Raw genomic sequence first — 144179 nt, forward strand, 5'->3', positions numbered from 1 at the left:
ATGTCAATAGGCAATTCTAGCCCAAAGCAAACATACAGAGAAGAACTGAACTAGCAACAGACTTTTATCTTCCTAACTCAAAAATTCACAGGGATGGTGACTACGGCCATGAAATAGAGACATATGATAATTTGAAGAAAGGCTATGACAAATATAGACAAAATATTACAATGTAGAGACATCACACTAACAGTAAATGTATGCATTATCAGTGGGGTTTTTTTTTACTTGTAAGCGGCAGCTACAGGTAGAGTATCATTTGATATGAAGTAGAACCAGACTACTCACTTAAAGACACCAATAATGAAGCTAAAGTTCATATATTTTTGATCATATAGTACAAAGGCAGGAGTCATTGGAGATCTTGATGCTTGGAAAAAATGAATTGAAAAAAAGGTAGATAGAAGACAATGTGGCTACAATACTATCACTGATGACTCAATGTAGGTCTATAAGAATGCAAATACAGATAGTCCTGTAAATGAATGTCCACAGGATCATGGAAAGACAGAACTGACTGAATAACTGATCAAAAAGTTTTATGGAGCTCAATAAAGTTTATTCTCAACAAAATACATAGGATAGACTGGACCCTAAGGATCAGTGTAGATGTGGTAGCCCCACAAGGATATTGGCCAAACAAACTAATCTACCATGTGGTAGATTTGATGTTTAAAAGGCCCTTAATATACTGTATACTGTGTTTTTACATGGAATGCTTATCTGAAAAAGGACATTCAATATTATAAACTGAAGGTGACATATATAAGAAATTAATGATATCTGGTGGCCTCCATTCAGCAACTACTTAATTTCAGTCAACCACAGAATATTCACCATTTTTTTTAACTGAAGGATGATTAGTTTCCTAACTAATTACAAAAATTACAAAAGTTTCAACCACTTATTTATATAAATATCCAAGTTAAAAGGTTTGAAATACTGTATTTAAATCAATGATATTATCATAGGAATAATTATTCTAATATATTTAAATGAATTTGTACAATAAACAAAATCTACATTTTCAAAAATTTCCCTAGATCCAATTGGAAACATATCAGATTTACTCCAAGAACTGAATAACCTAACTTGGATCTTAAGATGATTTAAGGAAGTTCACAGGAAGAAAGTTTTCCCTTCCTTTCTTGCAGCCACCTTCAGTTTCTCAAAGCCACTCTTAAAGCCACTCTTTAGGTCTTCCTAAAGAACATAACATAGGGCACAGGGTGACTAGAGGAGTAAGGAGAATATTTTCTAGAGTCAACTTATTTAGCTTAGGAGTCAAGCCGTTACAAGTTACAATGAAAAAGAAAAGTTGGGTTCATATATTGCACTAATCCATGGTTTGTTTAATTATAATTGATTGAATTAATCAGAACTGGCTGAGTTTTCCACAGTATGCCAAATTGTAATCCGTGCTTTACAAATCACAACAGTTGGGCTGTGCAACAGGCTAAGTTAAAATCAACCAAGCTACATTTATAGTTTAGTGTGTTGTATGAACTAGGCCAATAGCTGAATTTTTAGATTATGCTAGGGTACATTTAAAAACATGGAAATCATATCTATGTGCATGTACAAAAACCAAATCAAGTTGTTGATGCAAAACATGGGTTGTGCAAATAATGCCCTGAAACACGACAATGCATATCATTTTTTTTGTTTGTATAATTCTACCAGACATATTACCAAACCTGGGAAAAATTAATAATTTATTAATTGAAAGTATGGCTTTAATAACATGAAGCTAATTTGAACAAATGCTATTATAAATAAGTAATTTATCTGTGGCAGACAAACTCCTCACACTTTGCAATCTCAATAGGAAGGAAGCTTTCCATTACTATTTTATGTGTACTGCTGAAGTCTGTTTGATTGGGAAGGATATAAATGATTATGCTAAATTACGTATCTTTTAGTAACATGCCTTTTATGATTTAACATTAAGATTAATTTGCAGCATTGTTGTATAGAGTTTTTCTACAGATTTTTACATAGGGAATGGACAGCATTGGTTGTTCTTGTGAATGAACTTGGATGGAGGTAGTATACCCTTCATCCTTTTGGACCTTTCAGTAGCCTTTGATTCTATCAGCCATGGTATCCTTCTGAACTGGCTATGAGGGTTAAGGATTGAAGGCAGTGTTTTGCAGGTGGTTCCAAGCAGTGAGAATAGAGGTGGAGAGATCAATCAGGCAGTCACTCCCTTGAGCTGTGCCACAGAGTTTGGTGCACTCCTGCTTTTTAACATATACCTGAAGCTGCCGGGAGAGGTTAAGAACGGTTGGTTGCTGATGATTCTCAGTTGTACATTGCCAGCTTGAATCAGATGGGAGATGCCATCAATATCTTATACCAGTGTCTGGAGGCTGTCAGGATCTGGATATGAAACAGGCTGAGGTTGGATCCCTGCAAGGCAGAGTTGCTGTTTGTTCACTGGGGTTGCTCTAACTGCTTTCGACTCCTCTTTGACGGGATAGCATCATGGACCTCCTGGACTCACAGCTGTTTCTAGGATGGACAGATGGAGGTCATGGTGATTGTGATTGTGGCAAGATTTATATATATATATATATATATATATATATATATATATATATAAAATCTCATAAATATAAGAGCATTTATTTCCATCTCTCTCATGTCCTGTTGTCATTAACAGGGAAAAAACATATATTTCATGTCATTGGAACTCAGTAGCTGTTTCTGAGTAGGTATGCATAGTTGCCCTAAGCTAGTGTGTATGTGTGTATGTGTGTGTAGATGGATGGATGGATAGATTGATCGATCAGTGCAGACAGCACTGCAGTTCTGATTAGTAATAAGTATGGGAAATCTTGCAATGAGTGGGATGAAATAATTTTCCCTCCTTTAATATTCTCCTCCTTTCTTTCTATATAACTGTTCTAGATCCCACTAGTATTGCACTATGTCCTATTTATGAATTATGTAATTGTATTCTGGCTATGCTTAGGAAATAACTTCCACTGAACGAAGTGGAACTTCAAGTCTGAATAGACCTGCACCAAACACAATTTCCTTCTTTCCTTGATTCATAAGCTAGTTCATTTTTCTCTTCTTAATTTTTAAACTTATTATACAATTCTGCCAATACAGTACTTCTGATAAGCCTTCCTGGACTCTAGGTGGAAGGAAACAGTGGGAATGACTCAATGAGTTTTAGCAAAAACGCCTTTTGCTTCTGCCAGCACATAGGGGCAATACAGAGCCTCTCTAGGAAGCAACATACTTTCCTGTCCTTTGGCTTTAGAACTGCTGCAGTCTCTCCCTCCCTCCCTCCTTCTCTCTCTGCCTCTCTCTGCAGCATTGTGAGATTTAACACTCCTACAAAAGGAAAAAAGCACCGTACAGGAAATCTGGGAAAGCTGGTAAGGAATTTCTATCAGTTTCTAAAATAAGGATGGAAAAAAAGCAGGGTTACTTAGATTGGAATCAAATTTGCTGCATGCTTTTATGTAATGGTTGCAGACTTGGATAATTATCTGATAGTCTGACGGCAAGAGACACCTCCCCTTTCCCTGTCCTCAAGAGTGCTTTTGTACAGTTAATTAATGCAAACTTTCATGCAAGAAGGAAGTAATTATAACTGTGCATTCACTTTTTAATGACAGAGAAATATGCAACCTCTTCCTTTCCAGGAAGATTCAATTATGGCAAATATCAGACGACATACTGCCATAATGAAGTTAGCAAAATCCCCACATTCTAAAACAGTAACTCTACTTCTGAATTTTAAAACTTAGGAAGATGATAAAATAATTTGAGAGAGTTGAGGTAAGAAACTGCAATCGTGGAGTTTTTTTTTTTTTAAAGCATCACCTTGGCCATCGGAAAAAACTTAGAAGTATAAAAATAGTTACATGTTGGAGAAGGAAGATATGTGTATGTATATATACACTGTACTCCAACGTGATGTGGGTGTGCATGATTAGGTGAGTGGCAGCTTGAAAGAAATGGAAAGCATCTTAAGGGTGTACATACTGAAAAACCTGGGAAATAGAGGCTTTGTGTGTCTCTAAAAAAAATAGAGAAAAAAGCTCTTGTGATTTTTGTTAATGAGAAATCTGGAATTTAAACACACTAATTTACAATTATCATAGCACAAAACTATACATATTTATTTGGGATTCCCATTCTGGTCAGCATAATTTACTATCAGATATATATGCTGGTCACCAAAATTGCATTGAAGTAAGTGGAATTTACTGCTGAATAGATACGGTTATGACTGGGTTCTACGGTGTAGGTGTATTTTTTTTAAGGCGACAAGTCCTTTGCACTGTATACATGGGAGTAACCTCTTATCACAGTAGGAATTACTTTTGAGTAAACACATGCATGACTTGGCTTGAACAGATGAAGCAGGTGATTGCAGACATGGGGATGGGCTAATTTGAAGGAAGCTTGAGTTTGAAAGCAGGGATTGCTATATTCGAGGAGTGAAGAGTTAATATGAACTCAAACTGGTTGATATTTCAAGTCACATACTGAAGTTGTCCTTTTGAAACCTATTCACTGAAATTAGTTATCAGATATTGAGAATGCAAAACAGTAAGGCTAAAATTATGCATCGTACTTGTAGTTACCTAAGAGTTTGATAGAAAAATGGGTTTTAATTCATATTTGGATACCAGTTTACTATCAAAGGAATCCAAAAGGCATAGGTAGTTGTTGAAGTAAACAGCACTGAGAAATGACTGCGGGAAAAAAAGGGGGGAATTGAACAGATGCGGAGAGCTGCGCCGAGAATATGAAGAGATCTTAAAATACCAGGATCAAAGAGAAAAACCCATTTTATGGACTTCTTTGCTTTGGAATGGGATTATTTACAGGCACGGTGCTCGCCTGCTGGATTGAGGCAAGATGCAGATCACCCTGGCGAATTTCAGACTGCATGCTAGGCAGTGCAATGCAAAAAAAAGACCCGAACTGCATGTGTGAACCCGCCATTACTCTAGCCATTTTGTATAGTCGAAATCAAGGCGGCAAAACGAGGACATGGACCGAGAGTGCCACGTGTGGTTGAGGGAATCGAAGGTAGAAGGCGGCTTTTAGTGCGCGTTCTACCTCTGGAGGGTTAACGTTCGGCGCAGAGATGCCACAGCTGCGACAGCCGCCCCTCTTTAAAGATGTGTGAACATGTTTCCCCGCCCATGGTGTAGATGAAGACCAGAGAGTCTCTGGAGAAAGAGGGCGGGGAACTGGGCTCCACATTCTGGCGAAATGAACGAATGAGGGACGCGGCGGGGAAAGGCGAGAGACGTTCTGCGGGCCCGGCGCGCCCGAAGAGGACCACCCTCCGGTTCGCTGGCCGCGGAGTCTCCGCCTCTCAGGCGTCGTCCGTGGCCGCTGGGAGATAACAAACCTCCGCTCTGGGCCGCTTCCCTCCTCCGCTGCGGAGCGGGAGAATGTCTTGAAGCCCCAAACCTTCCGTCTCCGTTCGCTGCCGGCCGCTCCCCAGTCCACCCCGCCCCTTGGGGAGCAGGGCAGTCAACCGTCGTCGGCGATTCTCCCTGCAGACGAGGAACCTCAGGCCGGGAACTGGTGGAGACGGAAGGGGCGCTGCCGCCCGGCCCCCGAGCCCCTTCCTGCCCGACACTGAGCGGTCCGCTCCGCCCCCTCGTGGCTTTGGCCAGGCCCGGCCCTCCCCGTAGGAGGTGGTGCTCCCCGGCGAACCAGCCAGAGCGGCAAAGGCAGCAAGAGGGAAACACGAAGAAGCGGTCGCCGCTGAGACGAGGCAGCCTCAGCACCCCTTTCAGCCGAGGGAGCGATAGGTGAGGCCTTCGGAGAACGGCAGGCGGTGGAGCGGGGTCGGTTTGGGTTCTTTTGCTGTGGTTCTCTCCGGTAACCCGAGTGCGAGTTTCAGCGTGACGGTGCTGTTATGCTGCTGCGGTTGTTTATTTTTGCACTGCGTTTTGTTTGTTTTTGGAGGGAAAGGTATCTTAAGGGTGAGACAGATTCTCGGAAGCCATCCGAAGGGCTATGGTAAAAAATAGAGATGGGGAGGAAAGCAAATAAAGCAAGGCATAGATAGCCAGAGGGAATGAGATGTACTAAAGCGAAGGCAGGAGTTTCCATGGCAAATAGTAGGAGCTGCTGGGAGGCCTATTGCAAATAACAGGAGTTGAACATACGCGGGACTCGATTTAACGTAACCGAGTCTGGTTAATTCGAGTTATAAATATCCCAAAGTGATGAGATATACTAACTAATTGAGTATTGCTTTCTGAGATAATTTCGTGTTTTTAAAGGATGGGAGAGGAAGGGGCAGCTCATAAATCATCGGTAGAGGAAGGGCCATTTGCTTAACTAACTTTGAAGTCACCTTTGCTTAGATTTTAGCACGGTCTGTCACAGCATTTAGGATGGTATATCTAGTAGAGCCTCTTCTGATTCATGATTATTCTTAATACTATTTTGCCAAGTTTGGGAGAGTTCAGTTTGAGGTGGTCCAGTAATTATGTGAGAGAGCATGCAGACTTTTAAGCCTAGAGATGCTACTTAGATTTGGGGTTATTGCTACTGCTGCCTTGATTACTGTAATTTAGACTTTATGTGCTAATTACACATGGAGTCACCTTTATAAAATCTTTATTCTATAACCGGGCTACAGTGTTCTATTTAGTGCCAATGCAGCCAGTATAGATTAGTAAGTGTTGTGTCTCCTAAATAAATGGCACTGGATTATTCCATGTGATCTGTGTGCACTGAAACGTCTGTTGGGTTTACAGTATTCATCAGTGTCTTCTATGTTTACCTTGTGAGGTGGATTTTTTTGCTATCTTTCATGTTGATATTATTTATTTTGTCCTGCTGCAGGAAAGTGGGATACAGTGGCAATTGATATTTTGCTCCTTATTTGTACAGAGTGCACTATTTGTGCTTTTGGTTTTGTAGGCTCTGCCCTGGACTTCTGTTTCTGGAATGCACTGTTAAATAGTGAAGGATAGGATGCTAGATAAAACTGACACTTAATTTCTATGGAAAATATAATTGGCCAATGTTCCACTGCACATATGTGGCTGAGGTGCTGAAGCCCTTTTTAGCAAAGCAGAGATAAATCCACTAATTGCTAAGTGGAGGCTAGCACATTTGTGTAACCTTGTCCCACCCTCTTTCCTTGAAAGTAGGCCCTGTTAGATCTAATAGAGCATTCATGTAAACATACCTTTCTGTACAACAGATGTATCAGTGCCATTTGATAGCTTGTACTATATTTCTGATTACAAATTGTGACATGCACATCTTCTGTATGTTTGTTGTAGGTAACAGAAGTAAAATATTCTGTATTGGGACACAGTATAGTGTGAAAATGCTTTATAAATTGTCAGTTTACTTTTTGTAGTTCTCAGTAGTTGAATAATATACAGTTTCTCTTTTAATATGTTATACAGTACTATACATTTGCCGTGATGTTACATTGGGTGAAATTTCATAAGAGGCTGTGCTCTGTGACTTTTCAAAAATATTCAGCTTTCTATATATGCCAGAACTTGTAAGAAGGATTATATTGAATGATGGGTTTGTTTTGTGCAAGAGAGAGTGTCTGATTTTCATTTGTTTCCCCCTTGTCCCCCTAAAAAGTTATTTCTCAATATTGGGGGGGTTTCTGGAATACAGTGTAATATTGCATACAAAGTTGAAAATAAATATAGGGACTTAATTTAGGTGGTAAAAGAGCATCTTGTTCTGCAAAACTAACACCAGATGAAACTCATTTCTGTGATGTTTTGATGAATGCTGAGATGATAGTTAAAAGTCACTGTTTCAAAGAACCAAAACTCCTTAGTCTCTCATATGTTATTTAATAAAGAACTATCCAAATTAAAGTAGACTTACACAGTACCTTTTATATACTGTAACTTGTAAATTATTTGAAATCTTTTTTGCAATCCTAGGCAAAAACAAAATGTTTGATCATTATTAAACAAATTATAATAGTGATAAATAAAATGACCATGTCATATTTCAATATATTGTCAAATCATATAGCTTAGCTTAACAATTAACATGAAAAAAATAAAAGAATGTTTATCCTGCACTCGGCTAATGGTTGTTTTAGGCCTCTATGGTCATAAGTTATTAAGGCCTGCTGTATAGTGATTGTGCTGCACTTACAAGATAAATCTTAACTGTTATTTATTCTGATAAAGAATTTGATGTTTGCAAATGTCTTTTGGACCATGATATGCATTATTAGTATTGTCTGTTAACAAGCAGAATATATTTAAAAAGTAATTCAGAAATTATCATCATTGTCCTACATTAAATATTATGTCTGCAGGTTAAAAAAAGGGTTGTGTGTGTTTATATATGTGTGTGTAATATAATATTGTGAAGCTATGGGAGATAAAGTTTTGTACAGAAAAAATGTTTTGTTGGACTACTTTTTTTCATTTTCCTATTGTAGGGAAATGAATTACATTTGAGACACATAACTGAATTTTGCTAAAAATTTCCAACTTTTTCAGATTCTGAAGTCTATAAACCACATTCCTTTATTTGTATGCCTTTATGTTCTACATTCGTATAACTAATGCTGCTATTTGTTAAGAAAATATGAGATTGTAATAAACACTGCCTAGCTGTGGACATTGGTCCAAATAGGAATTGAGGATGTTGGATTTAAATATGAGATGTTAAACTTACATTTAACTATATTGCATCCCCTACTTGGTCTATAAAAGAGAAATAGTGAAGACAGTTTTTGTTTGCTTGTTGGTTTTCTATTTTTAAAGTCAGGCTGGATAATTATTAACAATACATGTTTAAAAAATAGAAAAATCAGTACATTTTCAGAAAACTAATAGATAAGAGCCTTAATCTGCCATCTAAAATCATGGCTTTATATTGCTATTATTTGGTAAAATTTGGCGCACTTCCTTAAGAAAAGACAGTAATACATCTCTAGAAGTAGAAGACTAGAAATGGGGATTATAGAGAATTGTTGAGAAACTCTTTTTGGATTCCTTCATAACATACAGCCTTGTCTTCCCTATGCCTTCATGGTTGGAAATACTATATATCCCCATCACATAAGGATAGTTTTGTGTACCCTTGGAATGAAAGTGACAATATCCAAGAAAGTTATACTATATGCGTACTGGGTTACAATTCATATAATAGTATGAAGAACCCCTGTCTAAAGAAAGCATTCATATCGATTGTGCATTTGGGCCTTCCATCATGACATGGAATCTTGCCAGCAATAGCACATCTTCAAATAAGTCTCTTTAACAGCAGAGAAAAAAACTGCTTTTAAAAAGAATCAGTGATTGCCATAGTTTCAAGCTGCCAGTTTTTGTACTGTGATGAATCCAGATTCTTTTATTTACGTTGCAGTTGCAATTGTGCAGATGTTCAGACCCCATGACGCTGGCTGCTGGCCAAAATATGGCATTCATCTTTTCTCTGCAGGTGTCCACTATTGTTTGATGGAAACTGGGAGGGAATGGCAAAGGATGAATCGTTCTGTGATTGTTCTGTTCCTGATAGGTTTCTTACTAGTATTTGTTACTTCACTAGCGTAAGAAAAAACAACAGTTAAGCAGCTGAGCAGGCATAAGTGGTAGGCTGTATAATGCATATATTTGAACTTATGAAGATGGCTAAATATATGTTTCATGGATGATTTATTTTTTATGATCCAGAGAATTTTATCTATAGTGTATATTTCAGCCTTATGGGTTGGACAGTTTTTAGAAAGCTCTGTATTTTCATATATGTTATAAAATATAAAACATGAAACATCTTCAAATCTTAAAGTGTGTAGTGTGTGTTAGCATGGTGCAGAACTCAGATGTCAAGGTCTTTCTTAATTTTTTGGAAATCTTCAGAAACAATACCGTGTCAGTTTTACCTGTCACTATTGTTTGCAAGTGGATAGTTCCCTTAGTATCTGCTAAGCTTCTTGCCCCACATGATTTTTCTTCCATTTTGGAAAAAAAAAAAGTTTAATGAAGAAATAATGTGTTGGCATATGGCTCTCCACTGTATTTTCCCCTGCCAGTTATTACTTGAATATTTGCTCCCGGGCCAAACCATATTCCATATTCTCCCATCTTCTCCTAAACACACCCCATAACACCAAGCAACAATTAATAAAACCAGCAAAAAATAGCAGTGTTCATTCATGAAGACAAATAGGACAGTCAGCATGCAGGTTGATACAATCTCTGAGCAGAATGGCTCCAACTATTTTTTTTCAGTGACTTAAATTGGGTTGGTAAACTACGGCCCGTGGGCCAGATCTGGCCTGCCACATGTTTTTATATGGTCCACAAGCTAAGAATGGATGGGTGGCTTATCACCAGGCCTAAGTGTCAGCTGAGTCCTGGGGCAAGGGGCAGGGCTGAGGCATCCTGGGCAGCGGCCTATCAGCAGCCCCTTTGCTGGCAGGCTGGTGCTGTCCACTGGCTGCCACGCTCCTTGGTGTGCAGAACTCCTAGCCATGCCTGTGGAGACAGAGAAGGGTGGGGTCTGGCCCTTTTCAGACAATATTTGTTTTAATGATAGTTGTAGCTTGTTGTGATGTACAAGCAGAGCTACATGGTTTGTCTGGTTTTCTCACTTCTACCTGGGTTTTTTTGTACCCTGTGAAAGCTTCCAAACAATCTGTAAAAGTTCAAGGCAGTTAAAAAGTAAGGACATAAATGAGGAATTAGCTGAACTAGCAGTGATTATTCTGCTTGCTTACAAGACTTACTCTGGTGTTACAAACTATGGTTAAAATGAGGCATTTCTTAGTATGATAGGTGAATACAGTCTAAAAAAGGACTTCATAATCTTGAATTGGGCTTGAAAATGGATAAGTCAAGATAACTTTGCAGATGAGTGTAATATTGCTGTACTTAGGCAAATTAGGAACAATTTTAGTTTCAGAATTTTGCACTAGTTTTAAGCTTCTGTACCATTTTTATAGGCAGCCCCTCAGATAGTACATTACATTACAGTGACGTAACCTGAAGTTTATCAGGGTATAGATTACTACAGTCAGGCCATATTTATCCAAGAAAGGTGGAAGATGATGAGCAAGACTTCAAGCTCAGCAGATCTTGAGAAGAATGCACACTTTTTGGAATCTGAAACGAGAAAAGTGCCTTGGGGGAGTGAGTTGCTAATCAGTGGCTCTTAGAGAAACTGCATTTTTCCTGTGGTCTCACAGTAGCTACATAGTCCCTGGAAAATATGTTCATCAGTTAAAGAAGTGTTGACAGCACTGCTAAGCTGTACACTTGGTTTGAGGCAGAACAGGTTATGTACCAACTTCTCAGACTTGGAAACTGAGCAGCCACAATGCCTTAATCTCACCAGTTGGTATGCAGTTGGTTTTGGTGTGGACAGCCAGTCTTTTTTCAAGAGCCTTAAATTATGTATAGTATAGTGATGAATGACTTCAAGGCAAGATCTCAAGATAAGGAGAAAGAGAAAACCCATTTCTGCTAACTTCTTCCACTAATAATTCAGCATTTGCTGTTTCGTCTTGGAGATAAAATTACAGTCTCTTTGTGTATTTCATAACTAGACTTGCTTGTGAACGAAAATAACTTTTTTTACAATAAAAACCCAAAAATATATTATTCATAATGGATTAGTTTAATAAAATATGCTTCACTCATGCAAATTTCTTCTCACCTCATTACCTTAAATAGACTCTTTCATTACAGAAGAGGAGGAAGATACATGAAAGCTACTGTTTTCTATGTAACACAGATGTTTAAGATTCGTCACACTTTGGCTGGTGTGGGTCTTCCGGGCTGTGTGGCCGTGTTCTTGAAGTTTTGTTTCCTAACGTTTCGCCAGCACCTGTGACCGGCATCTTCAGAGTGCAGGAGCACAGACAGGAGCAGTTCTGACTGCTCCTGTCTGTGCTCCTGCACTCTGAAGCAGTTCTGACTGCTCCTGTCTGTGCTCCTGCACTCTGAAGCAGTTCTGACTGCTCCTGTCTGTGCTCCTGCACTCTGAAGCAGTTCTGACTGCTCCTGTCTGTGCTCCTGCACTCTGAAGATGCCGGTCACAGGTGCTGGCGAAACGTTAGGAAACAAAACTTCAAGAACACGGCCACACAGCCCGGAAGACCCACACCAGCCATCGTATGCCGGCTGTGAAAGCCTTCGACAATACATTCGTCACACTTTCCTTACATTGTGAATTTCTTTTAAAGTTAATTATACCACATAAGACATAAAATAGATTGAAAGGATGACATTTTTTTCAGAACTCTCCAGGTATGTTTGTCTGATTAGAGATAGAAAGTGTAATTCTATGGGAACCATGCCTATTTGTGAAGAAATCTCACTAAAATTCTGGTTTTTTCTTCCTACTTATAAAAGTGTATACATGTAGGCTGAACAAATGAATGGGAGATCTATTATCCATATCTTGTCCTCTGTGGGCCAGAAGAAGAAGGTAGGGCTGAGTTTAGACACTGTACTTCACATAGTTTAAGGTTGTTGAATAAGATATAATGGTTTATTCCACACAATGCTAAGCTATAAACCTTGGTTAATTAACCACATTGTCTGGGTTTATACTTCACACTAAACTGAAAAGAAATAAATCATACTACATTATATCTTAATGTGAATTATTAATCCACTCTAGATATTTACAGAAAGTTATGGTCATAAAAGTTTGTAGCATTTTATATATTATTAATTTTTTCAGCAATATAATATGATAAAAAGCTGCCAAGTATACTTGCAGATTAAGATTGTGATGTTCAGATTATAAATTTGTTATAAGTGCACAGTAATATCTTAAGTGACATTCAAAATTGTTTTTGATCTTTGAGATTTTAAATATCATTTGTATATGTGTGAAGAAAAAATATTGTGGAAGGCTTTTTATTGTTGTAAGCTGCCTTGAATAAATGTTATCAATGTTTTAAATTGTTTGCCTCAGTATTGGAACAAAGAATTATTGACTTCTATAAAGTTAAAATGGTAAACGCTTCTTTAAGCCCACATAGCTCAGCACTTGGGGACTTGAAGCTTTTTTTGGCAGCAATACAGAATTAGTTTGCATTGCCTTTTTTTAGTTAAAGACAAAATAGGAACTTGAAGCTTTGCTTCTGAGATTACTATCACCCAAAATTCCAGCATAAAACACACTAGAGTAGATAATCTCATTTTCCACCTTTGTAATATAAATTATATGCTGCTTCCATTGTCTATGGTTAAATAAAATTGTATTGAATTCATGCTACTTGAGCTAAGATTTTTCTAGAGAAAATAAAGCTCTCTTTTATGCAAGGCGACTTTTGGATATATTTTGGCTTCAGGTTTCACAAGAACCTGGTGTACAAAATATCGGTTAACAACATCACCTGCCTGTAATAAGCTAGTAGTTAATTGTCAGACTTTATTTGAAGTACAAAATGAAATATGCTTTCCTTATATGTTAAAGTTTTATATGGAAATAATTCATCCTTTTCACATTTTATACTTGTGCAATCCTTATTCTATTCATTCATGGTGTAGAAGGCGTCAGATATACACCTTTTACTAATACACTGGTCAAATTTCCATATAAATTGTTAAATTCCAGGGAAAGCCTGGATCCTTGATAGCTAATTTCATGATTAGCCCTTATCTTGAGGGAATATTCAGAAATCATGAGATTTGTTAATACAGACAAACTTCTAAGACATACATATTCTTATATAAATATACGTCTATGCAGATATATATGTGAATGAATGATTAAATGTTGGATTATGCTGCTGATAAAACAAGATTTCTGGTATCAAAATATTTTTCAGACTGAGTTCTAGTGTTTTCATGTATCAGTTTATGGAGAGGAATGTAGGCTTAAAAAATAGATAATCTTGTTTTGCTGGGATATTTGTAACTCCTATCATATCGTAAACTAAAATCAGAAATGAGAAAGGGATTGTATTTAACTGATGTATATCAAACTGACTTGTTCTCTTCAGCCACCTCATGAAACTCATTACCCTGCCCAAGAGAGGAGGAAAAAAAGAACATTTTGTATCTTAACTTGTCTAGCACATTAATAACAGACAAGAAGTAATAAGCCTATGATAACAGTATTTTAATTTAGTAATCAGGCTAACATAAATATTGAAGAGAGGATTTATAGACTATAGTGACATAGTAATATTTGTGCTCATGTATGTTTAATTTTTTCAAAATTAATAGTTTAATTTTTAATAGTTTTTTTTTAATTAACTATATATATATAAAACATTTCCACCAGGAACTGTTGAAAAAAGTCCTTTCTCCCTCTCTCTCTTTTAAAGATATTTAACTTTGTATCTTTCATAGAATATGAACTTTTCAGTCCTGGCAGCATGGATTGCTTTTTGGTGGATTTAAATCTGTATTTAAAGTTTTAATTGATCTACCAAAGCTTGCAACTTTCAGGATTCAGTTATACCAAATGTTTTAATGGAGTAGTTATATGTAATTTGTGTGAATATTGATTAGTTTGACAACCCCATTTATCTCACTAGTTGGAAGTTATTCTACAAAAATTGCCATTAACAAATAAAAATGTACTTATACAGTATTTGTCATATTTGTGCATTTCTTGAACAAATAAAATATCCCTTTTTTTTGTATTTTTAAAATTTGTATTTTCAGTGCCATGTTACAATCACACAATTAGAAAGAGCCATTTAAGCATTTGACTGCAATTACTTAGATGAATTCATTATTCCAGTCATAATTAGATTTTGGAGTAATCCTTTGTGTTGTGGCTAATTGGAATTTCAACTGCAAAAAAGTAAAAGTTTCAGGAAGAAAAAACTGCTTTTTCTTATGTGAGTTTTGTGCATGTAGTCACAATCTATGAGAACTTTTGCATTTTTTTTTCTCTTCGGAGGCAACAACAAAAAAGATGTATTGATGCCAGAACTTTAGGCAGTACCTTCCATTATTGTCTTGACTGACTGGAACTCTTGAGCATCGCAGAAAATTCATAGAACCTTCAGCTTATGTGGGATGGGGCCAAGCCTGTTGAGTTTGGATGGCCAATACTATTCTGCACCAATGGCAAGAGGGAAGGAAGAGATAATGGGGATATGGGCCAGTGGGATATGCCATGCTGGGATATTAATAGCAACAGCTAAGAGAAGAGAAAGAAGAAAAGGCATAGGAAGACAAGTGGTTCAGTTGAGTATGTTATGCTGAGGCACTGGCAGGTGAAGGAAGGGAAGGTGCTTGAAAGACTGAGGGCAGATAGGCAAGTAAGATACACTGTGCTGGGAGACACAACAGGGAAAGAGAGGTAGTGTATATCAGCCTTGCCCTTTTCTCCCTCTCCTAAGATGCTGCTGATGCCAGTGTTCTTGGCTCTTTTTTTATTCTTTCCCCATCCCACAAACCACTGGAACAACCCCATGTGGCTCATGTATGAACTAAAACAGTTATAACATGTTTTGGTTCAAGCACAGACACTTGAAAACAGCTGTTCCATGCATGGACTATTTTGCACATTCTAGTTTATAAATACCTTAAAAATAGAAATATTTATTTTTATAGATTAGACTATAAAATTCAAGTTGTAGCATCATAGTTGAGCCCATAAGGTGAAAAGCCTGATGTCTCAGATGTGCGGTCTTGGAAGCCCTCTTGAGTCTACACAGCCTGTCCCTGTCTGCTTTTTTGGTATGGAAGCATGATAATTGTCACTGCCATCAGGAGCCCTTTATCTGACCCTTGAATGTAAGAGAGAGAGCCTGTGCATTTTATTAGCTAGTAAAAGTAGAAAAGATGAAAAAAATGAATTATATAGTGTACCTTCTGGCCCTACAGCGTGTGACTAAGGAAATCAGCTCTTTCTTTTTTGTGGAATGATATACCAGTCTCTTGAAATAAACAGAATCAAACTTTATTATTTTTTTTTAAAGGAAAAGAAACAATGTAGAAAATTCTTTTTTAACTTTAATCACTAGCCAACATTCACTGGTAAAGGACATTTTTAAAAAGTTGTTCAAATATCTGTTAGTGATTTAAAAGGATCTCCCATTGAAAAATATACAGGAAAAGGAAAATATACAGGAAAATATTCCAAGGAAACCATAAGATGATACTGTATTTTTCTTATTTAGAGAGAACTCTGTTCTAAGGAGTTTCCAAGCTGCATAAAGACACATGGTGCTGAGCTTAGATAGAGGAAATGAATAACAGACAATAAAACTCAAATAGGAATGACATTCAAAATAAAAAGTAATCCTATACAATATTGCTAACAATAGTTACTTATTTCTTAGAGACGAACAGATCACTGCAACAAACATTTCCTTCCTGCTTCCCTGGATTCTTAGAAATTACAATCTTAATTCAAAAGCTTGGGAGAGCAGTGTTGCCTCTCTGCTTTACCTCACCTTAATACCCAACTTCTGTCTTTCGTCTAAAACAGAACAAAAATGTTTCTACTAGGAAAAAGGGAAAGATTTGCATGATCTTCCTACCTTTTTCTGACTGATCCTTAGCCATGCCTCAGTTGGACTGAACGTTGATTGATCATCTGAGCTTGCCTGGCTTGAGGAGTTGGGACAGGAATATCCTTGCAACAGGTCCATGCGTGGATATTCAAAATATGTGCTTTTGTTGAGTAAAATAGCTGTTCTGTATATAAGCTTTTCACCATATCCCTAGTTTATAAAGGTATTTTAATCAAAAAGATAAAGATTGACAGTTATGTACAGTAATAGATTATCAAATTCAAGTTGTAAAACTCAAAACTTTTCATGATTTTCTTCCAAATTTTACTATCATTAGTTATCTTACATATTGGCATACTGCACAGATCATTTGTGGGCACAAGATTCTCAAAAACACATTCCTTAAATTTGTGAATGTTTTATTCTATTCTTCAGCTTGAATTGGCTTGCTAATAGCATATAAGTGTCATAAACTGTTAATAATTGACTTACATTTTGAACCTTCAGGGAAGGAGATTGCTAACCACAGCACTTTTACATGTTATGATTCAAAGGTGTCTGTGCCTGTTTATTTTTATCATTAACTTCCGTGTGCTTAAAATACTACTGTGTATTTTTTTACATAGCCTCAACAGGTGGCAGCACTTTGTTGATTGGTGATCTTGGAAGCTAAGCAGGGTCAGACTTGGTCAGTAATTGTATAGGAGACCACTTAGCAGTTCCAAAAGAGTGGGTTAGACTGGGAATTAGAAGTAAACATCCTGGAAGAAAGCAGCAACAAACCACTTATACAGCACAGCCAAGAAAACTGAACAGTTGTGGTCACTAGGAGTTGACTAGGAACTGATACCTTCTTTAAATTGGTAAACTTTTTATTACAGTAGCAACTGAACCTATCCCTGCTGCCTCTGAAGAGAACTTGCATCTCATTGTTTTATATACTTCATTCAAGTGTAGTGCAAATCAGATTCAAAAAACAGGTGAGGCTGTGTGAAGCTCTTCAAGTTTCATTGTGGGATCTTGCAGATTCCAAAATACATACATATTCATATTCATAGCAGCCAGCACATTTCTAGATCCTTAGTTCTATGCAAAATAAGAGTTTAAACCACTCCTCCTCTGATTTCTCTGCATGTGCTCAACCAGGGGACTGCAGTTAGCCTCTTGAATACATTATATAGTATAAAGGCATTTTATTGTTTATCATGAAATTGAAATGCATTATCACAGCCAAATAACATGCTTAACAATATTGAGCTATAATATTAAAAATAATAACATACTAGAGGATATAACTCCATAATCCAACTGTACAGGTAGTCCTTGGTTAACGATCACTTATTCAGCAACATTTTGAAGTTATGACATCACTGAACGAGTGGTGGTTACGGCTGTTCCCCAAAGTTCTGGCTGTACCAGCAGCCCCACAGTCACATGATCGCAATCAGCTTGGCAGTCTGCTTGCACCTACCAAAGTTGCAGTGTCTTGTAGTCACATGAGCTTCCCACAAGCAAAATCAGCAAGGAAGATTGCAAGTTGCTCGAGTAAGTGTCTCTCACCTGCACACCCTCTCCGAGCCTTGCTGGCTTACACCCCATCTCCCTGGCAACAGCCACCCCAAGCTCTGCCACTCTTGCACTACGCCTCCACCTCCATTGCACACCCTCTACCTATCTCTTAATGAATACAACACCACTACATTGAAATATTTAACACTAAAATACTGGTTTGATAAAGTACTGGTGCAGATGTGGTAGCATAATTTAGCCTTTTTTCTCCTTTTTAGTTTTTATTGCTACTGAGAACAATGTGCATCAGACCAGAAACACTTAATTCATCACTATATTAATAGAGAGGAAGTTGGTAAAATGTAAACGCCACCAGGTGGAAATTGTATTATTCTTGTATGCTAGCAAATAAGCTTTTAAAACATAATTGATGATAAAATAATCTGTGTTTCAAAATACATTGGAACTAAAAAAAATGGAATTTGTTAGAAGCATTACTCTCCTGATTCATGAACTGACATTTGTTTATCCACTTCCCCTCAGTCTTACATATTTGTAAACAAGCTATGGCTACTTGAAGAATTTTTGGATTAATGAAATTTGCTTTTGTATTTGATAGTTTTACAAATGAAATACAGGATTAGATAATTAAAATCTATGATAGGTATACAGAGTTAGGATATTAATAGTTAAAATGCCTAATGTGAAATTCTGGTTGGGTTGAGAATTGTATCCACAATACAGTTCTCATGTAAAATGAAAAGAGCAGGTGCAACATTGCATTCTTATTCTATAGAGCCTGCTGATAATAAAAGAAAGGTTTAGTTTTTTCTATGCCATTGAACTGGCCATCTCATTGAATAAAGTATGTTTTCTACGTTTAAATATAGCTTAAAGGGTGGCTACAGGATAGCTGCTGTAGCAATTGAATGCTTAATGCCTCTCTGGAAGTTTGAAAGCAATTGCTCATGAGTTCTTGGCACAATGATCAAGTACTATAACAAACAACACATGTGCCCCTTTTTGGATATATTTACTTGCAACTTAGAATCCATTTTAAATATCAGATTTCCTTCCTTTCACCCTCTAATTTGTTTGGAACAAAATTAGAATTAATCCAGTCTAGATCACATGATACATATTGCGATATTAGTCAAGTGGTTTTCTGATAACTAGCAGTATTTTAATAGTGATGAGAGAATTGGTTGGTATTCTGATAACCAATAGTATTTTTATTGACAGCGAAAAGAGAATAGGTTGGTAATTGTTACGTTTCAATCAAAGGCCAATAGCATAGCAGAAAAACGTTCATTGTATTTGAAATCAGTGGGTTTCAGTAGGTTTTATACTTCGTTATATGGTTGTTGTATGAGTTGTTTCATACATAGGGATTGTACTGCTGTGACTCATTCTAAATGTTTCAAATTTGATTTAGTTGAAATTTTATATTAATATCAATAGTAATGGTATAATTTCAAATTCAGCCTGACAAAATGTGAAATGCATAAATAAAAACATGGAAATTGCATAGTAATTGTGGGAAAATAAGGCAAGGTGGGAAAAATATAAAACTGGTGTTGCTTTATGCTGTCAATTTTACTTAAAATTTAGCATCTGGTTTTGCCTAATGCAAAAGAGTTGAAAGGACTCCCTCCTGCTGTAAAGCCATATAAACAAGCTTCATCAAAACACAGTAAGTGAGAGTTAAAAAAAAAAAAAAAAAAGATTAGAGGGAGAGGGCAAAATCATGGCATGATTACAATGTTGCTTGACTTTGGTTATTTTGATCTGTATACTTTTTGTCCATGCATCCCCACTCCTTTCTCAAGGCTAAATAGCAGACTTTTAAAAACTTCCATATATAAAAAATAAAAAGAACAAGAAGAATGCTTCTCTGTGCAAATAAAAGCAGCAACTTCATTTCAGTTACTAAGAGTTCTTTCACCTTTTCAAGGACATTTTAAATTTCAGTGAATTGGAGCTATTGTTCTATAACATCTGATCTTCTACATCAGTAGTTTATCACTTAGAGATTGAAGGACTTTCTACTAAAGGGTTGTTTATTAAGATACCTTGTACTATTCAAATTCTGGAGACGTATCCTCCTATCTGAGACAAAAACCTATAGAAAATCTTTGATCACCACTTAGGGTCTGTCTTACAGTGGGGCAAAAAAGTATTTAGTCAGCCACCAGTTGTGCAAGTTCTCCCACTTAAAAAGATGAGAGAGGCCTGTAATTTTCATCATAGGTATACCTCAACTATGAGAGACAAAATGGGGGAAATATCCAGAAAATCACACTGTCTGATTTTTAAAGAATTTATTTGCAAATCATGGTGGAAAATAAGTATTTGGTCAATATCAAAAGTTCATCTCAATACTTCGTTATATATCCTTTGTTGGCAATGACAGAGGTCAAACGTTTTCTGTAAGTCTTCACAAGGTTTTCACACACTGTTGCTGGTATTTTGGCCCATTCCTCCATGCAGATCTCTTCTAGAGCAGTGATGTTTTGGGGCTGTCGCTGGGCAACACGGACTTTCAACTCCCTCCAAAGGTTTTCCGTGGGGTTGAGATCTGGAGACTGGCTAGGCCACTCCAGGACCTTGAAATGCTTCTTACAAAGCCACTCCTTCGTTGCCCAGGCGGTGTGTTTGGGATCATTGTCATGCTGAAAGACCCAGCCACGTTTCATCTTCAATGCCCTTGCTGATGGAAGGAGGTGTTCACTCAAAATCTCACGATACATGGCCCCATTCATTATTTCCTTTACACGGATCAATCGTCCTGGTCCCTTTGCAGAAAAACAGCCCCAAAGCATGATGTTTCCACCCCCATGCTTCACAGTAGGTATGGTGTTCTTTGGATGCAACTCAGCATTCTCTCTCCTCCAAACACGACGAGTTGAGTTTAGACCAAAACATTCTACTTTGGTTTCATCTGACCATATGACATTCTCCCAATCCTCTTCTGGATCATCCAAATGCTCTCTAGCAAACTTCAGACAGGCCCAGACATGTACTGGCTTAAACAGGGGGACACATCTGGCACTGCAGGATTTGAGTCCCTGGTGGCATAGTGTGTTACTGATGGTGGCCTTTGTTACTTGGGTCCCAACTCTCTGCAGGTCATTCACTAGGTCTCCCCGTGTGGTTCTGGGGATTTTTGGTCACTGTTCTTGTGATCATTTTGACCCCACAGGGTGAGATCTTGCATGGAGTCCCAGATCAAGGGAGATTATCAGTGGTCTTGTATGTCTTCCATTTTCTAATTATTGCTCCCACAGTTGATTTCTTCACACCAAGCTGCTTGCCTATTGCAGATTCAGTCTTCCCAGCCTGGTGCAGGTCTACAATTTTGTTTCTAGTGTCCTTCAACAGCTCTTTGGTCTTGGCCATAGTAGAGTTTGGAGTGTGACTGTTTGAGGTTGTGGACAGGTGTCTTTTATACTGATAACAAGGTCAAACAGGTGCCATTACTACAGGTAATGAGTGGAGGACAGAGGAGCCTCTTAAAGAAGTAGTTACAGGTCTGTGGGAGCCAGACATCTTGCTTGTTTGTAGGTAACCAAATACTTATTTTCCACCATGATTTGCAAATAAATTCTTTAACAATCAGACAATGTGATTTTCTGGATTTTTTTCCCCATTTTGTCTCTCATAGTTGAGGTATACCTATGATGAAAATTACAGGCCTCTCTTATCTTTTTAAGTGGGAGAATTTGCACAATTGGTGGCTGACTAAATACTTTTTTGCCCCACTGTATATATAAAATCAAATACATGGAGCCTAGTTTTCTGGTATGCAGGAGATCCATGACTGGATATTCTGGTATCAGAATAATCCCTCTCTCTTGAGTGTCCTTTGCCTTTCGGCAAACTAACAAACAGCATTTAGGGGAGATAATTTTTATGAGAAGGAAGGGAGAGGAAGGAAGGAAGGAAGGAAGGAAGGAAGGAAGGAAGGAAGGAAGGAAGGAAGGAAGGAAGGAAGGAAGGAAGGAAGGAAGGAAGGAAAAGTGACTTGCATCCAATACATATTTGAGGCCACACTTTGTTGAGATTATTGATCATTGCTGGAATCAATTCAATAACTTTGCAAGGATTAGGCCAACCATTTGTTCTTGTAACTCTTGACCATGGCTAATTAGATCTACTGGGGAGGATTTGGTTGATTGCATCTGAAGAGTTAATACATTCTTGTGGTGAAGAATTATGCCCAGCATTTTAAGAGTGAAGCTTTCTCTATACCCCAAAATACTAGACCAGTGCTGCCCAGTCACAAATATCCCTTTTTTAGCAGAGAGATTGATGTTTAGTCACTTGAAGATGTGTTTGGAAGATACAGATTTTCTAAACTCATCTCATTTTGTATTCAGGTCTGGGTACCTTGGTTTGTTTATCTTTTATTTATTACTTGGGGTTGCATGTGGCTAACAAATCCTCAACACATTATATTTAAACAAACGCTAAGCCATAATACAATACATTCCCTGTCCTGGCGCTGTCTAACCAAACCTCACATTCAGATTCCACTCATTTTTCACATCCCATCCTCAAAGGCTCTGTGAAAGAGCCAAGTCTTGTTTTCGTATATGACTTTAACCTGGATGAAGATAGGAAGTACCTCTTTGATTATTTTCTTGGTTATAGCTCCTTGCCAATGCAGAAGTTGAAAACTAGTAGCACTGTTTGACAGTGCTTCATTTCCTTCTTTTAGAGTCAATTTTGTAAAGTAACTTTGGAGGTTTTGTGATCAAAAACTACATATATTATATGGCGTTCAATAGGATTCCATCGCATCTTGTTTATGTTTTAAACCACTGAGAGGGGATTTGGATCATGTGTGCTAATGACACTAAGCTCTTGCATGTTTCTCTTTCTCCCATTTGAATCAGTAAAAGCTGTCAACATAATATAGCTTGATTTAACAAAGTACCCCATGGTTAGTGTGTGCTGGATGGCATTACATTTCAGTGGATATATAACTGGCTTGAGAATCATACTGAAAGAATCCTCATCAGTGGTTCCTCATCAAACTGAAGTGAGGTGTCAAGTAGGGTACTACTCTACAGTATTTGTGTTAATGGTTTATATGAAGAGGTCAGTCAGTCAATCTTTATTGATTAGCCTTCTGGCCATTTCAATTTCATAAAAACAATCTAATACCATATTAAATATAAAATCCAATATACAGTTAAAATTATAATTATAAAATCCAATATACAGTTAAAATTATAATTATAAAACCAGGAACTGTCTTAACTCAGTTCATCATCTTTACAATTTATGACATTGGTTGCTCTAAATTCCTCTCTAATTTTTATCGCCTTATTAATGAACTTAGTGATACTCCTAACCACATGTTGATTGTAGCCTGACAATAATCGGTCCAATATAAAATCACAGGATATATAACTGTAATATACTGCTTTATATACTTCTGTCTTATTTGTTCATACAGATGACATTCAAAGATTATATGGACTAAATTTTCCACTCTACTTTTACCATAAAAACAAAGTCTCTCCTGATATGGTATGCCTGCGTACCGGCCCGTTACTTCCTGAGTTTCCAGCTGGTTAAATCTTAATCGTGTAAAGATTTTGCGATACATTAAGGGAGTTGGGACTGTCAAATACTTTTCTATACCAAAAATAGTCTTAATTCTGGCTAAGCCAACCGACTTCGTAGCAGATAAGATTTCAATATCTTGTTGAGCACTAATATCTTGTGCTCTTTGTCTAATGATTTTAACTGCCTGGTCTCCAAGGGGTTGAAGTAAAAGGGGGGAGAGGCCCATAGTTGTTGTAGCTTTATACAAAAGTCCAACCCAATTGGTGATCTCGGGAGCTGACAATTGTTCTAAAAAGCATTGTTTTGGCAGTCTAAACTCCTCCATCTCAATCAATCGTCTCCAATATTTTACTACTTTTAATAGGGCAGATACACTTAATGGGAAAATACCTGTTTCTGCCCTAATGGCACTGGCTGGAAATATGAAGAGGTATAAGGGATGCTTATCAAAATATGGTTGACACAAAATTATGTGAGATAGCAATAGGGTTTCAAAAAGTTGCTTAACTTCTTAAAGTACCTGTACTTATTTGTGGGATTGGATTGGGCTGGGAAAAGGCAGGTTTTTTTAAGTGTTGCCAACAGGCGCTATGTTGATGAAATGAAGCACCTTTTTGAGATTAAATGTGAAGTACTACCCAGCCCTAATTGCTAATATTCTAGAAGTAAAATAAAATTCAAAACAATTCTCGTAAGTTAAATTTCATTCTCTTATTTTTAGCCCATTTTTTTTTTTTAACAGAGATAAGTTCTTCACTTCAGAAATCAAATGCACAGGTATAGATGGCCAATACCTGGATTAGTAACAAATTTGTGAAAAGATCTTGGAATAGTACTTGATTATAAAATGAGTTCTTAGCTTGATATTACAAAAAAAGTAAATGCAGTTTTAGGCTGCATTAACAGAAGTATAGTTTGTAAATCACCCGTTTTCCATTCTGGCCATTATTCTTTAAGAAGAAGCTGGACAAACTGTAACAGATTAATGAGAAGCAACAAGGATGATTGGAGAACTAGAAACTAGACTTTAGCAAGAGAGATTGAAGGATCAGAGCATGGTTAACCTTGAGTGGAGGATGTCACACTGAAGAAGGTTACAATATTTTCTGTAATGTTCCAGAGTGTATGACACAAAATGATAGAATCAAGTTACAGGAGTACAAATTCCAGCTAAATATTAGAAAAGGCTTTCTAACAATTAGAGCAATTCAAGAGTGAAACTATTTACTCAGGCCTCCCTTTCTCTGGATGTATCCTAGTAGTGACCAAACAGCCACAGGGGATGTTTTAATTTGGATTCCTGCACTGAGCAGAATGTTGGACTCAGTGTTGGAAATGTTGGAACTTTATGATTCTATGACTGGTTCAGCTTTTGCTTGCCAATCTTTGCTTTTAGTGGTGACTTGGGACAGAGCATTTTTTGTATAGTGATGTGTAATTAAAAGAAAATAATAAGTCAGCTGAATATATATTTTTGAATAAGTATCAATTGATTAATTTCAGATTGCTTTGATTCATTGGTCACCAACAAGTATATACTTTTACCATTTTGTATGGTAAATTAGCTTTAATAAAAAGGTTGGATTTAAACCATATGGTTATCTACCTATGGTACCATAAACACTCCACTGATTTTTAGGAAGGAGCTGCTTCTGAAATTTACTACTAATGGATTTCAAATGTAGATTGATCAGGTGACTATGGATTGAACATCTGATGCTGGCTTCCCGATTCTATGCCCTAGAAATATGTGTAAATCTCCTGCAGCGTCCAGCAAACCATTAGTTTCTAATCTGATACTGATGGGAATTATAATCATGACTAGAGAATCTGGAAGTTGGGAAATATGACATGCTTCTTCCTTCTAGCAATTAAAGAAGTTAAATAAACATATATTCTGTATATATTTTCCCCTTCATTGCAAATTTTGCAAAGCTTTCCTTGATTTATATATGGTTGGGAAATGCAGGGTTTTTTGTTTTTTCTTTTGCTTTGTTTTAAAGAGTCTTAGCTTTTAGTTCCATTGTTTTTACTTAAAACTGAAATGGACACTTTTTTTGGAAGTCTGGATACTATACTAAGATATCAAGCCTTTGCTATGGTTACTTGATTGAAACCAGCCATGGGAATGTTGAGTAAGCCAGGTTCTAGGGCGGATGTTGTATTTGCACTGGAGAATCACAAAAAAACTTTATTAATGGGAGTGTGAAGCTGGCATACCTTTATATGACACCAAACTATCTTGACAGAATGTTTCTGAGCAGCCAAGAAATAATTGATAATGGGCAGAAAGTGTTTTAAGTTTTAACCTGTTAATGTTGGAATACAGGCAGTTGATAAGATCATGCAAAATAATAGACATTTATTCTTCACATTTCTGCTTTGTAATCTATCCATGCAAATTAATGCTGACAAAATTACTGTAGGCATTTAGCTGTGAGAATTGTAGAGCTCTGCATTAACATTCTTAGTTATGAAGTACTGTGTCTGTTTTCTTGTAAATTATTTGTAATTGCTTAAAGTAACTGGGATATTATCTGTGCTTCTGCATATTGTGTCGTAAGTAGTATACAATTTAACATTTATTTATTTTTTTCATTCTCAATCTCAGTTAAAATGGCTTCAGAAATTAGCAGGAGGGTTTTTAATTTTGAATTTTTTAAACAATTGCTTTGATTTATTTTCTAACTGAAGACTGAGTCCTTGTTTTATACACAACTCCCTCTCCCTCTTTATTAGGCTGGGAACTGAGAGAAGGGCAAAGAATGACCCTTGCAATTGTTCTGCGCTTACGTGATAACAGTTCAGTTACTGGGGAAAACTTTTGCTTGTACAGTGAGAGGCTTAGATGGAGGCCTAAGATTTTCTATATCACACTGTGGTTCATAGAATTTCAGAAGTGCAGCATTATGTGGACAAGTGTCAGTCTTTCTCATTGTGGAAGAAGAAAACATTCTGGACTGGGCATTATGGTTTAGTGTTATGAATACCTCTGAAGCTCAGGTCCTCCACTGTTTTGGGCAGAACTGCATGTATGTGGTCCCACTCCATATTTTTGTTTCCTTGTTTGTAGATTAATAGAGCTTGTAAACTGTTTCTATTATCTTTTCTTTGCAGATTGAATGCTTATTAACCTTCCTTCAGCTGAACCGTCTTTCATAAATCCATTGTACCTACTGTATTTAAGGGACTTGTTTTGAATGTTTGGCTCTTTAGAAACAGTGGTATAATTAGAGAGGCATTTACTAACTGGATTGTGGATAACTGAAGTAAGCAGTGGCACATTTGGCTCTGAAGGATTGTTTCAGCAATTTATTTGTAGGGCCCTTGTGATGAAATGCCATTTGAAAGTATTAGAGCTTTGAATTTTCTTCCAGCTCTGCCTTGGAGTGTTGATAAGTAGGTCCTGGGAAGAAAATGATGTGGGGGAAGAGAAGAGTGGCATGGAGGAGCTGCACTTGACAGTTAACAGTGACAGTTGGGCAGGGAATCTGGCTGGGAACAGTCACACAAAGAAGGTTTGTATAACCTATGATAATTTTTTAAACAATCAAAACAGACTGGTGTTTAGACTAGGAGATAGAAGGAAAATACCTGTTTTGAATTTTCCTAAGTAGAAATACCCATTGGAAAGTAAGTTGAAGTAAAGCATCTGAGTGAGATGGGCACTGACTAAATTTGAAAAAGACAGACAGACAGACAGGCAGACAGACAGACTTCACACTCATTTTTTAAAAAAATAACTGGTATAAAATTATTAAAACAATTGTATTCTGTACAGTAATACTGTAACATAAGCAAGATCATGACCCCTACAGCTAGTAAACGTGGGGTGGGTAGATAATATACTTGTTTACAAATAAATATTCTTGTTTTATTTGTTAACTCTTTGCCTGAATGACTGCAGTGAAAGTCACCTCAAGTTTGGTGAAGCTATGCTAATCTGTGAGAAATGATTACAGGATCTCTATTACCTGCAGCAATTATGGTGGTGTTACTTGGAATTATATTGGCTTTCACATTTTTCCAAATACCTAAACAAATATTTCACAAACATAATTGCCAAGACTCCACTATCACAACAGCATTCACTTCATTATTGTTACCGTTTCAAAGTAATTTTCATAGTGAATTGAACTAATCTGAGAACAGAATGTTTTGTTGCTGAATAGCTAAATTTTGCAAATGTTGCTAAAGTGTCATAAACTCCTGAATGTGTAGGAATTTAAACATGATGTCTAATTCATATGGAAGCATTGTATCTGTTCTTAGATGCCTGGTTCTTGTAGCATTAAAAAAACTATCCATATTTTTTCCAATGGAAATTTTAAAATTTTTATTTATATGAATTATTTTTTAAAAAATCCTAAATTTCCAATTTCAGAATTTTGAAAAAATGTTACTTTGTGATAGAAAATAAGGAAAAGCTACTTGCTGTGGTACTTTTTAAAATAACTGTTCCCTCAAGAGTAATTTGAGCCTGTATTGAGTTGGTCTGATTGTAATAACTCTACATAAAATAATACTGGAAAAGTCTGAAGAATGGGCAAGCCACTATTAATACAGTGTTCTAGCTTGGTCAGATGGAATGCCCAATTCAAAGTAAAAAATAGGATGCAGAGCATATGTTCACCACTATATTTATTTGCAGGCATATCTTTGAACCCCACAAAGCTGCACTGGAATGGTAGAAAGTGTTCTAAAGCCCTAGTTCATCTTCTGGAAAATAACTATTTTGTGACTGTTCAGTTCACCCTGGTAATCATTTTGTGAGTATGCCCACCCATGCTGTGAAAAATTCCTTATCCTCGTGTTAGACAATCCTTTTTAGCCCACCCACCTGTAAATAAGAATTTACATGATTTATAGCATGGAGTCAAAAATGAATGTTCCTTAGCTATGCTATCCCGGTGGGCTAAATTGGTTTGAAATATATGCCACATTGTCTCTTCATGGGCTTTCTATATGTGATTGTGTATAAAAGTTAATTAAAATTGACTGTCATGAATAACTATATAGATAGTTAACCTACTCTGGTAAACTGAAAAAATGCCCAAAGAGTCTGTAACTAGATGATTGATCCCTAGGCTGTATTTCCTTCCATAATTTTGTGGATCCAGATGCCAGAGTGCAATATTTTATTATTTATTTTATTTATTCATTCCGTGTTGGTGTCAGCTGACTCCAGATAGACTGTACAAGAAATTTGAGATTTGCAGCTAAATTCTTAAGCATAGGAGTGCTGTATTATTTTTTAAAATCTGTTTTAGTATTTGGGCTATAATGCAGTACATCCCTTTTTTAATCCTGCTATTGCTTTCATCTTCATTTTGTTTATGTCTTTATGTAGTATTAATCTTACAGTTATCTCCTTGCACTTGGCACTAGTATATTATTAGTTTTGTCATTTAAAGAGTAGTACAGTTTACTTCAGTAATGAATTATTGGACTGGCTATTAGAAAACTACAAAGATTTTCTGGGTGACTCCAGCCTTTCCAAACTTAGGTTTCAGAAATATCAGTACCAGATTTTCTTTGCATTGGGAGAGAATGTGGCTTTCTGTACCATGCCATGTATACTTATGCATATTAAGTCATAAGGCAGTGCCACTGTGTGTCAGGTTCGGTCAGCACGGGGCTTCAGGGAAGCACGGGGCTTCAGGGAAGCTCGCAGCCAGACCACGCGGAATCCACCGACGGTAGCTAGCGGGGAAAAGAGGAACTGAAAGCGCCGCTAATTAACGGGCCACCTGCGCCCAGCCAAACCGGAAAACCGCAGCGGAAGCTTTTAACTATAAACTGATAACGGCGCGAGCCAGCAATGAACGGGGCCGCAGGCAGCGAAACAAGATCGCAATGCAGCACAGAACCCGCGGGCTTGCACGTAACGGGGAGGAACCAACCCAGCCGGAGGGGGACTGGCAATCAAGGACAATAGACCCTGACCGATCCTGCCATCATGAACAATCAAGGGGGATTATTGGGGGCCCATAATCCGCAGCTGCAACGTGATCGCGGGGCGGGAAAAAAGCGCGGGAAGGGGGGAATATAACAAGTGATGCAATTGTACCAAGCCAGTCCTGGCTTTGCTTGTGACTACTACGTTACGCATGAGTAAACCTTCTTTGTGAACCACACGTGTCACGAGAGTTTCTCTGTCGAACAGGGCAAACCTTACACTGTGTACAGTGGGATTTTTCCTATATAACAAGCATGAAATATTGTTTGCCCTTCTGCATAATAGATAAGAATTAACGTAATTATAAACCATATTGTACTGCAAATATTTTAAGTGCTATGGTTAAGAATATTATAAAAGTTCCTATAATTTTTCATTGTTAGTTTGACAGTGTTCCAGAAAGTGCTTTTCCAGTTTTAAAAATGGCTTTCTTTTATTGCTACAAAAATAATTACATTTAAATAAATGAATCTCATTTTTTAATTGAAATACTAAAATTTTGTGTACATGCCTCAATTATATTCTTAAAGGTTGAAAAATAGTAATTCTTTTTATTTTATACACTAGGTCAAAGAATGTCATTATGACAATATAATGACATAATTACAATTATATTAATACATTTAATAGGAATAATAACTTTGCAGTGAAAGCCCAAGTGTGGTTATACTATTCTAAGCAAGACATGACCTCTAATCTAGAGACCGGCTAGGAAGTACATACAATGTACTACCATACATTCAGGATACCAGAATGACACTGGTTTATTTCTAGGGGCTTTTAGGACAGTAATTGAAGTTTCATTATATCGATATAAATTTTAGGCGCTGCAAAGGATATGAAAGAAGTGGTTGCCATACACATGGCCTTGAATGAAGTACCTCTTCATAACGTTAAAGAAGGCTTACAAGACTCAGAGTTATTCAAAACCTGTCCCCAATTGTAATTTGTACTTTGGTTCTGTTGTGTCTGATTTCAAACTGATATTCCCACAGATACAGCAAGCTAAAAAGTGTTAAAACTGGCACATTCTGGGGTTTTTACTCTTTGTACTGGAAAATTATATCCTGAATTTCCATAAAATAATGGTGACTGAAACCCGTACCTATATTCTAGTGCATGGTGTAAAACAGATTAACCTGAGATGAGAGATCTTTATTTCCCTGATGCTGGAAACAGATTTATTGTACTCTGTTGCCTCTTCTATTTTGTTTGCTTAGTGACAAACAAAAGTAAGTATACAATAAGTACTTATAGTGTGAAGGATTGGTTTTGCTTCTTCACATTAATAAATCTTGTCAGCAAATATTTCTAATTTACCATTTTATTCTGATTTATAGAGTTTTAAAAGTGTTTTATGAATATATGATTGTTTAAAAACTCCTTCAGCTGTAGTGCTTATATTTATAATGGTTTATTAGTTCTAGAATTAAAAATAATAGTAATCAATTTATTCAAGAGCCAAAAATTCTTTACTTCTGCTATTTACAAGAAAGTGCATTTCAAATACATTGGGGAGAGGGGTTACCATGTTATAAAATTCATTACAAAAATCAAGGACTAAAACTATCTCATGCTGCTTCAAGCTTAACTCATATAAATATGAGTTTCTATGCATCCAAAGTTTTACTTGTTTTTTGGAAACCTAGATGGAAAGGATGGAAGGCTTAGGGCCATCAAAGATTCTTCCTTCCCCCCTCCCAAAACTAGTATTGACTATTTTACTAGAGGAATATTACACTGATACAGACTTCAGTTTTAAACTAGCAGTTTATGTAATCAGTATATATCAAGGCATGTTATCTTCTGCTGATGGCTTCTGCTTTGGGCAAAGTTGAATATTTATATTGTGGCTTTTGATTTGATAGTTTTAGGGGTTACAGGGAAACTCCTGGAGGCAACAGTAATTACTGTTCTCTTCCTTTGAAGACCAAGCCAGATATTCATAGTTCATGGGTAAAGTTATCTTCATTTCCTCTTCAGTCCAGAAACTCATCCAATTCCACTTCTTACTTCAGAAACACTTTTCAAGGGAGTATAATTCAGTAATAGATAGGCCAGAGACAAAATTCTTTCCTGTCTGTTTCTTTCTCCAATTATTTCCCACATGGACTTTTTCTTAAAATACTAAAATGTTTATTTAAACATTTCTAGGAACACATCCCTGGGTTTCAAAAAACAGAAAAACAAAAATAGTTTCATCTTGTGTCATGTTTAATTCTCAATTGCAACTCTCCAAATGTTCCTTTGGTAAAAATGAGGAGAAAGGAACTGTGAGCTCTAATATCTATTTGCACGAATTTGCACTTGTCTTTTCAATATGAACTGTTAGAATTCTAGGTCAACAACAAATAGGATACTCTGCATCAAGCTACAATTTGAGAGAGAATTGGTAAAACATGTTCTATAGATGGTACATAATTCTGTTAATGATTGCCAAAATGGACAAACAATATAACAGATGTTGCAAATGCCACAACAAAGAAGGAACATTTTATCATATGTGGTGGTTATGTAAAAAGTCTCAAAAGTACTGAAAAGAAATAACCGAAACATCCAAAAAAAATTGAAAATAAAATTAAAATATTTTTATTAGGTATGATCCCAGAGAATATAAATGAGAAGCATCACAGTTTAATAAATGCTGAAAGTGGCAAGGGTCAGTCTGGCACAACATTGGAAAAAATAAACATTGCCAAAAATGCAAGTTTGGAGAAATTAGAGAATACACAGCAATGGAAAATTTGAATATTTAAAATTTTTTATTGCATTTTAAAAAAAACAATTAATAAAAAACAATATAAACTAAACTCAGGAAAAAGAAAAGAAATAAAGAATAGAAAGTACAAGAGAAAAGAAAAAAAGAGGAAAAAAATATTTAAAGAAATGACTTCTGATCTTCATCGCAACAGTACAAACAAACTTAGTAATCCTTCATCCCCTATAAGGTTACATGCAAGTATCTCTTCTTCCCCACCCATCCCTTATTCATATGCATATCTATAAATCATTAACATTTCAGTCCTGGTGTCAGCAAAATTCCATTAGGGTTCCCAAAATTTTATAGAAATATGTCTTAGTTTAATCTTAGTCAAACAAACCAACTTCGTACTCCTTCCTTTTCCTTTTAGCAATCTTGATGTTTAATTCATTCAGATTCACTCTAGCTTGTAATATTATTAAAATATAATTTAATTCAAAAAATGAATTTTTAAAATCTAAACATTTTGCCTTTTTGTTATTTAATGCTGACATTTGAGTAAATTAATTATTTAACACAAAGATGAATAACCAATATCCATGAACAGTACATTGTTATTATGCCAATAGTTTACTCTTTTCCATCTGATGTATGAAATAGACAGTATAATTCATCATAGTGATTCACAAGCTATTTGGCCAATTAAGTGCTTTTGTGTGGGAGTCATAACTCTTTTAAAGATATTTGCAACTTGATCCAGCTGGAAAGTCTGTACTACAGAACAGGTATGGCTAGTCCTGGGAGAATTTTTTATAGCTAGTATTACTAATGACTTAATGCATAACATATGAGTTTATAGTTTAAACATTAATTTAAATATTTCCTGCATACTGAGACTCTTTTGCAACGAACTGGGATGTTTTGTATTGTTACTGCTACCTTTGAGTGTTTTTGGAATATCTCTTGGCATCGTGTTCAGTTTTCGAAGCTGTGTAAGTACATGAAGGTTTCCAAGATCAAGGAAAAATTCTTAGATCAGTGTATGCACAAATGATGGCCAACATTTTTCATCCCTTGGGTAAAGTCAGGTTTATGTAGGTCAACCCTTGCATTATGCAAGAGCTATCTATATTAACTTTTCAGCAGATTGAAAAAAAACACTTTGGATCAGACTGTGTAAGTCAAGTATTAACATATTGCATGGCTTTGAACAATTATAAATATGAAATGAATGTTTTCATTCTGATATTTATTATCAGCAGTGATTTGTTTTGCCACATACAACTGTTCTGAGGATCACTCTGTTGTAGTGTTATGATAGTATAATTTGCTTCTGAATAATAGTTCAGTTCCTTTGCTGAATCAGGGCCAGCTGAAAAAATGACAGAAATATCTGTCTTATTGGCCATGCTCTTCAACACAAGGCCCAAAAACCTATTTATTGTTGTTCCAATTGTGCAAATTATTGAGAAACATAGCTAGTAGGTTTTTTAGAAAGTATACCATCTCATTGCTTTGTCTTTATCACAGTTTGTGTAACAATATATTATTGTCTTTTCTAGAAATGTATAAGCAGTTTTTGTTTTTGTTTTAATTTTGCCAGTTACAGGAAGTGTTTCTTAGATGTATGCAACATCTCTAGTTTATGTTGATTGTGCTCTTCAAGGGGGATCAGTGAAAAGCAGAGCTGACCAAATATGCCAGCTCACAACTATTATTCAGCAAAGTGAATTCTAATGCAAATATTTTATCCCTCTGAGATCTTTGCCATTGGACTAGATTTGGAATTAATATTATATTTGTAAATATAGAAGCATAAAAGAAATACGTTGGAATGGTAATCAGTGGGCTAGTGTACTTTTGGATATAAATGTTATAGGGAATGCCTTATATAGCTGATCTATCAATTATGTCAGAGGCCATCAGAAAGTGCAGACTTTTCAGATAACCATTGTAGATAACAATGCCAGACCCCAACAGCATTTAGTACTGAAGACATGCTTAACTTCCTGGTCAAAATGCTCAGGATGATTTTGAGATAGAAAATGAAATGAGGCTAATTACTAGAGGAATTAGCAAAGAGTACCAAGGAAACTATGGGAGTTGAGTGGAGGGAAAGGGTCCAGGTAATGGAAGTCTTCACAAACTTCTATAGGTTATTATAACTGAATGTATTAAAATAATAGAAACCAATAGACATATGCAGTATTGTCCTGACTAGATTTTGAGCATCTGCAGATTCTTTCAAAAGCAGTCTGAGACTGGACTTAGAGACTATTTGCGTTGCCTTGAATTGAGGAAGAGTTATCTCTGTTATCCTGACCAACACCCATTGAGCCTTTCTTATCCTGGAACAGACACTCCTACTTATCAGAGTAAAGCAGATGAAACCTGGCATAGCGGCACTGAAAACACCAGCTACTGATCCGCCACTTAGCAGGATAGTCTGTGTGTGTGGTGCTAGCAACTGCTTTTCTTTAACAGTGGGGAAAGGGAGACAAGTCATAAACTAGGTATGAAAACTTGATGTTTCCCATTGTATTATCTGCCATTGAAAAGGGGATCAAGTCCCTTTCACTCTTTTTGGAATGACGTCAGCTGTCATAAAAAATATAAAAATATAAATAAAAATATCCTTTTTTCTTGCTTACAGTACTGAATCTGTTCTAGGGATACACCAAACAGTTATACACTTATAAGATTCCTAAAGCTTTGAGATTACTGAAAACTATTGCCTCTTGAAGAAATTAAGGATATTCAGTAATGGCTGTTACGTTTGTTCCTTAATAGAAACTAAATGTATATAGTGCTTATGGAGGTTAATTATGGTCAGGAAGACCAGATTCAAGTTCATCCTCAGAACATAAGCTCATTTAGGGATTATAGGTTAATCACTTTTAATCAACTGATTTCAGAATACTGTGTCACAGAATTGTTCATACATGCTGGGTATTAGTGCATGCTGGAGTTTGGGGCATAGTTTTGCTCCACACCCACTCCAGTCCTGTTTGATCCAGAAAAGGCAGCTGAACAAAGTCTTAGAAAATATAAGGAATTAAAATTACATAGAAATAATATTGCTGAGAAGTCTGAACCTATTTTTTTATGTTTCTTTCATTTATTAGAAAGATATGTAGTGTTTTCATTTGTTAGATTAAGGGAGTTGCTATTGCCATGCAACAATTAATAATGCGTAAAATCTGCTGGCAACTACTTGAACAGCAAATCTAAGAGGATAACTTTAAAACAATTGTATACTAAAGCTTCCCATCTTCAGGATGGATTAAATGGGCAGTACACTATTTGAATATTGCTCAGGATATTTTTGTTTCTTCGTTTGTTTGTATAAACTAGTACCTTTTCATCCACAACAGAACTGTTTATGGTTGCCAGTTAGCTTTATTTCAGTCAAGAACCCAGAAACCTAGTAGCCACGGAATCCTGTGTTCTGAAAGTACTGTCCTTGAGCTTGTTTTCTTTATCTCTTGGAGCCTAGCATGGTCATGTTCTCTTTCTCAACTCTAAGATTGGCCATTCTTTTAGCCTTTAAGATGTTCTTTCTTTGCATTTTTTTTTCTTGTCATCTAATCCACATTTCTAAGACCAGTGTGTGCTGGTTTTGTTTGTTTTGTTTTAAAGCACCTTGTTACCTTGTCTATACAAAGAGATACATTTTCCTTAAAACACTCACAAGGAAACATTTTCTTAACAAAATGTATCTGTCAGTCTAAAGTCTGATTCAGAATTCAGAATAAATATCTATCATTATTGTTGGTGTTTTACAAGAGAATGTACTCTACACATTAATCATTTTTAGGCTTATTGCAATTTTTCTGAGTATTTATGAAAACTGTTTCCAAAGTTATCAAGCTAAATGCAATAACTGAAACACTTATTTTTTGGTACCAAATTATTTTGACTCATTGGTTTATAAAACTTTGTTCATTCTCTTCATTATTGCCAAAAATTTCTGTTGTATCAGAACAGCCTTTGCCTTTGTTCCAAAAGGCATAATACTCAAAATTGCATAAATAAATTAAGATTTTGGTCCCTTTTTGAATTAATAAGAATAAGCTGGGCAACTAGTTCAGCGTTTCCAAACCTTGTACCATTCATTATGTTAGACTGTTAACTCTCATTATTCTCAACCAATGGCCATTATTTCTGAATAAGATACTATCTAGTCTAACTCATCTGGAAGGCACTAAGTTAAAGAAGGCTATGCTAGAGAATAGTTTGTGCCTATAATCTTATTTAACGTTGGAACTGTTGACCAACTTGGAAATGGGACATCTGTAATCTTTTATCCCTCTGGTGACTCACAGTTCTCCAGTTTTTCTGATGTACAACACCCATTGCTTTATTTCCATATTGTTATCTTCTACTCCTTTTTTTTAAATCTTTCTTGCTGTAGTTGTGAGTTAGAATACTGAAACAAAGACATTGATTCAAAAACTGACTGATGCATTGTCCAAGCTGTATTTCTATTTTGTAGCATTTGTCACAGAATAATAGAATTGTAGAGTTGGAAGGGACCACATGGATCATCTACTCCAACCCTATCCAGTGTGCAGGAAAAGCATTTAAACCATCCATGAGAGGTAAATCTCCAGCCTCTTCTTAGAAACTTCTAGAGATGGAGAACCTACAAGCTTCATAGATAGACTGTTCCACTACTATACAGTTTTTTTCCTTATAATATTTAAATGAAATCTGGATAGCTGAAGCTTATAACTATTCTTTCTAGTCTTTCTAGTTTCTAGGGCCATGGAAAACAGTTCGTGACCACCTTTCCTGTAGCTTCCCTTATATACCTGAACATGGCTATAAAGTCTCCCATAAATCATCTTCAGACTGGACATACTAAGGTTCCTTCAGCCTGTCTACATAGGCATGTCCTCAAGTTCCTGTATTATCTTTCTTTCCCTCCTCTGAACCTTCTCCAACCAGTCAATACTCTTCTGGAAATGGGGTGTCCAGAATTATACACCATACTCCAGCTTTGACCTCACCTGTGCTAAGTAAACAGGAATAATAACTTCCTGCATCTTCGATAGTATATCTTCTGATGTAGATCTGAACTGCATTAGCCACTCTAGTAATTGTGTAACAGCACTGACTCGTGTTTTGCTTGCATACCCAAACCCTTCTCTAATGCTTCAAAGCCCTAAATTCCCTATTTTATATGTGTGCCCTGTATTTTTCATCCCTAAAGGAAATATCTTTGGGACAACCTCCCATCTGAGATCTGAGGGATGCCTATCCTTTTAGCCTTCTGGAGGGCTGTGAAGACCTGGCTCTTCCCCCCAAACATTGGATTAGCATGGGGTTGAGCTGCAAGGATACTTGGTCTGGCACCTGGTGGGAAGGGTATTTTTGTTTTTAACTCTGCTTTTTATGGATTGTTGTGAGCCACCTAGAGTCTCATATGAGATAGGCAGCCATATAAGTCCAATAAATAAATAAATAAACAAACAAACAAACTTATATTTTTCCTTGTTGAATGACATCTTGTTCTTCTAAGCCCAGTCTTCCAGTTGTCCAAAGTAAGCTGCAGTCAGGTTGTGTTGTGCAGGCTTTGGCTAGCCCCCAATGTTTGTGTCACCTGCAGATTTGAAAATCAGCTCATCAATTCATCATCCAAGTCATTATTAAAACTGTTGAAAAACAGTGGCCTCAAGACTGATTCCTGCACAACCTGATTGTTCTCTAACTTCATTAATAATGATCCCCAAGTATGGTTAGTCACCCAGTTGCAGCCCACCTTACTGTAGTGCTATCCAAGCCACACTTTAGTAGCTTGTTAATGAGAATGTCATGTGGAACCTTATCAAAAACTTTGCTGGAAATAAGATAGATTGTACAGTATACACTTCTATTAAAACTGAAATATGGATTTAGCCAGACTTGTTATTTTGTGAGCAGAATGTCTCCAGAAGGAGTATTGTTTTCCTTATGGATTGAGGGAAAGGGGCTTTATTGATTCTTCTTCTCTGCCTCGTCAAAAATTCTCAGAGTTGAAGAGGGAGTATCCTTCTTTCTGAGTGTAACTCTTATTTGGAGATGCTCCTGGCAGCCAGATAAAAACTCTGGATTCAGTCCACAGTCTAAATCTGTGCTTGATTTTTTGCTTTAGGTAATTATTTCCTACTTTCTGTTCCCCTTCCCATAAGCCTACAAAAACAAAAACTATGTCCATCAACTCTTCAGTTTTAGAGTAATCAAGACTAAATAAGGATGGTACATTGCTTAGACCTTACTTTTTACTTGTTTACTTTAATGTTCACTAATGGAAGATGTCTCTAGGGAGACTAATCTATAAAATAGTTTTTATGTTTTAAAAGATTGTTCAATCTACCACTTAACATCAAAGGGTCTAGTTTGTAAGAGGTTGTCTATTTTTAGCAATAACATCTGAAAGGGAAAGTGTAATTCAGACAGTAAGATGTGAGTGCTAATGAATCAATCATGACTTTACCACTGGTTTGATCTGTCCTTTAATGGGATAGTTAATGGATACATTCAACTTCTATCTTTATTCATTTTTAAATAATGCTTTTATAGTTTCTGAAAGCTTTATTTCTATGAAAATGCTGTATAGATGATACTGAGGGAGCTTGTAACAATAATCCATCTGATAGACACAGTAGGGAAGTTAGAATTCCATATTATCCCATATTGCCCCATTGAAATGCAACATACTGATAATAAGAACTCCCTTTTTCTATTTTCTGATTCTATCTTTTTTAGCTTCTAAAATACAAGTTAGTATGAAAGGAATAGGGTATAGACTTCTGCATATATTGACAGTATCTTGAACGTCACTTAAAACTCACCCAGCACCCTTTATGAATTGTGCCAACCTCTGCCAGCCTCTGGAATGATACAGGGGACATTGAGGGCATGTTTTCAATTTTCTTTTAGATATTTTAACAGAGAGATGGAAGGATTACTGTATAGTTACAGAGATCTCTGAAACATGTTCATGTACACAGTGCCAAAGGTCCATAATCCCTCATCTCCAATCCTGGATAGCTGTATTTATTGTCTTAACTGTTCCTGCTTCACCCTAAAATTATGCAGTAGAGACAGAATTTAAGAAATTGATATATTATTAAGAAATTAATATAAAGTTGAGCTATGAACTGGGAAGACCCAGTTTAAGATAAATCCACTAAATACCCTTCAGCAAGCCATTTTCTTAGCTCTAATTCTCCCTTAATGTTGTTGTTGTATTGTAGAATAATTATACTGACCATTCTTAATAAACTTGTAAGGATTACAGTAAAATACCCAACTGCCCAAATCTCAACAACTCTGGGCAGCTCACGGCAATCAAACAAAAAATAGTCCAGGCATATTTCTCTTTAATATTTATATTTAAAACATTCAGATTGAGAGTTTTGCCTCACTGTATAGTATATATTGAGAGTTTCCCCCATATGCAAAATTTATTTTCAAAAATTTACTAAACACTTTCAAGATCTAAACATATTTGGCATCAGGTCATAGGATACGGCAATAATTATCTTAATTTATAAATTGAATTACACCCTGAAATAAATCCTGGCATATAGTTGCAACTATTAATCCTTTCCCTCAGCCACACTTCTGTAAATAGAATGTTACCACCATCAGATTTCTTTAAAGTATATAAACAAATAGTATTTACTCCACACAATGGTACCATTGAGATCACCCTGGATATAGTACAATTTGTTGTATACAAATTTAAAATTGGGTTTAAAATGCAATTAATATGAAAAATAATTAGTACATTATTTTCTTTAAAAATGCCTTCTTATTTACTTATATTGTAATACTTTTCAGATACCAAAAAAGCAATGTTGTCCTATAAAGTCAGTCTTCATGAAAGTTGATAAGACTGATCTGTCCAGTTTTCTTTCAACCAGTTAATATCTTAAATTGTATTAGTGAACTACATGCTAATATAGTTTACTGGGCATCTACATGGGAAGTTTGTTGATTAGCTAATTCATGGCATGGTACTAGCAGATTAACTTCTGATCAGTGTATTATGCAGAAAAGTGTTCTAGTGAACTACATGGAACTTTTTATGCTACCTTCATTGATTTGAAGGTGCCCTTCAGCTCAATATAGATCAGTCTTCAATAAATTGCTGCTCCATGAAAGCATCTATATGTACATTAGATGTAACATGTTTGGAGGTCTTTCTGCTTCTGTAAAAATGGTTAAACAAAGGGTGTGTATTTCCTTTAACATCTATTTTAATTCTGTGGTTCAGACCTTATATAAAAGTGAGATTTATGTTCCAGTGTTGGCAAATAAATTGATTTAAGTTGATGCAGAGAAGTCACCTCATCTAGACAAGGTAAGGCTTGCAAACCCTAGTAGTATTCTATAGTGAGGAAAAATGGATCATCAGTTATCCCAAACCTAAAGTTATTTTATTCACTAAATATGAACTGCTTTCACAATTGGAAAATACATGGAATCTACATTGATCATTGATATCCTTTTAAACATTAGCAGCTTGGAAGAAACAGACAAGAAATATCATAATCAGGACTGAGAAGACTACCAGGGCCATAATGCATTTTCATAGCTGCAGTGTGCCAGCTACAATAAAATTACTCAGGGCTAAAGGGCTAAGCCTTGTGTTCTCTGGAACATAATGTTGTATTTACAGCAATATAAGAGCCTTAAAAACAACCCAGTCTAAATTCTTAAGAGCAATGTAACACATCCTTCAGTATGTATCAGATGTTCATCTCCATTTGGAATATGATCTTGCCTTTCTAAAGGCTCAAATGAGATTCTGCAGATTATAGTATTAACTGAAATTAAGCTGAAGCACCCTACAGTACTCCCCTCCAGATTTTTCAAAAATTCCCCATGCGCCCTCTGGGACACTATCAGTTTTGTAAGACACTTGAAATGGGCTATCTTGATTTCTCTTTCCATGCTGCATATGCTTGTGGTGCCAATTAACTTCATGATGACCAGGAAGTGATCTGGCCATGACAATGGGCTAATAGAATTGCTCTGGACCATGGAGCTCACTGAAGTCGAGGTTGACCATATGGTCCTTAATTGGTGCTATAATGATTTGGAATAAATGGTGGTTATGGTAGCCAAAAAGTCCTAAGACTGATTCTACCCCCAAGGCATTGAAGTTAAAATTACCCAACACCAAAAGAGAGTGGGAATAAACAACAATCTGACAGTGAAGTCAAGGAGTTCTGGCCAGGCTGTTGTTTGTCAGCAGGGACACCAACAGCATCCCTACCTTATCATAGGGGTCCAACTTAACATACAGGGTCTCATACTTTACCAGTTAGGAGCATGATATCTAGTCACTATCAAATTCTATTGGAAGGTAACTGCCACCCTCACACCCTGGCCTGGGGTCAGTGTTGATGCAGTATCCAAAACTCAACTAGCCAAATGTCAGAAGCATTTCTCCAGTTTCACCTAGCCAGGTCTTGATTAGATAATCTTCCCTCTCCTCCATAATAAAAACATGAGGGATCAAGGTCTTATTACAGATGGTTATATCATGAAGCGATGCAGTGCAAGGCTAGGAACACCAAGAATCCAAGAACCTGTATGATGCAGGTAGACCAGAAAAGGAGATTGGCTCCAAAGGTACAATCTTTCTTCCTCTCTAACAGCCTATGTACTACCTGCCATCATACTTCCCTTTACCCATCATCATCTCAATCCTCCTCCAGAAGCCCCATCAATCACTCTGGCCCTTCCCAAAAGAGTACTGTGATTCATCACCCTCTGGCACTTGCTCTTTCCTTATTTCCAGTTCTTCTTTCAGGTCATCCTCCTTTTCACAGTGTGATGGAGTTCTTTTTTGGAGGTGTATTGTTTTGCAAGGATTGCAATTTACACAGAAAAAAAAAAGACAATGGAGGCTTTTCTGCTTTTTACTATATACAGTGATATTATTTATAGCAGGTATTTATAGCAGGTATATACAATACAGTATTGTACTAGTGTTCACCTGGTTTCAGGTTTCCTCCTAAGTCTCCTTCTTAGAGACTACCCCCTCTATCTCTCCTGCTTCCTCCCCCTTTCTCTCTGTCTCCCTCCCCGATTTCTGGGCTTAACAAGAGAGAGTGAAAAGAATGGGCTAGGATTTATGTAGAATGCTGAGCATGGCTTGATTTTCTCCTGGATCTGCTTAGCCAAACATCCTACTGCTTCTCCGTTGGGGGAAGAACATCTCTCAGGGCCTTCTGCCCAGTCGTTCCCCAGAGACCAGGGCTTCACCACCAACAACCAATCCCCTTCTTCCCCTCTTGGGTGAAGCCACAGCCTGCAGCTAGCCAGGTCCCTCCTTCCTGTTCTTGGGCCTTAGGTGGAGCTCTTGTTCCTCTGGGTTTTCACTTCACTTCTTCCAGGGAAGACACCCCTGAACCTTTCTTCTCCCTTCCCAACCAGGAACTGACAACTGCTCCACACATTTAACTTCTCTCTTCAACTTTTCTCTCCAGCCACTCTGTTCACTCCATTCTGTTTCCTTCTCACTTCTCCTCTCCAATTTTTAGTCAGACTGGCAGCATGTCCTCCAACAGCTGAGGAGATTGGTCCCCCCCCCCCCGGATCTAGTCCTGAACACCTATATATCAGGCTGGACCAATGGGGTTGCTGTCTTGACATCTTACCACACCAGCCCTGGTTAGCAGGCAGGTTATCTTATCAGGCCTCATGACAGCACAGCTGCCCTTCACTGCCAAAATTGAGCTGCTTCTCCCCTTTTTTTCACTTCAGTGGCTAGCTCACACCAGCAGAACAGCAGCCATGCCAGGCCACTAAAACTATATGCCACATTCCTATTTAGTTCTTGTTCTGTTTTCAAAAGGTAAAACTGTGGATCTCCATCTGATATCCCATCCCAGTGACCACCTCTAATAAGCTTACCATGCTCCCTCCCAGTTCTCTCCTGGACAAAGGAGGATCCTTCCAACCACCTCATCCCCTAGTGCTACAGTCCCCTTGTCCTCTCATCCCAGATGGTGCAGTTCTTGTCTCTTAGGCTCTTACTCATAAAGACTAAGGACCACAAGATACTCTTATTAAATGCCCATGGGATAACTCATTCATTCCCTGTTTCTCGTCCACACAGCTTCAGGGACAGTTACTTCCCAGTTGCCAGCACAATGCACTATTAATAATGATGATAACCACTGTTTCTCTGTAACTCCATCTTCTGGCTTCAGTAATGGCAGTGATGAACTCACTTTCATCTCCCTTGAGGTTTATACTTTCTGTATCAGCAGTGTCAATACTGCAAAAGACAGCTGTCTACATCCAGTTCTCAGCTGCTCAAGTCAGTCGGTCAGCTCTAACACCCATGTGACTTATTGAAATTTCCATCTTTCTCTCTATCCACCATAGTTTGTTCCCTCTTCACCTCCCAACCACTTGGTTCTGGTTACCTTCTAACTTTCTCCTTCATCTTTACACCCGTTCACTTCCTTCCCATTTTCCTTTCCTTTCTTTCCTCCATTCTCATTACCACCATCAACTCCTTCATGTTCTTTTCTTATACAGATAAACTTCCTTTCGTTTTTTCTTGAATCTCTCCCAAGCACCACTATTCACTATTGCCAAAAACAGGACTCTGTGTCCTGTTTTTGTCCAAGTCTAATTGTTTTTCACCTCACGTGTCCTCAGCTATTTTCCCTGCCATCTCCAACCCAGGAAACTGGTAAGTCACCCAGAGTTGGTTGTAGGACATGCTATCTTGTTTGAAACTATGTGCAATTAAAAAAAAAAAAATACCACAAAGCTGAGAGAAGAGTAAGTCAACCAACTAACCTACCTACCTACCTCTTGGCCAATAGCATGCTCAGGACACCACATTCCTTTTAAAAAAAAGTGTGATCATGACCATTCAGTGAAAGAAAAGTAGTAAGAATACATTTTACATTCTGTCCATAGCTTTTGTGAGTAATTATGGGCCTCTTAGAGTTTGACTTGTCTGGTGATCTAAAGGAATTCTGAGGCACTCACTGTGACATGTTTGCAAAGCACTTCAAGAATAGAATTGCATACATCTTCTGCACATAGGATTCAGTGAAGTTCATCTGTTCAAATGTTCAAATCATTGCTTGGTCTAATATTGTTGCATGAATTTCTGTTACTCAAGTCTGAGCTTTGAATATGCATTGCTCATTTTATGAATATTTGATGATTGGTTCATTATATCACCACTAAATGAAATGGCTGGTGTGGGTCTTCCGGGCTGTGTGGCCATGTTCTTGAAGTTTTGTTTCCTAACGTTTCGCCAGCACCTGTGACCGGCATCTTCAGAGTGCAGGAGCACCGACAGGAGCAGTTCTCTCTGTGCCCAGGGTGATGTGACCCTTTAAGAAAAAACCCTGCCTAATCCCCAGGAAGATACACACAGTTTGTGACACCAAAATAAGCAGCCACTCAGTAACCCAACCCCCCCCCACACACACACCCAATCCCCCCCTTTCCCCCCCCGATCCCTATAAATACCCACAAAAGGGCCACATCATCCTGGGCACCCTGTCTGTGCTCCTGCACTCTGAAGGAGTTGAGCAGGAACTCTAGCAATTTGCGATGCCAGTGTCATAGAAAAAGATGGCTGTGATCATTCATGAGACTTCAGTGCCCTGGAGGTGACCAGATGCAAGTGATTGTGTGTGTACAGTAATTAGGTAACATTGATAAGCTAGGGCTATTGCTAGTGTATCAACTGCCTAGCTGCCTGGCAGTGATCCCCACGAACTCCTGGATCTCCCAAGAAGTTCCCGAGATGGTTAATCCTGGTTTATTTTGACCTGGGACAGAAATGGCATTGGTTGCTCTGGTAGATTATCTGTCAAAAACATCTGGAAGGAGTGTATCTGTCCTGGTCCTGTTAGACCTCTAATAGTGTCCAGAGTCCATTTGGATTGGACCAGATTAAATTTTTGTTAGCGTTTTTAACCTGAGTTACAATGAGTTTCAACTTTCTTTTTTTATTTGAAGATTTTTCAAATTTAATCAAGATTGCATGAATAGATCAGAGAAAATATAAATTGGTTTGTTCTTTCTTAAGACAAATATATTTCATTATTGTCATAATTATGACAATATTTTGACACTGTCCTGCCTCAATGGCAGGATTTAAGCCAATTCTCACTTTAAAATTAAAAGGGAAAGACTATTCATAAGCTATTTGGGGCATTCCGGGAAGTAGAGGAACCTTATCATCAGAGTTTAAATTAGATGTGCAAACCAATCTTTTTGGTCCACGCCAGGTTTTATAGAATGATCATAAAACTGTTCTGTCCCATTTCCTAATTAGTCTCTTTTCATGAAGCTTTTTCTTTGGATTTTTAATTTAAAATATCTAGACAAAAAGTGCTGGTCTATTTAGGGACGGAGAGTAGCTGAGGCTGATGACTTTTTCTTTCTTTTTACATCAAAAATACCTCAAGCGTTTAGGGCTTTCACTGATGCTGATTTCTTCATCGTGTTTCCTAGAGTGACTGACAACTCTGTCCTCCTTTGGTTCCATTGAAGATGCTGTAAAAACTAAATCTGCCAATAAGTTTTTTGGAACTATTACGCATGCTTAGCAGCTTCCTAATAATAAAACGCCGTACACAAATTATTCCCAAACTCAAATCTATCCAGCCAATTAAAAGAGAGTCTGCAATAAAAAGTCAGCCGGCTTTAACACAGAATATAGAAGGATAAATTATTAAATGTTTTGGATAAAGATATATCATTTCTGGAAATGTTGATGTTTGGAATAGCAAACTTTTTAAATACAGTTCTTATTTTCATAATGCTTTCTTTTTTAACAAAAATAAATACACACACACAATTTACAACTTACTTAACCATTAAAATATTTGGATTTTTTATGAGGTTCCAAACAATTGTATTTAAATACTTTCTTTTAAGGCTAAGAATATTTCAAGGAGATTTATCTAAAGCAATGCTGTGCAAACTCATTCAAATAAAGCAGATTTTTGTGACTGAAATCTTATCAATATAAATCCTTTAGATATTCTAAACAAAAAATAGAAAGTGAGCTAGTGGAGAATATTGCTTAAGAACATCAATTTATTTCCATTTGAGTAATCAGGAAAAATAAAACTTGAAAACAGAACACAACTTTTATGGAAAACAAAAGATAGTATGTCATAAAGTGTTACATGTTATAATTATTCTGAAGATCTCTAAAGAACATGTTTTGTGTAAATATTGGGTGGAATTGATTCTATAGTTAAATATCCTTAATTCTTGTTGATTTCAAACAACTTTATACTGTAGCTGTACTGTAGCCACTTTTTGGGAACTAGAAGAGTTTTAAGATTTCACTCTCCTGAACACTTAGTATTACTGATTTTTTTTCTTTAAAAGTTGTATTTTGACTAACTATATTGTTTTTGCAAGCTAATAGTGAAACTTGTAATCTGTTCAAGGCAGTATAGATGACAAAGATTGTTTTATTTCTAGATTAGTTGTTTTGAAAATAACATGAGTTTTTCATGAGAATAGTGTAAGAAAATCATTTTATGACCTCAGTAACCAGAGAAAATAACCATAGTTGACAGTTATTCATATCTGATCAATTACAGATAGATTTTTGGTTAATTGAAACTGGAAGTAGCATATATACTGTTTTTGGACAAATCTGAGGTCTAAACAAATCAGCAAGGACTGTTTGTTATCTGTGTGAGTGAGGGGGAAAGTGGGTATAGGTAGAAAAATTAATTGTACGCTAGGTAAACATGACATGCTAATTGGTCCAGGAAATCAACTATGAAACTGAAAAGAATTTTTGCAAATATATGAAAAAGCACAATGTGTCCACTGTTTCTCGATAGTTGAATATGACTTTCAGTGGTACTGTTGGTAGGCTTATTATTATGAGATAGAATTCAATATCAAGTGAAATTGTATTTGCCACGAATCATCTTGTTTGATTGGGCACTTGGTTCCTATACTTTGAATCTTGCAAATATGAATTATCATTTTCTAACAGATTTCAGTCCAAAATCCTACAACTCTTGTGAATGTAAAACTGATATTAAGGATTGTAAAATGTTGAATTAGGTTTTGTGATTAGTAATAGTGCTTATTTCTGCTATATTTTGCAATATATAGTTTCATGTATTTGTTTTAGGAAACTTAGGAAAAAACATGATGTTTTACTTATCTGTCTCATCTGGAAAGGAAAGAAGCACTGCTTTCACAGTAGAATGTGTGGACTATTATTTTCCTGATCATCACAGAAAACATGGTAAAATTATCCATCTTTTGATCAATTTTGTATGTAATCAATTTTATCTGGCCAGGTAGCTTAAGGTGGGTCCTGGGTTAACGACCAGTGGAATTCAGTTAGCAACGGCAACAGGGAGTGCCAGAATTGCCATCTCTAAGCAATGTGGTCACATAATTGACCCAGCTTTACAACTGCGTCGCTTAGCAATGGAAATTTCTGTCCTGTTTCCTGTCGTAACTTGAGGACTACCTGTACTCTTTAGTATTGATTGTAAAACTATATTAAATTGGAATGCAGCCTATAGAAAGCCTGGATATTAATGCTTATTATCTTACCTTGTAGTTTTATATCAGAAGTAATTTGAGAAAATGCATGAATTCATGAAAGACCCCCAGGCCCTCAAAATCTGCTTTTAGAGAATTAGTCAAATCTCCCACTACAGATTTGGGTGAATGGAGATGCAGAAAATACAGAAAAAGTATGTATTCCTGTTATGAATTTAGTTCAATTTAATTAATACTTCTTTTAATTGATGACAAAATTTCCTAACTGCCTAAGCAAAGAGATTCATGCATGATCAAAAATTTACAAAAACTGCAGGTTGCAGATGCTGTCTTAGAAGAAGGTTTTTCCTTCTCAATCACATGTATTTTGAGAGTAGTTTTCCTAATAGAATGTTCTATTAAGAACAACATTAGAATAATAAAAACATTTTAATCAAATTTTCATAGTGGGTAACATCTATTAAATAAGTTTTTTTAATTTCTGATCTTAACATTATTGTATTGCATTCAGTTTTATTATATCTGAATGCAGAAAATTTCTTATATGTGTTTTCTAGGACAGTCTTTTGAAGATAAATGTTACATATTTAAAACATGCCAAAATAGCTGTTATTTTTGCAATCATTTGTTTGTATAGTGTCATAATGCACTTATATTAAAAATTGTCTTCCTCTTCCCAGTACTAGCAGGCACGCAATTTTCTGACAGTAGATAAATTTCTGTATCACTTTCTCTGTCAGATTCCTAGGCCATGAGCTAAAGCAGTTCAATACAGTACAAAAGGGAGCTCGTTAAGTTTATTGTAAACTTTCAGATTATACTCTTGAGTAAGAAAAACATAGCTATTACTTTGAAAAATATGCAGAAGTGAGTACTGGTATAATTTAGATGTGGAAGGGGGTGAAAAGGTTGTGTTAGTTTCTGAAACGTGTTTTCAGTTGAATTCTTGGATTTTTATTCAGAGTAAGGAACACAGATTATGCTTTCTTTGCTTATTTAATTGTATAAGTGCTATGTTTCAAAGAAATATGAAGAGTAATTCCCCTATAATAACTGCATGATGTGGTTTTGAGATGTAGGTTTTCTGAACCTCTTCAAAAGATAGTGATATTTACAGGGCAAAAAGCTGTAATGGGGGAAAAGCTGACTTGGGGAAAATGAATTGTTCTCTGCTAATATTCATAGTTGTTCAAAGTTAGGAAACTTACTTTTGCTTAATTTGGGAGGGGACAACTTGAGATATATTATGTTTTGTTTGTTTATTTCTTCTTGAGTATAAAGTAGTCATTAGTATCGTCTTATAATTTATTATGGCTTAAGGTCTTTATTCATTGAGTGAGTATGCAAATACATATGCCTATTGAAAAAGAAGTGTTCAGTTAAATGTAGCATCATTAGGGAAGAATTTCTCTTAAAAGCAACCCACCCCTTTTGGTTTCTTAAAAACCTGATTAATTATTATATATGTATGTAACTTATCGTAAACAAGTAGTAAACAGTGCCAAATAAAGTCTGTTATTCTCTGCCCATTAAACTGTGTAAGGTGCTGTCAACATCTACTGTAAATTTAGCATTCTGATCATATCATTTTGATAACATTAAGATTTTTTAGCTTAGTGCAAAAGCCTTTTAAAAACAATAAAAGTAAAATAACTATTTATTAACAAGTTCCTTAACTTTAATTTGTATTACTCAAAATATCATGTCAGCAGAAACTGTTGTCATTTTTATAACTAAATTAACACATTTTCTGCTGGATCTCTCACAGTTCCTAGGGTTTTTTTCCCCCCAGAAAGTTATCATTCCTGCATATCTGTTTGCTTTTTATTATAATATTCTTTCTACATTGTTTATTTTATTTGCCAAAATGCATAGGCTACACCATTGTCAAAACTCTGGGTGGCTTACACAGAGAAGAAATCAGAAAACAACATAAATCCTAAAAACATTAAAAATAGTCATAGAACATCATTAAACATTAAATCATTAGAAAAAAGCATGTTGAGTGGATAAGGTATGTCATCAGTTTTACTTAGGAATAAAATTTATGGAAATCAGATCACTCACATATGGGAAAGATCAGTTAATTTGCCTCAAAGTTGCAGGTAAGTATGATTCACTGAACAGGAACCCTTTGCTGATTAGTACTTTCTGATTTATTTGTACTAAGAGAATAAAGAGTTCTCTTATGTTTATAGTTGACTTATAGGCAACCTGATATTTTCACTGGTTGAAAAGTTTTACAAGTAATAGAAGAGAGCAGGTAGTCTTTTGGTGATCACAGCCCACACTTTAAATTTTTAAATACTTTTTTTGAATTATTTGGCCACCAAGAGCTATAACAGATTTATTTGTTAATTATTTATTATTTCTAAACTATCCATTAAAGACATTTTTTGTATGTATGTCTGAGTGTGTACAAAATTAAGCAACCTGAAAACAATAAATTCCACGATAAAAGTAAAATAAGTTATTTAAGATACTAATTTTTAAAATACTTATCTAGATGTAGGTTACTTGGGAAATGTGTTTTTAAAGCCTCCCTAGAGGCCAACGTGACTGGCAGTCCACATATCCTTCTGGCAAATGAGTTCCACATCTGCAGTGTCATCATGGAGAAAGCCCTACCCCAAGATGTAGATGGGTAGATAAGCTGTCAAGGAGAAAGGATGGGCATGACAATAAGGATGTTACTTGAGATGGTAGACTGGAATGTTTGCCTTACTTTTTGTGAATTTGTAAGATGGTGGGGATTAGTAAAAGAGGCTGTTAAACCTACTGAAGCCTAATATTCTTATTTTACTGTATTTTTTTCATACACATAAAAATATACTCCTGTGATTCAGTGGCATGATGTTGGCAGGTAGGTGAAAGGTTCAAGAAGTTAGAAAGCTGCATGTAGCTTATAAGTTATGAGCTTATGAGCTACAGGTTGCCTATTCTCCAATATAGAAATATAACTCTCGAGTGTTTTGTTTTGTTTTTAATAATGTTGCAGTATCACGCTAATATTGGTTTTTAATCATATTTTAAAAATTCTAGATCAGCATGGTTGAGTCTGCATGATGTAGCTGCTCATGTCTACCAATCCATAGTAATTCATAATGACTCCAGATTTGTATTTCACTTTAAGATCTTCACCATGGTAGCCCCCACTTTGTGGAAATTTCCTTCCCTGCATGCATTTTGAAAACAGGTTAAAGTAGTGCTATTTCATCATGCCTTTGGGCTGAACTGATTTGGGGATGTCACCATAGGCTATTAAAGGAAATGAGTTGCAATCATGATTGTTGCTTATAGTTCACTGTGTGTGTGTTTAGATTATTCTCCACCCAGATTTGTTAAGATTGGGTTGGGCTAGAAATGTTGTTAAATAAACAAATAAAATAAGTTTGACACTCTCATCATGTTGTCGTTGCTCAGTATTTCCTAACTGGGAGCTACACCAGATGTTTGGATGAACTCATTGTCAGCCTTACCAGGTAGACCAAACAGGAAGCATGACCAGATGAGCCAATTCTACTTTATTGTAAGGCTACAATACTATTACACTCCATGCCATTACATTACATACCATTACACTCCCACAACAATACTGTGATTGTTGAGAATTCTGAGAGTTCAAACAGCTGGAAAGTATTCAGATTAAAGAAAGTTGGCCTAACCTATGCATAGCTTCTCAGCCTATCCATCATCATCTACTTTAATGGTTGAATAATATAGTTGATTCTTAATAGAAGATTTGAAAATAAAAAGAATCTGAATTCTTTGTGGTTGCACTTTTCTGTATCTTTTTCAGCTGTTCTATATTCTTTTTAAGATGCAGTCACCAGAATTGAATTTAGTATTTCAAGTGTGATCACATTACGGATGTACATAACTACATTTCAAAATTGATAATTTTATTTTCATTTCCCTTTCTAGTAATTTCTAGCATGGAATTTGTTGGTTTTATTTCATTGTTTTATTATCCCCTGAAACATACTGGTTTGCCATTTTATTAAGCTATCTGCTATGAGTCCAAATTCTCTTTAAGAGCACTCTTGATTCACTTGCATTAGTTTGCATGGGATTATTGAATCAGCAGAATGTCTTGGGGAATGCAATTTTTTTCTAATTGTCTCACAGTAATTAATTTTTTAAATTTTCTTTTAAACTATTGTTTACAAATTTAAATCATAGTTTTGACATTATTAAAATCAACCCCAAAATATGAACATGTATTTCAGTTATGTGCATTTCATATGGTAAATGCCTGTCAAAAAGTACACTCATCTGTTCATTTTTTTGTCTAATTCAGAGTCGATTAGTGCAGCAGAGCACGTTTGTTCAATTGTCTGTCCCATTTATGTATAAAACAGACAGTTGGTCTTGAATCTGATTTTTATAGCACAATTGTGTTTATTTGGTATGTTTATGTAGTGCCAAATATAAATGACTCACAGCAATTTGCAATCTAATACTCATAAAATACAAAATCACAAATAAAAACAATCCCAATTAAAAAGCCAAAATCAAAATCAGGAAGACATTATTGGTGCCAACCCCATCTAACCAAGCAAAAATAACAGCCAAAAGGCCCCATGAAAGAATTCTGTCTTGGCAGCCTTGCAGAACAAACTTGCAACAGCTAGTATGGGAAAGATCTGACTGAGAGCTTCCTCCCTGATCACATGCTGTATGTGGAAACCAGAAAGCAACCTCACCCAGGGTAAGCATATAAGACAGGACAGCTCTACCTTGAAGAGACAGTCCTTACGATTCCAGAGAGTTTAAGATCAATACTTTGAATTATCTAAGGAAACCTATCGGCAACCATCACAGCACACACAATATGGGTGTTCCGTGGATAAAGCAAATCTCAACAGCCAGCACACCAGGTGCTGCATTTTGCACCAGTTGCAGTTTCTGAATAGCCTTTAAAGGAAGTCCCATAATAAGGGCACTGAAGTTGTCTAATCAAGTGGTGATGAGGGAGAGCCAGTGTTCTCCTTCACTGAACTGTTTAATGTAGGGATTTTGTTTTTTGTTTTTTTCATTTCACTCAATTCAGTTGTGTTATCAGAATCAGGAATTTAAAAAAGATAGAAATAGACCACAGAAAGAGGTCATGGTCACAGCTTCTCAACTTTGACAGCCACCTATACGTATAAGTATATATGTCAGTGCAGTAGATCCATGAATAATGAAAGTAACAGCCCTTATTATATTCTGTTGCTTTACAGGTCCATACTTTGAGGAGCAGATTCTGTATCCGTAATTTTGTCAAAAAGAACAGATATTTTAGAAGTTGTAAATTTACTAACTGGTGTTTGTTGTAATTTCTTAGCTTAGTTGTTTGCCCTTTGAACTAATATTTGTCATTTTGTCACATTGCTTGATTTAAGAAGTAAGCTTGAAAACAGCATGTTAAACATCACACATACTAGTGTAGAGCAGTGCAACATGAACTCAGGAATCTTAGCTGAGGCAATTTCTGTGATCTTTGGCAGTTTGAAACAGAAACTCAAGGAAAGTGTTCTGGCCGAGTTCTGTTAAGAATCATCATTAATAGATAAGTCCAGTGCTATCCTCCAGTGTTGGCTCCCTTTAATCTTCTATTTGCAGAAACATAGTTAGCAATATATAAATGGGAAGGTTATGGTTATCATATAAGCTGATCTCAGTGATGTGATTGCAGTTCTTTTTTAAATAGATTATTCTACATTTGATTCTTCATTGGGAAGTTCTGACATTTTCTGTGTGAAGAAATTATTATACATGCGGTTCCCATTTATTCCTAAGTAAATATTTTATGCAGCCAGGGCATGCTAGACATATGCTAATGAAAAATAATTAAAGCTTGTTACAATTACTTCCAACAGTTCTGTGATTTCTAAAGTGACAATACTATATCATCATAATACTAATGTTCAGTTAAATTTGTCAGTTAAGAGTTAGGTACATTCTTAAGTATTGTATAATCACACTGACACACTGATAATAGTTGTATGTATGTAACTATATCCAGCATGTGTCTTAACTCAGTTACTAATAAAATATTAACTTTGAATAGTTCTTGACTCTGAAAATGATTTTATCATAAACTGACATAAATTATACAGTGGCAATACATGTTGCCTTATTTTGTAGGCATAATGTCATGATACATATTCCTTTTCCTGATGTGCTAAAAGCATTCTTTAACTTGTAAAGATTTCACTTATACTACTAGTTGGCAACTCACTGCAGATCTTAGCTGATCTTGAAAGAATTAAGCAGGGCCAGGTTAGATCTTGGATGTAAAACCCATCAGAAGATCCAGGGCTGTGCACTATACAAGGAAGTAAGGAAAACATCCCAGAAGAAGACAGTAAGAAATCACTTCTATGAACATATCATGGACATGTTCTTGTAGTTATCAGAAGTCAAGCTGTACTCTGGGGACTATACCTTTTAAATAGACTGCTCTGGGTTAATATCATTTTTAAATTCAAAAATAGATGCAGGAGTAGACCCCTTTCAAATAAGGAACTGAAAGAACAATCATCTTTTATAAGTGGTAACTGCAGCAGTATATTCTGCTTCTGCCATACACTTTTCTGTGAACTAATGTTTATGCCTGTTGGTTCTGTTAACATTTCACTTCAGTACTTAAAGTATGCCACCAGTAGTCCAGAGGAGGAAGATAGTTGTAGATACAAATATATATGATTGAAAGAAAGCATTTTACATTGTGAACTACTCTTTTATACCATGCAAAGCTGTATTTGCATCAATAAATTGTAATATAATTTGATTAGATTTGGGATCTATTTCTCTTTAAATTGATTCTAAACATAAATTATTTATGTCAGTGTTACTATGTGTTGCATTTGTTTAAGAAAAAATTCCAACAATTTTAAATACACAACCGTTCTATTTGAATGAAATGTTGAGGCTTCTCAAATGTATTGACGTTATCCCTTTTGCAATACATTAAATACATCTGGCTCATATGCTGTTGGGGAAATCTTTCCAGTATCTAATTATCTAACATCTAATTTATATTACGGGCAATTCTATTCATAAAGTTCTGGAAGGTAAGAAAATCAACAGTGGCGCTGTGACAGGGAAAGATGTGTGAAAAGCGTAGATACTTGGCATGTCAATTTTGTATAAGCAGATATGTTAGATTTAAGATATTCCTAGCAGAACACTGCATTACCACAAAGACAGTGTGCTGCTCACCAAAACACAGATACCTTTTAATAATCTTTGTTTTAACTTACGTTGTAGACTAGAGACTATGGGAACCACTTCTGCAGGCTTTTTCACCACTTAAAATGTACCTTGTTAAGTTTTACGACATTTATGAATGTTGTAATGCTCAAAATTCCTTCATGAAACCTGTCTTGGTCATTTATTTTGACCAGCATCTAATAGTATATTAATGCCTTATTTTATTAAGTCCCAAGAATGTCATATCTGTCTTTGGTCAGTTAAACACCTTTCTGCACTCTAAATTCATAATCTGATTGGCCTGGCAGTTATCAATTTTTACCAAAAGAATGGTGGGGAGGGAATAGACTTGATCTCTTAATTGAGATATGTTACACAAATTGCAAAGACAGATCTGGATTAGATTTCTTCATCTGCATGTGATCAGTGCACATTCCTAACATGTTACAAGCAGCTTGTGCCTCTGAAAACACAGGATCAGTTTTCAGTTGCAACTACCCCTAAAGGAAACAAGCTGATACTTCTATGCGCAAACATCTGGTCATTATAAATGGAATTAATTGCTGATCTCTGCTTGCCTATGTTGTTCTTCTCTTGTCATTTCCTTTGCAGCTGTGGAAGGCAAGTTCTAAAACTGAAAGCAGCATGAATATATCCAGCAGTAGTAATTACAAATATTATTGATTCACTCATATTTAAATGTAAATGAATCATGAATCATCTACACCATAACAGTGTAAGGACTGTAACAGCCACTATGTAGGACAGACAGGCAGACTAGCAGAGCACATCCATGAACACCAGCTAGCAGTCAGAAGACACAGTGAAAACTCCTTAATCTCACAACACATGGACAGGCTCAGCCATAGTTTCAACTGGAAAACTGAACACCCTAGACCAACATAAATCCAAAAATGCTAGGGAATTCCTGGAAGTTTGGCATTCAGACAAATCAGCCATCAATAGACACATAGAAATAAACCATATTGACACACCATTCAAAGCAGACAAGAAAAAAGCTAAGAAGGAAATGAAAAGACCAGAACACATCCTCTCCAGCAGCCAACACCCAGATAAGCAGGTATTAACACCAGGCAAACAATCAAGCAGAAAACTATCCTAATTGAGGAACTACCAAGAAGAAAACCACACCCCTACCAACACTGGCAGGGCAAGCTATCATATATAAACAGGGAGGAAACCCAACATTCATATTGATGTTACCTAATTGGGTAATGAAACATCTGCAAGCAAACAACTAAGTGTAGAGAGCACCAAGAACTCCACAGTTCAACCCAACTCAGGGTTATATGTAGCTCAACATACTGTATATTCTCTTCTGTTGGCTCTTATTTGTGCTAGTTGGGAGTTTCTGAAGTTGCTACTATGAAAAGCAAGTATCAGTCAAAAATAAATGTGGAATAAGAAATGAGAGTGGCTGTCTCAAAAATGAAACCCAGATTTCAGAAATTATGCAAAAATAAGCTCATCCTTCCCATTGGGAAAAAAAAAGTGGTTTTAAATTTGATAGCTTTAAGCAGTAGAAGTGAGTAGTATATTTATTTCTTGGCCAATCCTAACTCCAATGAAATGATTAGTTATTCATGGGGGCTTGTGCAAATTCATATATCATTTTAGGGAGTTGCAATGTTTGAGAATCCCTGAGTTTTTTTTTAAAAAATGGCAAAAAGAAGGACGTAGTAGAGTTTTATACTGAGGTATCATCCAGATGTACAGAAGACAGATTGGTTCAATAAATTGTCTTATGTTATCGCTAGAATCATGTAGCTCAGGTCTTAATGCTGCAATCCTTTGTATGCTGATTTGAGAATAATGCTCACTGACTACAGAGCAACTTGCTTACTTCGGAAAAATCACCCTTAGAATTGCTGTGTCTTAAAAGGGTCAGCTGATGAAACAGGTGGTATAGAACAGCACAAGCGTAACTATATAGAATATGGAAGAAATGTTCTGTTGTATTGGGTAGACTGTTTCATGGTTTGGGTGTTTTGGGCTGTGGATTTTATATTCTTGAGTACTACAGAGTTTTTATTCTGGAAATATTTGCTTATGTTATCTCTATTCTCATGCTCATCACAATTCTTTAAAATGAATTCTTTTGAAGATTAGTTTGATAGGAATTTTTCAATCTGAGTGAAGGCTTCTCATTGCATGGAGGATGGATTATCCTTAACTTTATTCTAATCACCAACTATTTAACTCACTGAAAGGGCCCTTTATTTACAGTCAGATGATAAGTTACCAGGCTAAGATATGTTGAATGTGATTCCAGAGCTACCATTGATTTCGTTGTCATCCTGGTACAAGGTCTAAAGCAACTTTGATACATGTTCAGATAATTGACTAATAATTAAAACTACAGGATATTATCTTTTCTTTTTCAGTGGCCAAGGAATATTGCTACATTTATTCTTTATGGGAAAGGACAGCACAAAGCTTTCTATTTTTTTTTTTTTTTTTTGGTTACCTAGCCATAGTGCTTTGGCCACTCAGCATTCCAAAAAAGTTCTACACCCCCCTCCCCACAAGCCCTCACAAGATATTTTTCTTATGGAGATATTCTCTTTTGGCTACTGTTCTTGGTCATTTGGATCACAGTTGCTAAACAATTCTCAAGTTTTACCCCAACTTTGGACCTGCAAGAGGAATATGCAGATCATTGTACAGTTTGTTGAGTACTCCATACCCTTCTTTGTAGCTCTAAGAAAGAAGACTAGTTCCTATCACACAGTTTTCCAGCAGCCTGGTTATTCTACCAAATATTAAATGTTGCTGTACAGATAATGTTCATGGTTCAAACAAGAATTACAGTTTTTTCAAAATAGGTAAATTGTATTTTAAATTTAACCAAACCTAATAATTTATCATCATCATTCATTATCTGTTTCAACATCTTCAAACTGAAGTAAAGCCCAATCTGGAGGCGATCCTATTTATCCTTAATAATGTAATTGATAATTTAATAATAATTTAATTGAATGCATTTTAATTCAAGGTTTAATTCTTGGGAGTAGTCAGACTAAACTTTGGGAAATCCAGAAAGTTTCTTATTCTAATATGATTTTTGACAGCACAAGTAGTCCTCACTTAACAACCCTTATTGGGACCGGAATTTCCATTGCTAAGCAAAGCGGTCATTTGGTGGAACATCACATGACATCACCACTTAGCAACAGCCGTTCCAGTAGTCCCAGTTGCGGTTGTTAGGACCAGACTTTGCCGTTGTGAGGACCTCATGCTTCTCCTGCCCTGCTGTGTTCACCTCTGCTTCAGCTCTCCCCACCTGCTTATCTCCCCTCAGCTCTGCTCTTTTGGCTGCCCTACACTCTGCCGGCTACCCCTGCTGCCCCCAGCTGACATTTAACATTTTCTTCCTCCTCCTCAGCGTAGGGGCTCTAGTGGCACTGGGCTTGCTGCTGCCATCCTGGCCACCGGGCTCCTGGCGGACCTGCCCTGCTTCAGCAGTCTAAGCCTGCTGCACATTCCCACGCCTGGTCTGCCTGCCAGGGCTCCAAACACCAGATGTGACTTGCTACCTCCTTCCTCCTGTAAAGCCTCATGAAGGGCCAGCAGCTTCCAACGTGCTGAAGCCTGCAGACTGGTTCTCCAGGAGTGCTTCTGGTACATGCTCTGCAGCACACATTGAAAGCATTCTTGGAGAACCGGACAGTGAGCTTCAGCGAGGGGTGGAGGCAAGCCCAGCAGACAAAGCCTACCCGCAGGGCCTCTGTTCACTCTCTCACAACAGCATGGTACAAAGCCACAGCCACCCCAGCCCAGCAACATGGTGCAAAGGCCCAGTCACTATCTTCTTGCTCCCTCTGCTGATGAAGTGCGCCCAGCCTGGCACTTCGTGAGTCAGCTGCTGGCCACATGAGGCCTTCTTCCCAAGGTCACGCTCAGCAGTTTCCTCATGAGATCTTGGGAAGAAGGCAGCGTGTTGCTAGCAGCCACCTCAGGAAGGGCCAGGATGAGCATGCTTCATCATCAGCAGGAGCAATAAGATGGTGAAGGTCAGCTGAGTGTGGTAGAGCACAGGGTGCCAGGGCCAGTGGAGTGTAGGGCAGCATATTTGGCAGAGGCAGTGGAGTGCAGGACAGCCAAAAGGACAGAGATGTTGAAGTACCCTTGTGATTGTAAGTGCAGGCGGTCTGTCCAGCACCCAAATTTTGATCACATGGCCACAGGGGCACTGCAACAGCTTAAGTACCATTGGGTATTGGGCATAACTACCATTTGTTCAGTGCCACCGTAACTTCAAACAGTTGCTGAACAAATGGTCATTAAGCAAAGGCTACCTGTAAAGATGACTTTTCCTTGGGAACTAATTCATGTATGATCATAGTGCAGTGATAGCATATACAGTGGGGCAAAAAAGTATTTAGTCAGCCACCAATTGTGCAAGTTCTCCCACTTAAAAAGATGAGAGAGGCCTGTAATTTTCATCATAGGTATACCTCAACTATGAGACACAAAATGAGAAAAAAAATCCAGAAAATCACATTGTCTGATTTTTAAAGAATTTATTTGCAAATCATGGTGGAAAATAAGTATTTGGTCACCTACAAACAAGCAAGATGTCTGGCTCTCACAGACCTGTAACTACTTCTTTAAGAGGCTCCTCTGTCCTCCACTCCTTACCTGTAGTAATGGCACCTGTTTGACCTTGTTATCAGTATAAAAGACACCTGTCCACAACCTCAAACAGTCACACTCCAAACTCTACTATGGCCAAGACCAAAGAGCTGTCAAAGGACACCAGAAACAAAATTGTAGACTTGCACCAGGCTGGGAAGACTGAATCTGCAATAGGCAAGCAGCTTGGTTTGAAGAAATCAACTGTGGGAGCAATAATTAGAAAATGGAAGACATACAAGACCACTGATAATCTCCCTCGATCTGGGGCTCCATGCAAGATCTCACCCTGTGGGGTCAAAATGATCACAAGAACAGTGAGCAAAAATCCCCAGAACCACATGGGGAGACCTAGTGAATGACCTGCAGAGAGTTGGGACCCAAGTAACAAAGGCCACCATCAGTAACACACTATGCCACCAGGGACTCAAATCCTGCAGTGCCAGATGTGTCCCCCTGTTTAAGCCAGTACATGTCTGGGCCTGTCTGAAGTTTGCTAGAGAGCATTTGGATGATCCAGAAGAGGATTGGGAGAATGTCATATGGTCAGATGAAACCAAAGTAGAACGTTTTGGTCTAAACTCAACTCGTCGTGTTTGGAGGAGAGAGAATGCTGAGTTGCATCCAAAGAACACCATACCTACTGTGAAGCATGGGGGTGGAAACATCATGCTTTAGGGCTGTTTTTCTGCAAAGGGACCAGGACGACTGATCCATGTAAAGGAAAGAATGAATGGGGCCATGTATCGTGAGATTTTGAGTGAACACCTCCTTCCATCAGCAAGGGCATTGAAGATGAAACATGGCTGGGTCTTTCAGCATGACAATGATTCCAAACACACCGCCCGGGCAACGAAGGAGTGGCTTCGTAAGAAGCATTTCAAGGTCCTGGAGTGGCCTAGCCAGTCTCCAGATCTCAACCCCATGGAAAACCTTTGGAGGGAGTTGAAAGTCCGTGTTGCCCAGCGACAGCCCCAAAACATCACTGCTCTAGAGGAGATCTGCATGGAGGAATGGGCCATAATACCAGCAACAGTGTGTGAAAACCTTGTGAAGACTTACAGAAAACGTTTGACCTCTGTCATTGCCAACAAAGGATATATAACGAAGTATTGAGATGAACTTTTGATATTGACCAAATACTTATTTTCCACCATGATTTGCAAATAAATTCTTTAAAAATCAGACAGTGTGATTTTCTGGATATTTCCCCCATTTTGTCTCTCATAGTTGAGGTATACCTATGATGAAAATTACAGGCCTCTCTCATCTTTTTAAGTGGGAGAACTTGCACAACTGGTGGCTGACTAAATACTTTTTTGCCCCACTGTATTTCATGTTGCTTGATCAACTTTAGTTAGTGTTTAATGATGAATAAATCATTACTGATTTTAAACCAGCCATTTAGTTATTAATTATTTAAATAAATATTTAATTGATTAAATAATCAGACTGTCTAGCAGGTCCTTGTATTTAGGAAAAAAGGGTAACTTTTACCAAAAATGAAAGTGACTGTTGTGCTAGCATTAATCACATAGTTAAAAGGTTTCACACTTTGCTTAATAAATTAAATATAAATGGTTTCTTGGTAATGTAGTACCAGAGCATCTGTCAGACAAAATTGCTTGAATTCATTCCCACTTAGATGCCAGCTTTAGTGCAGGTCTTGTGGAGATGCCTGGGGTACAGTCTTGTCCTGTTATCTGGGAACAGTTTGAACCTTTTGGGCCTGAGGAAGTGGACAGGGTCATTATGACTGTGAGCCTGACCACCTGATTTTTAGACCTGTGCTTCTCTTGGTTGGCCAAGGCTGCCCAGGGAATGACATGTAGATGGGTTCTAGTGGTGGTGGATTCATCCTTGAGAGAGGGGGTTGTCCTTTTGCCTCTTAAGGAGGCATTGGTTCCCCCCTCCTCAAGAAGGCATCACTGGATTCCACCATACTGGACCACTTTTGTCCAGTCCAACCTCCCTTTTTAGGGAAGTTTGTGGAGAAGATAGTTGCACAGCAGCTTCAGCAGACCCTGGATTGAAGCAGATTATCTGGACCCCTTTCAGTCAGGATTCAGACCTAGATGTGGGTCAGAAATGGCATTAGTCACACTTTTGGATGAATTCTGGCAGGAGCAGGATGGCAGTAATGTATCCATCCTGGCACTCCATAACCTCTCAGCGACTTTGGATACTGTTGACCATGGTATCCTTCTGGATTGTCTCAAGGATTAGAAGTGGGTGACACCATGCTGTGCTGGTTAACTTCCTTCCTTGGGGCCGATACCGTCGGTATTGATTGGGAATGAGAAGTCCTGCCCTCGACTCCTACTATGTGGGGTGCCACAGAGTTCGATGCTTTTTCCTATTTAGCTTCTACATGAAACCACTGGGGGAGATCATCTGTCAACATGGGGTGAAGCATCATCAGTATCCTGATGATACTCAACTGTACCTCTCTGCCCCTGATGAATTAAGCAATGCTGTTGATGTTCTGTCCCAGTGTCTGGAGGCTGTGGGAGTCTGAATGGGGAACAACAGGCTACAACTGAACCCTGGCAAGACTGAATGGCTTTGGGTTTTATGGCCTTCCGAATCTGGGACTGTATCATCTTTGGTACTGGATGGGGTTGCACTGCCCCAAATAGACTCAGTCTATTTGGGGGTCCTTCTGGATTGGCGACTCCTGCCCAAAGGGCAGGAGGAGGTTATGGCTGGGAGGGCCTTTGCACAACTTTGTGTTGTGTGCCAGTTGCACCTATTCCTGGATTGTAAGGCTCTGCTCGCAGTTACTCTCACCCTGGTCATCTCCCAGATGGACTGCTGTAATGCACTGTACATGGGGCTGCCCTTGAAGAGAATCCAGAAGCTTCAGCTGGTGGAAAATACAGCAGCACGGGCAGTTATATGTGCCCCTAGAAGAACACACATTATACTTCTGCTCTATGAGCTGCATTGGTTACCAGTTTGATTTTGGGTCGAATTCAAGGTGCTGTTTTTGACCTTTAAAGCCCCACATGGCATGGGACCAGGTTATCTGAGAGACCTCCTCTCCTAATTACATGTACCCATCCCATCGGGTCGAGCAGGAGAGGCATATTGAAATTCCCATCTGCTAAGGAATTCCATCTGACAGGACCCAGGAGATGAACCTTTTCTGCTGTGGTACCTACCCTCTGGAATATTATCTCCCCTGAGGTGAGGTTAGCCCCAACCGTTATGGCCTTTTGGAAAGCCTTCAAAATGTAGTTTTTTCATCAAGGCTTGGGATCCCCTGGTAGCAGAGAGCCCGCGCATTTGTTGCACGACATGTGACATCTTACTTTAAATCTCTCACAATCTTGTTTTTAGTCATGTTAACTATTTAATTGTTTTAACTGTTTTTTATATTCTGTTTTAACTGTTGGTTTTATTGTATTTATTTGCCACTTGCAAAATAGAAGGGAAAACTACGAGCAGAAAGTACTCTTGAGTGCAATTCCATGCTGAGAAGGATTTTATAATGTATTTTTCCATTTCTGTTATTCTGTACAAAGAAATCATGGTTTTATCCTGATGAGACTAGCTCATATCATGAGATAATAATGGGGGGGGGGGGACACCTCTAGATAAGAGGTATTTATAGCAATAACTTTTAACCTTCTTTTTTGAATGCCAAACTTTGTACTTGAAGTGCCATTCCTTCTCTGGAAAAATGCTTTTTGCAGAAAGCCTGTTACAAACAGTGGGAATTTACTTCCTATCAGGAAATGCTGTTTTCAGTGTTTTATCTTGTTGAGGCAACTGTGAGCAAACAATAAGATATTTAAAATAAGCATCCTAAGCTAAGCCAACATTTAGTTTAGAGTGCTGTCCTAAAGTGTTGAATGTCTTTGTTAATATGGTTAGTAATTTGCAGTGGGATTTAATTTAGGAGGTTTTCTTATATTTAGCCAGAAACATAGCATTGCATTTAACATGCAAGTTTCCTGCCCCATTTCCTGTAATATAAGAGACAAAAATAAATGTGATACTCTAAAATAGCTTCAGAGTTAAAATCCTAAAATAATTTGAGTTGAAAACTTGTGTGAATTAACTATATACATATAAAACTTACCTAGTCAACTGAAATAATAACGGAAGTAATTTCCTTGCCATAACTAGCTAATAACTTCAACCTGAATTATAATATGAATTGAAATTTAAAACCTTTCCACCATAAATGATGAGCATGTGTCAGATCTTTGCTTTGCTGGCCATTTTAGGAGTCATTAGAATTGTATTATGAGGCTGGCACCAGCTGATGATAATCATCAATTCTCACAAAAGAATTTTGTTCAGAATCTAACATAAACCTGCACACTTGAAACATTTTTCCCATGACAGCTTTTTAAACTGATGTGAATGGATAGAAGGACTACTTTCATAATAGTGGAAGTTTGTTTATTATTCTGATTCTGCATTAACATATTGTTTGTCATATGACATATGACAATTTATCCAGAGTTAGCAAGCCTAACTCTGGATAAATTCTAGTTCAAGCAAAAATAATATTATTTTCCATTTTCCGTTTGATAAATATTTTAGTAAAATTCCACATTTGCCTGTAATGAACCACTATTCCATGTCACTATTTTTTCTCTATTTTATCAAACATTTTGAAAGCACAATCCAGAAAAAGACCAAAAAAGAAACAGAAAAGAGATTCACAAGATGCATAAAACTGAATAAGAGTTTTCAAAGTAGCACTGGATTAGTGTTGCATTTAATATCAATTTAGCAGTTTAAAACAATTATTAAAGTCAAATCAATATTCGGTAATTAGCAGAGGGAACAAATGTAATAGGAACCATCAAACAGATAAAATATTTATAGGAATTTCTATCTAATATAAAAAAGTATCACCTTATTATAACAAATTAGGCAAAATCTAATATTTTTAAAAGCCTTATATTAGGAGGAATAATGTTGGTTCATCATCCCTTCTGAAGTAGAGATATCCTTCACAAATAGAAGTAATGGGTTTTTTTCCTCTTGTTCTTTTCTCAGTTGATAAGCCAGCTGTAACGAGCTGCCACCTGTTGATCCCAAATCCAGCAACTTTCCTTGCAACCAATATTGATTCAAAAGAAAGTTCATTTATTGAGAATAAGTGTACAGATCCAAAGCATTGCTAAGACTGATCAAAAGCCGCCAAAAGCTGTTTTTCTTACTTCCTCCCCCCTTCATCACCCTTAGTTCTTGGTCCTCTGATTCTCTTGCTGGTATGACCTTGAGCATGCCTGAGCTTGTGATAAGGAGCCATCTGCTTTTTAACGGTTTCTCATCCCTACTCCCCCCCCCCTTTTACAATGGCAGAACCGCAGCATGTAAAAAACCATTTTTTTTTCTTTTTAAACTAGCCATCTAATAATCTATTATAAAATCTTGCGAGGATTCTGACACCAGCAATATGTCTGGTTTATTACTTTTCTCAAAGTAATTTCTGTTTAAACATTTCTGTTTAACAAAATTAATCTTCTTGTCTCATTTACATCCATCAAATCTAGTTGATTACATATACCTTTAATCTTTTGTTCAAGAACCAGTGTCAGATTCTGCTTATCTCTTAATTCTGATTGCTCCAGTTCAATCAACAACATGTCCTTTTGTTTTTGTGTGGCTTTTTTCCTATTTGAAAGAAATAAATAACCCTCTGATAAACTCTCTACTGAAATCCCATATTGTGAATAACGAAACATCAGAAGTTAAATTATCTTGGAAGAAGCTCTTTAACTCATTCTACTTGTACTTCAGTTTAATATCCTCTTGCAATAATAAAGAGCTATTCAATTCTAAGTTCCCATATGTAATCTTACAATTTTTGGATTATGATCTCGAAATGTAATTGCTGCAATTTCCATGTCTCTAAGTTTAGTTAATAATGAGCTAGATAGACATTCAACACAGGTCTATTCTTTTTATATATATAATATTTTATTGAGATTTTAAAGATACATATTTAAAAGTTAGAAATGAAAAGGAAAATTTGAAATACAAAATATAAAGAAAAGGAAAAGAAAAAGTGAGGTAAAGTAAAGGGAAAAAAAGATATGAAAAATAGATAACTTCCAATCTATCTCTGGTCTTAGAAATAATAAGACTATCATAAGTGCTAGTTTTTAATACATTTATTAGGAATAATTCTTTGTCTAAATATATCCCATTACATTTATAATCTAATCTTCAAATCCCCATGTGAGCTTCACCCCACCTGCATTTTGCAAATAGTCCATCAATGGTTTCCATTCTTTAAGGTAATAGTTGTTTGAATTTTCTTTTAATAGGCAAGTCAGTTTGTCATTTTCTGCCATATCCATCAGTTTTAACAACCATTCTTGTATTGTTGGTGGTGTCTGGGTTTTCCAAAATTGTGCATAAAGAAGTCTTGCTGTGGTAATCATGTATTGAGTAATTCTAATAAGATGTTTTCCTATTTGAAAGTCCATTATCCCCAACAGGAATAATTCTGGTTTAAATAGAATCTGTATTTATAGTATGCTCTGCATCAACATTTGTATTTGAGTCCAAAATTTCTTTGCAATTTAACATGTGCACCACATATGGTAAAACGACCCCTCTTGTTGGTTATACTTCCAACAAACGTTGGAAATTGTCCCATACATCTTTGATAGTCTTTGAGGTGTCATGTATCATTGATACATCATTTTATAGAAATTTTCTTTCAAGTTATAACATAAAGTAAATTTTAATCCTTTAGACCACATATTTTCCCATTGCTGCATATTATGACCAATTTTTTTTGCCCATTTAATCATGCATTCTTTAACTTGTTCTTCAACCATTTCTTCTCTCAACAATAATTTGTACATTTTTGCTATTAAATGTTCATCTGTTTCACATAATTGGATTTCAAATTCCGATTTATTCTGTTCAAATCCAAATTCTTTTTTATCAATTTAAAATTTTTCTTTATATTGCATATAAGAAAGCCATTGAAAGGTATATCCTTCTAAGACCAATTGTTCTTTTGATTTAATTTTATATTCTCCTTGTTCTTTTTCTAATAAGTCTTGGATCTCATCCATTTATTTTTATCTCTTGTTTCAGTTCTATAGAAAGCTTTTTGTGTAGAGGTCCACATCGGCATCTTAGGGCATAAAAGTGGTCTACATTTAGTCCAAACTTTTAATAGAGATCTTCTAATAAAATGATTTTTAAAGTCCACATTAACTTTAACTTTATCATACCACAAATATCCATGCCATCCAAATCTCAGATTGTGGCCTTCCAAGTTTAATAATTTTTCATTTCTCGAGGTGATCCATTCTTTAAGCCATACTAAACAGTAAGCTACATAGTACAATTTCAAATCGGGAAGACCCAAACCACCTCTTTCTTTTACGTCTTGTAAAACTTTATATTTTATTCTTGGTTTTTTCCCTTGCCATATAAATTTAGAGATGTCACATTGCCATTGTTTAAAAGGTGCTTCTGAAGTCAGTATTGGGATTGTCTGGAAAAGATATAACATTCGTGGCAAAATATTCATTTTAATCACCGATATTCTTCCTAGTAGCGACAATTGTAACTTTTACCATTGGTCTTAGTCTTTTTTAATATCTGTTCAAAGTGGAACAAAATTATTCTGAAATAAACCAGCATTCTTCGATGTCAAATATACTCCCAGGTATTTTATTTTTTTCTCTGTTGTAAATCCAGTTAATTCATTCAGTTTCTTTTGTTGGTAAAAATCCATATTCTTAGTTAAAACCGTTGTTTTTTGTATGTTTACTTTGAACCCTGCTAGCGACCTAAAGTCTCTCAGTTTTTGCATTAACAATTCAATCCCATCCAGTGGGTTTTCTAAGGTAATGACTAGGTCGTCAGCAAAAGCTCTTAACTTATATTCTTCTTTTTTAACTCTTATACCCAAAATATTGTCAGCTTGTCTAATATCTCTAAGTAATACTTCTAAAACCAATATAAATAATGAGACAAGGGGCATCCTTGTCTCGTACCCTTTTGAATTTCACATGATTTAGTAAAATCTCTTTTACTAACTCTTTAGTAAAAATAATTAACAATTATTTTTGCGGTTTTTGGTGTGTGTATTGATTAACCCATTTAACAAAGTTTTCCCCAAATTTCATAAAATCCAAAACTTTAAACATAAAAGGCCAATTTAAATTATCAAAGGCTTTTTCAGCATCCAAAAATATCAAGGCTGCTTGTTTTTCATAGTGTTGTTCCATGTATTCTAATACATCCAGAACATTTCGAATGTTATCTCTGATTTGTCTTTTTGGTAAAAATCCTGCTTGATCCTGATGGATAAATTTTACAAAAATATTCTTCATTCTTTCCGCTAGGACTGTTGTAAATATCTTATAATCATTGTTCAATAAAGATATTGGTCTATAATTCTTTGTCAAAGTCAAATCCTGTTGGTCTTTTGGAATCAAGGTAATATGAGCTTCTTTCCAACTTTCTGGCATTACACCTGTTTCCAAAATTGAATTCATAGTCATTTGTAAAGGAAGACAGAGCTCCTCCCCTCAAAATGTTTATAGTAGGCCGCTGATAAACCATCTGGGCCAGATGCTTTTCCACAGTTAATTATCTTAAAGGCAGTTGTCATTTCCTTAATGTTATGGGATCATTAAGTAGTTTTCTCTGTTCATCAGTAAGAATAGGTAATTTTTGTTTAGACAGATATTTATTAATATCATCTGGATGAACTTCTTGTTTTTTATATAATGATGAGTAGTAACAAAAAAAGGCCTCTTGAATGCCTGCATTGTCCATTGAAGTCTTCCCGTCGTGTTATATTTTAGAAATTAATCTTTTCTGTCTTTGTTTACGCAGTTTGTGAACTAGTCATCTACCTGGTTTATTTGCAAATTTAAAATACTTCTGTTTCGTGAATTTCAATTGAGTTTCTAATTCCTGTCTCATTAACATTGACATTTGTTTTTGTAGAAAATTAATTTGTGTATTCAAAGTCTCATCCAATGGATTATTTCTCATCTCAATCTCTTTATTTTTAATTTCATCTAAAATCAATTGCATCTTCTCTTGTTTTTTCCTCTTCAACTGGGTGTTATATTGAATGAAATAACCTCTCATGTAAGCCTTACTAGCATCCCAAACAGTCTGTGTATTAGTGCCAACACAGGTCTATTCTTGAGTAAGTTTTTAAAAAGGGTATCTCAGAGAGAAAGTAATGCCATATATTATAAAATAGTTTTGGGAAGTATCTTATGTCATTCAGCATTCACAGATTTGCAACAAATTCTGTAATTTCTGCATACATTTCAGAGTGCTGTGGATTATAGAAGTTACAGGTAGTCCTTAGTTTAAGAATGAGTTCTGTTCCCAACGTCTGTCCTTAAGTCAAATTTGTATGTAAGCCAGAACAGTATTATTGTATAATACTATATAAGTAGTATTGTGTAATTAACTTGAACCATTGTATATTTAACACAAACCATGGTGTATTTAACTCAAATTTTGCTACAGTAGGTTCCATTCTTAACTATGGGTCATCTGTAAACTGGGCCTTCTTAACTCTGTACTGCAAATTAGGTTGATGAAGTACAAATTCAGGCATAATATTATTGAAGTTCTTCACCAAAAAGATCTCTGGTGGTGCGTGAATTGCTTTTCTGGGGAAAAAAATTAAATCCATATGGTATATTCAGGTATTTTGACAGATATATATTTCATGACTGGCCTAAACAAAAATTTCATGCTGCCTTCCATCCCACAAGAGCCATTTCAGTCAGCCTGTTTTTTCAGATTATGAACCGCTATGATGTTGCATTAAAAAAAAATGAACAGGAAGAATATATGTTAATGGGAACAAGCTTTAGAAAGCCAAAAACCTTTGTATTAATGTGGGTTTTATTTCCCAGGTTTATAATTAAGTGAAGAAATATCTTCTTTGTGTGAGTATGTGTGAAATAGCTAGATAGATAGCCCTTTATTTTAAACTGAAGCATGCTAATGACAACAGTTAAAAAATAGTGCTTGCCCATTCCCTTTTTCATTGTAGGGATGGGCTCTGATATTTCTTGCACAGAAATACTATAAGAACAAATACATCATACAGTAACTTCCAGTTTTGAGCTTACTCATTGTATCTGTGTTTTGCCAGGTGAGTATGAACAGTTTACAGGGTGTTTGTACAATGCAGATGTTAAATAATTACTTGTATTCCATGACTTTCCCTGACTTTGAGTTCATGTTACCAGACAGAGCAATCCTGTTGTTTCATCAGAGTGCTTTGATCTTGATGATTCATCAAGCCCAGCTGGTTATAGGCAAACAAGGAAAAAGTAGGAAAGCATCATTCACTGGCTTTTCAGGAAGTTTGTGTTTTGTTGTTGTTGTCATAAACTGTGTGTGAGATGGAGTAGCTCTTTCCTGGGTTCACACTTTCAGAGGAAATGAATTAGGTCAGCCATTACTAGGAACTGGAGGTATGACAAATAACCAGTGGATCCTCAGGCGTGCCCACTTTCCCACATGTATTCCATCCCTTTTACTAAAAGTAAATACATCACTTTTAAGTATTTAGAAACTGTATTTTTATTATTAAGTCAGCATTTGTAAGCTTTGGTGGACTCTGTTTTACTGCATGTTATCTCATACAATTTATCCAGTATATGACTTTGAATGAAATTTATGATTTTAGAATTATAAAAAACAGACTCCAACAACCTAGACAGCCTTGTTCATAAAATGTAATTGTGGTATTTTTTGGCTTGTTTGGGGATAAATACATCTATAACCAGTTATATATAAAACCAAAGACATTTGTTAGTATGTTTATTAGATTTAGCACCCACCTCTTCATTCAGGAGCTCAGAGAGGTACAGGTAGACCCCAGTTTAAGAATGAGTTCCGTTCCCAAGGTCTATCCTTAAGTTGAATTTGTATGTAAGCCAGAACAGTATTATTGTCTAATGCTGTATAGTATTATGTAATTAACTTGAATAATTTTGTATTTAACTCGAATTTTGCTATAATAGGCTCCTTTCTTAACTGTGGATCATCTGTAACCCAAGCATTCTCAACCAGGGGACTACCTGTATATATAGTGCTCCCCTCTCCTGTGAGATAGGGTGGGTTAATGAGCTTTTCTGGCTAAGGTTGGACTAGAACCAGGTCTCCCTGGTGCTAGTCTAATGTCTGACATTTGTAATTTTTATATATAATGTAATTTTTATTTCAAGCCAGCAGTAAAGGACTGCATCATTAAAGCTCTGTGGGGATTTTGAACTGTTCCAGAGGAAGAGAGTCCCTTCAAAAACTTGTTGGTAGGTCTGTTATATATTGAAGCATTTTATCAGGTTTCAAGGAATAAGTACTTGTGCTGTATTAGATTGTTTACTTATGCTGTATTACTAGTGTTGAAATCTTATCCAGTGTGCTATGGTAATAGAGAATTGCCTCATTTCTTTTACTGTGCATTGTGTAATTAGTGTAATTTTGCCATATGGGCAAAATACTTCTATAAATTTTGAGTCCAGTCTTTAGTCACCTTGAACATTTATGGGGCATCAGACTCTGGGTGAATGGCATTAACAGGACTAGACAACTTTAGTGAAATTGTTTACACTAAAATTATTCTAGGTGGTTATTTGAACACTGGGATTCCTAAAGTAGGGTGAAAGAAGGGACCCAAGACTGAATAGAAAAACTAGACTGGTCCAAGGAAATAACATTCCAGTGTCCTTATTACAACAATTTGAACTTGAATATAGAAGATCCTTCCTAAAAGTTTTTAAAGTTTGCCTAGTGTTCACAGCAGTCCTGTCTGAAACTTGGTACAGTCTTGTCCCTGCTACTAATAATGCCGGCTGTGTTGACAGTACTACTGGCCTTCAAGATGATATTTTGAGGAAATATTGTCAGTTGCACTCTAGGTGGCAGTATTTTGGTAGACTTTTTGTTTGATAATAACAGTTGATTTGAGAGAGTTAAATGTTATATGAAGTGGATAAAGAAGAAGAACTCTAAGGGCTTGCACTATAAAAAGAATTGTGTAAATAGTACAGCAGTGTTGTTTGAGATCAGTTGTTCATGTAAACATTTGTAAAATCTGTCAGTTGCTGTGTCTGTCACTTCAGTTACTTGTCTTAAATATTGAACCTAGACTCTGAACAGCTGTTTCTGCTCTCACATTTTTAAGGAAGAACAAAAGCACCCTAAAATCCAAAAAGTTCAGAAATTATATTAACTTAGTACATGATTCTGTACTTCTGGAAATAATGAGAAAAGGTGGAACATTCTTTGATATTGCTTTTTATAGCAATTCTCAGATAAGAAAATTAAATATAAGGTGTGTATGTAAAAACATATTCTTTTTTTTAATAACATTATTTTTAAAAAAAGAACAGTGAAAACTAACAAAAACGAATATTAAGAAAGAGGATAAGAAAAAGGAATTGGAAAAAGAAAATAGTAAAGATCAAAAGTGCAAAAAAGAAAAAAAGAGAAAAACAGCAAAACAGCAAAAGAAAAAAAAAAGAATTGACTTCTGACCCTACCTGCAACAGATATAAGTAACAATATACATCAAACTCTTGCTCTAAATTTACAACATAACTTCCATTATTTCTATTAACCCATATTATTTCTAATCATCAAACCCGTACAACATACTTCCATTTTTTTCTGCATCCTGCAAGAGGTCCAAAAAAGGTTTCCAGTTAGTACTAAAATTACACAATGTCTTATCTCAAATCAAAGCCATCAATTTTGCCATCTCAGCCAACACCATCAACTTCACCAGCCATTCTTCCACTGTAGGTAATGTCTTATCTTTCCACCTCTGTGTGTTTAATAGCCTTGCTGCTGTTATATATAAAAATAAAGTTATAGATAATGTTATATCCTTCCACCTTTGTACATATAAAAACCTTACTACTGTTATCAAATATTAGAATAAAAATTCCATAAATTTAATAACAAATGTATTTTAACCTTAGTGAATTTTATACACAGATCCTTAAAGTATTGTCATTTAATCCTAATCACAAAATAATCCTATTAATAACTACCTGTAATGGATGGCATGAGCAGGGAAGATTCTGGAATGGAACTTCAAGGTTGTCAGGAAGGGGGAGAGACATTCCAGGGCAAGCACCTCCTCAGCCCATAGCAAGAGTGTGGGAAGACGAAGAGGATGAGGCTGGCCCCTCCCTAGAGTCTCACAGGTTATAGCCATTAGTTGCTTTAGCATAGGTTTAGTCTGGTGAGATTTTGTCTATTAGGTGTGAGCTATTAAAGGAACTGAACTGTACTGGATTGCCTCATTGCTGTTCTTGGGCTGAACCTGACACTACCAGAAGCCTCAATATACATGTTAACCATAGTCAAATAAATTCACTTTGTAAACCTTCTGTTTACTTTTAAAAAGCTTAAACTTTAATCTTTCAAATAATGTCCCCCAAGTTGATTCCCCATCAGGCCCTCCTTGTCTTCTCTCAGAAACATCCCCAGTAATTTCTCTTTGTTTTTGCCCAAAAACAGCCTCACCAGTTCAACACATTTCTTTTGCAAATCCAAGATAAAAATCTTTCCAAGTCACTCTTCTCCATTATTTATATCTCCCCATTAAACATTGTAACATCAGTTGATTCAATTTATAAATCCATTCTGGTATCTTTTTCCATATCTCTCTTATCCTTTGACCTTTTTAAAACCATATTCGAATCCACAACTTCTTTGTTCATACCATCTTCAGAGTCCAACTTTTTTTTCAGCTCCAATTCCACATTCAAGTCAATCTCCACCTCTTTTTCAAAGTTAACCATCTTATCCACTCTTTCCTCTTTTTTTCCCCAAGGGACTTAAATTTAACTCCTAATTCATCAAACATTGACTGGAGTAAACTTAAAGGAGTTATTTTATCTTCTAACAGATGCTCTAAAGAACCTCTTCTAGACATTTTTTCCCCTGAAAGCAAACCTTGTGGCCATGTTCTTTTTTTTTTTTTTTTTCTATTTACACAAGTAAAACATATAGCCATGTATAATTAATTAGAAGCGAAAGTAAACAGATCGTTCACGCTCTCTGGTGTCCTTTAAGCAGGAATTGCAGGCACGCGTCAAAGGGAAACATACAAGGATCAAGTTACAGTCGTCTTCTGTTTTAGAAACCCAGCCAATCAACAGACATATTCAAGCACAACAAGAAACTTTCCCATGGAAAAAAACAGACCTCGTTACTGTAAATGGAGTTTTGTTTAAAAAAAAAGAAAAAACTTCTAACAAATAAATCTTCCCTTTTCACTGTAAATAACTTTTAATTCTCTCTTAAATTCCACTTATCATCCAGCTTTTTGCAAGTTAATCAAATTCAAATTAATGCTCTATTTCTTCTTTTGAAAATATACTTCCAAAAATAAGGATAAGCCCTAAGAGAATTATTTATTTGTTGAGAAGGAAGGTCTCTCTTAAGTTGCAAAATAGTTATATTCCACAGTGTTTAGAAATCAGGTTCGGTCGGCTCTGGTGTCCATAAAAAGGTTACACTGCAGCTTTGAACTACGATGGATCCTCTGCCTCCCAGCCATTCGACAGAAGCCATTGACAGAAGTTTCCATCTCTGCAATTAGCTTTTGAGGAACAGCCGTCCAGAGACCATATGGGTTGATTTCCTCGCTTCCTCCTTGATCCGGAGCAAGTTGGGCAGCCAGCGCTTGGTGCCAGCCACCGATCAGCTACAGTGCCATCTCCCCTATCACAGAGAGATGATTAAGCTGCCATTGTCCCCACCGGAAGTCCCAAAAACATATAATGGTTGATGAATCCCATATACCCAAACAGTACATTTCACCTAATACATCATGTGTGTTTCTTAGCACCAAATGGAAACTTGTCCTTCTGCTGCAAAGGGAGGCTTTGTAAAGAGTGAAGCAGACTGATCTTGATTGTGTAAAAGAGGTTAGGAGCTGAGAGGAAATATTTATACATTGCCAAACTCTTGGCCTCCAAAACTGTCTAATTAAGACCAAATGTATTCTACAATTGTTTTTCTTTAATATTGTGTCATAGTTATCTCAGTGGAACCATAGAAACAGTCTATTGCTCATAAAAGGTTTTTTAAAGAGCTCCATGACTACAAGTTTATATACAGATGAACACAAACAATTCAATAGCCAGCTGAAAGCAAATACAGAGTATCACTGGATTTTTGTATAATTAGATATTTCAGAATATTGCCAAATTAGAACAAAAAATAAATATTTTTAAATGCTCGATAAAGCAGTACAGCATATAATACAATAGGACATGCATTGCCAAATGCAGTGCTAATATTTAATATGGAATGCATAATGTTAAGATCAAAGCCCCAGCTGGGTTCTTCCCACTTCAGACTTCTTTTCTCTTCCCCATCCATCTGCTGATGTTTACTTACATCCAAGCTGAGTTAGAAACAGTGAGCATAAGCTAGGTCATGAAAACCAAAAACTGCAACTAGCAGTTTCAGTGCAGCAGCAATGCTTATGCTGCCAGCACTGCAGCAGAATTCAAGGAGAGGAAAATGTCATTTCTGAAAACAGTTTTTCAGCTCTTTGATTTATAAGTATTTTTAAGGTACAATCTGAATCTTCACACGTCTTAGATTGCTGCCACATCATAGAATTGATAGCTATGTTGTATGCATAAGTTTAAATATCATGTACAGTCTCTTCTGTGGTTAGGAGGGAATGTTTTATGTAAAGATCAGCACAAAAACAACAGACATTTAATTAAATCCTAAGTGTATTTATGCCTCTTTTCCTGTAATTCATTTATCCAGGGTTGGGGAAAATATAAATAGCCAGAACATAAGACACAGTGGCAGAAACAACTCTAGAATAGTACATTGAGAGGAGCAAATGAATGGCATTTTGGAAGAAGGGAACAGAGATTGTATATTTTGGAGGAAAGAATAGAGGTTGTATATTTTGCTACATATCACTTATTCTTAATATTGTAACTTGCTTTAAAATCTCTGGTTGAAAAGAGAGATAACTATTAAACAAGTAATCAAGTGTACATTAAATATTAGTAATGCAGTTTTTTGGCTTTTAATTGGATGTGCCTTTTTGTGGTAATAATTTACAGATTTGCATACAATTAGTTTCAGATGCCATAGTTGAACAAGGTTTTTGTTAGTAGCTTTAGATAATCAAGTTATTTTAACTATTCCTTTGATATGTAATTATTCAATAATTTTTCACCTACGAGTAGCTAAAAAAAAAGTTATCCTCATTGCATAGACATTCTTCAGAAAGTGACAGGCCCTACCATCAGAAGCCACAGGTTCAAGAAACCAGGAAAACACTTCGGAGAGGCTAGATACAAACTAAACAAGAATAGATGAGAACTCAGAAAAAATCTGACATATTTACCAGGCACAACACAAGACATTTTATTACCTAAAGTAAAGATAAATTGATTTCCCATATTTATCATTCTTCAAGTAAATTTTAGATGTTACTTCAGCACTGACTCTTAAATTGTGACTGTGATCTCTTAAAGAACATACACTTTTCTGAAACCTAGACTGAATCTCCTTTCCAAGTTAGGGAAAACTGCCTTACCAGAATGGAGTTTCAGTTTATTAAACCTCATGCAACTTTTAACGGAACTCTAACAATTTGGTTTTTCTGCTGCACTCTCCAATCCAATTTAGATAATACAAAGAACCAAATCTAATGGCTATTACCCAACCCCAGGGTCTTCTTTCTGAAATTTCTTGTAAATATACAAGACCACATTCTATAAGTACCAGGTGTTTGAGTATTTCTCCTAAAAATTAAAAAAATCCTTTGGTATCAACTAGAAAATCTAAATAGAACAAACATACTGCTATGCTGAACTTCTATTTCTTAATGCTTGTTTTGTCTTAATTTGTCTCTGTCCTAACATTTATGATACTAATGTAATGATACCCATCTCTATCTCATGTTTAAGGAATTATTTGTTTAATGTTATAATGTACACTTGAAAGCAAGTCTTAAAGCATTTTTTATACAAGGAGTTGCTTTCTAATCAGTGGGTTTGAAGGACTTCTGTATATGTAGAGAGCACTCAAGAGAAATTGAATAGACACTTTATTTTTATCAGAAACAAGTGCTGTTAGAATTTATGAAGAAGTTCTATATGTATTTGTAGAGCAACTAACATGGAATTCCTTTATGGTACTAGAGTTATATGTCTATTGGTTTTAACTGAGGTTAGTAGTTGAAATTGACTTAATTAGCAAGGTGAGTTCTATTATGTAGGAAATCAAGAATCTCTGTTACTGGGGTGCTAGCTGGAGATAGGGAAAATGGATGTTACCAAAGAATAAAACAGTCTTCTTGCAAATCTTTTTTTGCTTAATTTATGTGAGTAGTTTCATGAAGTAGTTGGGAACAGATTAAAGTACTTTCATGATTGATGCTGGAACAGCACTTTTGAAAGGCTTGTCACCTGATTAATGGATTTTTGTAACATTATGTGCTATAGTCATGATGCTTTGTTTGCTTGCCTTTGTTTGCTTAGCATGCACTAAAACTTAAAGGAAAATGATACTGAAGCAAACTTGAAGGAAAAAATGTTTGCAATAGAGAGAAGTATGACAATGACCTTTACATTTCAGTGTATTTGTCTTTACTAATGTATTCTTATTGGTTATAATCTAGATTTATTTTATATTTATTTTGTATAATAATCACAAGTTCTTGATTAAGAATGTTGGCTCTGTATTTTTAAAAATCTCTCTATGCAATTTTTAAAATAAAATTGATAGTGCTTTCTTCCTTTGGGCAGAATTTGGGATCACAGGGATGAACCGAGCTTCCCATGCGCACTGACCCAGCTGAAAATCACTAAAAAACAACAACAAATGTGTAGTAGGAGGAAAGCTTCACAGTGATTCACAGGCTCTTCACTTCCAAATGGAAGGAGTAAATTGAAGTCGCTGAAGGAGAGTGAGATGCCTTTGTTCCCACCAGAATAACAGTTGAGCCAGTAGAAGGAAAAGCTTTCTCCCTTTCCTTACCATAATGTAGTAATCTTGAGCAGAATTCCTGCAAGACAGGGGGAAGCTTCATCTTTTTCCCTTCCAGGGATCCTGAGTGAAGAAAGTATGAAATAGGATTATATGATTTTGTGATGTGTGAATATATTTCATAGGGACATGCTCAGAACTGGTCCTGAACTACCATTGGGTAGCCTGTGTAAACTCAAGGGCCAAAAAAAAAAAAAAAAAAAATTGGTAAAACCTGAGTGGTTGTCTAAAGCTCAGCAAATCAGGAAAATATAAAATGCTTGCTACTTAAATATGATAGATTTTGAAAGCATTTGATGAATTTGCATTTACAGAGTATTATTAATTCTGAGATATAACACAGGACCTGAAAAATGTGAATCTACCTTGATTTGGCATGCAGTTATTTTTACAAAAAGAATGGAAATTCTATTACTGGATTAAATAAATTGTACAAAGTAGCATATTAAATGTACCTTTCACTGATAATGTGTTTCCTCAGAAGTGGGAAATTTATCCAAACCCAGATTCTACCAATAAAAATATTAACAAGTTCAAGGCATGGATTATAAATAATTGAAAACAAAGAATAAAAGTAATATGTATTGATTTTCCAGTTTTTAAGTAACATAAAGAGCTTTTTTAAAAATTTGAGTCAAACCATTGGTCAGTCTAGGTCAGTATTTTCAACACTATCTGGCAACAGCTTTCCAGGGCTTCAGGCAAGAATTTTTCAATGTTAATTGGAGATATCGGTAACCTTCATGTAAAGCAGATGCTGTTCCTTGACTTAAGCAAGAAAAACTTCATTTATCTTCATAATTTGATACCAACCTTTCATTCCAAATTGTAAGTAAAGATACACTTTCTGAAATTTGATCACTTCTGATTTTCTGATATACTCTTAAAACATGGCAAAAATTTGCAATCTCTATTGCTTCTGTCGCTTAACAGTGGCTAGAGGAGATTGCTTACTTAAAGAATTTACATTTAATCCTAACGTGTAACAGGCATATACCCCTAAGTAAATTCACTGCAAGTAAAATGATATATTACTGAAAAGATTCAAGAACTACTGTTTTTGAAAACTTGATGGATTCCCTTCAGAACTTTTTCAGGCTGTATGGGACTGTAAGGCTCCAGCTCACTCATTTAACACCAGGTAAATTACTGAACAAAAGCGCTCATTAGCAGTAAATACAGTATGAGAATATTCTGCTGCATCACTAGCGCAAACGACTTTGCTATCTAGACAGTCTTGAAGCTAGAACTAAGGGCTTCACCTACACATGGTTCACTTTGCATGTTTAGAAAATATGCATGAAATCTCCAGTAGTGTTGCAGCACTCTCACATCAGTAAGCAATATCAAACCTTTATTGGCATTAAAAGAGCAAACAGAAATACAAAAACACTCATTGACATATCGTAAGATTAGTCAAAGAGAAAGCCGTACTCATTGAGAGATTTGTTTACACTTGCTTTTAAATACTTCATCCAAGAATTTAGCCACAATTCTGGTAATTTCAGGCACGACATCACTCAATATATATTGGCAGGCTGATACGGTATTTGGTAGATATTTGCCCTGTAAAGGTTTTAAAAGCAGTTCATAGTGGAGAGTCTTAACTAGGTGACAGTCACAAATTATGTGGTGAATTGTATCAGGAGTGCCACAAGAACAGAACTTCTCGCGGTTGTGGATGCGTTTATACCTTCCAAGAAGTACCTCGGAAGGAAAAGAATTTACTCTGGCCAAAAAAAAGGCTCTACGCTGATATGTGTGATGGAATGGAATTATGAAGGCCAAGCTCAGGGAGACAAACATTTTCTTAGCTCGCCAAAACCACGTGGGAGGAACAAGAGGATGAGACTGGCACCTCCCTGAGGAATTCACACTGTTGTGGCTGGAGGACTTTGGGAACTGGGGTTTTAGTCTGGGAAGATTCTTGCTAGAGGTTGTAGCTAATAAACATAGCTGGACTGAATTGGCATTGTCTCTTGGAGTTCCTTGGGCTAGGCCTGACATCAATCTTCCCAAGAAAATGTTTGTCTCCCTGAGCTTGGCCTTCATAATTCCATTCCATCACAGATAGAACCTCAAGATCATACAAATAATGTGCCATCTTACCCAAATAAGTTTCTATACCTAGCATGGAAGGCAAACAAACAGGGTTGAGCAGGTCTGAGTTTGTGATATTCTAAATCTAAAAATCTCTGTTTGATCATTCCAAATACATAAGTTTCATCCGATAAATATAAATCATCAATTGCTATCCCAATTTGCTTAAGTTTAGACATAATATGCCGAGACCAGAACAAAATATATTTATCCATATTAAGGTGTGGTAACAGACTATGAGGAGCAGCTCTAAATAAAATCCTAAGCCAATATTTAATTGTTATTAACCAGGCTTTGGTTTCTATCAGATGTTGACCAGTTTCTAAACAGATTGTGAGGTAGGAGACACAATTGGGAGACCCCAAAAGCTGCCTCAAGAAGGTTGCTTGAATGCCCTCTACTTTACGGTTAAGAGCTCCCAGACAAATGGCCATACCATATAAAATTTGAGAAAGAGGTTTAGCATTGAATATTCTAATCGCTGCAGGTACATACTGGTTTCCTCTTGTAAAGTAAAATTGTTTAATCTGAGCAGCCAAATAATTAGCCAGGTGAATTGTCTTATTGCGATGGGTGACCCAAGAAAGATTATAACTAAATGTAATGCTAAGATATTTGAAACTTTTGACTTGTTCAATGTCTGTTATCCATGAACCATCTCTGTAAGCACCATCTTTTGGCAAATGTTATTACCTTTGATTTAGAATAGTTAGTAGTGAGTTGTACTGACAATAGTTATAAAATGCATTTGAGTATCTTTGCAAACCCATTCTTGTATAAGAGAGAATTGTAGTATCATCAAGCATAAAGTAGTAGTGGGGTGGGAAGGCTGCCAAGCTTGGGAGGATGACCATTAATAGAACTAAGGGAGTATGCTAAATCATTCAAAAAGAGGTTAAAGAGATGGGGGGCAAGAACACAGCCCTGCTTAACTCCCTTCTGGATGGGTATTCTCTCCGTTAAGAGGCCCTTGGATGAATATTTTATTTGACAGGAGGTAGTCGTATGGAGTTTCTTTATTAGAAGAAAAAGTCTCAGGTCAATTCCTTGATTCGTCAGTTTGGACCACAATAAATCTCTAGGAATTAGGTCAAATGCACTTTTGAGATCAATAAATGCTACGAAGAGCTTCTTCCTTCCTGGGTTCAGATATTTTTCTATAAGGAAACTCAGTATGAGACAATGGTCAATAGCAGAGTTTCCTTTACAGAAGCCTATCTGTTTAGGACCAGTTATGTCATTTAAATGCATCCAGTCAGTTAGACGGGGTTCAAGATGTTTAGCATAACGCTTACCCAGAATTAATAAGAGACTGATAGGTCGAAAGTTACTAGGCTGATCAAACCCTCCTTTCTTATAAATTGGAATTATTATCGAGTTAAGCCAGGCATTTGGCACTACACCATGGTGGTCAGTAAGTGTAAACAAAATAGCTAGTGGCTAGGCCCACCAATTAATATGTTTTTTAAATAGCTCGGCTGGAAGCCCTTCCAGACCAGGCGATTTTCCTATTTTTAGGTTGACAATTAACTCAGTAATTTCGTCTATACTCACTGGGGGCCACAGTGGTAAATCTGTAGAGATAGGGTTGTTGGCCTCAATGTGAGATACTCCTGGGGCATCATACAGTGTTGAAAAATGTGCCACCCATTGCTGGGGAGAGATCACAGGGTCAGCAAAGGAAAGATTGCCATTGAGATTGTTCAAAGTTAATCTCCAAAAAGATTTGCTGTCATTAATTTTTATAGCCCTATTCAGCTGGTTACCGCCGATCTTGTGCTTACCTCGTTCATCTAGCGATGCAGCTTTTAATATTGCTGGGAATAAGATGTTAGAGTTTTGTATTATGCATAATTTTCAATGGTTTATGTCTTTTCCCAGCCTCAAAGGGGTTCACTTTTAGATCTGTTCGAGGTCAAAGTGTGCTTGATTATGCCATTTGTTCGCCTAGCTTACTGATAGATATTATCTCATTCGATATTGAAATTCACACTGAAAGTGACCATCTACCTTTGGCTATAGGTAAACTTCGAACTGTCAAACTTCGAATGAGCACCGCTTTCTGACAGTCGAGACTCAGAGAATATCCTCAAAAGAATTAGCTGATTTACAGCCCTAGAAAGTGAATTTCATACCTTACTTGGGTCGGATCCAATGATAAGGCTGCAGTCAGATCTAATCAAGTCAAATTCGATTGAAGAAGCTCTCCTCATTTACTCTAGTTTAATCAGTAATTGTAGTTCTAAAGCCAAACCTGTAGAGTCAGCGGTCTTAAAACCCACTACCTGGTTTGATCAGGAGTGCTATAGTGGGAAAAAGAGCTTGAGATCCAAGTGTAAAGAATTATGTCAATCTGGGGACTCCAGTAAATATAATGAATTTTTAAAATATAAGAAAAGTTTTCAAGAAAAAGAACTTATACTTTCACATCAGTAATGTAGGAAGACAGTTTGCAAGCATTCCTAGTAAGAGATATTGCTCCATATAAAAATATTCTATATTGGGCCAGTTGGGGTAAGATATTTCATGAACCTGCATACCTAGGAGGTCCCCAAGGAACCTAAAATTACTTATTTTAGCTGTCCATGTTTTCTTGTTAAAGGCAACTTATTAATAATTTTTTAAAAAAAATCAAATCTTTCTTTTTGTATGTTTCACCAAAACAATGGGGGATGGGTAGAATTTAAGGGTGGATGAAACTAGTCTTCTCCAATGTAGTATCTTCCAGTTGTGTTGGCTACAGCTCCTATTATTACAAAGTAGCATGGCAGTTATTTTCCAAAAGCAATTAATTAGCCAGGCATAAATGGAGATGTTCTTACAATTTAGATCAGGGATTCTCAACTTTGTGGTGCCATAACTTCCAAGATGATAAATTATTTTTGTGTGATTGTTCCTCCCCAGAAAAACTAATGAGCTCCTCCTCAGTAGTTTTGAGGATGCCAGGTACCAGTTCAGCATTAAATCAGATCCTTATTCCCTATGTGCACACAAAGCAGAGCCCTGTCAGAACATGGTCCTGCTGCCAGCTTATCCAGGCAAAGTGGGACTGAATTCTTGTGCAGCTCTGGCTTACACACACAAAGCTATGTTGCTATCAGTTAAAAATGATTAAAGAAATAAATATACTGATTTATTTTTTTTTGTCATTCCCTACATATACAAAAATATTTGGCAGTGACTAGGGGGGTTATTTCGTAGGAAAAGCAGCTTACTTATAAAATTTTATATATATTGTAATTAATTTTTCCAGGCCATAGAGTTCAGGATACAAATAAACATTCTGCTATTTCAGCTCCATACATAAGTCTAATAACCAGAGTTTCATAATTGAGACTCAAGCAATTGATTTCAAATGAATTCTAACAAATTTCAAAGTTGTGGTAATTATTTAATGAATACATACGTATGAGAATTTTGAGAAATAAGATGTATGTAATGAGTGATAAGATACAGCATGAGGGAAGGGGTTAAGTTAAGCCCAATAAGTCTGCCAGTTGGACTGCATTCCCTTAGCTTCATGCTCCCATGATTAAGAAAAATGTAGTGCCTTATCTTAAAAAGGTCTGCCACCTGCAGGTTTCAGGCGGGTGGGAGGTAAATAGGCAGAAGGAAATTTGATGCTCCTGAAACATCAGTCATGTTTTTCCAAAGACCTCTGGACTGGGAGGAGACAATTCTGTTTGAATCTCCAATTCAGATTATTGACTGTAAGGTCTGTTAGAGTAACACCTTGCACATTCCCCACATTTTGATTTCTTCTCACCTTATTTTTTGTTTAGTTAACTCGTCTTATGAAGATTGTCTTCGGTTTGTGTTGACCTTTCAAAATTTGAATATTACATTATTTTCACAAGGGGGTTCATGTTTCCCTGTGCTTTATAGAGCTGTTAGAAGAGTTATCACTTCATGGTGGGTATACTGTAGTAGTATGGTATGCAGTATGGTAATTAAAAAATTATGCCCAATATTCTGTTTAACCACAAATCATGAATACTTGCTAAGGTGTATAAATAGATTTGTGATTATTTAAATAATCCTATTCAGAATTGTATACTATATTAAATATCCTTTAAAATATTTTTTTAAGTTCAAGCATTATCATTTAGCTTAATCTGGAATAATAAGTTATCTTTTCCACTATAGATAGATGGGAGAAAACTACTATGTAAATATTCTAAAAAAAAACTAGCTTTATTTTAGTGAATCATGTGACTTTCTAGATGCCAGTGTACAAGCTACTCCTCTTTCACTGGGGGTAGTCCTGCCACACCCTTTCTCCATACATAGGATTCATGTGTAGTTACTGTTGCTAATGTCCAGCCCATTCACTTTTCTTTGTGAATTTGAACTGTTTCTACCTGTTGTGAGTAATTTTATGCATATATCATGTTATCACAAATGTATGACTAAAAAGTTAGTAATTATATTTTTTAAGGATATCGTAATTTTACTTTCTGTTTCTGGGATAACATTTATTCATGTCTGTAAAGTCAATTAGATTACTTGTTCTTAAATACCATTAAATTTCTTGTGGCTTTTTATTATTCTAGGTGAAGATTAAAGTATGAGTACTGAGATTAGCCAGGGAGTAATCACAACCCCTCCACCATCCAGCATGCCTCACAAAGAGAGATATTTTGACCGCATCAATGAAAATGACCCTGACTATATCCGTGAAAGAAATATGTCTCCCGACCTCAGGCAAGACTTCAACATGATGGAACAAAGAAAGAGAGTCACCCAGATACTGCAGAGTCCTGTGAGTAGGATTCAGGGTACAGGAAAGTCCCCCCTCCCCCAAACCTGCATGTTTAAATGTTCATGAAAAAAAAATATAAAAATCAAAAGTAGACTGAACAAAGGAGACCTCATTGACTATAGGAGAGAAACTATGTCATGATTGTAACTTTTCATAAGCAGATTGTTCAGTATTTGTTTGTATAGTTTTCATCTGCAAACAAACAGTCCTTTATCCACAGTTTACTCCCCTTCTCCTCTTAAGCTATGCTTCATTAACACTGCACAAAAGTAGCTTTCCAGCTACTTTTCATTTGATTGCTGCTTAGTCACAAGGAAGAGAAGGAACTCTTTAATCAAATACAAACTGTTGGGACGTTTTCATGCAGATTAGCATTCCACTCACTTTGATTTCTGTATTCAAAGGCTACCTGAAATGCTGTTACATGATTTAGCTGGTTGAAAAAAAATTAAATAATATTGAGATAAAATAATCTATCTTAATGTGCAGTCTAGATCCAGAGATTTTATAGTTGTATCAAGCTTGTATTCTAACTTTTAGGAATATAAGAGAGCTTGTTAAATCTAGTTTAATATTTCTCCACATAAAGCTCCTTGCCAAAGAAACAGAGCTAACCTTAAACAATATCACAGGTAGTCCTTGTTTAATGACCACAATTGGGTCTGACAACTCGGTTGTTAAGCAAAGCAATTGCTACGTGAAACCACTCCTGTGTTTATGATCTTAATTCAGCTTTCCTTTGCTTTACAGACCTGTGAAGGTCGTAAATGTGAGGATTGGTCACAAAGTAACTGTGAACATTCGCTAAATGAGGCAATTGCTAAACAAAAACTACCTGTATGTTGTGTATTTAGGTTGTCTATGTACTACTGTGGAATCCTGTAGATTAGTTCCTAGATAACACATTGCTAAAATAATCTCTGTCTCTGAATCTTTTAAAAATGGAGTTAGGGGAAATGTGTGTACTATTTTTCATTTCAGGCATAATTATCTAATGCTAGGATACAAGGACTCCAAATTGTGTATTAACTTATTTGTAAACAATACATTGTATCGTTAATGTGGATTGAAAGATTTATTCAGAATTTGTGCTTGAAATGGTAATTAAAAGATACATAAGTTTATATATGACATCAATCCATACTCTTTTTTTTTTAAGTTAGCATAATGTGTGAACCCACCCATTATGACTTAGCATTATATGTAAACAACCCACAATGGTTTGTTGCGCAAACTATGATTTTAAAAAATCTGATTTAGAATTATTGTATGAAAAACATAATTTCTACTTTTCCAACTTTCCCTGTCAAATTATTTCTGTCTCCCTGTGGAGCCATTAGTATCTCTGGTCAGCCTCCACTGATTGATTAAGTGTTCATGTAAGGCTAAATCCCATATTCTTTTGTACCATTGGTTGACTGAATATCCTGCTACGTTCTTCTGTAACTTGATTGCAAACTGTCAAAAACTGTCAATAACACTTTATCCAGTGGCTGTATATGCAAGTAATTGGATACTAATAATAGGGCCAATAAGAAGAAAGAGGCCATCTCTTTTTAATAATTCTACAGTATACATGAAAGATATCAAACCAGACCTTTTTGGTCTGTCCAGTCTGTCCACAATTTTCCCTCCAACATAAAATTGCTTTTACAAGTGTATTGCAATCTCATAGGGATCAAATAACACTTATGAATTACATTAAAATCTAATTCCCTGGTTTTTTTAGAAATAGGTTTTAATGTAATAACATAAAATATTCTCCAGTGGTTGGTTGGTTGGTTGGTTGGTTGGTTGGTTGGTTGGTTGATTGATTGATTGATTGATTGATTGATTGAAGGACTTGTATGGGCTCCTCAACTTAAAAAATGCACCTCTAGGTGGCATAGGAAATTTGTACTTATGTTTTGACTTCTGGTAACTGCCTGGAATAGTTTCTGCAGTTTTCTTGGCAACTTTTTTGGAAATGTCATGCTAGTTCCTTCTTCCTAGGGCTGAGAAAGAATGCCTGGCCCAAAGCTATCCAACTATGATGGTATTATCTTAGACCAATTATTAATGTCATTATATTTTTTTTCAAAGTCAGTGGGAATAGTTCATCTTAAAGGTCTTATGGTCCTTCAGTGCCCCATTGGATATAAAATAATTTCATTCTCAAATAGGATATACAGCTGGTTAGTTGACAATGGATTCAAGACTGTAATTCTTTGTTGTGGTTTTCTAACAGATAAGAAGGCATCTCTACTTTTTGCAAATTTATCTAAGGGCCTATATGAGAGCCAAAAATGCTGATTACATATAATGTTACCTTCAGCGATTTTCTTTAATTTGCAAGGGAGAAGAGGATATAATTAGCAAATAAATCAATTTTACTACTTATTTTTAATTGTGGTGCCCTGAATTTTAACAAAAATTCTAAAGTTAGTGGACTGTAAATGGTTTAGATTTGTTAGCAGTTTACCCTTATTATAGTATATAAATATTTTTTATTAGGATTTTGCATAAAGCAGTTTTTAATTAGCTGATTGTATATTGCTAGTAAGACCTCATTATCAACTGTTTCCAGCCATTAAGAGGTCTGGGCACAATTCTGCAGCCATAGTAGTTTTGCCAAGTATTCACTGGGGGTTTCTCCAAATGTTCTTATTTTCTCCTTTTTTCCAAATTTGGAATAATGTAACATTTTTAGTAATACTGTATATTGATAACTATTACTTTAAACTATTTTGTTCAGCATTTCCATTTATCACCCCATTATTGTTGGCTTTTCTGTAAATGCTTTTAATAATGCAATATTTATAACCTGTTTAGAATATTCTTAAGTCTTACAGAAATATTATAATAAAGGATGCTTTTTTTATTCTACTTAATGCCAGTGTAATACATTTTCTGAATTATTCTTCAGATAGAAAGATATGACCAACTCAATCACAGTGTCAGTCATGTTAAGGTGCACTTTAGAGGGACCTGGAAATCCAGAAAGACCCTGCGTAAGCTGCAACTGCATTACCATGAAGGGGGAAAAATTATAATTATCTTTATGTATTATCTACTTGATTATAAATGTAGACATCTATATCTATGTGCCATTCTCTATCAGTTTATGCTTTTATATTGGTGTTTCTGTTGCCTAGAAAGAGTGAAATTTGCTGATGCTAAGCAGAAGAACAGAACAAGCAGTGTTCTGAATAGTGAGATAGTGAGTTATTCTCTCAGCCCTGTGTTGGGAAAAAAAGAAAATGTGTTTGTCCAGTTAGATTAAATCATTTAACTTGATCAAGTAAAAAAATTGTGCCCTGTCAGACCTAGCATTCTCAGAATTCCTAATGGCATATTCAGCAGAGAGACAGCAGATGGAAAGGACAAAACATCAGAATAATCACTGATCCCAGGAACTTTGGGAACTAGTTCTGTTGTAGTATGTTTATGCTCAACATACACATGTTAGCAAATACTTGGTTCATGTAGCCATGCCATATTGCATTATTGCATTTTAAAGGAGGATTAGTTATGATTTTAAATAATACAGGTTTTATTTCGTGCCACATGAATACCTGTGTGCCTGAAACAGGATCGTGATGGGTGGGAAGTTGGCTTCTTTATTACTAGCTTTTAGATAAACAGTAAAAAATAGAGGTGTATATGAAATAGAAATGTGTTTTGTTTCAAAATCAGAATACAACTCCACCAAATATTCTAACAGTGGTACAAAACTCAAAAGCAACTCATGCTTTTAGCATAGGAAACTATGCAGGCAGTGAACTTTGACAGTGCTCATATTGAGATTCTTGTTTGATGTGTTCTGTGGATTCTTACAGAAAGAAAAGACTGGACTTTGTTGTTGATTCCTGCCACTGAGCACACACTATTCCACTGCAGTCTGCACTTGATTGGAGATACACAACAAAGGGCAAAAATGTTCCTGGCCTCCTTTCCCCAGATTACAAATTAGTGCTATAAAACTGCATTTATTGTCATTGCTAGGCTAATAAAAGCCATAAACAAAACCTGCATTTAGGTGAATAACATTAACATTGCAACAGCAAAGAGTATACTCTACTATATTTATATTGTGTTATCAGGGAAATGGAAATGGAAAAACTTCATCTAAATGTATTCCAAAGCTCAATATCAACAGAGTACACATAAAGCTCAGCAAATCAACCAAAGAAAAGGTTTTGCATTTTTAAATGTATCCTGAAAACTCAATATTAACATGACACAAGAACCAATGCTAAGCCAACTGATATTCCCTAAGCAACTCAAGGCTATACTGTTTCAGTGAGCCTTTGGTGCTTAGTAGGGGGGTGTCACCTTTTTAACTTAATGTTTGGTTTTATGATTGTGTATTTTTGTCTGCCACCCACAGTTTGCTGGGATTGGGGCAGGTTATAAACATTGTGAAATAAATAAATACACAGTATAGAAAATATAAAAATAAACTTTATATTAATTTGCTAAGCTTTGGGGGGTACACTCACCTCTCCACCCTGCCATGCTCTTGTATCCTCTTGTTGAACTTTAGAATGCCTTCAAAAATGTTTCATTGTTCAGATACAACAAAAGGACACCCACACACACAGAACTCACATACACATTAAAGCTCTAGAAACCAATCTCTTTCAAAATAATAGCATCACTTGCATACATCAGTGCAATTAATAACTTGTAGAAGCACAGTACAGGTAGTCCTTGCTTAATGACCACAATAGGGCCTGGAAAATTGGTCATTAAGTGGGGTGATCATTAAACGAGTCACCACATGACTGGACCGATTTTACGACCATTTTTACGACAGTCATTAAGTGAATCACAGTTAAGTGAATCATGTAGTAATTAAGTGAATCCAGCTTCCCCAATGGATATTTTTTGCTGGAATTTGCTTAATGACCATGTGATTCGCTTAATGACCATCATGAAAAGGTTGCAAATAGTGATCATGTGACCATGGGGGAGTGGTGCGATGTTTTGCAATAGTCGCAAGTGTGAATACAGGCCATAAAGCACTTTTCCAAGGCTGTCATAACTGAACTGTCGATAAATGAATGGTCATTAAGGGAGGACTACTTGTACATAGACACCTTTGTACTTACTTCCTGCTCTCTATCTGCATTTATCACCATCAACATGAATGGTAAATTTTCTAAATTTTCATAGTAAGAAATATTTCAGAAAGTGTTCAAGCTCCACTTTTTCTATTACAGGTAGTCCTTGATTTATGACCACAATTGTGACCAGAATTTCCATCGCTAAGTGATGCAGTTGTAAAGTGTGATGTCACATGACTGCATCACTTAGCGATGGCAATCCCTGTTGCTGTCATGAATCAAGAATCGTGGTTCATTAAGTGAGTACCCATCCTAATCCAAGCCATTCCAGACTTAGTCCCTCGCAGCCCTGAGCCTTGGTAAGGTAAGGGACTGCCTCCCCTTCAACTCCCCGCACACGCCTATCTCCCACCCATCTCTAGCCTTTTGGCTGCCCTGCACCCTGCCTTGTGGGGCGGCAAGCAGCCCCAGAACTCTGGGGCTGCTTGGCACACTGCAGTTCAGGGACTTCTTGGCACGCTGTGGCTCTGGGACTGCAAGAAGCCCCTGACCCACAGTGCAACATGAAACCCTTCACAGCTTGAAGCCCAGCCTGGCCCAGCAGTGCAGCACAAAGCAGCTGCTCAGTCACCTTAGGAAGTCCCAGGAGCTGCCCCAGCAGCATGATTTAAAGCCACCATCCAGTGGTGCCAAGCCGCCACCCAGCAGGGCAGAGCAAAGCCTTCTCTCCAGAAAGCCCCACAAGTGTGGTGCAAAGTCACCATGCCTGGGAAGCCCAGCAAGCACAATGTGAAGCTGCCATGCCTGGGAAGCCCCAGCAATTGCAGTGCGAAGCTGCTCCAGCCCAGTCCCAGCCACAGTCACCACCCTGCACCCCAAGGCCCCTGCCGCCCTGGCCCTTCGCAAGGCAGCTGTTGAACTCATGAGGCCATCTTCCCCAGGTCTCACAAGGAAAACTTCCATGCACAACCTTGGGAAGAAAGCCTCGTGCAGCCAGCAGCTGCCTCGCGAAGGACCAGGCCAGGCGTGCTTGGTCAGCAGCCAGAGCAAGAAGATAGCAGAGGTCAGCTAGGGTGGCAGGGACCTGTTGCCTCTTCTAGTTGAACAGTTATTACACGTATTATTTTTCTTTCAGTTTTAATCATAAATAAAGCTCTCACACATTTGAAAGTGATGCTGGATATTTCTGTATGTTTAAAACAGTGAAGTGCCCTTGAAGAGTAATCTTTGTTTCTGAAATCTGTGGTCATCTCAGTTTTGGCTGAATGTTGATATTTATTAAGTAAGGCTTCATTTGCAAATTTTAATCCATGTCTTTAAAAAAAGATACATTCAACAACGTCTGACAAGACACTTGCATTACATCTGATTTATACTCTTGTAGTTTAAATGGAATTGGGCATAGGTGATACAGAGTATCACACTATTAGATACCATGATGTCTGTTATGAGTAAGGGACATGCAAAGCCAAGGTTAGAAGGGTCAGGTTGCAGCATTTGCAGAGCTGTGGTTACTTTGCTTTTGACCTTGCTAAGTGACAAAAGATCATTGAAATTGACTCTGGCAAATATTCTGAATTGCCACAATGGCTTGCATCAGAAATGCACAATAATTCCTTAACCAGGGCCCTAAGTTGGCAAAGTTTTTTATGGCATATGAATAATGTGGAAAATTTGTAGTAACAAATTAATTGTGTTGTTAAAATTTTGCTTTATAAAGATATACAGTGGGGCAAAAAAGTATTTAGTCAGCCACCAATTGTGCAAGTTCTCCCACTTAAAAAGATGAGAGAGGCCTGTAATTTTCATCATAGGTATACCTCAACTATGAGACACAAAATGAGAAAAAAAATCCAGAAAATCACATTGTCTGATTTTTAAAGAATTTATTTGCAAATCATGGTGGAAAATAAGTATTTGGTCACCTACAAACAAGCAAGATGTCTGGCTCTCACAGACCTGTAACTACTTCTTTAAGAGGCTCCTCTGTCCTCCACTCGTTACCTGTAGTAATGGCACCTGTTTGACCTTGTTATCAGTATAAAAGACCCCTGTCCACAACCTCAAACAGTCACACTCCAAACTCCACTATGGCCAAGACCAAAGAGCTGTTGAAGGACACCAGAAACAAAATTGTAGACTTGCACCAGGCTGGGAAGACTGAATCTGCAATAGGCAAGCAGCTTGGTGTGAAGAAATCAACTGTGGGAGCAATAATTAGAAAATGGAAGACATACAAGACCACTGATAATCTCCCTCGATCTGGGGCTCCACGCAAGATCTCACCCTGTGGGGTCAAAATGATCACAAGAACGGTGAGCAAAAATCCCAGAACCACATGGGGGACCTAGTGAATGACCTGCAGAGAGCTGGGACCAAAGTAACAAAGGCTATCATCAGTAACACACTATGCTGCCAGGGACTCAAATCCTGCAGTGCCAGACGTGTCCCCCTGCTTAAGCCAGTACATGTCTGGGCCCATCTGAAGTTTGGTAGAGAGCATTTGGATGATCCAGAAGAGGATTGGGAGAATGTCATATGGTCAGATGAACCAAAGTAGAACGTTTTGGTCTAAACTCAACTTGTCGTGTTTGGAGGAGAGAGAATGCTGAGTTGCATCCAAAGAACACCATACCTACTGTGAAGCATGGGGGTGGAAACATCATGCTTTAGGGCTGTTTTTCTGCAAAGGGACCAGGACGATTGATCCGTGTAAAGGAAAGAATGAATGGGGCCATGTATCGTGAGATTTTGAGTGAACACCTCCTTCCATCAGCAAGGGCATTGAAGATGAAACGTGGCTGGGTCTTTCAGCATGACAATGATCCCAAACACACCGCCTGGGCAACGAAGGAGTGGCTTCGTAAGAAGCATTTCAAGGTCCTGGAGTGGCCTAGCCAGTCTCCAGATCTCAACCCCATGGAAAACCTTTGGAGGGAGTTGGAAGTCCGTGTTGCCCAGCGACAGCCCCAAAACATCACTGCTCTAGAGGAGATCTGCATGGAGGAATGGGCCAAAATACCAGCAACAGTGTGTGAAAACCTTGTGAAGACTTACAGAAAACGTTTGACCTCTGTCATTGCCAACAAAGGATATATAGCAAAGTATTGAGATGAACTTTTGATATTGACCAAATACTTATTTTCCACCATGATTTGCAAATAAATTCTTTAAAAATCAGACAATGTGATTTTCTGGATTTTTTTCCCCATTTTGTCTCTCATAGTTGAGGTATACCTATGATGAAAATTACAGGCCTCTCTCATCTTTTTAAGTGGGAGAACTTGCACAATTGGTGGCTGACTAAATACTTTTTTGCCCCACTGTAAAGAACATATCTCAGAAAAGCAGGCATAGCTTTCTGGCTTAGCATTGTACACCTTAGTGAAAGTACTAAGAGAAAATAATATTCAGTTCTACAATATTGCTAACTTATCATGCCATAGTTTATGTCAAAGAATTGATACATAGATTTCAATACAACCAAGCAGTATATTTATTTTGATGGTTTGGAACTGAATTTACTGTAGCATGAGGCAAGATTTTTAACAAGTCTTCCTGTTTGAAAGTTTTTTAAACAAGAGCCTTGAGTTCATGGTTCCAAGTATTTCATCTTTTATTGTGTCTACACTTATTGCTCTAGACCCTGAAGTCTAGTATACATTTTTTTTCTCTAGCAACTGGTAAAACAGAAGTACATTTGCAATTCTGATTGGAGAATAATGCATGATATAAATGTGTGGCATGCTAGAATGAGACAGAATAGAAGAAGAAAAGATGGCAAGAAAGGGACATTTTGGGGGGGAAATGACCAAATATAAAGCAGAGAGATTTTCCCTCACCCTCAACTCACCTGATTTCATATCTATTAAGATTTTCAAAATCTTCTGAAACTAATTTGTACACTTTGGGAAACCGATGTGTACACATGCATACTGTTTTCCTAGTTTTCAGAATTCATAGACTAGAAGGCATGTTTCTAGATATGACTCTATAGCATACAAAAATTGTTAGCTGATAATCCTTAGTCATTAAAAACCCATGACTGCATGGGATGCAGAATAGTATGTGGTCTATTGTTTACCCCTTTTCCGATTTTATCACAATAAAAAAGCAGTAGGAAATACTATCATACGTTTTTCTCTCCCCACACATATGTACATACATACACCCAAAAATATCTCTCTCTCTCTTTGTGTATATGTGTCTATACATTTTGTACAGAATATCAGCTTTCAGAATATTTCAGATTTAACTTTAAATTAGTTTGGCAATAAGCATTATTCTTGGTTGCTAGAACTAGCCACTGTGTTTTATAATGGATAATATTTTAATATCTTACAGGCTTTTCGGGAGGACCTGGAAACTCTTATACAAGAGCAGATGAAGAAAGGAAATAACCCAACTGGACTGCTTGCCCTACAGCAGATTGCAGACTACATAATGGCAAGTTCTTTTGCAGGATTTTCTTCATCACCTCTAAGTAAGTAAATGTGGTACAGTAAAGTAAATGGCTAAAAGGACTGATTTTCTAATTTTAGAGAACTTCTATCAAATCGTTCCCTGTCCCTGCAGTAATTTATGGATAATATACAGCCCATATGATCTTGGTAAAATCATTACAAATTTCCTTTGGCCCTTTGCAATTTAGTTTCTTATAAATATATAGAGATATATGATGTTGGACAGATCAGTGTTCTATATGTAACAAACGTCCCTAACGCTCCTGTTTTATTTCTTTACTATATTAGTTAAAATTTGAAGTAATTGTTTTTCTTCCATGTTGATAAACTTTTTTATTGTAATGAATCATTGTTAACTGTGATGAAAATATTAATAACATTCAAAAGAAAAAAGTGACATTATGTTGTAGAGTTGAGATTCAAAGGATGTTTCAAAGCACTTTCTGACTTCAAAGATGCTTTTTTTTTTTTTTTGCAAAGTCAGAAAATTAGCATTATTCAGACAATACTGAGCAGTCTAAACTGCAGTTGGAAAGATACTGAAAGTTAAACTATAGTAGTTTCTGTGTAATCATATGATGCTATATGCTTTTTGGAAGAAAGTTTTCTCAGTAATTTTTTATCAATATTATTTTAGGCTCTGGACTGATTACACCTATTAATGATCTACCTGGGATAGATACCACTACATTTGGTAAAGGAGAAAAACTTATTCGTTGTAAATTAGCCAGCTTGTATAGGCTTACAGACTTATTTGGATGGGCACACTTGGCCAATTCATATATCACAGTGAGTATCCTGAAGTTAACATGTTCAGTCATTTCTATATTGAAATGTATTTCCAAAGTTCTCACCTTTATGAACTGTATTTTTTCTTTGAGATTAAACATACAATGCCGTAATATTTTCCTCTTCACTTCTAGGTAAGAGTAAGCAAAGAACAAGATCATATTCTTATCATTCCAAAAGGCCTATCATTTTCTGAAGCGTCTGCTTCCAATTTGGTACGTACTTGACCAAATGGATAGTTGTATAATGATTTTAATTCTATTCAGGTTTTTCCATTTTTAAAAACCTTCTGCCATCAATAGCCATGTAAATCCTTGATAGAAATCTACTTACAAATTCTTTCCCTCTTTCCTGCCTGATGTGCTCTAAAGCCTACGCCTTGGCTATTGGCAGTGACAGCTGAAATGTATTAAAAGGAGCTTTCCTGTATTGTTTCCCTAATCTGTCTTTTCAGGTAAAGGTAAATATCATAGGAGATGTGGTTGAGCAGGGAAGTACCAATCTGCGAATTGATAGTGCAGGATTCAGTCCTCATGCAGCCATTTACTCTATGCGCCCTGATGTCCGATGTGTGATCCACATACACACTCCAGCAACAGCAGCAGTAAGTTTCTTACCAGTCTAGCAGGATGATGATGATGATGATGATGATGATGATGATGATGATGATGATGACGACGACTCACCATTCATCAAAACTTACTTAATTATGTTCAGGCCTGGATTGGCTTGCATTGTGAAGTTGTATAAAAGTTGGATTCAGCCCTGAATACCTGTGCCTTTAAAAGATCAGTTAAGATACACCTCTTTAAACTGAGCTTTTAATTGCTAACTGATTTTAGTATTTGAAATTTTTGTCATGAATTTTTGTATATTTTTGTTACTGTTATTACTGCATTATGGTGGAATATAAATTGAATATAAATCGATAGAACAATTGTGGTTGGATGAGATGGGATGAGATGAGATGGACAGACAGACAAATGTCAATGGATTGTTATTCAAATCTTTATCAGACCATCTGTCTTATATTGTTATTAATTTACAGACTTGAAATTATCCTTTTACTGTATTGTCATTTGATTTAGCTATATTGGAACTGAACTGTATGGTATTAAACTTTAATTATGCTGTGGTATCTTTAGTTTCTCATATTCTTCAGCTTGATTCACCTGTCAAGGTGGTTTTATTCTTATTAACCATAATTTATATAATAGTATAAAGAGAGGAACCACTATGGAACATAACCTAGAGCCTTGCATGTTTTAGAAATTGAAGATCAGAGTTGCTCCTGTACAGCAGTCATTGATAGGAGATCCCCTATAGATGTTTATGACTGCAAGTACCATAATCTAATTCATTGTCTGTGCTAATTGGGACTTAAAGGAGTTGTAGAATACTTGAAGGATATCAAGTTGCACACCTCATAGTGGCAAATATAAATGTCAATATGTCCATATTTTCACATTTCCTCCACCATAGAAATCTTAAATGTTTCAAACAGGTTTCTTCCATGAAGTGTGGAATACTTCCCATTTCTCAGGAGGCTCTGATTTTAGGGGATGTTGCATACTATGATTATCAGGGATCTCTGGATGAACAGGAAGAAAGAATAGATCTTCAAAAAGTTCTTGGACCAAGCTGTAAGGTATTCCATTCTAGTTAATGTTTTTTGAAAATTTCTACTACTTGTGCAGTTTCTACCAATTACAAGTATCTCTGTTTCTTAGGTGCTGGTCTTGAGAAACCATGGGGTAGTAGCACTGGGAGAGACATTAGAAGAGGCCTTTCACTACATCTACAATGTGCAATTAGCCTGTGAAACACAGGTAAGAAGAGAGAAGTGAAACACTCTAAATGTTTTAAAATACTATATATAAAAAGTGTAAGTAGATAAGGTGTGTTTTTAATGAGTTCCTTGATATTAGGAGCAATTATTTCTAGGAAATTACAGCAATGAAGGAAAGACCTGTTTGTATTATCACTATATTTATATAGTGATAAAATAAACAATATATTAAAAGGTGGGATAAAAATTATTATTATTATTACTGTTATTCAGATTGTTCTGTACAAGTTGGGTAGCATTTATTTTCCATGCTAATATACCTAGAAGATTGCTAATAAATGTTTTGATTATGGAAAATTCATGAAGGCTGCATATTTACTATGTCATTTATATCACAGGTACATGCCTTGGCTGCAGGCGGTATAGACAATCTTCTTATCCTAGACTTGCAGAAATATAAACCTTTCACACATCAGGTAGCTGCAGCAGCAGGATTTAGTATGGCTTCTCAGTTCAAATGGAAAGTCGGCGAGCTAGAATTTGAAGCACTGATGAGGATGTTAGATAACCTGGTATGTGTAAAAAGACTGATTTCTGGGTTCTCAGAGCTTGGAATAAGTGCATCCAGCCAAACCACACATCAGACACCCTACCCCAAGGCCTAGGAGAACAGCCAGGTTCTTTAAAAAAACTTCTGGAACATCATCAGAATGGAAACTACACAAATCTTGAGGTGGGTGGGTGGCAGCTATCATTCCATAGTGCAGGTGGTACATCAGAAAAGGTATGCTTCCTGGATCCTGGTATATTACCTTATTTAAACAAGGGAACCCAAAGCACAACAATTCTGCCCCGTCTTACAAAATGGGTGGAAACCATGGGAGATAGATGATTTCTCAAATAACTTGGCCCTATGCTGTGAAGGGCTTTATAGGTGATAACCAGTACCTTCACTTTAAGTGCTAAAGTCATTGAATTATGATCTGAAAAAGTCTTTGACAATATCTCCACTTCGTAAACACTAGTAACCAAATTCTTAGAAATCCAGAACATATCAATTCTTGAAAAAGATCTGTGTCTTTCAGAAAAGTAAGCATATTCTTTCAAAGAACCATTTTTGTATCTCCATGCATCTGCAAACTCTAAATCATATGCATCATATCAAAAAAGCCTTTTGACAGTTCATCTTGTGTTGTCTTAATATCTTTCTCAGAGGTTCTGTCTTTTTGTGGGCAAACCACTCCATTCCAATCTCCCGTTAGGCACCAATTTTCATATGGTAACTCCATTAACTTATCCATGAATCCTTTATAAAATCTTGCTTTATCTTCATTTGGGATATAAATCCCTAATATCAAAGTCTTAGCCCCATGTAAATTAACTTCTATCCCTACATATTTACCATAATCATCAGTCAGTATCAGTTCTGGCTGTAACAACTCCATTTCTCTTTTAATTCCTGCTGAAATAAACTCTTTGCCTAAATTTTTATAAATCAAATATTATTTATCCTTTCTTCTAGTATGAGTTTCTTGTAGACAGATTACATCTTGTTTCAGTGTTTTCAAATAATGAAATAATTTTCTTCTTTTTTGAGGAGGACTTGCTCCATTTATATTCCACATTAGGCATTTAAATTCCATCCTTTCAAGAACTCATCCACATAAAAAAAATACTGTTTCTCTAATTTTATCTTCCAATTACTTTTCCTCCTTAGTTACTTTCCACTCACCCTAGCTGGCTTTCCCAGCTCCTTGCTGTTGCCTTCCCCTGCCCAGCTCCCATTTCAGTTCATTTCATCAACCCTCTCTGGCCTCCAAGTTCACCTGTGTTCTTACAAGCTACCTAAAATAGTTTTGCTTTCCTTGCCATTCCCCACCACCCCAATTTGAGAGGGAAACCTGGCTGGCTAGCAAAGAGTGGAGCTCAAGCTACTCTTTGCCTCTTCCATTTATTTTTGGAGAATGCTAAGGGCTTACATGAACCCCAGTGGCACCCCAGGAGAAGAAAAAAAGAGCAGGTAGCTGAAAGCTACCTTCTTCTAAGCACAAGATAACATTTAATTTAAAACCTTTTCTAAATTAGAAAGGAAAATGTTCCCCTAGCATAACAAAAGATGCTGTCTGGTAACACAGATACAAATATTTTAGAGTGAAATTATCAGTTAGTAATCACATTATTTAGGTTCATTTTATGCACAACCTCAGAGTGTGTAATGGCATGTGGAAATGACCTCGAGAGATAGGAAGTAGAGCCACAGCCTAGACAACGGTCTGATAAACGAAACCTCAGTCCAAAGGAAGGATGGGGGTGGAGAAAGCATCTCAGAAGGTATGCTTACCTGGCAGAGAAGATACCATGATCAAGAAGAGACTCTCCCTAGTTTTGGGGAGAGTAAAAGTAAGGGAGGGGAGGGGTGCTTTCAGACTTGCAAGATTCTATTACTGTAATCTTACAATAAACATAGTGTTAGTACTCATGATTGGTGTTTGGACAACCTCAAAGGGCTGGCAGAGTGTTTTCCTACAATTTTACAACAGTGTTTTCTTCTCACAGGGTTACAGAACAGGCTATGCTTATCGGCAGCCCCTAGTGAGGGAGAAACCCCGGCACAAGAGTGATGTTGAAATCCCAGCTACTGTGACAGCGTTTTCCTTTGATGATGATTCAGTCCCAATTTCCCCCCTTAAATTCCTAGCACAAAAACAACAGCGGGAGAAGACAAGGTGGCTAAACTCTCCGAATACATATTTGAAAGTGGATGTTCCTGAAGAATCCCGGAATGGAGAAACAAGCCCCAGGACTAAAACGACAGTAAGTAGCACTTGTCCAAAGAATGGGAATAGTTTTAAAATGTGTGTTTATAGGAGAAGGTATCATGGAGAATCTATCTATGTGGTCACTAAGAGTCGAACTAGACCATTTAGAGAAACAAGAAACATGGAATACTATCCTGGATTATATAGTATTCCAGCATTCTGTACAAAAACATTAAACAGCTCATTGATTCCTACTGGAATAATATGTGCAAATTGTTAAGATTTCTTTATAATGTTTCCATCCATGTAAGCAGAATTCTTGTCTCAAGCATTTCCTTCTTTGCAAAGCTATCTCTATCCTTTCCTGTTTGTTACTACTTTTTCACCATTCTCAGCTATTAAGTCTTTCCAGACTGTCCCTTTATAGCACCATAAATGTGCTGTTCATTTTGTTGTCAGAGAATCCTAACTCCTTCAAAAAAACCCTAGTTCATACATATTATATCAATTACACTCGTTGCATAATAGAATCAGTCAGGTTTAGCCCCATGTGTGCTTCTATTGATAGATTCGTTAGATTCATATTACATGTTAAATCTCTCGCCCCATTTAATCCTGATGTTTCCAGGTAGATTCCTAACTGAGTACGGAGTACTCCTGAGCAATAAAGATTATTCTAAGCTTCTAAGATGAAAAAAATAGGTCAAGTTTCCTTTGAGTCAATCATGACTCCTGGTGACTTAATAGACATTTCCATATCATTTTCTTAGCAACAGTACAAAAGAGGTTTGCCATTGCCTTCTAGATTACAGCCCCTTTATGTCCTGAAGGTCTTTCCTCTAAATACTAACCATGTCTGACCCTGCTTAACATTTTGAGATCATCCAGCATCAACTAGGCGCTGCCAGTTAGCTGGACTGTTTTGAACTATGAGAGACCAGCAGTTTCTTGTGTTTGTTAGCTTGCCTTTTTTGAGAACTGCTGACATATAATGAACTATAAATCTGCTCAGGACAAAAACAATTATACAAAACAATTGGGGGATATGTGTAAGAAAGAGTTTCATGTAAACCACTGTATCTGTAAATACCACTGAATTAAGTGATTGCCCTTGGTCAGGAATAAACAAATATTTGGTTGTTTATGCAGAAATCTTTTCTACAAAGTATTGTGGTACAAAGACTATTTTTGCCCCTACTATTCTGGTACTGTACTTTTTCAATATTATACAGAGAACATAGATAAAAATAAGCTTTATGCTAATCAATCGTAATGAAATGTAAGCAAATGATTAGCTCCACCTGGTGGTGGTTTAACAATTTACCCATGGTTCATTTTTGAATTTTTTAATTAAGTAGCTTAATAAAGTACTGCTTTAAGGAAAAAACAAAATAAGAAGAGCATTATCTAAAGAATGAATTAGTAAATATAGATTTTAGTCTCTCAGAATAGCACTGTTCCTGCTTTATATATGGTAGTCCTTCAGGTTCAAAGAAGACACACTGATGTGCATTTTATCTGTAGAGACGGATGTGGCTCTGCAGTCCCAGTCCGGAAGTACAGAGTCTAGCACAATGGGGGTGCTGGAAGTCCACTGTTGTAGTAACTGTGGGTATTACTCTGTGACGCCACTCACAGTTTTCGATCAGTTTTTGGCGGAATGGGTCTTCAAAGCCGGTGGAGGCGTCATAGCACAGGGCTCTCCAGTGGATTCTGTCAGCAGCCAGCTTTTAGTTCCCTTGGCTGGATGTCATAGTGGCATAGGGTTTCTTTCACAGCATCTTTGTAGCACTTGCGTGGTTAAACTCAAGGTCTCTTTCCAGACTCCAGTACACTATAGAGCAACTGGCGAGGCATACAGCGGTCATCCATTCTGATGACATGTCCCACCCACTGCATCTGGGATCTGATAATCAGGGACTCGATGCTGGTGGATCCTGCACAATCCAAGACCTCCAGATTGGAGACACGATCTTGCCAATGAATGCCAAGAATGGAGCAGAGAGTGTGCATGTGAAAATTCTCCAGTTGTTTCATGTGCTTTCAGTAGAGAATCCAGGACTCATATCTATATGGGAGAGAAGGGATAATCACAACTCTGCAGATTTTCAGCTATATGGAGATACAGATGTTGTGTTGGTTGTGCACTCTAGTACATGGCCCCCCCGTGCCTCGCTGGCCTTGCTGATCCTGGAGTCAATTTCTTTGTCCAAAGACCCATTGCTTGAGATGATGGTTCCCAAGTATTTGAAGTTGTTTACATTTGTCAGCTGGTATCATCAACAGCAATTTTTGGTTCTATGGGGTTCTATGGTATTTGGCACAGGCTGGTAAAGTATTTCAGTCTCGTTCAGGCTGATAATCAGGTTAAAGAGCATAGCGGCATCTGAGAATTTGTTCAGCATCAACTGTAGATCGCTGTCTTGTGTGCTAGGAGTTCACAGTCATCAGCAAAGAAGGTGAGTATATGGAGGCACTTGGTCCATGTGTTCAAGTGGCAAAAGTCAAAGAGAGATCTGTCCAATCGGTACCTGATGTACACTTCCTCCTTAAGACCCTGGACAGCACATGTCAACATGCAAGCAAAGAACAGATTTGCAGCTGATGTATCACCATTGTAAAGAACCTGTCCTGTCATTCCATCATGGAGTAGCTGAATCAACACAACTTTCCTCAGGCATCCATAATGTTTCAGGACGATCCAGAGAGCCTTCCTGTTTACAGTGTCAAATGCCTTTGTCAGGTCAATGAAGACAGAGTAAAGAGGCTTGTTCTGCTTGATGCACTTCTCCTGGACTTGCCTCATGGCAAATATCATGCCTGCTGTAGTCTGTTCTGGCCGAGACACTGCACCTCTGGGAGGCTCTTTTCTGAGACAGTGACAAGTCTGTTCAGGAGAATGTGGGCAAAGATCTTGCCTGCAGTGGACAGCAATGAGATACCCCTGTAGCTTCCACAGTCTGATTTGCTTCCCTTATTTTTGTAGAGGGCTACAATGAGGGCATTGCAGAAGTTGTCAGACATCTTCTTTGTGGACCAAATGTCTTCTAAGATGTCTTGGAGTGCTTGTAAGGTGTTTGGGTCTAGTGCTTTGTAGATCTTAGCAGGAATGCCATCCTGTCCTGTTGCTTTGTCTGAGTTCATCTCCGAGATCATTTTCTTGATCTCATCAGTAGAGGGAGGCAAGTCTAGGGCATCCAAGACTGGCAGCTGAGGAATCACAATCAACTGTGGACGGCTTATTTAGTAGGAAAAGTGTTCACCCCAGTGGTTTTTCAGTCCTTCCTGTTCTTTGATCAGGCTCAATCCATCGGATAACAGCAGGGGGGAGCATCCTGGTTTAGAAGGACCATAAACTGACTTTATGGCGCTGAAGAACTCATGTCTGCATAGCATTCCACCTGCTCAGCTTTTCTTTGTCACCACTCATCCTGCTTGGACTGAAGGTACTTAAACATGTCTTCTTTGAGGCAGATGATGGGTTATTCTGTCAGTCTGCATAGGTCTTGTTCTTGGCCTAGAGGGCTGCTGAAATGCTCTTGGGATTTTCATCAAACCAGTTTTGATGCACCTGGGTTTTCAGTCTGAGTACATTGTTGCAGTCTGCATGATAATATATTTAAACTGTGTCCACTTTTCAGAACAGGTTCATACAAGTGGTGAATTGCTGGAGAGTTTTTCATTAAGTATATCCCGGAAACATTGGACTTGGCCTGGGTCTTGCAGTCTGCCGATGTTGGATGACTTTCTGACAGTCCTTGGTTGCTTATGATATAAAGGGACAGACTGGACCAGCCTATGGTCTGTCCAGCACTCAGGACCTTGCACGGCGCAGGTGATGGTGACATCTTTAAGGTCATGCTGACATACTATGACATAGTCAAGTAAATGCCAGTGTTTGGACCTGGGATGCATCCAAGTAGTTTTGTACTCATTTGCAAATCTGAACATCGTATTAGTGAAGCACAGGTTGTGCTCGGCACATTTGTTCAGAAGCAGCAGGCCATTGCTATTTAGTTTTCTCACCCCATGTCTCCCAAGGACTCCATCCCAGTTGTCACTGTCTGTCCTCACCCTAGCATTGAAGTTGCGGGGTTTGTTCAAATAATCTATCCAGGTCCTCATAGAAACCTTCCTTGTCTTCATTTGGATTCATGAGAGTTGATGCATAAGCGTTGACAATGGTGATATATTGGGACTTGCTGAGAGGAAAGTGGAACTTTATAATGCGTTCATTTATTCCAGTGAGTAGAGGTGTTCTTCAGCAGAGCAGTTTTGATTGCATAACCTACTCCATGAGTCCTGTTGTCAATCTGTGGTTTCCCTTTCCAAAAGACTGTATATCCACTCACTGCTTCCTGTAATGAATCTTTATCTGCCAGCCTGGCCTCGCTGAGTGCAGCAATGTCAATGCTATAACAGCGAAGTTTGGCTGCTATGAGTGCTGTTCGTTTTTCAGGTCTCGACACCTTATCTCTATCCAGCAATTTCAGGCTCTGAAAATGAATTTTCTTTTATTCTTTTTTTTTTTTTTTTTAATGCTCAGCAGCCAAGGAGATGATCTGCCAGCTGTGGTTAGCTAGCCAGATGGGGTTGGTAATGTTTAGGGTACCTTTTCTAACCCCCACCCTCATGCGAGGGTGGACAGTGCTATCCTAGAAGGGCTGTCCAGTTGCCCTGGATGCTGCCAGATATCGCTGCTGCCCTGGGTACTGAGATGAATAACTACTGGTACTAGGGCTGCCCACATGCAGGTTTGTGACTACAACTGCCAGTGGTCATCTCCATCTGTTGCTTCACCACTTCCTCATCACCGCAGGGCTCAACGAATTAGGTTTGGACTGAGTTGATTTGCAGATGAGTTGTAAATGAAGATGAATTGCACAACAGAAACTTGGATGTGATAGAGTTTTAAATGGAACAGCCATTGCACAGAGGCAGTCCCTCTCTCTGAGCTTAAGAGACTTTTATCCAGTGGCACAGAAAACTCTTACGGCTGAAGACCTCTCCTGCTGCAGTGAATTACCTGGACATCTAAGTGCCTTGTTGTGCTCTTAGTGCTCTATAACACCTGCTGGGCCTGCCTTCTGGACGGTTGGACTGTTGATCAGTCTCATCCGCTCAATCTGCCAGGGCCAGACTTAACTGTTATGCAGAGTGCAGCAATACTCCCAGGAAATGGCCAAAAAATACACACAAGCATTAGAGAGATTTAAACAATGCAATGTTCTTATCTTGTTCTCCAAAGAAAATCCAGCCAGAAAGTATAAAATATCTGGTTGTTTATTGATAAAAATGCAAAACTCCATAAAATACAAGTTTAATACAAAACAGAGTAAAATCACTTCTTCTCATATATATGTGGCATCCAAGACTTATCTACTACACAAGTTTAACAAAGTCTCTAGCCAAAAAACTCTCCAGAGAAGAGGTACACTACTTGGTTATTAGTTACTACTACATAACCCATAAAAACTGATTACATGATGGCTAAAATTCTACTGAGCAGCTGGGCATGTAATCCTCCCGTTTTACTGCCACCCCTTGAGTAACTAGCATACAGACGCCAATAGGTGGCAGTAAATAGCAGTATACGTGCAAACCAACAAGGCTGAACTAAGTCACACGATTTTTCTAGTCACAACAATATGTTTTGAAGATAGTGAGATGACTTTCTTCCCATGAAAAAATCCTAACATTAACATGCTAGGATAGATAAATCCCCTATCTCACCAAGAGTTGAAGACCTGTTGGCTACCCTTAAATGGTTTGGCCCGTCTGCTGAGATGGGGTGTGGCCACTGCACGTGTTACAGCTACTTGGAGCCACAGGTGAGAGCTGAGCACCAGGTGGGGACCAAAGGTGAATGAACAGCCCTAGAAAGGGCACGACAGGCCTCTCCACCAGAGGTGCTACCCCTCCCTGGACACCCCATACACCCCTGTTCACTTTACATATTCTTTTCTTTCTTACTGTTTACTTAACTACTTAATTATTTACTGTTCCTGCTTACTTATTACAGAAGGCATCCTTATTATTTTAATATTCTAGGTTAAATATTTTACAGATGATTAAAACTACAAAAATCTATTCAAACTAGGGACCATAACACTTAATATTCTTAAGAAATTGCTTATTGAGAAGATACTGTAATTTTGTCACTCAAACCATTTAGGTGTTGTTTTTTGCATATTTAAATAAAAAGTTCATTGCTGCAAAAATTTCCATGCCTTCTCCAATCATTAAGCTGCACTCATTTCCTTTTCCTAATTTCTTAAATCTTCTTTTTTTTCCCCCTCTTTTCCAAGTGGATAAAAGCTGAAGATTCATCTAAGATTAGTGGAGGAACTCCAATAAAAATTGAAGATCCAAATCAGTTTGTTCCTCTGAATACAAATCCAAGTGATGTATTGGAAAAGAGGAATAAGGTACGGCTTGTTTCATGACCATATTACAAGTAGTTCTTGTTTAATGGCCACAATTGGGACCAGAATTTAGCTCATGCAGTCATTAAGAGAATTATCACATCCATTTCACTTAGTGACTGCAATCCCAACACTTCCAGCTGCCATTGTTAAGTGAGAATCACGGATCATTAAGTGGGCAGAGTCCCAGGTAATGGGACACGCAGCTTCGAGAAGGAATGGGATGACAGGACGACAGCTTTAGGGAAGGAACAAGAGGCATAGCTTGGGGAACAGTCTGAGGTGGTGAAGGCCAGCAGTATGAGGCTTGAGGCAGCATTTCTAGTGGCAGCGGCAGCACTGGGGCTGAAGTTGAGGCCTGGTGGCAGTGGCAGCTGGCTGAGATTGCTGAAGGCCTTGGGCCTGTATGTCAGCCCCAGCCCCGGCGCTGCTGCCAATGAGTGCCGCTGTGCAGGGCAGCCAAAAGGGGATAGATGGGGGGAGATAGATGGGTGGAGGGAGTTAGAGCACCCCTGTGGTCATAAGTGCAGGCAGGCTGCCAAGCACCCGACTTTGGATCACCTGACCTGGGGGTGCTGCAACAGCTGTATCTTTGGCCACGGGTTGTAAGTACATTTTTTTCAGCTCTGTCATAATTTCAAACAGTCTCTGAACGAATCGTTGTTAAGCAAGAACTACATGTACTAATTTACTTTTTAATAACAGTCACTACAGAGACTTGTGTACTATTGAGTTTTTCTGGTGCTTCAAAGGTAGCCTTGGAAGGCAGTGGAATACTCCATATTACTGTTCTGGGACCCCCTTTTGCTTTAAACTTATATGTTTCAAAAAATATAGAAGTGTTGCAGTGTTACTTCCTTAGGCTCTGATTTAACAGTATGCTGTTTTTGAGTTTCCTTCTCTTTAGTTTTCAAAGAAAAGCCAAGTAGTTTGCACAAGAAGAAATCTGTCATGGTAGCACATTCCTGTTTTTTTGCTTCGCTATACTTTAGAGTGGCAATGAGCAATAATTATAAAGGAATTTTTGTAAGCCCAAATTGCTGGCTGCTTTTTCTAATGCTTTATTTGATTTCCATCAAATTCAAGCTCCACCCTTGATTGTTCTGCCAGATACATGATGTTTCACGCAGAGAGTCTGAGAATGTTTTGTTCCACATCTGGTAGTAATAAAAGGACTATACCACTATCCTGAGATTATTGACTGGGTTTAGAAGAAGTTGCTTTCATACTTAGAAGGGATATCACCCAGATATTAACCTAGAATCTTATCAGTTTTAGATACGCAGGTTTCTTGGGCAAATAAACTCCGTGTCCGTTACTTTTTGTGGTATCATTGGCTGTTTTAGAGCTACACAGCCAGAGCAGTTAATTGCAACAGAGTACTGCTGTGCTTTAAATGTTTTGTCCAGATTCACCAACACTCTGTTGCCAACAGAAGGCAGTTTTGCAGTTCTCAAAGGGGGACAGTTAATGACTGCTTACAGCAGTGCAAGCAGTTGAGGCTGAAGTTGGGTCAAACTGAAAGTATGAACTTAACGATGGGCAGAAACTCTGGGGCAGAAGAAACGCAGGAGTGATAATTCATCAGCATGTTTATATGGAAGCTCTAAAATTACCTCAGAAATGTCAATTTTTTCATTATTCGTTCAGGAATTTAAATAGAAAGAAAGCCTCATGATATCAAATTAATAAAGTAATTTATTATGAATGCAGAAAACCTCCTATTGGCACTAAGTACTTTAAAAACTTTTTTTTAATCTCCAGATTCGAGAGCAAAATCGATACGACTTAAAGACTGCAGGTCCACAATCTCAGTTGCTTGCTGGAATTGTAGTGGATAAAAAGCCAAGTGCTGTAAGTGTATATCCATTGTTGGGTCTTAAAAATAAGTTGTTTAATTGTGTTCAGTAATTAAAATACCAGACAGCTACATAAGGCTGTGTCTTTTGTTTTGCAATAAAAATAGAACTAGAGTGCAAATACTTTAAATAAATTAAGAGTACGAATATATACATACCAATCATGCAATTCCTCTACAGAATAAGTAGTGTTAACCTACACATATTAAAGTTGTTTTGGAGAACCATACATTTGTTCTCCAAAACAACTTTCTAGGATGGGGGCAATCCTTCTGCAGCCAGGCCTTTATTTTCTTTTATTACTTTTATAGCAGACAACAGGATGATATTGACATAGGAGCAAACATTTTATGTATTTTATTTGTAGAACTTCCTGTATTTTATTTATTTTTTGCAGTTTAAGATGTGCTAAGCATATCTAGAAATATAATACTTATTTCTTTGAGATCCTAGCAAAAATCAACAGGAAATGGGTTGCTTAATACCCAGGAAGTTGAGGGGGGGCACAAAATAAGGATCTTGGGGGCTTACACTCCTGATTTATGCCAGTGTGACTTAATCAAAAACAGGATTGTGCATTTACATTTTTGCCAGTTGTTAAAAATAGGTTTCAGACATTTTTTTAAAAAAATCATAACGTGCTGCATTTACTTAATGTCATTTTTTTGACAGGCGGTATCATGCAGAGATATGTCCCTCCATCCTTACTGTTGAATCTCTATCTGACAAATTTAATCCTGGTTTTTAGACAAATATAAGGATATCCAATAAAACTGCCAATAAAGTAAATCTGCATTTTACATGATAGAATCCCAAATATTGATTCCTACTGATTTCTCTTCAAGTAGCTACAAACTACCTTTTTCCATAGTATTTTGGATTCTCTTAAAAGTATGGCAGAAAAAGTGCTTAGAATCTGGTTTTAACTTTTGACTAGTTTGGTGTGGTGTTACACTATATGGTTCTGGCTCAAACTGAACCAAACCTTGCCGCCCACTTATATATTTAACTGTAACTTATTCATTTACTTTTTCATTGAAATAGGCCTTGGTTCACTAAATCCAATCTTTGGATCTCTTTACTGCACTTTCAGTCACCATTGTTTCTCACTTTGAATTTTTCTAATTTCAGAAAAGGGCTCTTTTCTGAGTTTCTTGACTATGACAAATATAGGAGAGTAAGGTTTAGTAAAGTTTAATGCCATTTTTCTGTAGTACTGGAAGGGCATTATAAAGGTATCCTATTAGATTATGTTAAATCCATGACATTTAATTTTGTACTATAATACTTAAAAAGGGGCTTGAGAAATATTATATTTATTTTATTTACCCAATAGGAACATAAGTTTTTTTCTCTCAAAAGCTGTGGATTGAAAAGATAATGTCCTGTAAGGAGCAAAAGGGATAGAGAATGTTAACTTTTATTCCAGTGCCTAACCAGGGCTGGCTGGCTGGCTGGCTGGCTGGCTCCCCTCCCTCCCTCCCTCCCTCCCTCAACCTCTTTGCTATCCAATTTTGTTCCCCTCTTTTTCTTCCTTTTTCTTAACATCTCATGCCAGCGCCTTGCCTTCCCAATCTCCATCCTGCTGTTTCTTTTTCTTTTCTTTTTTCTTTTTTGCTAGAAGGAGGTGGGAAAAGTCAGTTGCATTACATGTTTCTGTGTGAGAGAGATTGCCAATATATTCAAATGGAGGATCTCATTATTTGCAATTGGGGTACCTTATTTGAGCAGCAATTACTTTAATCAATAGTTATTATTAATTAATTTTTCATGGCCCTTTTTTGAAGTGTGGCTTTTGGTCAGTTTATACACACAGACCAGTGTGACACATGGATATTTACTGGGAGTGGTAAATCTCCAGGAATTGTGTCAGCTGGAGTTGCAACCATAAATTAACATGGTGGGGAAGCTGGGTATTTATCTGTTCCTTGGGGCTAGTGAGGGGGGGTCATCTTAAATTCAAGGTTGTCATCCTTTCAGGTCACTACATTAAGTTTGTTCTTATGACTAGTTTCTATTTATCTGTCTGGGTGCAACTCACTTAGACATTACCACAGAAGATGCTTAAAAGCTGCCATCAGTTCAAGTCATATAATTATATCTGTCTGTTTCTTATAGCCAGTTGATTAATATGGTCATTTTCATTCATTTCTGTGTCACTTAAGGTAGATAATTATTAGAAAGGTGTAGGCTTCTTAAGAAAAATCTGGGCAAGCTTTCAAGTTTGTGTTATAAATAGATTTTGCCTTAAAGTTAGCATGCTGTGCTGATTAAAATATTTTCCTTATGTTCAGTAATTAACCTGCCTATTAACTGATATAATGTGTTACGATTGTTCTGTTTCATTCTTTATTCTTATTTTGTGGGATTTTATCCCCACAGCAGGAACAGTTGAAAATAGTTGTGTGTGTGTGGGGGGGTATTTTATGTATATGGTTTTAATCTAAATACTGTATCAGGTATGCATGTTGCTCAGTCTATTATGATTAGAGTAGGATATAAGCCCAGTAAATAAATAATTATGTAAATATAATTTGCTTCTACATTTTAACAAATTAATTTTTTTTTCCAGCCCATGCAGTTTGAAGAAGATGAGCATACCCCACCAGCACCTCCTAACCCATTCAGTCATCTCACCGAAAAGGAACTGGAAGAGTACAAGCAGACAATCGAACGCAAACAACAAGGCACTGAGGGTGAGTGTTTGACTCAAAGTTTCCATCTGCAGGTTAAGTTTAAAGGAATTAGTTTAAATAAAAAATATATATATTCAGAATTACTAAACCAAAGCCATTAAATTAAATAATAATCAATGACAACTTCAATAACTTTACCTTTCCAAGATCTTTTTATTCATTTGTGTTTAAAACAAATCCTCATTTCTGAATGAGTCTCACGTGAACATGGGCATGTAGGTATATTTTATCTTGGGGTAGAAGCAGTGAATGAATTAGATTGATAGACTAATATCCACAAGATTTTTGAGTATAGATCAGGAAGTTGGAAAGACAGCATATTCAAACATGTTATGTTAAATTGTCATGTCCTCTTGATGGTAAATTGGTAGAAGATACATTTGCATTATTTCCTGTAATATATTGAAAAATGAACCAACTTTGTATCTCATGAAATGTCTTTTGGCAAGAGTTTATTTCCAGACATAGTACTGCATTAAATAGGACTAGACATGTATGAATAAGAATTTGTGGGCTGTACAATTTAACTCTTCCTACTGTCACATTTCCTAACAAATATTCCTTTGATTTCTCTATGTATATAAATGATAAATGTCCCTCTTTGTTGGCCCAGGGTTTCTCCTTCCACGTGGGAATACTCTGCTCATTTGTTCCTTCAGACAGGTATCAAATGGACATTTTTCAGGAGACTTACCTTCCATATTTATTCATGATTTGGAAGAGGGGCCCTTTATGTTGTCATCAGTGCAGTCATGAACTTTATAGGAATTTAGATTCAGTTTTGATCAATGCAGTTAAAAATCAAAAATAAATAGGAAGAATAGCCTTAGCTGAAACTTCAGTAACTTAGAAAACTTCTTTATCTGTCCCTTATATAAAAATAATGAAGTCAAATACATTAGTAAACTTATGAATTTCTCATACTTTTTATCCAGATCATTGCTTCTGTCAATTATATATTAAAGCAATTGATTCCACCTTTTTTACTTTTACCTTGTTCCTCCTCTAAAATATTTCTAGGTAAAATGGCTACCCTACAGTTTATTTTCTCTCAACTCTTGGCAGCTAACTCCTCTGTCATTTCATTCCCATCCTTCATCAAATTACGATGATGCTTGCATTTAGATGCTTTCCAGCTGTTAGGAAGCATACTACAATTTCCTCCATTTGCCTTGACCAAAATCAACATTGCCTTTGATCCAGCCTTCCCTTCTTAATTGTCTGTTCTTCATCCCCACATTCTTGGAACATATTTCTAGTAATCTTAGGAGAAATTTAAAACTATTTTCTCTTTCTTAAATCTGTGGAATAAACTTAGATAATTTATCAACTTCCATAGGATTATACAGAAATATATAACAATGGATACATGAATTAATAATACTTGTTGTACAGTTGTATTGCTTTTATATATTACTAATATAAAAGCACATAAGTACAGTTAGCAAAATGAAAGTTAGGTATTCTTGAACCAGTATGTAAATCTTTAAGTCATCATTCCTGAGCAAAACAGTCTAATAGCTGTATGTTCTATTGCCTGCAGTCTTACAGCAAGCAAACTTCTAACTTACCAATTTCTTATTTTTGAAAGCGTAAAGATTCAAAGGTAAAAATCCCCTGTATTTGAGCATTTTTTCACCCATTTTCATTCAAAGCATCTGATAAGGCTCTTTAATAATACAGGCATTACTAATTTACTGTTGTCTCTCACTAGCATTTTCAACACTAACACTGCATATATTGTTTTGACTACCTTAATCACAGTACTGTATTGTTACTTAAGAAAGTATGTTCTCATGGAATACTTTCTTCTATTTGGATCCATCTTTGGTATACATTTAATAATCATAGGTTGGTAATAATATGAGTTTATAATCTAATTCAGTGTTATAACATTTGCATGATCAGGTCAATATAGCTAAATTGCTTGCATTTCTGTATGTGCTAATACATACTGATCTTTTTGTGTTGTGCTTATTTTGGCATGGCTTTTACTAACTCAGGCTCTTGTCCTACAGATGCTGATCAGGAGTTATTCTCAGATGATGGGTCCTCTGTTTCCCAAATTAACTCTCAAACTCAGTCCCCACAAAATGCCCCTGACAAATTAGAAGGTATATAATGTAACGTCATGTGCAATATTATGAGTCTGGAAGGTGTAAATGCTATTTGCAATGCACAATATTGTGAGCCTGTAAATCCTTCCTTACAATCTATTTTTTAATTCCTGAGATCAGTCATAGAAAATATGTGAAAGCTAATATTTATTTTATAAAATTGAAATCTGGTACACTGTCCATATGAATTATTAGATCATTTTGGTCTAATCTCATTCATCTTTCAGAATAGGTCATCTAAAAGGGAAGTTTCAGCATTGTGTTAATTTATGTCCTAGCTTTAAGTACAGTTTCTATTTGTGAAAAAAGACATTATTATTTTGTTCCCTGCATTATGTAGTACAACTTGGGCTACTAATGCCAATCTAACGTAACAAACAGGTCATGAAGCTGCTTGGCAGGGTGTACCTTCTAGTCAGAGGTACATTCTGTACATCTAGTTGTGTCTGGGACTTGGCTAAAAACCTTGATTCCAGACAGCCAAAGTTTAATATTATTTAATGTTGCTCTCAAGTTAAGCTTTAGGGAAAAAGGAGAAATGCAACACTGGTGGGATAAGAAGGAACTGAAGTCCAGATTACCCAATTTTACAAAGTTCCAATTTTCTCAAAGTCCCAATCCAGAATTGTATTTAGCCCTTTTTTGAATGGTCGGGCAACCATCTGTTCTATATAAACATCAGTGCAAGAAAGAATAAAATAACACTTTTTTTTCCCTCCAGAAAATAATGACAATTACCTACAGGATCCTAACCTCATCTCTTTGGAGCTCCCAGTTGTAGTTATGAATGGCAAAGAAGATATACATGATGTGGAAGAGGATCTTGCCCAGAGAGTCAGCCAATTAACCACTAGTACTGTAGAGAATATAGAGATTACAATTAAGACTTCTGAAAAGATTGAAGAGGCCCTTTCTCCTGAAGGCTCTCCTTCCAAATCACCATCGAAGAAGAAGAAGAAATTCCGTACTCCATCCTTCCTGAAAAAAAACAAAAAGAAGGAAAAGGTGGAGGCCTGAGGCTTCACTGACACTTTAATCATACATCTAATCAGTTGTTAAAATGGTCAAGTAGGGTTATGCAAGAAACTGGGCCTTAACCTAAGTACAGAACTGGAAACAATTACATAGAAACTGGGCTTTTTGATCAATTAAATGAAGAATTCATCTCTTAATTAGTACAAATAAAAAGTATTATGAGAGTTTTAAGTACTGAGTAGTTCCACCACAAACTAACACTGGCAGTTGATTCAATATAACACCACAGTAATTTCAGATACCCCTATCTAGCAAGTTACACATGAAGACTTTTGTTGATTAAAATATCTTCAGCAATTTCACTACTGGATGATCAGATAGTGTTTGTTTTTAACCTACTGCCACATTATATAATTGGGTGATGCTTTTTGGATTATGATCTTGATTATGGCATTTGTTTTGTCCCTGCCTCAAAGGGTGTCTCTCATCACACCATCTCAAACCTTGGTCATTTAATTATATAGTGGCACGTAATTTTAGAAGGGGAAACTGTAAAAGGAATTGCATTTGGAATTTTACAGACTCTGAAAAGGTTGCATTCATCAATAATAACTTTTGCCAAATAATTCATTTTAGTAAGATAGAATTTTTGAAAACTTTTTTTATTCTATCAGTTGGGGGCAGGGAGAAAGCCCTTATTTTTCAATAAAGGGGGTTTTATACACTTAACATTGATAACTTCGTTTAACTATGGCAAAACAGAAAAAGAATTTTATATGTTGAAATTTTTGTATACCATTCAATATAAAGTATTATAGGCATGTAAACCAAGCATTTAACAGTAGAATGTATTTAAGGATGCTTGGTGTAGAGTATACTTAAATATGATTCATGAATCCAGAACTTCTGACATCAGACATTAAGAGCATATAAATTTACTGGATTCAATTCTAAATCTTATATTTTTTTCTCATAATATTGCTATTGAATGAAGAAAAATAATCTTGATAACATATGATCATCCAGATCAGTTGTGTCCTAGTTTCATTTAGCCTTTCTGAATTATTTTTGCAGAAATTTCAGTTGAAATCTCAAGGTATGAGATAGAGTACAGGTGATAAGGCTACAGGATGGCAAAACAAGGGGATGAAAAGTTATATCACTGGCCAGCAAAATGTCATTGATAGTGTAGTACTTGTGGCACTCTTGAAGTCACATTCTGACATCCCTCTAACAAGCAGTAACCCCAGTAGCTGGGAAAAGTTTATATTGCTGGCATGACCCTATATTGCCATTTGAGTGCAAGGATATGTGGATCCCAGGAAACGATTTGGATGCAACTGCATTTATGTTGCACTATAAACTGATCATCTGGAAAGGACCATAAGAAAATAAAAGAGACAAAACTGGAAAAGGGAAAGTGAGATGGAAAGAATAAGGGAGTGGAAGAAAAATGAGTAGTAGTTTGTGGATTATTTTTCATAAAATACATGGCATGAATTGGGGGTATTTTTATTAAATTGATGGAACATCTGTTTTATATTTTAAAATTACAATAGATATTAATAGGATCATTTTAATCTACGTTTTGCCTTCTCAATGAATCTTAGAGCAAATTAGTGCTGATTTGTAAGTGCTGATCCTGCCATTTGTTCTTTTTGCTGGTAGTTTTATTTTGCTTTGAGTTAAAAAGAAAAAGAAAACAAATCTGTAAATACACACTAAACATGAAAATGAACTATGGCCTTTGTACATCAGTAGGCACAAGAAGAAGTGCATCTCAAATGTTAATGTGACTCCCAGATTGCCAGTTGAAATATATTACCATATATAGATGGTTCAGTATGGCTGGGATGTGATTTGGCATGCAAAAATTGAGTATAGCATGTTACAGGGCTGGTTAGCTTTGACTGTGTAAGTGTGGCAGTGCAGCGCAGAAGTGAATCTGGAAATGATATTTTAAATATCTCAAAATACTGGAATCAGTGTGTTCTCTTAAAAAATAGTGGGACTCTCTAAGTTGCTTAACTTTTTTATGTTCTACATTTTTGTGTTGTATTACAACATATGTAGAAAAGTAACCTGTGAACTATGCTTTTCATAACTTTAAAATCTATATCTAAATGAATGCAATGTGCATAAATATTTTTTAAAAATGCAACCGTGAACTATTTGCACCTTTTTTCGCTAATGCCTCTATTTACTTGCTTTGGCATAAGAATGAGCCAGCCAACTGTGTCCTGTGGAAAAAGATATATAAATGTTGTTGGAAATTGCTTATAGATGTAATGCTAATTAATGTTAAATCACAAATAAACAGTATTTTAAGTAGATGGGTGGAAATTTTATCTTTTTCACAGCATTCTTCAACACAGTATATAATATGCAGCTCTTAAAATATATAATTGTAATGAGCTAGCTTATTTTTTGAAAATGCTACAGCATTAGGCCTGTGCAAATTTCGATAATTATTCAGAAGAATTACTGCAGACCTTGCCCAAGTGCAACACTTCTCTGAATTTCATTAAAGCAGCCTATTTTTTCAGGCTTCTATATGAGCCTGAGGAAAAAATGCTGCTACTTTAAGAATTGCATTAACTTTAATGAGTGGGTTCCTTAAAACATCTTACATGGAATCCTGAAAATATTGGGCTACTTTATGAATAATAGAGAAATGCTGTGCTCATAAGAAGTCAGAAGTCATTCCAAATAATTTGCAACGCCTGCACAACCCTACTATGCCTAGAAATTTGTATTAATAAATTATAGCATCTTTAGATTAAAATGTTCTAATAAATGCAGATATCAAATTAGATATTTAGAATTTTAGTTAGAATAGGATTGTTTTTAATTGGTAGGCAGTGTTTGTTAAAGTCAGAGAAAGGGAAAATTACTTTCCTGTGTGCTTTTAGTGCAGTTCCCGTCACAACTACTTTGGTATAAATTCCTAGCAGGCATTAACAAATTACAGAGTATCCTATCAGTGTAGTAATTGTAGTGATGTTATTGTCACACAGATGCAGCTGTATAATTCAGAGCTATGCAGTCTATGACCATTGGGTGGCAGTGGCTCCTGTTAGTGATTTTGATGTATGTGGAATAAATCTCTTGAAAGACAATTAGCAAGCTGCTTTCAAAGAAAGTATGTTGATGGAAGCTCTGTGGGCATTATTCCAGCTGCACTTCAAATGGATGAAAGAGAACAGCTGGCTTTTTTGGATGACTGTTTATCGGCTCAGTTAGGAACCCAGAAATGGAATGTTCCTCTCAGAGGATTTCTCTCCCTTCCTACACCCATAGAGATATTTTGCTTGATTTTTTAAAAAGATTATTAGGCTGGTTTTACTAACTTTGTCAGGTACCAGGACAGAATATTAGTCTCTTGGAAGATGATAGAACTGATATAGTTAACATGCTGTGCTAGCCTCCATTTTAGGGCTATATTCAAAATACTGGCATGGAAGATACTAAAATTGACAATTGAATTGAAATTCTAATGCATAATGCATGCATGTACTTGTGATATACATCTGCTGCAAAATTATTAGCAGTTGTGACAATCAGTATGTATATATTGTAAAAGCATTTTTATGTGTGCTTATAATACACAATGTAGTTAGAAACAGCTTTGAAATCAAATTCATATAGATAATAGATAAATTGGGGAAAAACACTAATTAAGATTTAATTATAGATTTTATACCAAGCTAAACAATGCATTTTTGGAGCAGGGCATTTCTTTCTGGGGAGAAGAAAAAACTAAACAGATCTGTAAGATAGAATGGAAAAGGAGTTTATCATGTTGGTACTTTAATAATAGTTCAAACTGTAGAGTGGAAACATGAGCTAGAAAAAGATATGCCTACACACTGCCCAAATACAGGTAGTCCCTGGATTAAGAACACCCAGTTTACAGACCCATAGGTAAAAAGAGAGCCTAATCTATCAAAATTCAAGTTAAATACACCATGGTTCAAGTTAATTACACAATACTACTTATACAATAATACTGTTCCATCTTACGTGCAAATTCGACTTAAGGACAGATCTTGGTAACGGAATTCATTCTTAAACTGGGAACTACCTGTAATGGAAGGAAAAAGTCTATGACCATTCAAATGACACTACTTATTATAATGCCAAGTTTACAGCAAGTTTGGTGTAGTGGTTAAGGCACCAGGCTAGAAACCAGGAGGCTGAGTTCTAGTTCTGCCTTAGGCACAAAGCCAGCTGGGTGACTTGGGCCAGTGACACCCTCCCAGCCCTAGGAAGGAGGCAATGGCAAATCATTTCTGAAAAACTTTGCCAATGAAACTGCAGGGACTTGTCCAGGTGGTCGCCAAGAGTCAACACTGACACAAAGATTAAAAAAAAAAAATTTGGAGGAGAGAATTGTCTGGAATGTTCAGGCTCCATTTTTTTTCCTTTTAAGTGTTCAATTTTATACAGTATCACATAATTTAAAGGTTGCCTTTAATTTTTGGATGATTCATATATTAAGCAAATAACACACAATAGCACTGAGTGTATTTCTTTCTGGAAGAGGTCTTGATCTAGCCATCTGTGACTTACTCTGGATATGAAACATGTTGAATTACAACTGTCAGAATCCCTCACCATTAAGCATGTTGGCCAGGAGCTATACTCCGGGAACATTTGTGGTGCCACAGTTTCTCACCTGTGGCTTACTGTAATGTGCAGAGCATAGTATCTTTTTAGACTCTGATACCTGAAACAGTATTCAAGCTAAAAAGCTTGCTTAGCATTATCCTCAGCAAGGAGATAAAAGGGAACTGCTATACTCTTTTTTATTATTATTATTAAAAGTTTTAAAAAGGAAGATAAAAACTAATACGAACTAATATAAAGGAAGAAAAAAGAAAGCTGAAAGTGCAAGAAAAGGGGGGAAAGTAAAAGAAAAATATAAAAGAAGGATACAGAGAAGTGGCTTCTGATCTTTACAGCAGTTATAAATACAATTATAAATTTACCTCTTTCTCTAAAGTTACAGTGGGGCAAAAAAGTATTTAGTCAGCCACCAATTGTGCAAGTTCTCCCACTTAAAAAGATGAGAGAGGCCTGTAATTTTCACTATAAGTATACCTCAACTATGAGAGAGAAAATGAGAAAAAAAATCCAGAAAATCACATTGTCTGATTTTTAAAGAATTTATTTGCAAATCATGGTGGAAAATAAGTATTTGGTCACCTACAAACAAGCAAGATGTCTGGCTCTCACAGACCTGTAACTACTTCTTTAAGAGGCTCCTCTGTCCTCCACTCGTTACCTGTAGTAATGGCATCTGTTTGACCTTGTTATCAGTATAAAAGACACCTGTCCACAACCTCAAACAGTCACACTCCAAACTCCACTATGGCCAAGATCAAAGAGCTGTTGAAGGACACCAGAAACAAAATTGTAGACCTGCACCAGGCTGGGAAGACTGAATCTGCAATAGGCAAGCAGCTTGGTGTGAAGAAATCAACTGTGGGAGCAATAATTAGAAAATGGAAGACATACAAGACCACTGATAATCTCCCTCGATCTGGGGCTCCACGCAAGATCTCACCCTGTGGGGTCAAAATGATCACAAGAACGGTGAGCAAAAATCCCAGAACCACATGGGGGACCTAGTGAATGACCTGCAGAGAGCTGGGACCAAAGTAACAAAGGCTATCATCAGTAACACACTATGCTGCCAGGGACTCAAATCCTGCAGTGCCAGACGTGTCCCCCTGCTTAAGCCAGTACATGTCCGGGCCCGTCTGAAGTTTGCTAAAGAGCATTTGGATGATCCAGAAGAGGATTGGGAGAATGTCATATGGTCAGATGAAACCAAAGTAGAACGTTTTGGTCTAAACTCGTCATGTTTGGAGGAGAGAGTTGCATCCAAAGAACACACACCATACCTACTGTGAAGCATGGGGGTGGAAACATCATGCTTTGGGGCTGTTTTTCTGCAAAGGGACCAGGACGACTGATCCGTGTAAAGGAAAGAATGAATGGGGCCATGTATCGTGAGATTTTGAGTGAACACCTCCTTCCATCAGCAAGAGCATTGAAGATGAAACGTGGCTGGGTCTTTCAGCATGACAATGATCCCAAACACACCGCCTGGGCAACGAAGGAGTGGCTTCGTAAGAAGCATTTCAAGGTCCTGGAGTGGCCTAGCCAGTCTCCAGATCTCAACCCCATGGAAAACCTTTGGAGGGAGTTGAAAGTCCGTGTTGCCCAGCGACAGCCCCAAAACATCACTGCTCTAGAGGAGATCTGCATGGAGGAATGGGCCAAAATACCAGCAACAGTGTGTGAAAACCTTGTGAAGACTTACAGGAAACGTTTGACCTCTGTCATTGCCAACAAAGGATATATAGCAAAGTATTGAGATGAACTTTTGATATTGACCAAATACTTATTTTCCACCATGATTTGCAAATAAATTCTTTAAAAATCAGACAATGTGATTTTCTGGATTTTTTTCCCCATTTTGTCTCTCATAGTTGAGGTATACCTATGATGAAAATTACAGGCCTCTCTCATCTTTTTAAGTGGGAGAACTTGCACAATTGGTGGCTGACTAAATACTTTTTTGCCCCACTGTACATGTCTCTCTTCTTTCTATAATCTATCCTGTCTAATAAAAACCATAAATCATGAGTTTATTTTTTTCTGTTTTCCACAAAAAGTCCTTAAGGAGTTTTCAATCAGCATAAATGTAGTTACTGTATTTTCTCTAATCAAAGAAGTCAATTTGGCCATCTCAGCAAGTTCCATCATCTTCACCAACCATTCCTCCACTGTATATGTTGCTGAATCTTTCCATCTTTATGCATACAATAATCTCACTGCAGTTGTCATATACAAAAACAAAGTTGCATGACTTTTTTCCAACTGTTTGTCCATCAGTCCTAAAAGAAAGACCTCTGGTCTCAGTTGCATATTAATCTTTAAAATTCTCTGAATCAGTTGGTTTCAAATACCAAAAATTTGAATCCAAAATTTTCTAGCTTTTTTACACATTCACCAAGCATGATAAAATGTTCGTTCTTGTATTGTCGAAGGCTTTCATGGCCGGAATACGATGGCTGATGTGGGTCTTCCGGGCTGTGTGGCCGTGTTCTGGAAGTTTTGGTTCCTAATGTTTTGCCAGATGCTGGTGAAACGTTAGGAACCAAAACTTCCAGAACACGGCCACACAGCCCAGAAGACCCATATCAGCCATCCTTTCTTGTTCACATTTCCAACATGAATTTGAAGTGCCTTTATGCATTCTAGACAATTGCTCTGGTGATGCATACCAACAGTACCTCATTTTATAAAAATTCTCTTTAAGATTATAACAGTGTAAATTTCAGTCCTTTCAACCACATATTTTCTCATTGTTCCATCTCTATATTATAACCAAAATGTTTAGTCCACTTTATCATACATTCTTTCACTTCTGTTTCAAATTTCAACAAAAGTTTATACATTTTAGCAATAACATATTCATTTGTACATAATTCCATTTCAAACTCAGTCTTACAATGTTCAAAACCATAAGTTCTTGTCTACTTTAAATCTTTCTAATAATTGTAAATAAGAAAACCATTGGCAACTATGTCCCTCTGCCACCAGTTCTTCTCTTGATTTTATTTTGTATTCCCCTTGACAGAATTGGAGTATCTCATGATAAGTCGGCCATTTGTGTATGCCTGTTATTTCTCATCTATAAAATGCTTCTTTTGCTGAGAGGCACAAAGGTGTTTTTGGGCACAACCTGGATTTGTATCTGTTCCATATTCTCAATAAGGCATGTCTAACATAATGATTTTTAAAATCCACATTATCTTTTACTTTGTTGTACATGCCACCCAAATCTCAGGTCATGTTCTTCTAAGTCCAAAAGCCTTCTATTTCTCAGCAGCATCCACTCTTTCATCCAAACCAAACAACAAGCTGCAAAACACAATTTCAAATCAGGTAAACCCAATCCTCCTCTTTCCTTTGCATTCTGTAACACCTTATATTTCATTTGTTTTTTCCCTGCCGCACCAATTTAGATATATCCTTTTGCCACTGTTTAAATGGTGCATCAGTTGTCAAAACCGGCATTGTCTCAGACAAAAATATCATTCTAGGCAGGACATTCATTTTTAATCACAGAAACTCTCCCCAGCAATGACAATTGTAGTTTCTCCCATCTTAACATACCTTTTTTAACTTCATTCCATGTCTTAAGATAGTTATTTTGAAATAACTTACAATTCATATTTGTCATAGTGATACCCAGATATTTTACTTTCTTCTCGATCTTAAAACCCATTTTATTCATCAATTCTGTTTGATCCTCTATTTTCATGTTTTTTCGTTAACATCTTCATCTTCTGTTGATCTTAAAACCTGCTAATGCACCAAATTCTTTTAGTTTTCCCATCAATGTTTGAATTCCCTTTAAAAGATCTTCCAAAACCAACACCAAGATACCTGCAAAAGCCCTAAACTTACAAGTTTGTTTTTCAATCTTTCTTCCCGTAATTCTCTTGTCTTGTCTTATATCTCTATTCAGCATTTCAAGAACGAAAATAAACAAGAGAGAAGACAGTGAGCATCCTTGTTTTGTTCTTTTTGTATCTCACAAGGCTTTGTTAGATCTGTGAAGTATAAATCAATCTTACCCATTTTATAAAGTTCTCTCTAAAGTTCATATCTTTCCAAACTCTGAACAGGTAAGCCCAGTTCAAATTGTCAAAGGCCTTCTCTGCATCTAAGAAAATCAATGTGGCTTGTTTTTCATTACATTGCTTCAAATATTCCAAAATGTCCAACATATTTCTAACATTGTCCTTTAACTGTCTTTTAGGTAAAAACCTACATTGATCCTCATGAATAAATTCTTGCAAAATTATTTTCAGTCTATCAGCCATAATCGTTGTAAACAACTTGTAGTCTTTAATCAATAATGAGATCGCCCATCAAAGGTTGTAAAAGTTCATCCTCAAAACATTTATAGTAAGAACCTGGTAATCCATCTGGTCTAGGCACCTTTCCTGAACCTTTTTTATAGCTTCAGAAACTTCCCTTATTGTTATAAGTCCAATCATGACATGTTTCTGTTCCTCTGGTAAATTTTGTTTCTTTAGATATTCATCTGTTTTCTCCAGAGAGATGTCACTTGCTTTATACAAGTTAGAATAATATTGATGAAATGCTTTTTGCATGGCCACACTATCCGTTAATACAGTATCTCCCTCTTGTAGTTTCAATATCATTTTCCTTTTCTGTTAGCAGTTTATATGCCAACCATTTCCTTGGTTTGTTTGCAAAAGGTTTTTTTGCTTTGCATAGTTCATTTTTATTTCCATTTCTCTTACTGTTAACATAGATAACTGTCATTGTAAAAGCTTAATTTGTTAAGAAATGCTTCTCTGGAAATTTAATTCTTCCTTTCTTTTTATCTCATTCAAATAGCTTGTATTTTCTCTTGCCTCTTTTTTTTGAGTTCACTATTATGTTGTATGAAATAACCTCTGATAAAAGCTTTACTTGCATCCCAAATCATTCTTAAATCAGTAACCTTGTCTAAATTATTTTCAAAACACTATTTTAATTTCTTTTTACAATTCTCAACTATTTCTTTCTATAACAACATTTCATTTATTCTCCATCTAAAAGAACTAGATTTCCTTTTATAAACCAAACTCACAGGACTATGATCCGAAAAAGTCTTTGGTAATATCTCTACTTTAGAAATCTTAATAACCAAATTCTTCAAAATCCATATCATATCTATTCATGAAAAGGATCTATGTCTTTCAGAAAAGTAAGTGTATTGTCTTGAATTGCCATTTTTCTGTCTCCATATGTTCATAAGCCCTAAATTGTCCATCAAATCAAAGAAAACTTTTGGTAATTTGCCTTGAGTGATTTTAATATTTTTCTCAGAAGATCTATCCAGTTGTGGGGAGATCTCCATTCCAATCACCCGTCAAACACCAATTTTCATAACAGAAACCTATTGGTCTCTCCATAAGTCCTTTATAGAATAGTACTTTATTTGTCAAATTTTATAGCCGCCCATCTCAAAACAAGTGACTCTGGGTGGCAACAAAGCTAAAACATTTAATAAATACCTAAAAAAATATTATTGTTATACATTAAAAACTATTAAAAAACAAAGGTGAGAAAAAGAAGTGGTGGGCAAAGGGATATTAATAATAATGGAGCAACCTCACTAGTTCACCAGTCCCCTGGAGTCCCCAGGCCTGATGGCACAACCAAGTCTTGAGGGACCTTCGGAAAGACAGAAGTGATGGAGCCAGCCTCACCTCAGGGGGAGGATATTCCACAGCGCAGGCACCACAGCAGAAAAGGCCTGCCACCTAGGGCCCACCAAATGTATCTCCCTAGGCAACAGAACCCGTAACATGCCCTTTCTGCTGGATCTGGTGGGACAACAGATATAATCGGGGAGAGGCGGTCCCTCAGATAACCTGGTCCCATGCCATGTAGGACTTTAAAGATCAATACCAGCACCTTGAATTCGACCCAGAAACAAGCTGGTACCCAATGCAGCTCACAAAACAGAGGTGTAATGTGAGTTCTACCAGAAACACACACAACTGTTTGCGCTGTTGCATTTTGCATCAGCTGAAGTTTCCGGATACTCTTCAAGGGCAGCCCCATGTACTCTGCATTACAACAATCCAAGTGGGAAGTGGCTAGGGCATAAGTGATCGTGAGTAGAGCCCCTCAGTCCAGGAACAGGCACAACTGGCGCATAATACGAAGTGCAAAGGCCCTCCTAGCCACGACTGCCACCTGCTCATTAAGCAGGAGTTGTGATTCCAGCAGGACCCCCAGATTGCACACCGGGACTCTTTGGGGCAGTGCAACCCTATCCAGTACCAAAGATGGTATAGTCCCAGAACTGGAGGGTCACAAAACCCAAAGCCACTCAGTGTTGTTCCCCATTCAGCCCCTCAAAGCCTCCAGACACCACGATAAGAGGTCCACGGCATCGCTTAATTCTCCAGGAGCGGAGATGTACAATTGGGTATCATCAGCATACTTATGATACCTCACTCCATGGCGATAGATGAGCTCACCCAGTGGTCTCATGTAGATGTTGAATAGGAGAGAAGAGAGCACCGACTCCTGCAGCACCCCACACAATAAGAGGTGAAGGAACAACCTCCACACTCAAAGAAGAATTAACCACCACTAGAACCCACTCACACAACACCCTCCGGGCTGCTTTCACAAGCCAGGAGGGGCATGGGTCTAAAGAGCAGGTGGCTGAGCTCACAGTCCTAAGAACCCTGTCCACTTCTTCAGGTCCAACAGGTTCAAACCGTTCCCATATAACAGGGCAAGGCTCCACCCCAGGCATCTCCTCAGGACCTGCAACAAGGCCAGCATCCAACTACGAGCGAATCCGAGCAATTTTGTCCAACAGATGCTGAGCAAATTCCTCTGTACTTCCCTGCAAAAGGTTCCCTGGGTCCCCTTTACCCAAGAGGGCTCGTGTCACCCAAAACAGGGCTATGGGGTGGCAATCTGCAGATGCAATAAGGGAGGAGAAGTACTGCTTCTTTGCCGCCCTTACCTTCATAAGGTAGGCCTTAATTGCAGCTCTAACCCATGTTTGGTCGAGTTCATCCTTAGCTGAGCATCAGCAACGCTCTAGACATGTCTTCTCTCATTTCAACTCCCTCAACTCCTCTGTAAATGAAAGGGAGTGGTGGGATTATGGAGGGGGGAGATGTCACATGGGATTGATCCAATCCAAGGCCTCAGCCACCCTCTTATTCCAAGCAGAAACCAAAGCTTCAGATGGACCATGCAGCAGAACAACAGAAACAATCCCCAGCTCCTTCTGAAACCCATCTGGGTCTATCAGGCACCGGGGGCAGACCAATCTAATGGATCCAGCCTCCCTGCAGTGGATAGTGGCACCAGAGAATCCCATGGAGATCAGGGCGTGATCTGACCATGACAAGGGAGACACCAAGAGTATCCACAAATTCAGATCACATAGCCACTGATCTGACAGGAACTCCAGACCACTGGGGTTCCTGTGACCACTGTTCCATGTCAGGCTCTGGATAACCTGGGATAGGTCCATGGCTGTCATGGTGGCCATGAACTCCTGAGCCACCTCAGATCTTACTCCCAGGGAAGGCAGATTGAAGTCCCCCAAGACCATTAGTCTGGGGAACTCCATCGCCAACCTGGAAATGAAGTCAAGGAGCTTAGGTAGGGACATTGCTATGTAGCAGGGAGGCTACAACAGCAATTGTACAACAGCAACAATCCCAGCTGATCCCTAGAACCCAACTTAATAAACAGGGTCTCACATTCAGTGACCTGCAGGGCAGTGCCCCTGAAAGCTGTAAGTGATTCTTGGATGACAATCGCCACACCACCATTCCTGCCCCAGGTTCTCAGCTGGTGCCACACCTGAAACCCAGCTGGGCATATTGCAGATAAGGGAGGCCTTTACAGACTGACCTGGCATTTAGAAGCAGCATCCGGAAGCCAGAGCCTCTGAAGTTCTGCTGTCCAGGTACAGGGGCTGAGACCAAGGAGCTGGAAGATGAAACCGGTATGAAACATGAGTCCCACATTCCCTGGGAGTGGCCCACTCCTCATCTCCCACCATATCTCTCCATGCCCATCACCACTGTAATACTGTGGCCTGCCTGTTTCCCCCCAAAGGCTGCATTATCTTCACCTCCAGGCCACCCAGTTCCCAAGGCTGGGAACCTCCCATAATGTTCAGTTACATCCATCCTGGGGAGGGGAAGCCAGGCACCCTGAGGCACTTCAGCTCCATTGGCTCTCAGCAGCATCAGGGTACCCAACACCTACCTTCCCCACTCTACCCACACACATACAAGCATACATAGAAACACTTATACCAGCATTCACAGGAATCCCCTCCCAGCTGCTCTCACCTGCTGATTTGGGTTCTGTTCCCATTCACCCCATCCAACCAACCCATACCTCAGGCTCTCATCCCAAGTTGGGGGAATCATGCAAACAAAACCACCCAGCCAGCAGACAGAGTTGGGAGGCAAGTAATCATCTCCTCCTTCTCTCTGGAGCTAACAGGGGGAAAGGGTCTATGGGGGAAAGGATCCACAGCAGACTGCCTCTCTGCTGCTATCCCTCCCCTTGCCCAGCTACCACCAATACCCCAAAGCTCCAGAATCCTGATTGGCCTCTGCAGATGGAAAGTCCCATAAAATCATACAGTCTGTGGGGTGAGAGACGCCAGCAACAGAAAAAGATGCAGCAAAAGCAACCCCATCAAGGGGCTCTGGCCCACTCCTCTGATCACCGGGCTCACAGCACAACCAGGGCGATCAGTGCTTGTCCACAGAAGTGGCCAATGTGGCAACATAGCTGGCGCAGCCAGAATAACAACTGCAGTCCGTCCTCCAGCCCTCCTCCAGTCTCCAAACCTTCCTAATGCCAGCACAGGCCCAAAAGCATAGTAAATCTGTCGGCCCATAGGCATGACCCGTCTTCTAGCCCAATTCCTCTGGCCCATCCTCCAGCCAGCTCCTTCAGCAGTCAAACATCCCAGCGCTGCCAGCTCCCAGTCTGAACCTCCTAGTGAGGCTGGTGCCCAGCCCAAGAATGTGACAGCATTTGCTCCAGCCCACTGCACCCCACTCCTTCAATCTCCAGTCCGCTCTTCCAGCCTCAAAACCTCCCAGTGCGCCCAGCTCCTAACAGCTCCAAAGTGCTTGACCTATGGGCGTGGCAATGTAGCAGATGCAGCCGGCACAGCCGGTAACAAACACAGCCCCATCCTCCAGCTCCAAACCAACTGAAAAGCCAAAAAAGTCTGAATCCTAAGATCCAGTCCAAATCAAGAGATCCAGTCTAGTCCAGGTAGGTGCCGAATATATACATACATACATACATACATACATACATACATACATACATTATACATATAAGGGTCAATCTATATATATAGAGAGGGCAATCATGTGACTCCTGTCCTCTGCCATATTACTTTTTCCTCATTGGTGCATAAATTCCCAATATCAGAGTCTTAGTCCCATACAAATTAACTTCCACCCCAACAAATTTACCATGGTCATTAGTCAGTACAAGTTCTGGTTGTAGTTGGGGATTTATATAGAGAACAATTCAATTTCTTTTTTAGTTCCTGCTAAAATAAATTCTTCACCCAAATTTTTATACATCAAATATTTTATGTCCTTTTTTCTGATATGTGTCTCTTATAGGCAAATTATATCTTGTTTTAATTTTTTTCAAATAATGATTTTTTTTTCTGTTTTGAGAAGCATTTGCTCCATTTATATTCCATGTTAAGCATTTGTAATCTACAATCAAGCTGAAAATTTAGAAAAGTCAATACCTGTAGCATCACATTTAGTATCATCCCTTTCAGTTTCCTGTTGCATCTGTTGAAGTTTTTGTGTAGTCTCATCTGACACCTCCATTTGAAACTCCTCCAATTCCTCTTTAAATTTTTCTAGAAATTCCCTCACCATCTGGACAGAATTTAGTCAAAATCTCTGCTGTTTAAAAGTAAAAATCATTCCTTCCAATTTATCCCATCAAAACTGAATCTTTTGTTTTAAACTATCAGTCAAAAAAGAATACTCTTTTCTCTTATGCAAGATTCTAATAGGAATTTCTTTAAGAACAATTATGTCTGTATTATCAGTCTTCAGTCTTGTATTAAAATGCTGCTTTGCAGCTTGATCTCTTGTCTTCTGTCTGACAAAGTGCACCAAGACATCCCTTGGAACATTTCTTATTCTCACAAATCTTGTATTTATTCTATATACTTTATCAATTTCTGCGTCTGTATCCTCCTCATCCCAATCCAAAAAATTTGCTAACGTTTTAATAACGCTTTCTCTAATATCTTCATCAGAATCCTCCAGAATTGCTCTAAATCTCAAACAAAATTCCTTCTTCTGTCAGTTCCAGTAGTGCCAAATTATCTAATTCTCTTTCCAGCTCTCTAGCCATAACTTCCGTCTTACCCTGTGAGCTTGATTGAAATCCCTTGACTCCCTGCTGCTCAACTCACAAGTTGACTGCAAAAACCTCAGTTCCTGCAGTCAACTCATAAGGAGCAGCTGTCCAAAGTGCAACTGGGCAATCTCATGATCTCCCCTTCATCCAGAAAGACTGTGCTGGCCAGAATTCCCTGTCTGGCCACCAATCTCTACCACAATGCCATCCCCACTGCTTCAGGGATATCTAGTCCACCATAGATCCTCACCTAGAAGCCTGGGAACTGCTGTACTCTTTTTGAAGGATTTTTCCCCCTCCAACTGATGAATTGAGAAGAGCTGATTTCTCTGTGTTGAATTACAGCTTATATTTGAAGCTTTTTCCCATTTGTGTGTTGCTTTAAAAATATCTAGTAAGATTCTGAATAAGATCTTGAGCAAAACAAGATCAAATTTCAACCCACTGTTTACTTACATTTACATTTAAAAAGCTATTGACCACCTTTGCTATGGAATAGAAGTGTGACTTCCAGTGCTTCTGCTTGGCTAAGAAAATCAATATAGAAACAGCGAGGACAATTTTTTAAGAACATTAAATTTTATTTTGAAATAAAATCCAGGCCAGAAAAAGGAAGCATGCCCCTTGAACAGCTTAAAGAGAAAAGGGAGATTAAAAGTAAAAGTCATTATTGTCCAAATATCAAGGATGTTAAGACAGGCTAGGTAGGTACTGGGAGCAAGTCTTTTTTATTATTTATATTTCTGAACTGGGTGATGAAGACAGCAATTTATGTGAAATGGAAAACTGCTCTGCTTTGTAGAAAATCAGAATGGTCACCATTCTTTTTAATGTATTCAAAGAATTGCTTGGTATTTCCATAGAAATTGAGGAGAGGAAAATTTGCTCACAATAGCTTGCTGTAGGATCACACTAGAACTAAATTGGGGATTAAGGGAGTTGAAGGCCAACACATCTATAAAGCACCATGCTGGGGAAAACTGTGCTACAGAATACATTTTTCTTAATGTGAGATTACAGGAAATGTGATTTTGCAATAAAGGTAAGTGAGCAAACTCTGTTATCAGAGAAGGCAATGCAATTTATCAGCCATCTTCCCATTTTACTATCTGTAGCTTACAAACTGCAAGCGCTAGATTTTGAGACCGATTAAGCAGGATATATTAGTAGGCCTATGCAAATCAGCCCTGATTCAGTTCAAATGGGAGATTCAAGTTTCAAAAAGAGCATGATTTGATTTGATTTGAGATTTGATGGCAGCTCAATTTGATTCAAGCCACTTTGAGATCCAAGTCTCAATTTTAAAAAATGCTGGCCCGTAGGCTATAATGGGGAAATGTCAAAATATTTGATGTTTTGGCAGAATTAAATGAAAAGAACAGAGATGGCAAACCTTTTACAGAACTTTAACTCTGTCAGATTTCAGCTAGATACTGAAATCTCCATGGTTTTCTCCATGCTCAGGCATGTTCATCCCCCCTCCCCCCCGTAAATACGCTTGGCTCTTTCCCTCCTCGCATTCCACAAGGTGCCTTATGCCACGCCTTTGGTTTGGTTTGATCCTAAACAACCTTTATACCGAGGTTTATTTCTTCTCTATCTGTTAGTGGTTTGGTTTTTATTGCTTTTTGCTGTCAACTACCCAGAGACTTTATAGATTGGGGCAGTTGTCAAGTATAATGAAATAAATAAAACTTTCCACTGAGGCACCACAGCTGCCTTGGGCTTTGCTGCCTCTGTTCACAAGGCTTCCTGGTGTACCAAGAGGGCTGGTAAAGGTAGTTGGCAAGCCCCTCTTCATAGGCCTTGGTGCCCTGGCAGGTTGGATAGGGTACAGCGGCAAAACTCTTTTGGACAGTACTCAGGAGAATGCACATTGACTTACCCTTGTGGAATTGTGGAATTGCTGCCTTTGATTAGTGGCAAGCTTAGTCCATCTTGGAAAGCAGCCATGTAAGGGTTAAGGCAAGGAGGCCCCCCAAGGGCAGTCAAAAAAGACAACGTGGTTCTGCCTCTATTTAACACGTATCGTACATATTGTGTGCACATAAAAAAGAGACACGGCTTTGCTCACACAGTCATGCCCACCTTTTTTACTTTTTTTTATGATTCCGCCCCCCCCCCCCGGCCCCCCCATGGATGCCCCTGGATTTTGGCTTTCTAATAATATTCTGAGTTAAGAGAAGCAGCAGAAAACAATAGCACAATGAGAAGCAATGCCATAGAGAAAGAAGCTGGCACAGAGAAATTCACATTCCCTTTTGGGATGTTAAACTGGCACCCATTCACTTTTTATTAAGAGACTTAAATCTGCCCCAAGCACGTAGACTTTAAAAGTAAGGTCTGCCTTAAGCCCATATTAGGAATGCTGAGAGCTGATCTGAGCTTCCAGTTGTGATGACAGGACCAGCAGCAATGTGTAATATCCCATTAATACAAGACAGAAGTTAAGGCTGATGCTGGCTACATTAAAGAAGCTGAGAGTTGAAGTAGTGGATGAAGCCCAAAGTAATGTCAGCCTTGCCAGCCTAAAAGAGCTCTGACAAGAAGAGACTTTAATGAGGCCATAAATTGCATTGGCTGGGTGCTCATGTCACTGTCAAAGAATCTGTCACATCACTCAACACTATCCCCCAACATGCTGCATGCATAGAAGTATAGTTGCAACATTATACTTTGTATATAACAATCCCCAAACAACAGAAAAGCTGTTGAACCTCTGGAGCTTTGCAGAACTCTAATCATTAGTGGGTACCCATATCCCCACTGTCCCTTTTCCACAGTTGCCCAGAGAGAAAGTCAAATGAAGAAGTGATAGCTGCGATTCACACTCTTATTGCTTGCTGGCACTCTCTCCTTTGAAACAGCAGGAGCAAAGGCAGGATGATCACCAAGAAGCCCAAGGAGCCTCTGGCAGTCTACAGTAAGCCCTCAAGAGGTTCCAGGTGGGCCGTAAAAATCTGGAGAAATAATAGATGCTAACAAAAAGTGTTTTCTATTTTTCTTTGTGGCCATCTGCTGACCATCTGGATTTGCGGTGACTGCTAACTTGCTGAAAGATCAGAACCTCTTGCCCAGAAAAATATTAAGTCTACTAAGGTAGCATTGTAATTGCCTTGCTTGATCAGAACATGGCCCACTTAATTTAGCTTTCTACTTGGAAAATGCCTTTCAGTAATAAATCACACTTTCTGCAGTCCTTTACTTCCAGTATGAGGTATTCAGATATATTTCTATGTACAGGGAGGAGTAAGATATCCCTAGACGGAAAACAGCTTCTTCCCTTGTTTCTTCTTAGTTTTACTGTGAGTAAACTAAGTTCTGGGTAAGAAAAAATTGCAGTGTAAGTAGATGTATCCATGTGTAAGTATGTCTATGTTTTTCTGTCTTTAGAACTTTATGTTTAACCATGAAAAAGTTGATTGCCTCTATATTATCATGCAAATACCTTAAATCAGACCCCCTTGAGGCCAACACAAACTTTGGCTTTACACTTTGGCTTTACAAACTTTGGCAGAAGCCCCAGTTTCATTTAACTCAGAACTTTCCAAGGGTAATATGATTAGGTAAAAGAGGTCATGGTTTATTTTTATTTATTTTTATGTTTTACTTTATTTTATTTATTCAATTTATATAGCCACCCATCTCAGACCATGGTTACAGCTCACATGCATGTATCTCACTCAGGGTTAGTGTACGATTGCTGAAATCAGCAGAGACAGGCACTATACAGATAAGGTGCTTGTTTGCCTTGGTACTCAACTATCTGACTTAATTGCAACATGTCTGCCCTGGCAAGATAATGCTATAGGAAAATATATTCTATTTTAGTTGCCATTTCAAATATACATGTCTCTCCTGCACCATTACCACAAGCCCACACACCAAGTCCCTATTGCCTGGCCAATCCCATCTAATCCATCCTCAAAGCATTTTCCTCACATTTGTTGCTGGTGGTGTGAAGGCAAAGGCCAGAGAAAGCTGATCAAAGTGGAGGCTACCAAATATCCAAGGAAAGCATTTGTCTCCTTATCCCAAAGGGTACTTTATTTTATATCCTCTATGGAGTGCCAGAAGTACACCAGATGCTTTTATTCAGTCTTCTAAAATTCCAGTCCTTGTTTTATCTTTTGGCATCTGTTACTTAAAATACCACCATGTTTATTTAAAATACCAAAGGTTGATTTTAAAAACCTTCCCAAATTGACTTATAGACTAAAAAAAAGTACAAATAATACATTTCAAAATTAATTTTAAAAAACAGATGATAACAAAATAAATACTTTGTTCCAAAATACTAAAAACCAGAAACCACTGCTGTTTTATAAAAGTGTTGCTTAAAAGAAGACCACAGAAAGTAATTGGATCTGTAAGACTTTCCTAAAAGCCTATGCTTGTGGAGTTAAAGAGAGCCACTGCAGAAAAATATGCCTCTCTGACTGCTTAGAGTCCAATCTGAAAATTAATAAAAAGACAATGGAAGTTATATACTAAACACATGGAGAATGTTAAGCATGCAAGTGCACATTTTAAAAAGAAGCCAAATGGTTGTGGGTGAGCTGGAAGCATTAATACAACATTTTAAAAAAATTATTTAGGGTTAGGCTTTATTTAGGAACTTCAGCTTGACCAAACTGATCTTTCTTGTATGTTCTGTTAGCTGACTCTGTTATAAAACTTCAGTTTTTAGTCTGCAAATGGTAAAATTCTGGCTGTACTCCATTTCAGCCTCACATACGATTATAGTTTAACAACTCCTTCTCTCAGCTCTACTCAGCATGATCCTTGCCAGAAGAATGTGTCACAGACTATATGAGGTGGGAGTGACCTTAATAGTCATCTAGTCCAACTCACTAGTCAATATACTAACCATCTCTGATAAGTGACTATTCAGTCCCATTTGAAAATATCCAGATAATGGAAGTCCACCACTGTCCTAGGTAGACTGTTGGACTGCTTAACAGTTCTTACAGTCCTTTAGATATTTGAAAACTGTTATTGTATCTTCTCTTACTCTTCTCTTTTGCCAGCCAAATTTACCCAGCAAAAGCTTAAGTGGAATCCAGCAAATTTATCCAGCATAAATTAAACACTGCATGCTCATGTTCAACTGCTTGTCTGTTACACTTAGATCTTCCCCACATGCAGTGCTGCCAGTGTTGTACACCTGCATTTGTTTGTTTGCTTTCTTACACAGAGGGAGGACCTTACATTTGTCACAAATGAATATCATTCTATTGAATTTGGCCCATTGTTCAAGCTTCTTGATATCATTTTAATTTCTGAATTTGCCCTCCAAAGTATCAGCTGATCCTCCTAGTTTGGTGTCATCTGCAAATCTGATCTATTCAACCTTCTCATAATTTATAGATATGTTAAACAGCACTGACTAAGGATGAAAGCCTTGGAGAGCTCTTGATACTTCCCTCATGACAATTATTTTGGCTGTTCAGCCAGTTGCAAATCTACCACAGCACAGTTTCAAATGGACCACAGTTATCTGTCTTGTCCACAGAATATCTTGAGAGACCTTGTCAAGCACTTTACTGAGATCATATTACACTACTTCTACAGCATTTCCATGATCTACCAAACTGCTCACTCTGTCACTGAAAAAAGTTGTTAGTTTGTCAGGCTTCATCATTAGTGATAATTAATGATAAATGACAAGATTCCACATAAATTCTCATTGACAAGCTGTTAAACTGTGGCTTAGATAGCACTGCCATAAAGTGGGCCTGCAACCAGCTGGCTAATCGCACTCAGTTAATCAGCGTTAATAGTTCTAACCCTCTACAGGTAGTCCTTGACTTACAAATATTTGTTTAGTGACTGTTCAAAGTTACAATGGCACTGAAAAAAGTGACTTAGGACCAGTTCTCACACTTAGGACCATCGTCGTGTCCCCATGTTCACGTGATCAAAATTCAGGCACTTGGCAACTGGCATGTATTTACAAAAGTTGCAGTGTCCCGGGATCATGTGATTGCCATTTGCGACCTTCCCAGCCAGCTTTCAACAAGCAAAATCAATGGGGAACCATGTGATTCACTTAATGACTGTGGTGATTTGCTTAATGACCACCACAAAAAATGTTGTAAAATTGGGTGCAGGCACATGCCTTGCTTAATGACTGTACCACTTAACAACGAATTTTCTGGTCCCTATTGTATTTGTAAATCGAGGACTACCTGTATGACAGCAGTAACCACTGAGGTCCCACCCCCAATATTGGTCTTGGGGCCAATATTATTTAGCATTTTTATCAATAAGCTAGATAATGTGGTTGCTGGGCTACTTGTGAAATCTGCAGATGACACAAAATTGGGAAGTCTGGCAACATCTAGGATGACTAAGAATCACCCAGAATGGAACTGCAATCTAATCTAGACTATATGGAAGTCTAGCTGGAAAGAACAAGATGTCCTTCAACAGAGATCAGTGTAAAGTATTACATTTAGGGCATACATGCAAAGTGCACTGGTGAGACCACAATGAACTATTATGTACAAATTTGGACATACATTTCCAGAAGGATATTTATAGATAAGGACAGGTCCAGAGGAGGTGACAAAGAAGCTACAAGGACTTGAGAACAGGCAGAAGAAACTTCAGAACTTCGGTCTGGAGAAAAAGGATGCCATAGAGAAGAAGATCAGGAACTATTTTCTATTGCCACAAAAGCAGGGGCCAGAATTAATGGGCATAATGAACAGATACCTAAATTAGTTTAAATATAAGAAAAAAATCCAGATGGTAAGATTTGTACCAAGTCTACCTATGGAGGCTATGGGTTCCTCATCTCTGAAGATTTTTTAAGAAAAGAGAGGACAGCTACCTCTCAAGAATGGTTTAATTAGTTTTCCTGCACATGTAGAAAGTTGGACTAGATAATCCTTGTGGTTTCTTCCAACTCTACAATTCTGTGATTTGACATTTGCTTATTATGAATCAAGAGATCTAAGTCTTAGTGACCAGAGTAGTGCCATACCATTGACAAACTAGCTTTTTAGGTCAGCGGTGGCTATTTTTGTCATTATATGACAAATCATTCCAAATAACATTTTGAGCATGGCATACTTACATCAGAACTTGATACCTGATGGAAAATGTAGCTGCATGATTTATTGTGGGCTTGGGACCCAATGTGTCAAGTCTTCTTGGGGCTTTTTTTTACAGCTGCCATCTAAATTCAAACCAGAGTATCTGTCCCTCCACTGGTCCCACTCATATAAAGCTTTGCTCCAAAGTAACCTATATTTAGAAAATATAAAGCCTGAGGTGATTCTAGACTGCTTTCAAAGACCATTCAGTCTGAATGCTCAAGAGACAATTTTGAAAGCAACACCACTCTCTGGGTGATCTGCAACATCCCGCCAAGACGACTATGTTTGCATGCCTCTTTGCTTCCTGAATCATGTGCCAGCTCTGAGGACATGGCTTTCATTTAAAGCACTGAAAACATGTGCCAAATAGATGCATGCCTATGCAAAGTTGCTTGTACAAAAAGCCTTCTCTCCCAGAATAGATCTTCTGTGCTATTATTGTTAATTGTGGTATTCCCTCTTTTTTAGACGAGAGAGAGAGAGAGAGAGAGAGAGAGAGAGAGAGAGAGAGAGAGATCTTTTCCTTTAAAATGTGTGGAAATGACTCCCAACAATGGAAAAATTATCACAGCAATTAGAAGCTGAATTAGTCCACAACAGCTTTGCACTCAAATTGCTCCTTGGCTAGTGGTTTCTCTGAGTAGCATATGATTCTGTTTCTTGAGACTGCCTCATCTTCATAACCCCTCCATGCCTTTTGAAACAGGAGGGGGTGGTGTTAGAATCTTCCATGGCTTTAGCAGTTTCAGGCAGAAGCTGGTGGTATCAGATTTTGTTCCTCCATTTCATTAGTTAGTTGCTGTAAGAAAATGGAAGGGGAGGACTTTCTGCAATATTTGGTTTTACCAAATTTTCCAGATATAGGGTGATATGTTCTCATTTTGGAAACATGTTTTGAAGCCTGAATCTCTGACCTACATCTTGGATTCCAGTGGTATCGTATGTTTTGGCACACAAATACATTTGGACTCTCATGAGCAAGGACTTTGCTCAACTCCAGCTGGATTTTTAAAACATTTCTTATTCAGTAGAATCTCTTATTGTAATAACATCCAGTTCTAAAACAAAGGATAACCAACTATACAAGAAAAAAACTTCAATGTCTAATTTTTGCTCCTAAGAGATTTGTGCCCATTTGCTTAATTCACTTTAATCTGGCTGCAAAATCATCTTATGTCAAAATCTATTTATTTAGATCTTTTTCTTGCCTACCAACAAGAGGTCAGGACAGCTGTTAGCAGTCAATGTAGTAAAACTTGGCCAGTGGTAATTTCTGACTGCCTTTCAAGTTTTTTTAAAGCCACCCATCAGTTTCTGTTACTCAAAACTAGGAGAGAAGTGGACAGATGTTTTAACTTCAGAAGTGTGCATTTAAAATGTTCCACCTTGGACAAGAACACATACGCAGAGAAAAGTTCATGGTCAAGGAATAGGTGGCACTATTGACCAACTTCTGTCAAAAACCACTCCTCTTAAATTTTGCCAATCATAGTTCTTGGAAGCTAATAATGTAAAGGCCTTAATCCACAGTGCAAGCAGGATTATGCATCTTTCAGCCAACTGAAGCCAATAGGCCTATGCATATTTGACTCTCCGTTGGATTGGACAGCTTCTGTTGGTATAAAAAACTGTCACTCCAGAATGTTCTAGGGCAACTTTCTTCCAAACTGATGCTGTCCAGAAGGACTGGACTAGACTACAACTCCCATGAACGGCAGTATTATAGCTAGTCTTCATCTTGCAAGCTTGTATCTGAAACAAGGTAGTTAAAATTATTGGGCAGAAGTAATTACAAAATGAGGATCTTGTCCCACATCACATACTGCTAAATATATTGTGGCTTCCTCTTGCTGTTAAGTAACTGTTTGGTAGTGATCTCATTTTATAAACCTGGCTACAGTTTGCTGATCTTAAGGGGAAATACAAGTCTCTGTATTGTTCCTTCTTGGGCATAAGCAGCATCAGCACCTGATTTTGATTAAACACCTTCTGCCTTGAAGGAATGAGATGTCTGTTGCCACTATATTGTTTAGTACTTCTAAGCTGGTGATATCCAGTAATTGCTATGTAGGAATATACTACATGCGGAATTGCAATTGATTATCTACATTTCAGGCAGTTAGCACTTTCTGTATATCTCCTGCTGGATCGGCCTGCTGGATGGAAATTTTAGGTGTTGACTCAAACTATAGGGAAAGCCAGTGGAACCACTTACTTTGAAAGGTGGTAAGCTCTCCTTCCTTGGATGTTTTCAAGCAGAGATAGCCATCAGCTTGGGATGCTTTAATTTGGGTTCTTATATTGAGCAGGGAGTTGGTCTAGATGCCCTAAATGCCTCCTTTCCACTCTATAATTTTATGAAAGCTGCATTATCATACTCTTCACCTATGAACATTAGGTAGCTCTTCCATTCTGGTTTGCTTGTAGTCTAAAAACAGATGGTGGAAAAATAGGACTCCAGCAATTTGATGAATGTCATGTAGATGGTACACAAAAACACAGTGAACAAAGCATGGCTCTTCCACATTTTAAACCGTTCAAGTACTTTCTTCCTCCACGTCATTTTTGCCTCTTCTGCTTTATCAAAATATAAGCTTTTTATGGCATATGAAGTTCAGTAAAGCATCTTAGGCATTAAAGGCATTAAATAAGCAAGGAGGGAGACATCCTTTTGTGAGATCAGTTTTGAGCCTTTCCTCACTAATTTACAACATCATAGCTGTCTTGACTCTTCTCAGTATATTCTTCTGTTTTGCTGATGTCTAACCAAATACATTGTTCACATCAATGAATGGGTAAATATTTTAAGCATATTGATTGGTTGATGAATAACCAATAGCATCACTATCTTGTTCTTCCCTCTAAAATAAAGGAACTGCCCTTACAATAACTACAAAAACCACCATCCATCAAGTCTGATCTGATCTGGTCACATATATGGACTTTCTAGAAAAAGAAAAGCACTGTGAATTGTACCCATAATAGTGCTGTGACAGGGCCATGGCAGCTTAAGGAGGAAGGATGACACTGGGTAGATCTGGATAAATTATAGTCTAGGGATGAGAGAAGGCTGGCATCATGTGCATAGGGGCTAAAATTGGGGTTGCCAGGCCATTCATAGGTGACAAAAGACTTCCTTAAAATTATAGTCCTAAGAGCCACTAACACTCTTGAAAAGAAGACATCTTAAATTCTAAGATTCCTGAGCCAAATAATTTAATAATTTGCATATCAGAACGAAAAGTGAGCTCTTAATCTTTCCACATAAAATTCCATTCACAGTGAAACTCCAGAATATCCTCATTTCAGCAACTGATTCAGGATCAGAAAATAATGCCATTTCTATTGTTAAGCAGCTGGGAATCAAAATTCTTTGCCATTCTATTTCAGATGACCCTGAGATCTAACAGTAGATCCCAAACCACCTTTCAGCCATCCTAATATAAAAATTAAATATAAATATAATAAATATATGTATATTTTCTTAAGAAGCTTTGGATTAAATAGCAAGGTAGAACATCTGGTGGTTGTGATGTGATGCTTTTAAGATGTCTTATATATTTTAAGAGCCAATATAAATGACTGCATCCTTCAGAGAGATTTCCAATCCACATTCTGATTCAGTCTTCATTTCTTGCAGATGGCTCTCAGCAAGGCTGATTTTTAAATACCCCTGACAAGTTGAATTCAGGTTTCCTACTGTTTCTTTTACTTTTTAAAAACAATTCCAGTGAGATGAAAGAAGTCACTTAGACCATGAGGTTCATTCTTTTGCTCAGTGCAGGATTCTAAATTAAAGTATCCCTGACTGGTGATTATTCAGGGTCTGAACACATCTGGTAAAGAGAAGCCAGCCCACCACCTCTCCATGTAACTGCTCTTATTTTAGGAAGCCTTTTCTAAAGTTCAGTCAGAATTTACCTTCCTGTTATTAGAGAGCATCAATCTATATCCTGCATTCTGGGTCTATAGAGAGCAGGTCTTGTGTTACATTCATGCAGATATTTGAAGAGTAATACCATGTCCACCCCCTGTTATCAAAGTTGAATACACCAAGCTCCTTCTACTTCTTTTCAGAGGACTTGGTTTCTAAACTCCTAATACATTTTCTTGACTCTATCTGAACCACTTGCAATTTCTGTGAAACCTCCTTAAGGAGCAGTGTCCAGAACTTGACACAGCACCCAGGCAGAAAAGTATTTCTATCAATTTCATGTTCAATCCTGCCTTGTCATCCTGCTTCTAAGAGTTGGTTCAGAGACTGGTGAGGATTCAAGTGACTGTTACCTAAAGAACCTACAGATCTGAGAAAAAACCCACCTCTTGCCCCTATACCATAGAGCTATGAGAACATTAATATAAACATACATACATACATACATACATACATACATATACACACACACACACATACATACATACACACACACTGGTTCAAAAGGACATTTTTGGTTTATTTGCTGGAATTCTTATGACATGCCTACATTCTGCTTAATAAGCTTGCTAGTAAGGACTCTGTGAGATTTGTGCTTGGAAAAAAAATCTACTTTCAGTTCAAACATCTGCCTATGGCCTCATACTGCTTTTCACATTTGCCTAGTAGAATACATACCCTCTTGCTGGAGAAGACTGTGACCAACTTGAAGCTGAATAGTTCTATCTTTTCTGTGTTACTTATTGGCATTTTCTGTTTTTATTGAGTAGCTGGAATACTAATTATCTAAAGAAATCCAGTTTGTTGTTTTTAGAACTGTCAATCAGTTCTCAGATCATTCTCAGCTTTAGCTTTCCTGACACCCTCTCTTCAGTTCTGAGCTACTTTATGTAATTTTCCTTGGTGATCTGGCCTTCCTTCCACTTCCTATATGTGTCCTTTTCGTTTTCAGGTCTTCACTAAACTTTTTGAATAGACATGGTGGCTTCTGCTGTTGTCCTCCATTTCTTCCCTTTGGAATTGTTGGGAAGTGTGTCTTTAGTACCTCCTTTAATATCCATCTTGAGCTCCTTTTCCTTTTGATTTCTCATACTTTCATTGCTCTGAGTTTATGAAAATCTATTTTTTTTAAAAATCCAGGATACAAGTTTGACTATATTCTTGTGTACTTCCCCTCCCCCCCAATATTCCTGCTTCTGCTACCTCTTAAATGTTCTTTATTGGACAGTATCAAATTAAGGATATTTTACCTTTTTGTGTCTTCTTTCACCCTCTGAGAGAGCAAGCTGTCGGCAAGACAAGTCAGGAATTTCCTGGAAAAACCAGGAAAAACCATGCTAGGCAGAATTCATTCTCAACAGATGTCAAGGTAATTTTCCCATTGCCAAAACTTCATGCCTCTTCAAAATATCTGCAATTTGCTTTTGGAAGTTGTCATTTATATCTTCATGATTGTGCCAGCAATATTGTGCTAGTGGTTGCCCTGCAGTTTGAGAGAATCCTAGCGGGAACAGATTATCTGGACCCTTTTCAGTTGATTTCAGACCTGGGTGCAGGACTGAAATAGCACTGATCACACTTCATTCACACTTCATCCACCTCTGGCAGGAGGAGAATGGGGTGGTGTGCCCATCCTTGCTTTGCTTGATCTCTTGGCGGCTTTTGATACTGTTGATCATGGGTTCATTCCCCCAGGGCCGGTTCCAGTTGGTTATAATGGGGGAAAACAATTTAGTACATGGCCCCTTTTCTGTAGGGTCCCTCATGGTTCAATATTCTCCCCATTCCTATTTCACATCTACATGAAGCCACTGGTAAGACTATCCAACAGCACAGGGTGAAGTATCATCAATATGCTGATGATATCCAGCTCTACATCTCCACCCTGGGCCAACTAGATGATGCCGTGGAGCTTTTGTCTCAGTGTTTGGAAGCTGAAGGAGTCAGGATAGGGAACAGTAGGCTTCAGTTCACAACTGGCAAGACTGAGTGGTTTTGGGTTTTAAGGCATCCTGGATCCAGTGTTTTCTATTTATGGTTCTGGGTGGGATTGGAGTACCCCAAACAGAACAGGTGTGCAATGTACAGGTCCTCTTGAACTCACAGCTTCTGTTCAAATCACAGGTGACCATCTGGAACCTGCAATTAGCCCAGCATAGGGTGGCATGGGCAGTAATTGCTGCAGATGGTTGCATCTATATTACGCCTCTGCTCTGCAAGCTGCTCTGACTCCCATGTGCTTCTGGATGGAATTCAAGGTATTGATTGGCACCTCTAAGGCCTTCCACAGCATGGAGGTGGGGTTCCTGCGGGACCACCTCTCCCAGGTGGTTTCTCTCTGCCTCACCAGGTCCCCTCAATTAGAGAACGCCATATAACAGAACCTAGGAAGTGAGCCTTTGTGTTGCAGTGCCTGTCTTCTGGAACATGATATCCCCTGCCCCTCCTGGGATTAGATTGGCCCTGACTTTCTGGCCCTTTGGATAGTACTGAAAACCTGGATGTCCTCCAGGACATGCAGGTCGGGAGGTTAGATGGCCTGTGAGATGTTATTGTTACTGCTGAGTGTTTATTGGGTTTGTTCTTGGCAAGTGTTGTAGATAGTTTTATGCTTGTGCTGTCACTGGGGGCTTTTTAAAATTGCTTTTTAATGTATTTTTAGCTGCTCAGAGTTGCATTTGCAAGATGGCTAGCCATATGAATCAATTAAATAAATAAATAAATAAATAAATAATATTAGACACCAACCACAGTATTCTTTTTATTCAATCAGATGCCAACAACACTGCCAAGTTTATTTACCTGGGTTTTTGACAGGAGTAGATACTTTTAATGCACAGTGCAACTGCTTATCCACCATTTAATGCCCAATGCAAGAGAGGCTCTCCTGCTTTACAGGACAGCCCCAGTGATCAGCTGCCAACATGCCCAGCAGTTGATTACTGGACCAGCCTGGTAAAGTGAGAGATTCTTTGCTTCACTGGCAGCCCTCCCACCCACCAATCACATTCTGAGGGGCCGGTTTTGACAATAGCAGGAGGTCTTACTGGGCGATAAAGCATGTATGCATTTGGGGGGGTATCCTCTCATGCCATTTCCCCAATCTGAGTAATCCCCACCTTTTATGATTATTCAAAGAAATCAGCCACACAAAGGATAAAAGAGTACCCATTGAGAAGGAACTGAAAATAGATAACAGCACTGCTAGCACTGTAGGAGGCAAGATTTGGGTGTCAATATTTCAATATTTGAAATCTTTGTCCCATTTGTTCTAATAATAGCCCTCTGAAGTCATTATTCCTGTACTTTTATAAATGGGGGACTTAATGTTCTGGATGAAATACTCAAACAGTTCAGAACCATGACTGAGGGAAGACTGCAAAGTTTATAACTGGACTGGACCAGGCAGTGATTCCACTGAGTCAGAGGCTAGGACTGACCTATCATGAGCAAAGCAGCTGCCTCAGGCAGCACAAGATCAGGATGGGAAGGAGGTGGGCATGTTGTTGGCATGACAGAGCCCCACCCTGCTTTCACTCCCAACCCTGGCTGAGCTTGCCTGCTTCCCCCAAGTGTAGTGAGAAACACTGCCACATCACCACTGCTACCGAAGGCTCAGCTTCAGTCAGTCAGCTTTAAGAGAGAAACATGGTCTGTGGTTGGACTCTATCTGCCCAGTCCTGGCATGCCACTGAGATTACTTCCATGGCACTGGGTAATGATGGTCCCTTTCACCCAGACCTACGAGATCATTGCAATTTCCTTGCTGCATAAAACAATCACAATGTAGGTTTTCATTAAACATAGCAAGGGGTGTGGGGTGGAAGGTCATCAAAAGCATCAAGGAGCTGGGATTCTTTTCTAACCTGTTGGTGACAGTGTTTTTCCCCACTGGGCAGGGATAGGGAGGGAGAGAAACCGTGATTGTTATGGGATAGCTTATTATTCCTTTACCAGTATATTGAAGTCTGTTAATTGATGGTTGGTAGGTAAGTCTAAAAAAAAAGCTCTGGCCGTTTGGTATGAATTGGATAGGAGTGTGGGGAGGAGCTCATGCTAAAGTAATAAATGGCAGCCTGCCACATTCTCTGAGAAGGGCTTGCCTCTTAGTCTAACTGCCTGCTTCAACCTTGCCACAAAGTGCAGCTGATGTCCGGACAAAGGCAAGTGGTATTGGAGAAGTGGTGGGGAAGAAGATGAGCATCCCTCAGTTGGGACAACTGAGAGCCACGTGGAGATGCATTTCTCCCTCATCATCCATGTGATGTGTCCAGCAGTCACATTTGGTAGCATTTGGACTGAGAGGCAACACTAACTTGGTAGTCCTTAACTATTGTGGATGGTCCTTCTATCTTTTGTTCTTCAGAATCAAAGCTTAATCAGAAAAACTTAAGGAGATCTTTAAGGGATCTATTGGTTTTGCTGCCACTACCAAATCTTTTCCTGTGATAGCAATTCTTTTGCTTTGCTTTTCTATTTTTATTTATTTATTTTATTAGTTCAATGTATATGGCTACCCATCTCAAATTCTTGATTCTGGGCAGCTCTGGGCAGTTAAGAACAATTAAAAACTATACAAAAACATAGAACAATATAAAAACAGACAAATACAATAAGTACAATAAAATACAATACAATTTTACCTTTTAGCTTAAGGTAAAAAGAACCACCACCACCAAATTAACACAACCACTGAACAGGCTGTGCCACACATCTGGATCTCTAAACCCAGTGACAAAATCACATCTTT

General features: G+C 37.4%; 1 protein-coding gene across 5 annotated transcripts; it reads left to right on the top strand.

Moving 5' to 3' along the window:
• Positions 1-3240: 3240 nt before the first annotated feature.
• On the top strand, positions 3241-115713 carry ADD3 (adducin 3). 5 transcript variants are annotated; one of them, XM_088132490.1, is made up of 16 exons: positions 3243-3392; positions 4857-5798; positions 84252-84460; positions 93853-93991; positions 94609-94760; positions 94895-94975; positions 95215-95364; positions 96265-96408; positions 96491-96589; positions 96948-97121; positions 99106-99363; positions 105617-105736; positions 107498-107587; positions 110165-110288; positions 112307-112402; positions 113127-115713. In XM_088132490.1, exons 3-16 carry the CDS (start codon positions 84266-84268, stop codon positions 113420-113422), a joined length of 2118 nt encoding a protein of 705 aa, XP_087988616.1. In that variant the 5' UTR covers positions 3243-3392; positions 4857-5798; positions 84252-84265; the 3' UTR covers positions 113423-115713. The 5 variants fall into 5 exon arrangements, with proteins under 5 accessions (XP_087988617.1, XP_087988616.1, XP_087988621.1 ...); XM_088132491.1 differs by lacking the exon at positions 4857-5798 and having other exon boundaries at positions 3241-3392; XM_088132495.1 differs by lacking the exon at positions 84252-84460.
• The last annotated feature ends 28466 nt before the right edge of the window (positions 115714-144179 follow it).

This window comes from Python bivittatus, unplaced genomic scaffold, assembly GCF_059951505.1.
Source record: "Python bivittatus isolate LINGU-HERP-01145 unplaced genomic scaffold, Pbiv_v1 ctg000980_np1212, whole genome shotgun sequence".
In the NCBI taxonomy this organism is placed as follows: domain Eukaryota; kingdom Metazoa; phylum Chordata; class Lepidosauria; order Squamata; family Pythonidae; genus Python; species Python bivittatus.

Coding starts and splice junctions, on each gene's coding strand:
- ADD3 (XM_088132491.1), top strand. CDS start 84,266: ATGAGTACTGAGATTAGCCAGGGAGTAATCACAACCCCTCCACCATCC. Junction 96,590..96,947: donor AATTAGCCTGTGAAACACAG/GTAAGAAGAGAG, acceptor TTTATATCACAG/GTACATGCCTTGGCTGCAGG. Junction 107,588..110,164: donor TGGATAAAAAGCCAAGTGCT/GTAAGTGTATAT, acceptor TTTTTTTTCCAG/CCCATGCAGTTTGAAGAAGA.